At 37.3% G+C, this 144,179-nt stretch overlaps 3 protein-coding genes and 1 long non-coding RNA gene across 12 annotated transcripts; 1 reads left to right on the top strand and 3 right to left on the bottom strand.

Annotated features, from left to right (window-relative positions):
• Window positions 1-42,042: 42,042 nt before the first annotated feature.
• On the bottom strand, window positions 42,043-77,123 carry SH3GLB1 (SH3 domain containing GRB2 like, endophilin B1). Of its 9 annotated transcripts, none has more exons than XM_042997739.1 (11): window positions 76,740-77,123; window positions 65,988-66,129; window positions 63,208-63,336; window positions 60,937-61,070; window positions 59,493-59,585; window positions 55,912-55,998; window positions 54,282-54,305; window positions 50,028-50,117; window positions 49,537-49,640; window positions 42,879-43,104; window positions 42,043-42,512 (listed from the first exon to the last, which is right to left on the bottom strand). In XM_042997739.1, the coding sequence occupies exons 1-11, from the start codon at window positions 76,809-76,811 to the stop codon at window positions 42,405-42,407; spliced, it is 1,209 nt and encodes a 402-aa protein (XP_042853673.1). In that variant the 5' UTR covers window positions 76,812-77,123; the 3' UTR covers window positions 42,043-42,404. The 9 variants fall into 9 exon arrangements, with proteins under 9 accessions (XP_042853673.1, XP_042853678.1, XP_042853674.1 ...); XM_042997744.1 differs by having other exon boundaries at window positions 55,960-55,998; window positions 76,740-77,122; XM_042997740.1 differs by having other exon boundaries at window positions 49,540-49,640; window positions 76,740-77,119.
• A 204-nt stretch (window positions 77,124-77,327) lies between these two features.
• On the top strand, window positions 77,328-120,446 carry LOC122241480. The gene is made up of 4 exons (XR_006221649.1): window positions 77,328-77,857; window positions 114,532-114,616; window positions 115,483-115,673; window positions 120,364-120,446. It is a non-coding gene; the product is annotated as an uncharacterized LOC122241480 (long non-coding RNA).
• LOC102963740 (calcium-activated chloride channel regulator 1-like) lies at window positions 111,606-132,483 on the bottom strand. The gene is made up of 14 exons (XM_007079165.2): window positions 132,325-132,483; window positions 131,167-131,307; window positions 130,823-130,970; window positions 130,357-130,465; window positions 127,953-128,133; window positions 123,947-124,174; window positions 122,686-122,910; window positions 119,845-120,022; window positions 118,654-118,754; window positions 118,073-118,297; window positions 117,514-117,784; window positions 116,573-116,743; window positions 115,799-116,038; window positions 111,606-111,946 (listed from the first exon to the last, which is right to left on the bottom strand). The coding sequence occupies exons 1-14, from the start codon at window positions 132,481-132,483 to the stop codon at window positions 111,606-111,608; spliced, it is 2,718 nt and encodes a 905-aa protein (XP_007079227.2).
• Window positions 132,484-141,541: 9,058 nt separating this feature from the next.
• Window positions 141,542-142,308, bottom strand: LOC102964021 (60S ribosomal protein L10-like). The gene is given in 2 exon segments (XM_015536203.2): window positions 141,542-141,633; window positions 141,635-142,308. Coding segments are annotated over 2 exon segments (693 nt in total). The 5' UTR covers window positions 142,295-142,308; the 3' UTR covers window positions 141,542-141,600.
• Window positions 142,309-144,179: the final 1,871 nt, after the last annotated feature.

Raw genomic sequence — 144,179 nt, 5'->3', positions numbered from 1 at the left:
TAAAGTTTATTTATTTTGAGAGGGAGAGAGAGAGGAAGAGAGAGAGGGAGAAGGAAAGAGAGAGAGAGAGAGGGAAATCGAGCGGGGGAGGGGCAGAGAGTGTCCAAAGCTGGCTCTGTGCTGACAGTAGAGAGCCGGATGCTGGGCTCAAAATTATGAACCGAGACATAATGACCTGAGTCAAAGTCAGCCACTCAACCAACTGAGCCACTGAGGTGCCCAATTTTTCTTTCTTAAAAACAGTTTTACTGAGATATAATGGACATAAACTAGACATGATTAAAGTGTACAATTTGGTAAGTTTTTACATATCAATCATCTCGGTCAGGATCATCACCCCCAAAAGTTTCCTCTCTGTAAGCCCTCCTTTCCATGGCTGGCCTTTCCACACTCCCCTATCCCCATCCCAGGTGACCACATCTGGGTGACATAGCTTTGTGTCACTATTTTGGACTTCCAAGAGCTTTATATAAGTAGAGTTATACATTGTATACTCTTTTTAAAACCTGGCTTCTTTCAGGGCCCCTGCATGGCTCAGTCAGTTAAGCATCCGATTTCGGCTCAGGTCATGATCTCGCGGTTGTGAGTTCGAGGCCCGCATTGGGCTCTGTGCTGACAGCTTGGAGCCTGGAGCCTGCTTCGGATTCTGTGTCTCCCTCTCTCTCCGGCCTTCCTCTCTCTGTCTCAAAAATAAATAAACATTAAAAAAAAAAATTAAAAAAAAACCCTGGCTTCTTTCACTCCGCACATTATCCATCTTGCTGTGTATATCAGTAGTTCATTCTCTTTATTGTTACATAGTATCCCATCTGGCTAAACCACAATTTGTATATTTGCCAATTGATAGACATTTGGTTGTTTCCAGTTTTGGATTAGTACAAATAAAGCTACTACAACCATTTGTGTACAAGTCTGAATGTGGACACATACTTTAGTTTCTCTCGAGTAAATACCTAGGAATGGAATGGTTGGGTCCTGTGGTATGGGTACATTCAACTTTTAAAGAAACTGCCAGACTGCTTTCCAAAGGGGTTGCAATATTTTACATTCCCATCAGCAGTGTTTGAAGGTTCCAATTCTTCCACATCCTCGCCAACAGTTGGTATAGTCAGTCTTCTTAATTTTGGACATTCTAATAGATATGTAGTAGTGTTTGACTGTGGCTATAATTTGCATTTTCCCAATGACTAATGATGATGGGCATCTTTTCCCGGGTTTGTCATTTGTACATCTTTTGCCATTTTTAAATTAGGATGTTTGTTTTCCTATTATTGTTTTAAAGTGCTTTATAAGGGTGCTTGTCTGGCTCAGTCAGTGGAGTTCTTAATCTTGGGCTTGTGAGTTTGAGTCCCACGTTAGGTGTAGCGATTTAAAAATAAAATCTTTTAAATCTTTTAAGAAGATTTAAAAATAAAATCTTGAGATGCCTGGGGGGCTCATTTGGTTAAGCGTCTGACTCTTGATTTTGGCTCAGGTCATGATCTCGTGGTTCCTGAGTTGGGCCCCATGTCAGGCTCTGTGCTGACAGTGAGGAGCCTGCTTGAGATTCTCTGTCTCCCTCTCTCTCTGCTCCTACCCTGCTCATACTCCCTGTCTCTCAAAATTAAATAAACTAAAAAAAAAAAAAAAAAAAAAAAGAATTTAAAAAATAAAATAAATAAAATCTTAAAAAAAAAAGTACTTTATGTATTCTGGATATATGTCCTTTATCAGATCTATTATGAAAATATTTCTTGTCAGTCTGTGGCTTGTCTTTGCATTCTCTTAACAGTTCTTTTATTTTTGCTTAATTTATTTTAATTTAATTTTTTTTCGAGAGAGAGCATGGGAGGGGCAGAGGAGGATAGAGAGAGACAGAGACAGAGAGAGAATCTTAAGCAGGCTCCATGCTCAGTGCAGACCCCAATTCAGGGCTCGATCCCATGACCCTGTGATCATGATCTGAGCCAAATACAGACTCTCTTTTTTTTTTTTTTTAAATGTTTATTTGTTTCTTTTTGAGAGAGAGAGAGAGAGAGCAGGTAAGGGGCAAAGAGAGAGGGAGAGAGAAAGAGAATCCCAAGCAGACTCTGCACTGTCAGCACAGAGCCTGATGTGGGGCTCAAACCCACCAACTGTGAAATCATGACCTGAGCCGAGATCAAGAGTCAGATGCTTAACCAACTGAACCATGCAGGTGCCCCAAGAGTCAGACTCTTCACAAAACCGAGGACTCAGGTGCCCCCCACCCACAGTTCTTTTAAAGAGCAGAAATTCTCAACTTGGATGAAGTCCAATTTATCAACTTTTCTGCTACTATTTCTACAAGTTTAGGTAATGAAATGGATTTGATATAATTTTTTTAAATGTTTATTTTTGAGAGAGAGAAAGAGAGAGAGAGAGAGAGAGTCTGCACACACACACATGCACACAGAGAAGGGGGAGAGAGAGAAAGGGAGAGAGAATCCCAAGCAGGTTCTGCACTGTCAGCATGTGCCCCACTTGGCTTGATCTGTGCGATCATGACCCGAGCTGAAATCAAAGCCGAAATCAAGAATTGGTTACCTAATGGATGGAGCCAACCAGGTGCACCAGACTTGATATAATTTTACGTGTCTTCACAAATTTATGACTTGATTTTTATCTAAAAAATTTTTGTTTATTTTTCTTCAAAAAATTTTTTTTAATTTTTTTTTTTTTTTTTTTTTTTTTTTTTTTGAGAGAGACAGAATGCGAGCTGGAGAGGAGCAGAGAGAGAGAGGGAGACACAGAATCCAAAACAGGCTCCAGGCTCCTACCTGTCAGCACAGAACCTGACACGGGGCTCAACCTCATGAACTGTGAGATCACGACCTGAGCCAAAGTCCACACTTAACCAACTGAGCCACCCAGGCACCTCTTTCTTTTGTTTCTCAATTGTTCTATTTTAATGTAGTGGAATTTTTCTTAAGCTAGTGTTTATTTAAATGTGTGGGTTTTTTTGTTTGTTTGTTTGTTTTCAGAGTTCATTCCTAATTTTAGATTTTAAGAAATATTACAGTCTTTTAGCTAAGTAATCCAAACTTTGACTGTCTTCCTAATTTTTAAAACATCATATCTGTATCCAAAATAGAAATACAATCTTTTGCAATTGCTAATTCAAAAATGATCTACTTCCTCCCAGAATGCTCTGAAGAGAGGTCATTCCTTGGCATTAGATTTAATCTAAGAACTTTTTGTTTTAATAACACTTTTTATAAATCTACTTACCTAGTTTTCTAATATTTTTAAAACTTTCAATGCACTTTTAATTACTTTTACCTGACATATTTATCATACTCTTTAATGTCTATTACATATTTACAGATGAAATATGTATCCTGAAACATTTCTTTTCCCCCTGTATTTTTCTTTAACTGCATGATTTTATCTGAAAGTTACCAGCTTCCATTTATTCCTGTTACCTTTTGTAAAATGGTAAAATACGAGATAGGCTACTTCATTATCTCACACTGTTTTCTGATCACTTTGTATGACTTGGTTTTTAAATGTGGCCTAGTAAATTCTTTCCTGGTCAAGTCTCATTACCAAAGCGATCAAATAACAACAGGATGTCCAGGTTCCAGTGCCTACCCGCTTATTTCAAGCAAAATTTGATAAAGCAAAATTTCAGTACCAGAAGGAAGCATGGACTAAAACAGAAAAGGGTGGTGGTGCTATTTTTATAAGCACAGCTACAGGAAAGGATAAAGCAGAGCTTCTGGGGTCTGTGGGGAGAGCAGCTTTGTCTTCAACTGCAGGGGATAATAAGGGCCAGAAAATTAGGCCCAACTCATCCATGAATCAGATATAAAAAGATTCCAGTTCTGCCAATGGGGGAGGAATGAGCCACGGCTCTATACATAGGCATTTGGCAGTTCTGCTTTTTAGCGTGAGCAATTCTCCACATGCCTCCACGATTTTAAATTATTTACAATTTATTTATTTATTTTGTTTTTAAAAAATGTTTATTTATATTGAGAGAGAGAGAGAGAGGGAAAATGCAAGCAGGGTAGGGGCAGAGAGAGGGAGTCCCAAGCAGGCTCTGCGTGGAGAGCACGGAGCCCCACGCAGGGCTCGATCCCACGAACTGTGAGCCTGCGACCTGAGCCGAAATCAAGTGTCAGATGCTTAACTGATGGAGCCACCCAGGTGCCCCTAAATAACTATAATTTAGATAAAGGACCATGCCTAGACCCAAATAATAAAAGTAACACTTACCATGGCTGCTGCTTATGCTTGCTAGAGGTGTGTTTTCATAGTACCTCAAGTAACCTCCTGACCACCCTGTGAGGTAGGTACTGGTACTGTCTCATTTCATAAATGAGGAAACGGAAGCACAGAAAGATCAAGTGAGCAGTGAAGCCAGATGGTTCTGACTTCAGATCTATGCTCCTCTTCCTCATCCTCTACGGACTCTACTTTCTCATGGCACTTACGTAACTGTCTTTTACCTCATGGGTGGTCTTAAGTACATCTTGTTTATTTAAGTCTATTCCCTATTTAAGCGAATCACTTTAAATAGGGAATATAAGGAGGGCACACAAGGACAAATAAGGGCACAGTGCTGGGCCTAGGAGGGGTGGTGGGTGCTTCTTACCAGGGCCCTGCTAGCGTCCCTCAGCCCCGCGCTCTGGCACATGAGCTGCGCTCAGCACTTGCAACCCACTGGGAGGGCCCTGTGAGGAGTCTGTCTCCCTCACTAGACTGGGAGGCCCTGAGGGTAGGGACAGTAGGATTAGTGCCAGTGCTTAGCTGCTTCTTGATATCATTCGCTGATTGAGGAGTTGAAGGAATCTCCTATCCTAGCCCTGATGAAGTCTTTGATTCTAAATTTACATGCTTAAGAAAGATGGACTGCAGGGCACCTGGGTGGATCAGTTGGGTAAGCGGCCGACTATTGATTTTGGCTCAGGTCACGATCTCACAGTTTGTGGGTTCAAGCCCCGCATCGGGCTCTGCACTGACAGCATGGAGCCTGCTTGGAATTCTCTCTGTCCCTCTCTCTCGGCCCCTATCCCATGTGCCCTCTCTCAAAATAAACATTAAAAAAAAAAAAATAAGACTGATTGCTTCATGTAAAAACTCAATTAGCAACCAGGTAACTGGTGGCGTGTGCCAGATCAATTATTCCCATAGGGAAGTGGTCAGACTAACTCCAAAGATAGCTCAGATGTCTTTATTCTGGAATCATGTTATCTTGTTACCACAATGATTCAGAGCCTCTTTGTGGACCTGTATACGTTAAAAACTAGGGACTCTGATATTGGGCAGTCCTTCTGAGGGGCCTATACCATAGTCGTGGAAGGAAAGAAGTAGGGCACTTCACCCAGGGAAGCCTGCACAAGAGTCACCATCATTATCACAGTTGTCCCTGAGAGAATCTTGGCTGCTGCAGCACCGTTCTTTACGTGCATTAACTCACCTTCTCTCTACCACAAGACAAATGAACAGTGAATTACCAATGAGTCCAAACTGATCATTGTTTTATAATTTATATCAATCAACATAGTTTTATAGTGATAGTTATTTTTATGCTTTTATCATTTAAATTCTACACCTGCCTTAAAAGTGATTTATGGCCCACCATTAAAGTATTATAACATTCTTTGTGTATTCCCCATCACCAGAGAGCTTTATATTTTCATACGCGTTTCTATTGCTCTCTAGCATCCTTTTGTTTCAACTTGAAGGACTCCCTTCAGCAATTCTTACAAAGCTAGTCTAGTGATGATGAACCCTTTCAGCTTCTGGTTCTCTGGGCAAATCTTTATCTCCCCTTCATTTTTGAAGGACAGTTTTGCCTTCTTGAGAAAGCAACTCATCAGGTACAAGGAAGCTCCCCAGATAAACACAAGTTGAGTGAGTTCATCATCACTATGACTGCTGATTCCATTCAAATGAAACAGCTTTTCTTGCTCATTCCAATGTGGCTGTTTTTGGCTTTGAACTTGCCTTAGGTGCTGTGACTTCCAAACTGGTTTCTGGAGTTCTCACAAAGTCTTTTTGACTATATGTTGTTAAGTCAATGTCTCTATAGGGGAACAAGGTCTGGAGCTTCCTATTCTGGCATCTTGCTAAAGTCACGCCATAACCTACACAATATTTTTGCTAAAAATGTTTAACTTGAATCTAAACATGAGGAAATAATTAAACAGATCTGGGGACAATCTGAAGACAACTAGCATGCATATGTCAAAAGTGTTAATGTCATAAAAGTCTTCCCCCACCCTCAAAAAAGGCTGAGAGAGTATTCTGGATTAAAGGAGACAAAAGAGATATGATAGTGCAGCACATGAAGCTTGATTGCATTCTGATTTTTCTTAAAGAAAGCCATAAATATCATTTTGAGGATAATTGAGGAAATTTGGATATATACTACTTATTTGAAATCAATAGTAGGGGCACCTGGGTGACTCAGTCACTTTAATGCTGTCCAGTTTTCCCAGCACCATTTGCTGAAGAGACTGTCTTTTTCCCATTGGATATTCTTTTCTGCTTTGTCCAAGATGAAGCCCACCTAATTTGTGGGTCCGTTTCTAGGTTCTCTATTCTGTTTCATTGATCTGTGTGTCTGTTTTTGTGCCAGTACCATACTGTCTTTATTATAGCTTTGTAATACAGCTTCAAGTCCGCGATTGTGATGCCTCCAGCTTTGGTTTTCTCTTTCAACTTGACTTTGGCTATTCAGGGTCTTTTGTGGTTCCATACACATTTTAGAATTGTTTGTTCTAGTTCTGTGAAGAATGCTGGTGTTATTTTGATTGGGATTGCACTGAATGCATAGATTGCTTTGGGTAGTATTGACATTTTAACAATATTTGTTCCTCCAATCCATGAGCATGGAATGTTTTTCCATTTCTTTGTGTCTTCTTCAATTTCTTTCATAAGCTTTCTATAGTTTTCAGAGTACAGATCTTTTACCTCTTTGGTTAGGTTTATCCCTAAGTACTTTATGGTTTTTGGTGCAATTGTAAGTGGGATCAATTCCTTGATTTCTCTTTCTGCTGGTTCATTATTCGTGTATAGAAATGCAACCGATTTCTGTACATTGATTTTATATCCTGTGACTTTGCTGAATTCATGTATTAATTCTAGCAGTTTTTTGATGCAGTCTTTCAGGTTTTCCACGTAGAGTATCATTTCATCTGTGAAGAGTGAAAGTTTGACTTCTTTGTTGCCAATTTGGATGCCTTTTATTTCTTTTTGCTGTCTGCTGAGGCTAGGACTTCCAACACTATATTGAACAACAGTGGTGAGAGTGGACATCCCTGTCATGTTCCTGAACTTAGGGGGAGAGCTCTTAGTTTGTCCCCATTGAGGATGATATTAGCAGTGGGTCTTTTGTATATGGCCTTGGGGTATGTTCTTGGGGTATGTCTTGGAGTATGTTCCTTCTATCCTTTCTTAACCCTTCTTGAGGGTTTTTATCAAGAAAGGATGCTGCATTTTGTCAGATGCTTTTTCTGCACCTATTGAGAGAATCATGTGGTTCTTGTCCTTTCTTTCACTAATGTGATGTATCACATTGATTGATTTGCAGATATTGAACCACCCCGACAGCCCAGGAATGAATCCCACTTGATTGTGGTAATTCTTTTAGTGTATTGTTGGATTTGGTTTGCTAGCATCTTGTTGAGAATTTTCCATCCCTGTTCATCAGGGAGATTGGTCTGTCATTCTCCTTTTTTGTGGGGTTTTGTCTGGTTTTGGAATCAAGGTAATATGCCTCTTTCATGGAATGAGTTTGGATGCTTTCCTTCTATTTCTATTTTTTGGAACAGCTTCAAAAGAATAGGTTTAACTCTGTAAATGTTTGATAGAATTCCCCTGGGAAGCCATCTGGCCCTGGACTCTTGATTTTTGGGAGATTTTTGATTACTGCCATGTCTTCTTTATCCATTCATCAGTTGATGTACACTGGGGCTCTTTCCATAATTTGGCCATAATGCTGCTATAAACATCAGGATGCATGTATCCCTTTGAATCAGTATTTTTATATTCTTTGTGTAAATACCCAGTAGTGCAATTGCTGGATCATAGGGTATTTTATTTTTAACTTTTGAGGAAACTCCATAGTGTTTCCAGAGTGACTGCACCAGTTTCATCAAGATATTCTTATCCACCCACTTTATAGATGAGAAAACCAAGGATCAGAGTGGTTAGCAGCCTACTCTATGTCACACAATAGAAAAGCTGGGAATTCAACCTGAGTGTGTTCACACAATTTTAATGTTATGTTAAAGTGAATTCACTGCACTCGAGGTAGGAATTGTTGTGGCCACCTTCTCATAAAGAAGAAATCTGAGGCCCTGAGATGAGGTGGAATTGCCAAAGTCATGAGGTGTTTTGGCCGAGCCAAAGTGTCAGCCCAGTGTTTCTTTTGGAGCTCTTTTCCATTATGTTTTGCTGAGATAGGTAGAGAGAGAAACAGACAGGGAGACAGAGACAGAGACAGAGAGAGAGAGAGAGAGAGAGAGAGAGAGAGAAAGGAACTGATTGATTGGGTGGGGGATAAAAACCTTACATTTTTTCTTTCTGATAAACTCTCCACCGTTTACCCTGACAAATATTTTAGTAAGATCTGGGATTGGGGCCAATCATGAGGTATGGCAACTGTTGGCTCAGTTTCTGTCTGATGAATCCTGTTCTCTTTGCTTGCCCTCCTCCCTCCTGACCCCTGCTCATCCTACTCTACTCTCTCTCCGTCTCATCACTCAGCCCTACAAGCCTTACTCCTACTCATCCTTCAGGCCTCAGATTATTCAACTCCATTTATTTCAAGAAAGTTAAACAATTTACTTAAATGTTTATTTATTTTTGAGACAGAGAGAGAGAGAGACAAAGAGTGAGTGGAAGAGCGGTAGAGAGGGAGGGAGGCACAGAATCTGAAGCAGGCTCCAGGCTCTGAGCTGTCAGCACAGAGCCCGACATGGGGCTCAAACCCATGAACTATGAGATCATGACCTCAGCTGAAGTTGGGTGCTCAAACAAGTGAGCCACCCAGGCTCCCTTTCAAGAAAGTTTTCCTAACCTTCACAAACCCCTGTCTCACCCCATCCCTGTAGGCTAAGATCCCCTTCCTCTCAGAGCTCCCTGTAATCACAGCTAATATTTATTGGTATAAGTTATGAGCACTTTACATGCATAAATTCATTTAGTCCTCAAAGACCATGAGGGACGGATAGTAATAGCATTACCCCCATTTTATGATAAAGAAATCAAGACATAGAAAAGCTAGCTAACTTTCCTAAGATCACACAGCTAGTATGAATTCAAACACAGGTATCTGGCTCAGAGCCTAAACTTTTAACCACTATGTAGTAATTGTTTTTCTTAGTACATATAACAATTACAAGTATTTGTTTACTGTAAGCCTTCTCTGTTTAACTGAAAGCTCTATAGCTTGTTCACTAGTATATCTTGGCACTTAGTCTCAAGCCTATTATCACTGGGGCCCAATAAATATTTGTTGAATGAATAGTCATGTAGGTCGGGCATTGGGAAGAACAAGGTAGCAGGAGTCACACAGACCAGAGTCAGTCACTTGGCCACTTACCAATTAGGTGATTTTGGATAGGTCAATTGACTTTCCAATGGAGTAGTTTTGCATTTGAAAAATGGAAATTAAATCATTGTGTGAATATATTGCAACTACGTGGAAAATTGCATTCTGGTGTAAATGTCAGTTATGACGGCTTATTGTACCTGATAGGTAACCAGAATATGGTTTTTCCACTTCCAAAAAAGAAACAAGATAGAGACTCTGTCCAGAAAAAGTCACTCCTTGCCTATATTGAGCAGGCCTCAGGGATAGGCCAGAAATTCTAAGTTAGGCCAGAAGAACCTGGCCAAAGAGACCTGACAGGTTTGTTGGCTGGCATGCCAATGTCTGCTCCTCTCTGTGAGTTCCTCTAGGAGTATGAGACTTAGTTTGCCTATGTGGAACTGAGGGCTGAATCCAGGGATGAAGCAATGCATGGGAATCGTGCTGGGGCAGAATCTGAGAGTGGGTGTGAGAAGAACAGGGAAACCAGAGTCCCCACTCATCCTCATCCCAGGGGAGGACTACGAGAGATGGACTAAGGGCTCTCAGAAGAGGGCACCAGGGCACCCTGGGCACCAGGAAATGTGTTCCCTTCACGTGCCCATTCTAACTGTGCACGGGTTGCTGCCTTCTCTTCAGACATGGAGTAAACGCAGGATGAACAGGTAGCTGCGAGGAATGATGTGATTAGACCCATCTTGAATGATGTTGGGGAGGTAAATAAAGCAAAATGAGAAATCCTAGAAAAACTTGGGCTCAAGTGCATAAAGCTTAGAAGTAACTAGTTCTTAAAAAATATTTCTGAGTTGTCTGTGTCTACAGGTGGTAAGTCACCTATAAGTTTGGCTAGAGTCTAGTATGATTGCTAGGCAGATATTTTGTGAAGACCAAGAAAAGAAAGTGATACCTTTCAGAGCTAGCATGAATCCAGTAGGAACAAATAATGCCTTTCCTAAAAAAGCTGGTTGCTTAATTAGAGGCCATAGGAAGTTGTAAACCCAACAGGCCTTGATGTCAAAGCCGGATGTCCTGAAAGACATGGGAGAGAAACATGGGTGGGAGACAACTGGCTGCCAGACCCTGGGCTTATAGATAATAGAAATACAAAGATGAATAAACATACTTCTTGCCCTCAAGAAGCTCTCAGTTTAGTGGATTTTTGTTTAGATTAATTCTAAGCAGTTAAAAATATCACAAAGATAGATGGATTAATGAAGAGTTCACTGGATTTTTACTTCTAGTGTAGTGCTATTCAACTGAAAAAAGAAAGGTATAGAGACACAGAAGGCATGACAATCAAATTTTTAGGTGACAAAAACCTGGAGGGGTGACTAAAAGTGTGGATGTCTGAATAAGTACTCTTAAAAAGTTCTGACATATCAGAATCAATTAAGTCCAAGTTGAACCTTCACTTAGTTTCAGAATAATTAATTAAGCAAGTGTACTGTTGAACAACCTCTGATTTATGTTTTGTTTTTTGTTTTTTAACAGTAAGGTTGTTTTAGTCAACCACAGACTCATCATGAGCCAGGAGCACAATGTGGTTGCTACAAGCATGAATGCAGCTGGAGGATTTAATAATAGATGTAGCACATCTGGAACAAGGGAACTTATGACACCACAGTCTACTGTTCAGGTCTAGTCTTGCTCAGAAAGAATGGTGTGTGGTTTGGAGTACCACATTACTTAAGGATATATTCATAAGTTCCCTATTCTTCCATAAAGTATGTCTTTCGTTTTTTGGTAAATAGGCTGTTGAAAATGCATTGAAAATTATTATAATCACCCAAACAGAAGAAGTTTTAAATAATGACCCAGACTTAAGAGATGAAAGCCAGAATACTCATGGATAGAGTTTAGTCTTCCTGGATTTTCCTGGATCTCATCATTACATTCCATAGATTTCACCATTCTGTTCTTGAATTGCCTCCATGACACAACATCCTCTTTCTTTAAACTCTTCTCTAGCTTGTGATTGCCCCACTGACAAAGACTGTCTCCTTGACTAAGCTTTAGCTAGGCCCCTCTTAGCCCTCCTTTCTGCTAGGTCTTGTCTTTGGGCCCTGTCTTCAGCCTGCCTACTCCAGTTGTAGAAAGAATCCTGTTGAGTCTATCTAGCAAGAATCCCCCTACCCTTGATTTCTCCTCTTAGTAATTTTCCACCCACCACGTCCCCCACCCCCTTGGCTCTGAATCCCCAGCTGCCTTTACCACATTCAGAGTTGAGGCTCTCCCCTACTGTGAGAGTCCTGACACCTATCACAAGAGGCCTGAATAAAGTCTTCCTTATCATATAAAGTCTTCCTCTTTCTCTTCCCTTTCTCCTTGAGAATTCATCTACTCCTGTGGTTTACAACTTCTGACTTTTTTGATAACCTAAAAATCTATTGTTGCACCTGGTGCTTTGAATTCCAGTGCTGTGTCCAACTGTTTAGGGAAAAAGGATAAGAGAGTACAAATGTGTTTAGTAGTGTTTTACCTACGTGATCTTACTTAATGCCCACAATATCCCTGTTTCGTGTGAGCAGTTGTATACCTATTTTTCAGATGTGGACAATGAAGCTCAGAGAGCCTGAAGTCAGACTTTTGTAGAATGACAAGTTGGTGATTTGCACCTTGGCCTTCTGGCTCCTATTCTAGGACTTTTCTCACCATAGCACAGAAGTGGTGCTCACCCAGAGTTGGGTTTATGCTCACCCCAGGCAGGGCTCAAGCTCACCCGAAGCGGGGCTCAAAATGAGGAACAGTGAGATCATGGCCTGAGCTGGAGTCTGATGCTTAACTAACTGAACCACCCAGGCACCCCACAGTTCTTTCTTTTTGAAGCTAACAGTCTAGCAGGCGAGATGATAAAAAGGCAGATGACAGAGCCAGGTTACAAGGACTTGATCTACTATGGGATGAGCAGTTTACCTTAGATACTTGAGGAGGCAGTATCTGACACTGGTGGGGTCTTGGAGGAGAAGCAGAAATTTGACTAATATAGCTGTGCCTTTTATTTCACTTTGCACATTTATATGTGTTATCTTCCTCCCCACCTCATGTATGTGCGCAGTAGGCCCTCAAATTGTTGAATGCAAGCTTTGAACAGGACTATGGCTGTAATGCAATCAAATATCCACACTTAATTCTTACATGAAAATCTCAGTACATCAAACAGACGGTTTTTCATTACCTGTATCAAAATACTTATCAGTAGAACATGTTGCTTCTTTATTTTGTAAGGGAAGAAATCACGTAGCAGGGAAGTTTAGTTACTTGTGGAAGGTCACACGGCATTCAATGTCAAAAACTCCGTGTTGGATCTGTTCTTTGGGCTCCCAATCCCTGGTGCTCACCATTGTAGCAATCAACATCCGAATGTTCCCATCTCTTCAAAGAACAGCTGGAGATAGAGCCTGAGCAAGAATAGACATGTGTTTTATCACTGTGGGTGAGAGAAGGGTCCACAAAAGCACATTCAGTATAGAAATGCTAATAACTTATTAGGATCTCAAAATTTAGGCAATTTCTTACCTCCTGGACATTAATGGCTGCAATCAGTTATCCACCTTGGTCTGACCCTGGGAAAACCTGCCAAGTGCTGTCCCACCCTACAGAAACCATTTTGCTGGCAAGAAGAGAAGGGCCATTTTTTGTCACTGAATTCACAGAGGGGGAAGCAGTTCGCTCTAATAGTTCTGGAATCTGAAGTTTCATAAAAGGCACCGTATCTCTCTGACTTTCTCATATGTCTTCATCTGTTCCATTGACTCTCTTTGATGGAATATACCAGCAGGTGCTGCAAAGTGCTTTTTAATACTTTAGTAAACAGTTGAGAGAGAAGCCTCATTACAGATAAAGTGAGGAGTGAAGTTGGACAGCCCATTTATCTTACTTGAGATGAAATAAGTGCCATTGTTCAATTAGGCTAAAATAAAATCTCTCATGTTTCTTTCCTAATGTCTTGTTTGGGGCAGAGGTGTGTGGGGGTGGGGGGAAGTAAGCGGCAGGATGAGTAAGCTTCTGAAGTATTGCCCAAGATGTGACAACAGAAAAATATCCTCTTTTGAGGGGGGCGATGGCATGGGGGCAGGGGAACAACAGCCTCAGCAGCTGCTCCCGCAGAAGTTGCTTTGCACTGATTTCTGCTGGCATGTCCAATTAGGAAGCAGGGGCATGACACAGCTAGGGACCCATCAGAGAGAGCCAGCTCAAGTCCTTCTTCACTGGTGGAACTTTAATTAGCATGTCTCAGAGAGGAAAAGGGAGGAGGGAGATAGATGGCAAAGGAATATCGCTGGGGGTTTTAGGAAGGGGAGTTTGAAGAGTCAGCTTGATCCCTACCAAAAATGTAGGAAGATTGCTATCTGCTCTTATCCTTTAGCCATTAATCATAGCCAATGCTTTTGCTGATTTTTAAGGGGATGGAAGGGGGAAAGTGTTGAGCTGAAGGGTGGGGTGTAGGTGTTGGGAAAGCATGGTGGTTGTGGAGGAGAGAAAGAAAGCTTGTCTTGTCACAGAAGTTTGCACCTGGCTCTTTCTCAGCTGCTGTTCTGGTTAAGAGAATGCTTTCATTTGTTTTCTCCCTGTGGATACACATGCTTGTTTTCAAGAAATGTGGGAAAATCCCATTTTTGCTCCCAGACTGTTCATCTGGTAGAAGGCTATGATCTTTGCTAGGAGATATCTTTCCCCCTGACTTTTTCTACTTTGCCTGAACCAAATCAAATTTAGTGTAAGGTATCTGATACACTGGGGGGAGAAAAAAGGCAGCGAGAATGAAAGCCAAAGTTCTGGCTCATTCGTTTGAGGTTTCAGACCTAGGTAGAAATATCCCTTCCTGCTCTCAAAAGTAATCTTGTTTTATATGTGATATCCAGGGTGATAAGTCCTTGTATTCTACTCTTTCTGCTATGGCTCCAGTATTTTTCAAATATTTTTATCTACATGGAAAATACAAACTATTCACCTATTTCTTCAAAACTTTTTTTGTTAGCCTAAGAGACTCATGCATGAAAGTATTGCCAAATGGTGTTTTGATTCAGTTCCTGATTAAGTTCTTAAAATAAGAGGATTTCACTTCCTCAAACTTTCCTCTACTTCAAAAGGCAACCATGTGCCTCTAGTTGGAAGGATAGCAGCCTCCTGGTCAACTGGCCCTCAGGATGCTGAAAACCAAAGAACTATCACAATACTAAAACCTGGGCTCAGGAGTACCTGCTTGTCCTGGAAGCTCCAGGACAGTGTCCTAGAGCTGCCTCTCTTAAGGCCTCAGGAAAGAGAAAATGCTTCAGAAATTATTTAGAATACTTAACTCATCATATATAATAGAGCAGAATGAAAAATCTGGATTTGGTTTATGGAATGGTAAAGAAGCAATACCTTGTTCAATCCTTGTTATTAGGATAGATTATTTTAGAGATTAATTTACCGGGAATGTGCCATGAAACAACACTAAGAGGCAGTTGTGAAGTTCTTCATACAGTTATTAGCTTCTGAAGGGAGAAGTCAAATCAGATGCTTGTTCAGGGTGGGTCGAACTGGCAAGAACCAGGCAACACCCAGAGAGCAGAACCAAGTGACCAATGCCCAATGTCTCTTGAAAACCACTTTTAAATTTTAGGAAACTTTACAGTCTTTGGGAAGGCAGATATGGTAGCATTGCAGTTATAAATTGCAATTGTTTGTATGAACCTCAGCCTCCTATAATCTGAGGTCCTTGAGAGTAGACATCCTGTTTCTTTCATTTATTCAGTAGGCACAGACAGTGTAACAAACATGGCTGAGCTGAACTGAACTGAACTCAGTGGATGGCAGGACATGTCCCACTGTTGTAGACTATAGCGAACACAGTAGTTTCTACTTTCTAGCAAATTCAGTAAGAAACCTTCACAAAATAGGAGGCTGAAAATCCCCCTGGAACAAGAAGCATATTTCCCCAGAAATATTCCTATCACTACAGAAGGGTGTGTGGTCTATGTTGGAGGCAGGGGAAGTTGCTCAAGCTTTTCCACAGCTGCATCAAGGAACTTCAAATTCATAAGTTATTTGACCATCATTCATAAGTAAGATAATCCAACTCCAAATTCAGTTTCTGCATTCACCAACCCGCCCTTAAATTTCCATTGTGGGTTTCCTGATAACTTTTAACCAAGAAGGGGATGCCCCAGCCAGGACTTTCTTTTCAGACAGGACAAGAGAAGCCACAAAAAGTTTTCACAGTGTCTTCATTCAAGGTATTTAGACCTCCTTTCAGAATAAAAATGAAAAGAAGTCACAGTTAATGGGCAACAAAAAAATGGAGGACTGAGTGTATAACCACGAAAGGGTTTTCTGAAACCAAAATGTGGATCATAAAGTTGGCAAACTCAATACTCCAATGCAACCAAGCCCGTGTGTCAAATTAGACTTTGGGTCTCCTCTTGGGACTTCAGGATGGTGCCTTACAATCCAGGGAATGCCCACCCACTGGAGGAGAACAAATGAGTTCTTAACAAATTAAGGGGCCCTTAAGTTTAAGTTAATAAATTTCTAGATCTTCAATTTCCAACTGTACTCTTTTCTAAATTTGACCTGCCAAGTCTGTGTTCTGCTGATTCTTCCCACCTCTTATTTTAAATTACCTTTTTACAAATGAAAGACAAACCTTTTACCCATCTTAAGTCTTATAATTGCCCCAGAGTATCAAAGAAGAGGACAATTCCAAAATACCTTGCTCCAGAGGGGAGTCCTGTAAGTGCCAGCAGGACTTATTGAAAGGAGAAGTCCCTTATTTCATCTGAGAGGCAAACTCTTGGCAAGGCTCTGAGGGCTTGCTTATCTACCCATTCATCCATCCATCCCTCCTCTAGTTAAAATTCAAAAGTGAGACGGCTATCACGGGACTGAGCTTTAACATGCTTATTTGAATTGAAAAATAAAGTAAGACTTTCTGACAGAAAGTGATTCTGTTTGGGACGGTTGGTTTGGCAATGAGAACTGGGTTTGCTAATATATATGGTAGATATTGTCTATAAATTAACTGAATTAAGTATGAAGCTCCAAGATTTTGACCAAAAAAACATATTCAGAGCACATAGACATCATAGAATATGATAGAATATGTTGGAAGTTAAACATATGATGAACGTTTCTCAATGTCAGCTCAAAATCATGGAGGGTCACATAGATTATTTTTCAAAGACTGTAACGGAATATGCAAGGAAATTTGAAGACAGCTGCTCTGGGGATTCGGCAGGGACTAGGTTAAGCTAGATCAGTCTGAAGAGGTTCACTGAAGTGGATTGGTTTGGGTGTTAGCTAGGATGGTTCAAAGTAAAAAGGCAGGGAAAGGACACCTGGTCATTTGTTCAATGTTGACAGCACATGCAAGGACTTCGAGGTTATGCCAAATGTGTCCAGTGGCAGGATGATAATATGACTGGTGTCACTTCAGGACAGGAACCAATGGGATGGAAGGGACAAATACTTGGGCCACCTGTCTCAGCCTGGAAAAATTTAATATCGTTCTTGCTGGGGAGTAGTAGGGGAGTAGATTGGACAGGTGAATGAGAAATAGGGCAGGTTAGAAAAGGTTTTGAAAACCCCATGAAGGACTTGTGTAAAAATGTTTTTATTTATTTTTTAAGAGAGAGAGAGCAAGTGGGGGAGGGGCAGAGAGACAGGGCCAGAGGACCTGAAGTGGGCTCTGCACTGATGGGCTGACAGCTGCGAGCCCGATGGGGGCTCCAACCCACAAACCATGAGATCATGACCCGAGCTGAAGTCTGACGCTCAACCCACTGAGCCACCCAGGCGCCCTGAAAAAACCCATGAAGGATTTGAAACCCCATGAACAAAGCAGGATTTACTCAGTCTTAGTCCCTCAACTTTTCTAAGCAGGGCATGTTGCTCTTCTGGATTCTCATAAAATTATTTCCACTTTCTGTTGGAGGATGTCTCTCATGTCATGGCAATTGTTTGGTTACATGTTGGTCTCCTCCATTATTAGTCTGTGAACTCTTCAATAACATTGGTTATGTCTCATATATCTTTGTAACCCCAAGGCCCAGCACGTCTTCCCTCAAGTGATAGGATCTTATAAACTTTTTCACAAATAAAATAATAAACAAAGGAAGTCCAAAAGGAAGGCAAAAAGGGATGAGATAGGAAAAGAGGCCCAATATGCTATATAGTCCTGTATACCAGGGACTGTGTGTTAGTTCTCCAAAGTACTCCCAGCTGAAGGGAAATCCTTTCTCCTCTGACCAGCTGTTGTGCTCTGTCTGTAGCTTTGCACTTTCAGGTTGGTGTATTAGCACTAATTTGTCATTATTATGTTGTTAGGTGTATGAAATTTGATATAACTCACACATTGGTAGCGTGCAGTAGTAAAAAAAGCAACACTTCAAGGAAATACCTACGTTTAAAAAAATGTTTTTTTCCTTGAAGCCTTGGATCGCAGCAGCTGACAGAGAACATCTGAAAGTGCAACCCGAGAAACATAATTTGTCTCTTTTTTTTATCTAGTTCTTAAATTATTTTCACCCTAAAATCTGTCCTATCTATGGAATCCTTCATAATGGACACTACAAGTTGCAAACTCAATACCCATTCCTTGCTTTCTTGCTAAGAAAACCCTAATTTCCTTTTCAGGCATCTACTCTTTTCCTATATGACTTCTGGAACTGCGTCCCCAGCTCCTAGGATAGATCCTACAGATCTAAGCTAATTATGATAATCTCATTTCCCCTGCTAGTGATTGGTTTAGAAATGACCAGAGAAAGTGAAAACAGAAGTGTCCTTGTACAGTGGGAATTTCTGCAGAAAGGCCCAAATCTCTTTAGCCTAAATACAATTTAAGGGAAGGAAGAAGATTCCCTTTAGGGCATTGACCAGACATTAGGTAAAAGCAGAGATATTTTTTTTTTAAGCTGGTGAGGTCAGCAAGGATCTTAATTTATTTCTCATGCTTTGCTTAGACAAGATAAAGCACTTAGTACTGCTTGGTCGGTCTCAAATGCTTGGCCAGCTCTCAAAGAGCATTTGATTTGGGGAAAGGATAGAACAGGGCATTCCCAGCCAGCCTTATCAGGACCAGACAGTACTCAGAACTGCAGCCTCAATTGTGTGTGTGCCCTTTTGTGAAACCTTTAAAAGGCTGGATCTGCTTACAGAGCCATTAACTACGGGGTCCCAAAAGTCACCTTACAGGGATGGCTGAGCATCCCTCTCCTAAATGCATAGCAGTCATCAAGCTGGAGCCTTTCACTCTTAACCATTGCCAACCCACGACATACTTAACAGATGCAGGGAAACTCACCAGATCTGTGTGGAAATAAAAATTTCTATTTATTCTGTTAACATACCATTAACTGACCCTAAAATGGGATGGTCACAGGGGGCAACTTGGAGGAAGTAGGATTTTGATTCATTCATTTCCTCATAAACTCAGCCTTTCTCAACTAGGGTTCCCCTTTTGAACTATAGCACACAAACAGTGATTTGAGTGACTGTTTTCTCATTCTAAGAATGGTACAAAGCTAGCACCATTCATGAGGCATGGGAGAATAAATTAGTTCATGCAGTGGATGGGGCATTAGGGCTTAATTCTCTCATGGAACCACAGTTCATTTATTCATTATATTTATTGAATGTTTACTATGTGCCAGATACTCTTATAGGTACTGGTTATACAGCAATGAACAAAACAAAGTCCCTGTTTCATGGAGCTTACACACACGCACACACACACACACACACAAACACACATACACACACTCTGTATGTATATAAATAATATGTATGCTATATGCTTGGGTCTTGAAGAAAAGAATGGAATTTGGATAGTGGAAGGGAAGGGGGAGCCATTCAACATGATCTAGGAAGGCCAGACCATCTGGAAATGGATCCAGTACCTGGATGGTTTCTGCTCTGGTCATTTCCACCAACAGGAAGGGCTAAAAGGGCAGGCTCTCCCCATCTCTGACTGCCAGCCATCATAATCTCTAAGCATATGCCTCTTTGTCCATGGGGCCACGGTCAAGCTCCACTTTTGCGGGGCTGACAGTACAGGAGCCAGATGTCACTTAGGTTATGACCAGGAATTTGGTAACAAGGTTGGGCATCTTGAGTCACCAGAAAAGTAGACACCAGAAAAGTACATGGTGTGATTTAGGGATCCTGAAGTCATCCTTCTCACAAATACTTTCCCCAGAGCTTGCTAAGGAGCTCCAGATGCTACCCTTACTTTCTCCGTTAGCCTAGGGCAGAATTTCCTGAACTTTCTCAGTTTATGGTACATTTATTTTTTTTCATGGTTCTCCTAGGTCAAAAGAAAGATCTAACAGTTTTATTTATTAAGTAGTTAAGACCAAATACTGTAACTTAGTTTGTAGTAGTTCCTGCAGAGTCTGGCAAATGTCTCTATGTTTCCCTCCAAAATTTAAAATATCCCACAGTGCCCCAGTGAGTTCACTGTGGAAAGCTTGGCACATGTTTGTGGTTGTAGACGCGATGCACTGAAAGTTCCTGTTAAGATATAAGTCGTCTATCAACCCTGAAAGCCAAATGTGTGTCTCTGGTTTGTTGGAGAGTGGTCTGAGCCTAAAGAGATGGAACACATGATGGTTCAATTTGGATGGAGGGAAAAAGATGTAAAGGCCAGGATATAAAGTGCTATGGGAGTCAGACCTGTGGGGGGGTGGGAAAAGGCTGCCTGCCAGGAGGAGAAAGAGAAAGCAGTGAGAGTCCCACATGGGGAGACTGCAGAGCCATAGGAAGTGAAGGCAAGGAGGAGGGTCATGAAGTAGATGCAAATTATCTACTGCTAGTAGACACTGCAACCCCCAGTATGGACCCAGTCAAGTGAGAGCCTCTCCTAGGTGTGAGAAGTCACTCTGAAGGGCTGGTTCACCCTCTTCAGATGGACCCGCGCTTTAGTGTTCCTGAAATTCCGAAGTTGCCCCTCTTGGCCATACCTCTCCCACTCCTATATGGACTTCCAGGACAGGTAGGAGATATCATCTTGGCATCCCACTCACTTTGTTTCTATAGGTGAACATTTACCAGGGCTCTACCTTGAGAAAATGCTCAGGTGTTAGGGATGAATGAAATGCAATTTCTAATTTTATGAGCTTAGAGTTCCAACATCCATCTGGAAGACCTTTGGATCTTCCCTGTCTTCTTCCCTTTTGGCTGCGAGTATTTAGATTCATCAGGTGTTAGAAAAGTATGGGTCTCTTCACTAGCTCTGTTGCACATATTCTCTTTGAATTTTACCAATTAATTTCCAGATTCCATAGGGAAAATCTAAGAGAGAACTACCAAATTCCAAAGGCTCTAAAATGACAATTCCAAGATGCACCCAATATTTATGTATCTCTAAGAAAGAAAAAAATGTTCTTAATTATGGTTGTGAGATTTTATTGATTTTAAGATATAACTTGTCTTTAGAAATGTTAAAATGTTAAAGAGAAGGTGTGTCTCAGAGAAGAGAAAATATAGTAACATTGATTAAGCATTTGTCATGGTTAGGGACTGAGCTAGACACTGTTTATATATTATCTCATTTAATCCCTGTTTTCTGCAGGTAGAGACTACATGACCAATCTCTGAATAACTAAGGCATATTCAGATGGGTTTTTTGTTTGTTTTTTGGTTTTTTTTTTTTTTTGCTATGTTACTAATAACTTGATCTCTTAATTTAAGTTTCTCAGAAAGTCAAGCATTTAGATAGGAATCTGGTTATTTGGGAAGTGATTCCAAATAATTCCCTGAGGGACCATGGAGAGTGCACCGAGAGAAGGAAAAAGTCAGTCAGGTGTGCATTATCAAAATCACCGATTTTGACTACAGGGGCTGAACTCTGCAGGGACCATTGAGGCCTACAGAAAGGCTTCCAGAATTGTCTCTCCATCATAAAGGAGGTTGGGGCATCTGTCCAATGGATCCTATTTCCCTTTGGCTGAAAGTTCTCCCTGGGGGCTTTAACTACTCCCACATCCTGGAGAACATGTGTGCCGGTTGAATGGGTTCTTCCTGTGTTTTTAGAGAAACCTTTGAAATGGAAGAACAGAGAAAGGCAGGGGTACACTTCAGGTGAAACTGTGATACCTGCGAGCTGTAGCTGAGAGGATATGATGCTATGAAGATACTTTGCCATCACTTGCAACCTTGAGTTCTGACTAATCTTATAGTTTAGGATGAGTCAAGGGGCTGAGCTCCACACAGTACTGTGTAGTCTTGGGCAGGACCGTTCACATATCTGGGCCTCAGCTTCCTCCTCTGTTGAATGAGGGTGGTGGGCCACACCAATTTTGAGGAGCCCCTTAATCGATATTCTATCACTTGACCTCAATCTTCTATTTACCATGATTATAGTATTATTAGTTTCAGCATTGGCCACCTTCCTATCAACCTCCTCTCTTTGTTAGATATCTCCTTGAAGGCCACCCAGATGGTATGGGATGACACTGGAATTTATATGCAGCGTTGTCTGGTATAGACTATATAGTCTGAATCAACATTAAAATCAATGCTGAATCAACATTAAAATATAGAACTCAAGTTACATTTTCCTCTTTCTTTAATCCATTCATTCATTCAATAAAATTTTATTTGATGCCTACCACGTATCAGTCACCAAGCCAGGCTCAGGTACACAGCAGCAAACAAAAAGACAAAGTCCCTATCCTTTTGAAATTTATATTCTAATGGAGAAGGACATATAATAAACAATTAAACATTTACGTGCTGAGGGGAAGATAAGTGCTATGAAGAAGAAAAAAATAGGCGAAGGAGATAGAAAGTGGTGGGGTACTATTTTCTATAGGATGAAGGTTATTTGCCAGCAAAGTCTTCATTGATGACTTTAATTGGTGTGGTAGATGTATACATGTCAACCCTTACAACTTTTCTCTTACCGCAGTTGAAGACACCTCCCCAGTCCTTCCTACCCCTACCCTCTATTTCTAGCTGGAGCCTTGTATGGCGGGTTGCATTTTCCAAAGATGGTTATAACAAGCTCTTTTGCTCTGCGTGCTCTTCTTATAATGTGACTTTTAAACTCCTTTCATCAGGAGGTAGATACTATGTTCTTCCCTTTGAATTTGAGTGGGTTTATGACATTAGAATAAGTGATGTTATTAAAATTCTGAGGCTAACTCATTGAAGGTAATGCAGCAAGCAGGGACTCAAACAGGTATTTGCATACTCATGCTCATACCAGCATTATTTGCAAGAGCTGAGAGGTGACATTTAGGTTGAGATTGGAAGGATAAGAAGGCAATTGTCTTCTACTGGAAGAATACAGTGAAGAGTAATCCAGGCATAGGAGACAGCACTTGTGAAGGTTTTGAAGCCCAAAGAACTTGCCGTGTATAATATACTTAATACATATGTGTTTGCCTGGGCCTGCTCAGAGCTGTAGGTGTGGTCCAGGTTATTCCACAAGTCTCTCATCCTGTTTGAACTAATGTTAGCAGGGTAGGCTCTTCTCTGGTGCTGGCAGAAGCCCAAGAAGGCAAGCCCAATTGTGTAAACACATTACAAGCCACTGTTTACATGCTTTAAGCATCCCATTGGACCAAGCAGGTCACATGACCAAGTCCAGCATCATTGGGGGATCCATGGAAGAGAGGGAAAAGGGGTACATCCTGTTTTGGGGACAATCCTCTACATTTGTCAAATTCCCTGTATCCTTACCTATTATGACTATTGCCTGGGCTCCCCCTTTTGATCTATGAATGCTAATAATTTTGTAGATTGTACTGACACCAACTAGACTGTTCTTCCTGACACTTCCAGGTAGGTCATGCCCCTTCTCTGGGCCCCTCCGACCATCCATCACGGCTCATGCCAATGCCTTGTTTGATTTTCCATCCTCATCAGTCTGCCCCTCTCTGCAGCATTTAACTGTCTGTACCAGCTGCATCCGGCTATGACAAGAAAATCTGATGAAAATGTAGGGTGCTGGCAAAAATCATTTCATGTAGATAAATTAAAATAAAATCGCCTAGGCTGATTAAAACCCTGAAGAAGAATTGAATTGGAACAGGGTAATAAAACTCACTTATCTTAGAGAGATGCCATGAAAATTAGCTAGTCAGTATTCATGATTTGAACACAAAAGAAAAATTGTTATTGATTTACATATAATGTCTCTGTTCTGTCTTCCAAAAGCCTCTTCAACTAATATATAATGGGATGGCAAAACCAAATGTTAAGCTTAGGACCCATTCATCATGGCTTTCTTTTTTTTTTTTTTTTTTTCTTTTTTTTTTTTTTTTCTTTGGTCAATCAAAGAATACCATTAGCAGAGGCAAAGATAGCAGCTCTCTCGGCAGTGGGTGGAAAAAGCAAAGAGAGCTGGCTCTGGACCTAGACATCTTAAAGAACTGCAGAGTAGATCGTAAAACACCATTACATTCATAAAGTATGGTTCATTAGATTTTTGATGAAAAACTTCAAGAGGCATCTGTTTTCCCCTCTCTGTTCTCGCCCCACCCCCCGTCACCATTAGAGGCCATTTTGGAGTAAATTATGGCCTGTTCTCAAGCCTGATTATTCCGGGCCTGCTTGGCTTGGCTGCTTTCTTTTTCCTGCCAACCAGCATCCCTCCATCTCACAGCTTCTTAGCCCTAACCTCTGAGAGCACAGAAGCAGAAATAAAGAGGAGGGACTCATGCCAATTCATTATGCCTCTTGGTGGTGGTGCTGGTAAGAGGTTTGCTGGGAAAAGAGATTGGAATTATGGCCCTCATTAACTGAGGCAATGGAAGGCGGGCCCTGCACTGCTGTTCAGCACTACATCACAGTTTAGGGGTAAAACCTCCTTCCTTCCAAGCTTGTCTTAGCAATGTCTATTGAGAAGAACTTTCCAGCAGGTTTTGGTTTTTTTCAGAGTCAAATGATATTATGCTATGATCATGGTTATAATTATAAGAAGACATGTTCAGTTAGGCACTGTGCAGAGTATTTCCAGTGTATCATCTCATTTAATGCCCATAAAGACCCTAGAGGTGAGAACTGTTACGGTGCTTATTTTACAGAGCAATAACCAACTTGCCGGAGGCCGTGGCCCAGAGCAACAGTAGAAACTGTGAAGAAAAGAGAAAACTGTTCTCCACTACAAGCAGCTTCATCATCTCTTATGGCTGTCCCACTGACACCCTCTGTCCCCGAGGTGCAGAAGCTTGTGTGGGTGTAACACTCTTTCCCACCTTTGTGGAGGGATTCACCAGAGCTCCTTCCCAGCCACTCCCCACCTGCTTGCTTGTGAGATTTCCCTGTGCACATCATGGCCTCTGCCTGCATGATAGAGCCTCCATGGTTTTCTCCCCAACCCTCAGACAGCAAATAAAGGCTCACTGATGTAATACAGCACACTTGTTAGTCATTCTGGTTTTGGATCCAGACTCCTGGGCTCTCTTCTTTCCTCTATTACTGATCCCCTCTGTGACCTTGGGAAGTCAGTCAGCTTCTCTGTGCCTCAGTTTGCTAAGGCTAATAATCATGCTTACTGTCTATAGCTGTTGTGAAGGTCAAATGCACATAGTTTCAAGCACTTGGCACATGCTCAATAAATACTAGCTATTATTATGTCTTACTACATACTGTCCTAGGACTAAAGTGGCATGAAAAAAAACCCCACTGGGCTCAGATAAATTTAGGGGTCTTCAGCAACCTTACATTTTTATGGACTGCTCTAGGTATTAATACTATTTTAGGCATATTTTTGGTTAAATAGATTTTGGTGCACTGACTCGGGAGGCTTGTTACCATTTATGACATATCAATGTGCTCTGAGTTTGAGCAACTAACTTTCAAGGACCCTTGGGAAAGTTCACTTACTGGGATGAGCTGAGTAGACTGGAGAAGAGGCACTCATTTCCTACACTAAAGATGAGGCTAGGAAGGGAGGGTCCCTGATTAGGAGAGGAGCGTTCCCAACCTGCTGAACATTCCAAAACGGTGGGCACCACAATGGGTTAAGAAACAAGAGGAGGGGCGCCTGGGTGGCTCAGTCGGTTAAGCGGCCGACTTCAGCTCAGGTCATGATCTCTCGGTCCGTGAGTTCAAGCCCCGCGTCGGGCTCTGTGCTGACAGCTCAGAGCCTGGAGCCTGTTTCAGATTCTGTGTCTCCCTCTCTCTCTGACCCTCCCCCGTTCATGCTCTGTCTCTCTCTGTCTCAAAAATAAATAAACGTTAAAAAAAAAAAAAAGAAAAAAAAAAGAAACAAGAGGAAAGAGAAACCATTTCTTGGAATAGCATCCACTGGGCAGGAACCATCAAACTGTGGTTGAGTATTATGTTTAGCTGCATTTGAGAAGCTGCACTCTATCTTGTTCATAGAATAAGTGTCTGCTCCTACCCATTTTAAATATTGGTTAGGCTTAATGGTATAATAGTTCATTGGGGGGAACCCTCAGTGTAGAAACTGAATGCGAGGCTTTTGGAATTAGGGAGACTTGGGTCAAATCCCAGGCTTCCTACTCTACCTGCTGGGTGATTCAAAAGCTTTTATTTCCCCTTTTGTAAAACAGAGATAAGAGTGGTACCCACCTCACATGTTGTTAGAATGAGATAATGGGTGTAAGTCACCTGTGCCTGGCATGCAGGAAGCACTTAAATCTTTGCAGCTATTATTATTTCATTGTTTTCTTAAGTTGCAAGGTTTCTGTTGATAGGACATTTGGAGAGAGGAAGTTGGGAAGGGGGTAGGGAAGACCAGCAAAGGAATCCCTGTCCACTACCTGCTCACGACTGTGGTTCCTGTGATCAGCGATGTGAAGCCACCTCAAATGAAGCAAGTGACCCCAGATGGGAGGAGATCTCTCCAGCACAGCCAGACCGGTTTCTAAGATAGACACCTGGCTGCTAAGGGCTTGACAAGTTTCTGGGTCACCACCAGTGTTTGTACACTACTAATCCAAGGAGAATTTTTTTGCATTATTGCATTGGAATGTATGCACTGTTGGTGGATCTATGTTCTCTAATCTAGGGAAATACAGGTGTGACCAGTGGCCTCTCCAACTCTGAAGTAGTGAGCAGACAGCTGTCCCATGTCTGCAACCCCTGAAGTGTGGCACTATCATAGTAGCAAAGTCACTATTCCAGCAAAACAACACACAAAGTTATCCAACCCATCTAATAATTTGCATACTAATTATTTTGCTATATGCTAGTGAAGCAGACATGGTAAGCTATTTATAAAAATCACCATACTTCTGTTGAAACCAAAACCAAAGAATAAAATGAAAAACAGCCTTGAAAATTCCCCAGGCAGATAAAACCAGCGTAGTTCTACAAGCAAAGCTTCATTTAGCTTACTTTGTAAGACAAACTTTACCTGGGTTATTTCCTGCTTATGCCTCTGAAAATCATAAAAAAAGCTTAAACCATCTCCAGGGTTAATAAGAGGTAACCACTAACCAATTCCCTATCATTTAAGAAAATTCTAGGGGCACCTGGGTGGCTCAGTCAGTTAAGTGTCCGACTTGATCTTGAGTTTGAGTTCTGCGTCTGGCTCTGTGAGGCAGAGCCTGCTTGGAATTCTCTCTTCCTCTTTCTCTATTCCTACCCCATTTGTGCTTACTTTTTCTCTCTCTCAGAATAAGTAAACAAACTTAAAAAAATTAAAAGCCAACAAAATAAAAAGGAAAAGAAAATTCTAATATAACTAATCACTGTGAAGAATAAAAGTCCCTTCTTCCTCACTATATATGCTGCTTTATAGTAATACACCTTTCAGCCTCATTCCATGTTTTGGTTTGTGTTCCTCTGGTTTGCAAACTGCCTTTTTGTTGTGTGGGCACACTAAACTTTTACTACTTACTTCCTCAGTGATTAATTGGCTTTACTACTGTTATTTCTGAACTTTTGACACTTCCCATGATTTCCATATGGACCAGTCATATTTTTAGTTGTTCTCTTTGCTAGTTGCCTAGTATCTCTCTGCTCAGGGTCACTATTGACATAGTTTTCCACTTTCTAGAAGTCATGCCTCCTGCTACTACTGCTATTCTTCCTTTGTCCTCCCAGGAGGTATTCCTGTCCCCCCTCCCAGTGAGCTCCTGGGTCTCAGCAGCCCTCCTAGATCAGCTGTCTGGGAGCTGGAGGGCTAGAGTTTGCAGAAATTGAGCTTAAAATCAGCCACAATGGGCATCATGTTGGGAGTGAGAGAAAAAGTGGAAATGGGCTGAGAAGAAAGACCTAGAGCACTGGCCCCAGTGCTTAACAGTACTCTCCCCACCCCCCCACCCCCCCCCAAGTAAAGGAATGGAGGGCTAGCTAGCAATATGGAGGGAGCGGAAAGAGGAGCTACAGTTTAAGGAATGTACCGTCTCTGGAGACTCCGAGCTCCAAGCTAGTGAAGCTTCAGTGTTCTCATCTGCAGAGTGAGGACAAGGTCTCCCTCACAGTGTTGGTTCAAGAGTGAAGACAGAGAATGTGTGTGAAGCACTCCATACAGTGACCAGCATACTGTAAATGCCGATGAATGGCACCTGCTGTTTTTTGTAATGGCGTCCTCTTGTCTTGCCCAATAGGGCATATAAGCCCCTCCGTGGACAATAAGACTCTGGCTAGAAAGAATACTAATGATTATATAGATCTGTTATCTTGATAAAAGACAAATTTTTAGAACATATTCCATTATGGCTAAATTTTGGAATAAAACTACTTTAATCCATGGGCCCTTTCCCCTGTTCTGATTATATTCTGAGTATTTCACTTGCTCGCCAAATTTCTCACTAGTAATGGCCTATTTAATTGACAGAGTCAGTAAAGTGGTATTACATTTCAGCTTATTTTAACAAGTTAGAGTAATATGGGGGGGGGGCTGTCATTGCTCCTTTTTTTTACTGTTTCTGCAGTAAGTCAGCTTTAAAGTGAAAGACAAAAAGGCAGTTTCAGTCTCTGCTTTATTTACATCAGTGTTTCTCAAATGTGCCCATCAGAATCACCTGGAGAGCTCTTGAAACACAAGATGGCTAGATCTCACCTGCAGAGATTCTGAGGACTGTGCTTTGAGAACTACTGATTAAGCCCAGGCTGATTTCTTTGCCCTTTTAGCTGTGCTGGTTAATGAAAGATCCCCACTTGGCTTGATGAACTTTGTTGATACTTTTTTCATTGGTTAAGAATCAAGAAAAAAATTTTTTTCTGCTCTAAGAAAAGTTACTAGGCCAGGAGGACGGCAGGGAATAATAATAGGTCATTGACCATATTTGGGGACACATATAAAAAAAGGTTTTGGGTGATTGGCTCAGTCAGTGGAGCTTGCTACTCTTGATCTTGGGGGTGAGACGTCAAGCCCCACATTGGGTGTAGTGATTACTTAAAAAATAAAATCTTTAGGGTCACCTGGGTGGCTCAGTCGGTTAAGCGTCCGACTTAGGCTCAGGTCATGATCTCGTGGTTTGTGGGTTCAAGCCCCGCATTGGGCTCTGCGCTGACAGCTCGGAGCCTGGAGCCTGCCTCAGATTCTGTGTCTCTTTCTCTCTCTGCCCCTCTCCAACTTGTGCTCTGTCTCTCTATGTCTCTCAAAAGATAAATAAATGTAAAAAAATATTTTTTTAAATAAAATGTTTAAAAAATTAAAAATAAAAATAAAAATGGTGTCTACGTTACACACTGATTAAGAGCTTGGGTTTTGGGGTGGGAAGACAAGAATGAGACCCAGCTCTGCCACTGTCTGTTTCTGTGGCTCCCCAAACTTTGTTTCCTTTGTCTGTAAAATGGGGTCAAGGATAGCTTGTTGCCGGGTTTAAAGCAGGAAATGCACATAAACAATTCAATAAATATTAGCAATGTTTTTCAAAGCAAAGTAAAAACTCAACAATGCCCAAGACTGTTGAGTGCCACTGTTCATGACGTGAAGGCTAGTTAGACTCTGTCAGTCCATGTGGAGAGGGATTTCCAAAGGAATCTTTCTCAAGTTGTCATTCAGTCTTTTCTAGAAAATTCACACTAAAGAGTTTTGTTCTCTAAAATTAAATATTAATAAAACAGCCCCATTGCTTATCTGCCCATAGGTTGTGCGTGCTGTTTAAGTTAATTAATAAATTGGGGGTTAGCATCAGTTAGTACTAAAACACGAACAGCTTTGCCTTTTTTAGAATATCTTAGGATGCAAGAGCTAGGAAGGTAGAGATCACCAGCCTCAATAGTTTTATTTTACAGATAAGAAACCTCTGGGTCAGGCGGGTTAAGTGAATAATTTGCCGGAGGATACATAACCGCAAATTTAATTGTTACTGGACTTGCTATCTAAATGCTCTCAGAAGGAATGGCTAATGATGAACTATTCTAAAACCACAAGTATTTTAGTCTCTTGCAATATGTAATTGGTTTATATCCACACACCCTAAGTAGAAGGTAAATCCATTTAGTTTCACAGGGTGACATGAAACAAATTTATCTGGAGACATTTCTCGGGAAGTTACAGGGAATAAAGCTAGTCATTTTATGATTGCATCATTGCAACTGTTTCATAACCACAACATGCAACTGGTAACATACGCTTTCAAACACCTCGGGTCAAAACATCATGGGTCCTAGGTGTATTCTATGATAAAGAACATTGGAGCTTCAATGTCCCCCTTTTCCATTCATGTATTTACACACTGGACTGTTTTCTGAGAAAAATCTTGACTCTCCAGTTGCTCCTTTTTGCATAGATGGAATGATGTTCTGTACTTTCAGTTGGTTAATTTTTGGTAAAAATAAGTTCAACTCATTTTCCACACAAGTGGTTAATGTATAGGGATTTGTGCTCCCTTTCTTCATCAGAGACCTTAACTTCAAACGTTCAGCTGCCAAATTCTTATGAAAAGTTTGGTAATGAAAAAACTATATGGAACTTTGTGTGAAGGGTGTGTAGTTCATTACTTTAGAAATTCTGATAGCGATAAGAATAATAATAGTAATAATAATAGACATTGTTAAGTATTTACCATATGCCGATTACCATGCACCATGAGTCGAGCTTTTTCGTGCACTGTTTTATTTGATCCTTAGAATCAGCGGTTCTCCAACTTCAGCATGCACCAAATCACCCGAGGGCTTGTTAGAACACAAATTGTTTCTGATTCATTTGGAGTCTGAGAATTTGCATTTCTAATAAATTCCTAGGTGATGCTGATGCTCTTGGTTTGGGGACTATGTTTTGAGAACTACTGCTTGCTATTCACCTAGGAGGTAGGGATTTCAATCCGTATTTTACAGATGAAGAAACAAGAATTGAAGTTATGTAACATGCTCTACACACAGCTAATAACGGGCAGAGGTGGGATTTGAAATTTTGCCTCTTTGATTCCAAAGTCTGTATATAGTCTTAATTTCTGTGCTAGCTGGTTTTGCAAGAAGACATTCTGTCTAGGAAGAATAGTATAGGACTCTACTGCTCCCAATACTGAGGTTCAAATACAGGCACACTCTGGACATTTCGCAGGTTTGGTTCCAGACTACTGTAATAAAGCAAATATAGCAATAAAGCAAGTTAAATGAATTTTTTTTTTTTTGTTTCCCAGTGCATATAAAGGTTACGTTTACACTATACTGCAGTCTATTAAGTGTGCAATAGCATTGTGCTAAAAAATGTACTTACTTTAGGGGCGCCTGGGTGGCTCAGTCGGTTAAGCATCCGACTTGTGCTCAGGTTATGATCTCATGGTTCATGAGTTCGAGCTCTGTGTTGGGCTCTGTGCTGACAGCTAAGAGTCTGGAGCCTGCTTTGGATTCTGTGTCTCCCTCTCTCTGTTCCTCCCCCACTCACACTCTCTCTCTCTCTCTCTCTCTCAAAAATAAATAAAGATTAACCAAATGTACTTACTTTAATTAAAAAGTACTTTATTGCTAAAAAATGCTTGCCATCATCTGAGCTTTCAACAAATCATCTCGCCTCGATGTTGATGGCTGCCGACTGATCAGGGTGATGATTGCTGAACGCTGGGGTGACTGTGGTGATATCTGAAAATTAGTGAATTTGCCACATCGACTGAGCCCTCCTTTCAAGAATAAGTTTTCTGTGGCACACGGTGCTGCTTGATAGCATTTTAGCACAGTAGAACTTGTTTCCAAATTAGAGTCAGCTCTCTCAACCCCTGATGCTGCTTCATCAACTAAGTTGATGTCATATTCTACATCCTTTGTTGTCATTCCAACAGTCTTCACAGCACCTACACCGGGAGCTGATTCCATCTCAGGAAACCACTGTTTTTGCTCATCCATAAGAAGCAACTCCTCGTCCATTAGTTTTGATCATGAGATTGCAGCCATTCAGTCACATGTTCAGGCTCCACTTCCCATTCTAGCTCTCTTGCTGTTTCCACCACACCTGCCGTTACTTCCTCTACTGAAGTCCTGAGCCCCTCCAAGTCATCCATGAGGGCCGGAATCTTCTTCCAAACTTCTTTTCATGTTGATATAGTGAAGTTTCCCCATGAATCACGGATAGTATTAATGACATCTAGAATGGTGAATCCTGTCCGGAAAGTTTTCCATTTACTTTGCCCAGATGCAACAGAGGAGTCACTGTCTGTGCCAGTGATAGCCTCATGAAATATATTTCTTAAATGATGAGATTTGAAAGTTGAGATGACTCCTTGATCCATGGGCTGCCGAATGGATGTTGTGTTAGCAGACATGAAAAACAACATTAATCTTGGGGCGCCTGGGTGGCTCAGTCCGTTGAGCATCCGACTTTGACTCAGGTCATGATCTCACGGCTAGTGAGTTTAAGCCCCACGTCGGGCTCTGTGCTGACAGCTCAGAGCCTGGAGCCTGTTTCGGATTCTGTGTCTCCCTCTCTCTCTGCCCCTCCCCTGATCAGGCTCTGCCTGTCAGTCTCTCTCTCTCTTAAAATAAATAAGTGTTAATAAAAACAAAAAACAAAAAACAACATTGATCTTATTGTGCTTCTCCATCTTGTAGGTGACCAGGTACATTGTTAATGAGCAGAGATATTTTGAAAGGAATCTTTTGTTCTGAGCAGTAGATCTCAACAGTGGGCTTAAAATATTCAGTAAACTATGTTGTAAACAGATGTGCCCTCATCCAGGCTGTTGTTCCATTTCTAGAGCACAGGCAGAATAGATTTAGTGTAATTCTTAAGGGCCTTAGGATTTTCGGAATGGTACATGAGCCTGGGCTTCAACCTAAAGTCCTCAGCTTCATTAGCTCCTAACAGCAGCATCAGCCATTTCTTTGAATTTCAAAGCCGTGCATTGGCCTCTCCTCTCTAGTGATGAAAGTCCCAGATGGCGTCTTCTTCCAGTAGAAGGCTGTTTTGCCTATATTGAAAATCTGTTGTTTGGTGTAGCCGCCTTCATGAATTTTCTTAGCTGGATCTTCTGGATAACTTACTGCAGCTTCTCCACCAGCACTTCTTGCATCACCTTGCACTTTCTGTTACAGAGACAGCTTCTTTCCTTAAACCTCATAAACCAACCTCTGCTAGCGTCAAACTTTCCTCCTGTAGCGTCCCCACCTCTCCCCACCTTCACAGAAAGGAAGAGAGTTAAGGCCTTGCTTTGGATCAGTCATGCTTTGGCTTAGAAGAATGTTGTGGCTAGTTTGATCCTTCATCCAGACCACTCCAGCTTTCTCCATATCAGCAATAAGCCTGTTGGTTTTTTTTTGTCTGTTTGTTTCCTTTTTTTAAACATTTATGTGTTCTCTGGAGGAACACTTTTGATTACTTTCAAGAACTTTTCCTTTACATTCACAACTTGGCTAAGTGGCACAAAAGTCCTGGCTTTAACCCTGCACTGGCTTTCAGTATGCCTTCCTCACTAAGCTTAATCATTTCTAGCTTTCGATTCAAAGTGAGAGATGTGTGACTCTGCCTTTCACTTGAACACTTAGAGGCCGATATAGGGTTTTTAAACGGCTTAATTTTAATATTATGTGTCTCAGGGAATAGGGAGGCCTGAGGAGAGGGAGAAAGACAGGAATGGCTCATTGGTAGAGAAGTCAAAACAAACGCAACATTTACTATTTAAGTTCCCCATCTTATATGAGCGCGACTCGTGGTGCCCCCAAACCAATGACAATAGTAACATCAAAGATCACTGATCACAGATTGATTGCTGCCAGAGGGGAGGGTGGTGGTGGGACAAGCAAAATGGGTGAAGGGGAGTGGGAGACACAGGCTTCCAGTTACAGAATGAATAAGTCACAAGAATAAAAGGCACAGCATAGAGAATATAGTCAGTAATGTAATAATTCTATAACAGTGACAGGTGGTAATAACACTTGTGGTGAGCGTAGCATAACTTATGAACCTGTTGAGTCACTACGTTGACCCCTGAAACTAATACAGCATTGTGTGTCAACTATACCCAACTCAAAAACTTTTCTAAAAAGTAAAAAAAAAAAAAAAAAAAAAAATCACTGATTACAGGTTACCATAACAATTTATAATAATAACGAAAAAGGTTGGAAATATTGCAAGACTACCAAACTATGACACAGAGACAAGATGAGAACAAATGTTGGTAAAATGGCACTGATAGACTCGTTCGATGCAGGATTGCTGCAGACCTTCAATCTGTAAAAAAATGCAACACCTGTGAAGCATACTAAAGGGAAGTACGAAAGAAGGTCTGCCTGGAGGCTGGTGAGCAGCCCTCCTCCCCCAAAGGCTATGGGATGAAGGGGAGTCTTGTTCCAGGTGGACACTGCAAAGTGTACGATCGTGGAATTTGTCTCCACCAGCCATCCTCGTTGGGGCTTGTTCCCAAAAGATTTGGCTGCATGTGGAAACTGAAAGAACTCTTTAGCTTAGGGAGCTGTGCTTTGAGAGGCCCTCAGTTGAGCATCATAAGGAGGAAGAAATGGCTTATTGTGCATAGTGCTCTGATTTCTACCTCTAAGGGAGCAGTAAACCTGGCATGGGGGGCCGTAGTTGGCACTGAAAAAGGGGGTGGTGGATTAGGGTTAACAAGATGCATAGGTGACTGGGTAAGACCTGTATTGCTAAGGTAGTGCATCCCCATGAGTTAAATAGGGGAGGGGAAAAGTTCTGTCATGTAACAGCTACAATACTTTGAGTCATGATGAGCAACTTTATTGCTTGCAATTAAATTGTATTAATTAAAACAGCATTCCTTGCTCAATTCTGTAGACTGTTACATCAGAGGCCAAGGGTGACCTTCCAGTTTTGCCACTGTAACCCCTGCATCATTGGCTGCAGCTGCAATTTTTGAGGCAACTGGAATGGGGGGTGTGCAAGATGGGGTGGAGGGCCTAGGCTGACCTAGAATGAGGCAGGAAGCTGGTCCCTGAATCCTTTCTGCACTAGCAGGTAGAAAGGAGAAGATTGATCTGTGGTCTTTAAGTGTCCCTGGAGATTGTGAGAAACATGTAGGGAAGGGGAGTCCTTGACAGGTGAAAGCTGGGAGTCATTGTATTTCAGGGTGTTAAATGAATCCTTGTGTGCTCATTTATACTCCCAGGTTGAGGAAACCTACAAAATAGCAGATATGTAACATTTAATTCCTGAATCAGGGCAAGAGCTCTGGCCTCTTTTTTTTTTTTTTTTTTAACTCTGCTTTGGTGCTTGATATTGTCTTTGGTGCCACCCCAATGAGTGGCCTTTGGAGCACCAGCATGTTTCTATAGGTGGATCATTGATATGAAGTTCAATCATACTTCCTTCTTTTTTTGGTTGCTAAAATCTGAGTCAGATTTGCCACTCAGGAATAGAAATTGACCAAAATCAATCATACATTTTATTTTTCCTATTTGACCATTTTTCTTTTATACATTTACCTTTTTCCTGTTATGTGGTATACATTCTCCTAACCATCTAATCTTTCTGAAAGAAGGGAGAGGGAGTATGCACAGAAATAGAAAAAAAAAGTAGGATGAAAAAAGAGGTAAAGGAGAGGAGACAAGAAGGAAAGTTAACCCATTTTACAGAGGACATTTACATGGAAAAGCTAATGACCTAAATTGCCCAATCTTCACTTAATTGAGATGACTAATCCTAAATTTAACTTGAAGTATCTAACCAGCAAAAAAAAAAAAAAAAATCCTAACAAATTATAGTTTTGCAAAATACAAGTTAGTGATGGCGATTGTTTAAAGTGGATCAGAATCAACAGGAAGTAATAACAATAGATTCTGGAGTTTATGCTCAAAGAAAAGTAGGCATCATTTTCTATATTGGTGTGCAAAAGGAGAAATGTTTCTTAGGGCAAACATACATTTAATAGCACCAAGTCTGAATCATTAATAGATCTTTTGTAGAAATTAGAATGCTGGAAGCAGCTTCGGGGGTGCTGGAACTCAGCTTTAGGTGAGCTAGGAGTTAGGGGACACAAGGTCCCTGTCCTTGAGCTCAGCTATGTTGGCAAGTAATTGCAATTCAAGGCAATAAATGTTATAGGTGAGTTACACGTATAGATATATGGATAATTAATTCTGCCTAAGGGAGTCCAGAATATCTTCGTAGAGGAGGGAGCCTTTGAGCTTGCTCTTAACAAATGAGGGTCTTCAGGCAGACCAAACAGAAGAAACTACACAGAAGGCAAGCAGCCATCAGAATATGTGGTTGCTGGGGATTACCCAGTATTTCAGACACTGTCACTAGAATGTGAGACAGGGCAGAAACATGTGCGCTGAACTCCGCAATGCATCAGGCTTCCAAATATTTGCTGTAATAACAGCCCATTTTCTTTTACCTTATAATCATTTAACTTCTGCTTTGTTCTCACAAACCTGAAGCCTCCTCTATAGGCTTTCTTACTTACATCCCTCTTTAGTTCTCTTATTACTCAGTTTTTATTGGCTGAGTAGCTCCCAGTTATAATCAACAGACTAGAGGCTAATTTAAGCTTACTGGGGTTCATCCAAATGTGACGAGTTGGTTTCTGGGGTTTTGTCTGCTATGATTACTGTAGCTGTTAACCCTGAGACATCTATGTTTTGGAAGTACTGCTGAGCAACTTTTAGAATTTAGATACATCTCTAAATTTCTTCCATTATGGATGGATCAATTCTCTGTCCTCTAGTTCTGGAGATGCTATTGGGACTTAGCAAATTACCGTTACCTGTATATTGAGCTGAGCCCTTTGTGCCAGGTTCTCAGACTAGTGTGGGGCAGTTTCCATTAGGAGAAGTCTGGCATGGTCGGCCTGTCCAGCTCACCATTTTAGAATAATCTGATCACCACTTTGTTATGGCCATAAAAGCATAGCAGTTGAAATCTTCTATGTTACACCTTGACCGAGAGTTTTATTCTGGTTAGGTACTTGAATGCCTAAGTGTGCAAAAATTAGCCAGCTTTTTAAAGAACTAGATTTTGTAGGTATAGCAGGATATACCAGGCAATATCCATTTATCACGACAGCTTCCGGGAAGATTTTATTCGGCAACAGCCGTGATATTCACTCCACTGAGGTTGGTAACAGCAACTGCCCTAACACACTCAGCTGGAAAGCGTAATAAATTATTATCTATTGGGTGCCAGGCACTTTGTAACATGGTACTCCTTTCAACCCTACAAGAAAGGTTCATGTTACTCTCATTCTAGAGTTGAGCAAAAGGCTCAAGGAGGAAAGTCAGTGTTCTGCTTACCTTCCAAAGTTTTTACTTCTCTTTTTATAGCTAAGCTTTCTAAAACCAACTACAAGCCTGCATTAGAATGCAGAGGGGCCCCATTACAGGGGTGCCTGGGTGGTTCAGTCGGTTTAGGGTCTGACTCTTGATTTTAGCTAAGGTCATGATCTCCTGGTTCATGGAATTGAGCCCCGAGTCGGGCTCTGCACTGTCAGAGCCTCTCTCTGCACCCTGCCCCCGTCTCTCTCTCTCTCTCAAAATAAACAATAAAAAAAATTACCACAAGGTTCCACTCAAGATTGTTCTCTTACCGTTTCACCACAGTCAGAAAAGTGATTGTGTTTCCAGGAGATTGAATTAAAGGAGCAAGCTAGTACTACAAACATTCCCAAAGGATTACAAAACACATAATAGAAAGTAGGACAGTAAATGACGTCACATTGGAATAATTTAAGACTGATCTTGTCTTAATTTTGCAGGGTCATTTTACCTTCCTCTTACACTTCAGTTTTAAACTGAAGGCCCTAAGAATATTTAGTTGGAAGCCCTCCAAAAAGAAACAGTATTCTTTTACGTACTACTGATAGAAGTGTAAATTGGTGTTTTCTAGGGGGCAAAGTGGCAGTAACAGAAGCTTTTAAAAACTGGCATATTCTCTCCACTAGCAATTCCAAGTATTCATCTTAAAGAAATATTAAGAACACATAAAAGATTTAGCAACACAATGTTCTTTAGAGCAGTTTATTAGTGAAAAATTGAAAACAGCCTAGAAGTCAACAATAGTTTAATAAAATGTGGCACATATGATGGCATACTGTGCAGCCATTAAAAAAGATGTAGAAATAGATTCAACACAGCAGGATAGTTATGGTATTGTCAAGTGAAAAAAAGTTACAAAACAGTACGTACAACTTGATTCCAATTAAAAAAAAATGTACAAATGCACAAAAGAGTCTGGAAGGCTATATACCTCAATAACAGTCCTCCCGGATGGTGGGATGATAGGTGATTTTTATCTTTCAAACTAAATTTTCATTTTTTTTCCCTTTTTACCAACACATCTATGACTTGTATTATTAAAAAAGCATGAACAATGCTCAAAAAGTCTCCTGTGAAGTAGGAATGAGAGTGGAGCTTAGTAACCTGAGGCACAGGGATGTAAACATTAGTCTGAAACTGCTTTAATGGCTTGTCAGGGTGCTTTGATGTCAAACTGTCACTGTGTTTAAGTGGAAATGTGGGTGGTCGTAGAGCTTACCCTTCTTCAGACTAAGGGATTCATTCCTAAGAAACCTTCCACAGCAACCAAGAACTGGCATTCCAAGCAAGATTTCCCTTGCACACACTAAGCATACCTTTATCTCACCCAATTGTAACAGAGCCCAGCAAGGTGCCTCTACCCTTGAGAACGGTGCTGGGTGCCAGTACAGAAAGCAGGGAAAATTTCTCAAGTGATGTCAAAGAGTACCTGAAGGTGAAAGGCAAGTTTTTTGTTCTACTGAGGTGGTTCTCAAACTCCCAAAAACAGATTGCGGGGCCTTACCCCCTGGGTTTAATTCAGCGGATCTCAGATAAGGCTTACGAATTGCCTTTCCCCCCCTTTCATTTGACAAGTATTTATTGAGTACATAAAACGTGCTAGGTCTTGTATTGTTGGAAATTTGTGATCAAAAGAATTATAGCCTCTATCTCAGAGAGCCTATATTGTAGATTGACAGATATATATTAAATAAATTATAAAAGTAACTCTATATATAATTAACATTATGATAGTGCTAGAATAAAGATCAGAAGACAATTTTTGTCTTAAAACTATTTTTTAAAAATGTTACATGAAAGAACTAAGACCAGTTCTATAGCCCCTTCAAGACAAAAAATTAAGTACAAACAAACAAAGTACTTGGAAATACGAATTAGCATTTTAGACAAGTCCCTAGGTGATGCTGATATTGCATCTTAGGGTCTCACACTGAGAACCACTGCGCCCTAACTGAGTAGACTTTCTAATTAGGATAATGTGGGAGGAAGGGCACAAGGTAACAGCCATTTAACCATCTGGGGGAGGGGCTGAGGCAAAGCTAGCTAGCTATTATGGCTCCTTACTCAGGCTTCAAGTGTTACATACTAGGCAACACAGATCTCAAAATTTTAAGCATTTGGGAGGCAGGGAAGAGATTTTTGAGGAATCCTGTCAACAAAGCATGGAGGTGAGCTGAGCCTCTGGGTAAACGGAGCTGTTGCTTCTTGTCCTGCACTGGTCACCTCTCCCACAGTATCTCAGAAAGGTGCTCCCGTATCAGCTCCTCCATTCACATTCTGTTCTTTTGTCCTAGTGGGTAACAGCAGACTGTGTGGATGGACTCGAACCCACTGGTGACCCTAGCCTCAGGTTTCTTATTTCTCCTGTTACTCAGAATGAGGCACATTCCCATTTCTGGGACCTAATGTTCTAATGAATCAGTTTTTCTGATTTAGCACCATAAAAAAAGATTTAACACCATGACCTTTCAGGTTAGATTACTTTGACAACAGATGTAGAGGCAATCCAGTAATTTTTTTCAGTCTGTAAAAGAGCCTACAATTATTTCCAAGTTTATTACATCATTCGTATGTGCATCTTTCACGTTACTATACCTTTAAGCTCTGGGCCACAGAGCTTATTTAAATAATTTTAAATTGCACCATAAATTATTAGGCTTCCCAAGCTTTTCTTCTATGCCTAAGAAACTTTATGGGCTTTTACCTGAGTAAAAATTAAACTTATGACTTCATAAGTCAAAGCCAAAACCAAAAACCCACAAAAAACAAAACCAAAAAAAACTCCCAAACCACCAAACAAAACCCCTTTAACATAAAAAGCAATGAACATGAGAACAAGCCCATATATTATGGGGGATTTGTGGTAGACAAAGGCACTAGAAGCCTTTGGACCTTAACATTATTGAAGGTTACTAACATTATTGGATTACTATAGTCAACATTCATTTGATGGAAAACAAAAGGTTCTAATAAAACTTATGCTCTGGTGAGGTTAAACCTAGATCTAGGTCTGATTTAAAGGGGGTAGAGGATACAGTTAAGTAGAACAGAGCTTGGATATAAAAGGTATCTCTGGTACACAGTCATAAACAAGGCCTATAGTCTGGATTGGTCAGGAAGCTATGGGGGCTAACAAAGGGAAACTGGTATTTACAGAATGTTTCTACTATGTGTCAAACTTTTCCCTAAAAAAGACTTACCATACAAGTTAACATTTGCTATATAATCCTCACAATAACCTTAAGGTGGCATAACTATTATCCCTATTTTACTAAAAAGGAAGCAACAGTTTATATAACATTGAAGCTCAAAGAGCATAGGATATGAGGAAGACTGGATTTGAATTCAGGGTGGTTTCACTCCAGTATGCATACTTTTTCTCCTTGACTACTCTACTCCACATAAACTTCACTTCCAGTTGCTGTTTAAGTTGACCTAGATTTTTTCTGTGATCTCCTAAATCCTAAACCTGGACTGATGTAACATAAAAGATGGTACTCTCGGCTGGCTACAGAACTTCCCTTCTGGGGAAAGAAAAAGTTCACTCACTTGGCTGGTGCTATAGCTAACTAACGAGCTGGAACACCTGTTAGGGTTACGAGTATGGTGATTCACAGTGTTAATCAAAGTGTCTTTGTACAATTATAAAATTGTAGAGGAATGTGTCTCAGCACAGAAATAAAAGGGTAACAACTACTGTTAAAGTTTGGACTGTGGGCTAAATTACTATCAACATGTTGACAAAGTTCTGATTAGGAGCTCTTAAATAAATTTGAAAATACTTTTTGTGTTATGTGCTCATTTTTTAAAGTCCCAAAAAGTGTTTTAATGCATTAACATTCCCTGAAGAAATGAACTACATTTTTGCACTTCACGAGTAAGCCAGAATGAACTCCTTTCAATTGTCAGAACGTGTCACATTCTCTTGGCTCGAGGCTCTTTTTCCCTCTGCCTCGAACACTTCCCCTCCATACCATCTCCCACTCGCCAAATCCAAATTAAGTGACTCAAAAGGTCTCAAACACAACACCCTGCATTCCTTCTATCATGACATGGATTCTGTTATATGGCAACTGCCTATTTATTTCCTTAAGGTCTGCAGGGGGAAGGACTGTGCATCTTGTTCAGGGTAGTATCCCCAGCTGATCAGCATAGTGCCTGGCCCTCAAACAAATGTTTGATGAATGAACGAATGAGAATGAATGCAGAAGTCCTAACATGGAAACAATCTGCTGATTCATAGCAATGCTCCAAACAGCAATTTTCTGACCGTAAGTGTGTTTCACAACCGGAGATCCTGATCAAGATAACCTAAGTTCATTAATAAATATTCAAAATTTTATTAGTAAATTGAGTAACCAAAAATGTATTGTTTGTATGCAATTTTCCTCTATAATGAGTGTAGTTGCACTAATCAATATTTTGATAAGAATTTGTTGTTCCATAAGAACACATTCTCTTTACTGAAATATGTTCTTAACAGATCCAGTTCTGATTATGCATTAAATTGTGCCAATTAAACAATCTTAAAAACATTGTTTAGCAAATTGAACTTGTTCCAGATGTTTTAGAACCTTAACGAAATATATACCAGAGAAATATGGTAATCCTTTTCAAGGATTTCAAGGACTAGTTGTTCTTAAATTTAAAAGAAATCATTCAGCAGTGTTTAATAACCAACGCCCCCCCCCCAACACCAAACTTCCGAAATAAACCATTGAGATACAATATTGAAATCACTCCATTTCTGTTGGAAAACAAGGTAAACATGGTAGATTCACTGCATTTCTGTTTATGGAAACATTCAGAAATATTATATTTTTCACAAAAGAGGCTTACACCCTAGAGCTCTTTTAAAACCAACAGTTTAAAACAAATTTTAATTTTATTCTTTGGCTATTAAATTATACCTAATAAATGAGTCACTGATATCAATTCACAATAAATTTATTTTACATAAAAGAAAAAGCTTGCCATTAATGAAAAAATTCAGTAGAAAACAGTTCTTCTGCTTTAAGTTGGAGCTCAAAAGTAGAAGCTGCTTATTAGTGAAACTCAGTAGAAAGGGAATTTTGTAAGAAAACATTCTTGGCATGAAAGCACTAACATAAATTCTGTAATGAAATATTTACCATGCAATTTCACTGGCAGAAAGGCTGGTTTCTGATGGCTGGTATTTCTTTTCAGTCTCCTAAGAACATTAACATGGAAGATACTTAAACCTGCTTTATTCAGAGTTAATTGTATATAAATACTGGTGTCATGATGGGTAATCTTTCCATAGTCCACCTATTTAATTGAGCAGTTCTAAGTAGGTAATTGGCACCCTGCCCTTCTGATTTCCCCTTTCCCCCATTAGCCAGTCTGAATCCATTCCAACGACACTGAACACAGTGATCACCTACAAAATAAAATATTTCCAGTTATTAACTATGTTAGAAAATAAACATCTGTAACTTGTTTAAGCTATTCATTATCAAAGTTCTTTAAACATTATTAATTTTGCTGAAAGATAAAGGATTTTATTAGAGGCAGTTTTAGAAATTTTCTAGTTATTTAGCAGTTAAAAACTTTAAATCTGTGCTATTCTATTAAAGAATAGTAGTTAAAATTTTTATAAAATGTTGATATAACCATCTTAAATCTATGAAAGCATTCATGATAAACTATCTCCCAAGAAGTAATAAAGAATTTGCATTTTATTATAATACTAGAAGGTATGTCAATCTATGATACAGTTTTCTTCTTAAACCCATATATTACTCACCTCATCTGCCAGAAGTGATAATTCACTACTGTTTGCAGCATCATAATCATACAGAACCCTGGCCTTCCTGCTGCCACTGCACTCCTTAAGGTCAATGAGGTTGGAAGGGGAGGTGATTACCAGACCACTTGTTGAAGTCAAGGCAGAAGAACCAATCACATTTGATGAAGCAGATGGTGCAGGTGCCACAGAAGTCTGATTGTTGTTACAATAATTGGATGGAAAACTGTTGGGAAAAAATGGCCAATTATCAATTTCCAAGTGACTATAGCTTCTGAATACCGCCACTTGGTGGCAGTGTTTACTTTCTACCAACTTCCACTTTGGCTAAAGATTTACAGATGTAATATTTTAATAGCAAAGTACCCTAACTAACTTATGCCTCTTAGGCCATAGAGAGGAAGACACAGAATCTGAAGCAGGCTCCAGGCTCTGAACTGTCAGCACAGAGCCTGATGTGGAACTTGAACTCATGAACCGCGAGATCATGACCTGAGCCAAAGTTGGACGCTTAACCGACTGAGCCACCCAAGCGCCCCATGCAGGTGGTTTTCAAATATAAGTACTTGGAAGTTTTTTTCAAAGCTGTCTTTACAATTATAAACTTGAAGTTTAAAAACAAATCCCCCCCCCAAAACAAAACATGCTATTTCCAGAAAAAAATGAATTTATCCTTAAAACACTTCCAAAAAACTTCTACTAGTATGTTTTATTAATCTTTTCTTGCCTTTATGAATTGTTATATAAAAATATCAATGAATAACACTTCTATACTAGATACCACCACAAGAGTGAAGTCTTCTCAAGTTAATTCTTTGAGAAATATTTGAATAACCAAACTCTTTTTATAAAACTGATCCAATCACACTTTCCTATTCATTCAAATGACAAATATTTATGGAAAATCTACATGTCCAACATCACTACCACAAGCTAAAGACACAAGGATGAAACAATACCCTTCCTTTATGGACATATACACAAGGGAAGGACATGGACATACAAATACTATGTTATGAGTAATAATTACCATAATGAAGACTCGATGGGAGAATAGGGCAAATTTCACAAGCTTATTCTGTCTTGTATTTTTTGTAGGGGAAAAATAGTAAAGTTTCATTAGAAACTAGTGAAATCTAGGGATGCCTCAGTGGCTCAGTTGGTTAAGCGTCCAACTTCAGCTCAGGTAATGATCTCATGGTTCGTGAGTTCAAGCCCCGCGTTGGGCTCTGTACTGACAGCTCAGAGCCTGGAGCCCGCTTCGGATTCTGAGTCTCCCTCTCTCTCTCCCCCTCCCCTGCCCACACTCTTGTCTCTCTCTCGAAAAAATAAAACATTAAAAAAAAATTTTTTTTTTAAAAAGAAGTTAGTGAAATTTCTGTGACAAATGTGCTTGTAAATATTTTAAAGATAATTAAAGTTTTCAATTTAGTGTAAAGCTACTGTTTCTCCAATACTACATGGAAAAGAGCATAAAATGGCTGGCCTATATTCATTCTAATCCAGCCATTTCTAAGGTTGAAAATTTCCTATGAAAATTCATATTTAAATTTTAATAAATATAAAAGGTCTCATCTGATAAGGTGGGTAAAATTCATCCCTAAATAAAACACAACTTCCTTCTCTTTATGACCACTGTGCCATCTGGAAATCAGTCAGCCAACAACACAATTCTCATTAGTCTCATAACCTCTTCTCTAAACCTTCCTTCACCCTCTTATGCTTGTGTTTATTTTTCATACTTATTGAGTCTACAAGTGGATGGAGTAGGAGTTGTATGGTCCTCATTACCATTTCTACACTCTTCTAACCAATCTCGCCCAATCTTGGAATTTCAGGTTATTTGACTCTTTACTACCCATCATCTCTTGTTGCCATCATCTATGGATGTTTCATTCCCTTCTGCATTTCTACAAGATTTTAGTTCCTGGCTCACAGATACTGTATCTCACCTGGTGATTATAATATCCATAGAGACAATTCTTCCAACACTTTGCCTTTTCAGATCCATGGTATCTTCTCTTTCTGTACCTGATCCTGTAGTTCAGTCACCCATTTCTACTGCCTCATCTAGACCTCATTAATTCCAAAAATTATAACCCTTGCAATAATAATTTCCAACATCCCATTGTCTGACCATCATCCTTTTTTTTTCCCCAGTACTCTCCAACAAGTCTATAGTGGATCTATGGTCCTACTAATATGTCCTTCATGGCCATGGTAATTACTATAATCACTCCCTTGCATATGTCTTCATCTCCTATATTCCTCACTTTAAATTACTCATTTGGTAAAAATCTATGAACCTACTCAGTATCCATGTTATTTACTGTTGAGAGGAGAAAAGTACAAAACCATGTTGTCTGGCCTTGCCCTCGATTTATGAGTAGGAACCTCAAGTGGGTCCACAATGCTGCTTAGCAATTACTATACATTTCTCTAGGTCCATTCACTTTCCATTCTTCTAATATTTCATACACTTTCATCCATCCTCAAAATTCTAGCAATTTCTTCTCTAACCTTGTATTAAGTTGTTTCCTTTTTCACAGAGAGGAAAAAGAACAATCAGGACACATCTACATGTTTGTGGTCATCTCTCCTCTTACTACAGATGAGCTGTCTATGCTTCTATGGCTAGTTTCTCCACCTGTGCACAAAATCTCATTTTTACCTCTCAAGGATATCACGCTAGCAATTCTTCCTTTTCCCATGCTATCTTATTTCTCTATGTGCTGTATCATTCTCATCAGCTTGCAAACATGCTCTGATTTCTCCTATCTTAAAAACAAAAATCTGCGAGACCCACTTTCTCCTCCAGCTACTACTTCATTTTTCTGGTCCTCTTTACACTAGAACTCCTTTGAAAGATTTATCTAAACTTACCATCATAGTCCCTCCTCTTCTGTTCTCTTACACTGTAGACATGATCTGGCCCTATTGTTCCACCAAAACTACTCTTGTCAAGGTCAGCAAGGACTTCAATGTTCTAATCCAATGGTCTATTGACATTCCTCACTTCACTTGACATATCTGGTGATCACAGTGGATCCTTTCCCTCCACTTTCCTGTACCTTCCTCACTTGACTTCCAGGCCACACTTTTGGTTTATATCTTACCTTACTGTTCATTCCTTACCGCCACTTCCTTAGCTGTGCTGGAGTACTTCAGGGTTTAGCCCTTAGCCCTCTTTTTTTCTCTGCCTATATTTACTACCTTTCATCTAGTCTGAGACTTAAACATCCCTGATATGCTGACCACTCTCTAACTTGTATCTCTAATTTAGCTCCCAAACTCCAGACCTGCATATCCTAAAACTGGGCATCACCACTTAGATGTTTAATAGACATTTCAAACTTCATTATGTCTAAAATTGGGCTTCTGGTGTAAAACTGGGGTGATCTACCACCCCAACTTCCTCCTCCTGTGACATTCCCCATTTTAATTAACTACAGCTCCATTCTTTCAGTTGCACAGGCCAAACACCTGCAATAATTCTTAACTCCTCTGAGCCCTATGTAAATGAAGTCCGTCAGCAAATCTTGCTGGTTCTACCTCTAAAATGTACCCAGGGTTTGATCATTTCTACCACATCTATCACATTCACCATGATCCAAGCCACCATCATCTCCTGACTGGATAGGCTAAAAGTTTGCAATCAGCTCCAAACAGTTCTGTGTGCTTCCACTCATGCCCTCTAGCATTTATCTTTAACAGAGCAGCAAGAATAGTCCTATTAGATGCTAGTTGAATCTGTCACTCTTCAGGGCAAAACCCTCAAAGGCTTCTCACCTCTGAATAAAGGCCAAAGCCCCATGTGTCCCAGCTTCCCGTTTTCGTTTTCTCCCGTTTTCTCGATTCATCTCCAGCCGAGCCCTCCTTACTGTTGCTTGAACATTACAGCTATGTTCCTGCTTCAGGGTTTTGTGCTTGCTGTACCCTCTCCTGGAGCAATTTTTCTCAGATGCCTGCATGGTTTGCTTCCTCTCATCTTTCAGGTCTGTCTTCTCTAACTAGTGCAAACCTTTACCCCTAACCAAGGCACTTCTCCACTTATTTTTCTTCACAGCATTTATCACCTTCTAATGTAGTATGTAATTCACAGCCATATCGATTTTCTACTTCCCTCTGCCCCCAAATAGATGTAGGTTCAACGAAGACAGGGATTTGCTCTGTTTTGTTTACGCTGTATCCTTCATGCCTGGAATAGTGCATTTTTAAAAATTAAAAGCAAATGTTTCTCTGATAGATAACAGGGTTTTAATGACAAAAAGAACTAATTTCTAATTCAGGTTTTACTATAAAGTTAGGAACACATTTCTTAGCATCTCTTGCTCAGTGAACTCAGTTCCTCAGCAGTGGTTAAATATATACATTTCTGAAGATTAAAAACAAAAAAAACCCTCTCTTTCCCCACATAAGTGTGTTCATACACATGTGTTTTTAAAGCCTCTATGGAATTTTACTTTCAAATTTACTAGTATAATTAACCTTTGTTCACCACTGACCTCTACCTATGTCACTTTGGGGGAATTAATGGTAAAAAGAAGAACACCCAACCTCCATCCCTCCAACCAAACAACAACAAAAACCCTGAAAGACCATTTTTACCTTCTAAGAACTTTTACTGATATTTTAAAAACTATAGACTTTCTGCTACTGTAGCTTGATGTATTAAAACCTTCTAATTATTTAAAAATAAAATACATTTGCTAGCCTTGTGACTAGTGCTTCTGTTTCCGCATCTGTAAAATGTGGATAATGGTACCTACCCTCACAGGTATGAGGACTGTAACATTACATATGAGGTGTCTAGAGGAGTGCCTGGGGACAACTAGAGCCCTTCCTAAGTGACTACTGTTTTCAGTTACTACTACTGCTACTAACACTGCTATTATAACCTGGTTCTACTTCTCAGAAATAGCTTCTGAATTCGCATGGAATTGGATGATTTGTCAAGTTCTGCAACTGAATACTTCTATACACTCTTAAAAAGCATAACCTGCAACATTAAAGACTTTAAACTCTCTCCCCCTCCCCTACTCTCTATCACTGGTCCTTACCAGTAATCTAATTCTTTGAGGGCAGGCTTTCTTCCCCAGAACAGCAGCACTCATTTCACGGTAACGTCTGAGCTTACCCTCAAGTGCAATAACTAGCATTTTGTTTGGATGGAAGAGTTCCAAGCATTTGTATGGCTTTAAGCAGAGTGCAAGTACAGATGGTAACAACAGCAACCCCTCTGCTGTATCAGGACACAGTGAAAAGAAAGTACTAAGGCTTCTTGGGCTTAAAATAGCTGTAACGATGTGGGGATAAAGTGGTGTTCTGCTTTCAGGTATTTACCACCACTAACAAAACTTTAAATATACAGAAGTGTAAATCTTCTGTAAATCCTATCGGAATAACCAATGGTATCAGACCACGATTCATTTTTAAGATCTAAAATTGGTTTTGTGGATGTGCCTAATATTGTTCTAAGCCCAGTTTTAAAGGATTATGCAGAAAAGAATATTGAATCCACTTAAAAAAACCCCACCTTATTCCTTAAAATTATCTTCTCTTGATATTTTTCCTTCAAATATTATGTATCACCCACTCCCTGCTTTAATGGTTTCTCACTATATAAATCTTAAACTCCTTACTCTTACTTACTTTACAGGACATTGGTGACATGACCCTGCGTCACTCATCTAGCCTCATCTACCATCCCATTCCTTAACTCAAACACCATGTACACTCTAGCCAGAACGAACTACTGTCAGTTCCCTGAACTTGCCACACTACTCTTTTTCCCTGGCCTTTTTACATGCGTGTTCTTCCTTTGTCTGAATATTTGTTGTCCCTGCCCCTTTCTTCATCTAAATTATTTCCACTAAAATAATTTCATTTGTGAAACTTTGCTAGACCCACCTGAGTCACAGTTAGATGTCCCTTGCTGGAACCTACACTTCTACCTTTCCACTTGCAATCTGGCCCATCCCCCAATGGCCTTTATTTCTAGCTAGACTTTAAATACCTAGGTATTTCCATCTAGACCTTGTAGAGACCATGTTTGTCCTATACATCATTTTATTTCCAGTGTAACCTTACAATGTGAACTCCATAAGGGTAAGCAATTTTGCCTGTTCTGTGTGCTGATATAATCCTAGAGTACAGAACAGTGCTTGGTATATGGCAAGTGTTCAATAAATATCTGATGAATGAATGACTGAGCTATGCATGTTATACGTTATCACTTTGCTTTAAAGTATATTAAAATATAATTTTTAATAATAACATCAATGGGCTTGAGGTCTTACAGACTATTTCAAAACTTTTTTTTTTAAGCAGTGAACAAGTGAGTAATGAATAAGTATAAATTAGCTAGCTGATCTCTAAGGGCAAATAAGTGTCAACGTAACTAGTTAATCTTCCTCAACTAATTGCAAAGGTATTCCACAGAAAAGTGAACTTCAAACACTTTTGGTGCCAGGAGAGTTCAAAATGTTTTTGCTACCTCACAAGTCTGACAATTACTTTCCTTAAGAAAAAAAATCTGATTTTAAGCAAGCTAACACAAGCCTTTAATTCTTTGAATCTTCACCTCTATCATTAGTTCATATGCAAAAATCTGAATTTCTTCTCTTATCAGGAGTTTTATGTGTGAAAAGGAAATTACCACCTTCCTAGTTGTTTCTGGAGGTCTAACATGTACTGGTAACATTGTGCATAATAAGTCATCTGGGCTTCCACAAAGTCATTCAGACAGCGGAGATGATGGGCCTGTAAAGGAAAGTTACAGTTACTTCTCAGCTCTATAATCTACTTAAAAGTGTTAAATTCCAAGGGGCAAGAAAGCACGACATATACTCATGGCAAAACACCAGTAACTAGCATTCTACTACAAGGCTTATTGAGACTGACCTCGGTCAGCAGTGTAAGAACAAAACGTGCAGCCAATAAAGGCCAACAAATGATGACAGTGGGAGAACTAGGTGATGAAGTATAAACAAAAATTTAAAATATTTCTCCATGTATCTTGGAAAGTGCCACAATTTAAATTTTCCTTGATAAGTGACTGAAAAAGAAGTTCAGTTTTCCCCCTTCAAAGTGCCTTAGGACCATCAAAGTCTTCTGTTTCAAACAAACTTCCAGTTAATGAACACTCACGTGTGTACTGCTGATTCCCTCTAATAGAAGTCTTGTAATCTCTGCTTGACGATCAAATTCACTTTGGGTTATTCTCAATTCCTGTTCAGACTTAAATTGGAATATAGTTTTAGAATTTTGCTTAATGACTTAGTCCGTTTTATGTACATTTGTTTAGACAGTTTATAAATCTCTCAGGTAAACCCTGAATGATGAGCTGGCAATGCTCTCATTCTGCTTTGAGTTTAAACTGTTCCCTGAACTCTACACCTCAGCTTTTCTATATTACTCAATCTAGATAGAATGTATTCCTTACCATTACTTGACTCAAAAAAATCTATTAATGTCAAAGCTTAATGACATACACATAAAAGCCTAGAAACGCTACTATGGGACAGTCAATATACTGTCATGTATTTTGTCATGTCAATATAAAAGGTCATAACATTTTATAAAATCTTAAGAATATTAGTTTATATGTATATTTGAAAAAATTCTCAATTATTACTATAGTTAATTTATTTTGAAGTTAAAGATAGCCTTCAATCTCAAATTAAAAAACTTAAGAGTAAAGCCATAGATTTTAATCTCTCTCTTTTTTAATGTTTGTTTACTTTTGAGAGAGAGCACGTGAGGGAGGATGGGATAGAGAGGGAGACAGAGGATCAGGAGCAGGCTCTGAGCTGAGAGCGCAGAGCCCGATGTGGGACTTGAACTCATGACCTCAAACTCATGACATCATGATCTGAGCTGAAGTCAGACGCTTAACCGACTGAGCCACTCAGGTGCCCTAGATTTTAACCTCTTATGTTTAGTTATCAAACATACTGTTTCTAGGCATATAGTTCTTAGGTTCCTTAAGAAGGAACTCTTTTTGCATAAGGGGTGACTTTTTAGTTTTCTTTCTAAACTTTGCATTTTATATGGCTTAAGCATCACTATTATCTACAGGATGTACTAGGGTTTTTCTGCAAGTTATGGGTGACCTTTAATCAGTAGTGTGCTGATAAACTGGCTGGGGTTGGGGGAGTTCTAATGTGCTGATTTTCATGGTGCAAATACTCCAACCACACATCATTTCAAGCTACCAAGGTGAAGTCACTGACCTCGTGGCTGGAAAGAGGTGTATATAATAGCACTCCACTACTACTAGCTTCAACCCTCTCATACAGGTTCAGTGCTGGGACAAAACAGTTCACTAAAAAATCAACTCAATAAAAATAGTAAATACTCAATAAAAAACATCTTAAACCTTTAGCCAGAGTTGGTTGGTAGTAAGTGAGGAGGAGAAAAATAAAATCTCACATCTCACTCAAAATACTCAGCTTATCCCACACAGGGAATCATCATTGGTGAGAATATCATTAATACTGTTATGTTATACTACCTCTCCAGGATATATATGTTATGTTATACTACCTCTCCAGGATAAATAGCTCCCCCCACCTATCCAAGTAATATTTCTAAGACTGTAGTAAGTATAAAAACTAGGTCTAAACTTTTTCCTTGCACATCCCATCTTCCTCTCCGTCAACGTTTGGTGGCAATAGTTAACCTAGTGAACCAGTCAACAAGGAAGCAAAATAATCAGGTGCTATAATCATTTTCATCCCACTGGTAACAGACCTGGCAGAGTGACTAAGAAGTGACCACTAGATTGGACTTATGGAAATGAGCTTGAATTACTCAATAATTCAAAAGTTAAAATTAAATTTTACTTGGCTGAAACCAGAATGCATGGTGCTTTGATAACAGAGCTGAAGTTACAAGTTTCATCTAGAAGCCAGTATGAAGCAGAAAAAAGTCCCAGGAGAAGGAAAGAATCACTCAATATTCTTCCTAAGTAAAGTGTTAAGGAAAACCAATCACTTCAGAGTTACATTTGCATTATTTACTGTTCTGCTTGGTTGAATACAAAACGGTTTTAAGAAGTTACCATAATAAACCCAAAATAAATGAAATTCAGAAGTAAACAAGACTAGTGAAAGTACAATTTGATTTAATGGCTTTTAGTAGAAAGGGCAGAAAAGCCTACTAAATAGCAATATTTCTATACAAGGTGTAAACAAGTAAGCTAGATAATAGATTAAGGGACTGGAAAGTCTGAGTATGAAGTGGAAGTGTTTTAGTTAAGGACACTGAGTAAAAAAAGTTATAAAATGATCTCACAAAGGATAAGAGATCAGTCTTCCGTGTTTGAGCAAAACTGAATGATTTCATTATGAAGAAAGGCACCATGTTACAGAGCCTCGGAAGTCATTCTTTGAACAATTCAGACTTTGTATTTAGAAAAGGTAAATGACAGGAAGGAAATGAATCCCATTTTTTGAACAAGTTTCAGTGTATGTCTGGGGTAGCTGCAGTCAGATGTCCCAAACCATCTCTACTGCTGACATATATAATGATCACAATAATTAATATAAAAGGCTGAGGTATCTGAAATAGGTTTGGCATCATTTACTTAGGAAGAGAATGATCCCTATTAGAAAGACAGATAAAAAGGGTTTAAAGAAAGAACTGTCTTTCTTTAAACATTTAAGGGTTTTTATTCTGTCCTCCAGAAGACCTCATTCCCTGACGAATTTTACAATTAAGACAAAGAGTTCTAGGGGAAAGACCTTTTCCTGCCAGAGTATATGACAGCATAACTTGGGTTAGGGAAGCAAGAAGAACTCTTTTAGGATGTAACTTGGAAAAAGGGCAAGAATTTGTTGATCTGTGATATCAGGACTGGGTAACTAGAAGCTAGAAATTTGGTGGTTATGCTTTTGAGGCATTTGCTGTGAAATTTTGTTCAGTGTTATTTTTTTCTATAGGCTTAAATCTTAAAACATTTGAAGATATGAAGTTTTAAAATTATATATTTTTTAAATTATAAAAATGACAGAAGTGAGTATGGAAGAAAAAAATCTCCCTAAATCCATTTTGATATATTTTCTGAAGTTACACACACACACACACACACACACACACACACACACACACACACAATAAATATTTGTTTCATGGGCTTCTTCCCATTGTATATATCACATATTTCCCAAACTCACAGAGACTGCAGTATCAGAGATTTTTTGGTGTAACTGTTTGCTAACCAGAGTGGAAGAGACCCTGGTTTCATTGTTCAACTTATATTCTCTTCCATGTTACTCTGCCCTCTTTTCATGCTAGAGGTTCAGGAACAACCAGAGGCCATGGCAGAAACATAACTAAGCTGACAAATGGATTTCACAATAGAGGATGGAAGAAGTCAAGCATTTCATACTGAATTTCCAATTCGTAGAGTCAAAACCCCATAACCTATTCAGGGAACAGACTGTATAGTCAGCATTCCTACAAAGTCAAAAAATAAAAAGTTAAAGTTTGAAAAAAAAAAATAGGGGCCACAGTTACCACCGGCCCTTAATCTCCAGCACTCTCCTCATCTGGAGGTCAAATTTTGGTAGGCATGAACATGAGGAGTAAATAAAAAATGCTTCTGAAGACCTTAAGTGGCATTTGAAACAAATCTGCCTAAAGTCATAATTTTATTCCTTACATTCTTGCTTATTATTTTATTTCCCAGCCTAGATAAAATGAGAAACGGAAATACAGAAAGAGGGCCTACTAGTAGCAGTAGCAGTCATGTGGGGCTTCTAAGTGACAGTCCAACACTGAGGGAGGAGACAACATACTTCAAAAACAAACAACAGATCTAATTGTTATACAGTACAATAATGTACATTTATAATAGTGACCCTAACTGTAAATGAAATTAAATACATGCTATCCTATATTTACCTAATGGAGCAGTAAAATACTATTTTAAAACTGTTTTCAACTAAGGTGACAGAAGACTTAGCTCTGGTGCTGGAGGAACAAGCTTCGGTTACCTAGGAAACTCATTTGTGTGACATATGGTATATTCAATCTCTGAATATACAAGACATGGCGTAAACTATATTTTACATAATTGTCACGTAAGTAAACCAAGTATTTAAACTGTTTCCTGGCAAGCACTGTAAATATTACTACTTAATGTAGCATGTATCTAGGATTTATCAGAGTGTGTGCACAGTACATCTCTGTAATATTCTTCTACTGCTCTGTGGAGCTACTACTAGCCAAAGAGATCTGAGCTTTCTATAATAATTTTCAGACTTTATAAGTAACAAAGATATAGTAACAAAGACTGTCACTGGCCCTATCCTATTGGCTGTTGTCCAAGAAATATTTACTGAATGAATGACAATTAAATTCTTGTTTCATAATTCTGTAGTTTAATAATTTACTTACTTTTGTCACTTCCTCTGCCCAAATCTAGCCAGCATTAAAAATTAGAGAAAAATATACAGCATGAAAGAAAGTTGGAATTTAACATTTTCTACAACTTAGTATAGAAAAATGTAATTATTTTAAATTCAAAGGGCATACTCTCCTCTTCCGGAGTCACATTAACACAATAGTGAATCAGTATAGTTTAATATACTGTGAAAGTATGCCTTCATATATATCAATACTGTTAATTTTTGAATCTTATACTAATTTTATAAATTAATACGAGTAATAGTTTTCCAAAATTGGGACTATTTAGCCCCTCTTAGTTGTAGTTTTCTAATCTGTAAAATGAGAGGTTTGGACTAAGTAATTTCTAATTTCTCATTTAGGTCTAAAATTCTAGAATTTTGGGAAACTAAAATAAAGCAAGGATAAATAGACAGTGAACATTGATATAGCCACTGGTGGAGCACATTATACTTGAGAAATAGTTTAAAATTACCAGAGTTAAACACATATAAGTAGATGACATCAGTAGTAACACAAATGCCTAATAAATGGAACATAGTCTTGCTAACTGTTTAGGATATTTTTACCTAAAATAAAAGAAAACCTATGATCTATAGACAATTACCAATGACTGAAATAGTCTAACACTTTCATTCACCTACAGATAGGACAATGGAAATAAATGAATGCATTCTCTTGCTATCTAAGGAATGCCCTGATTTATCCAGGGCTTTGGTGATCATAGTTTAAACAACAAAAATGCATTTTAAATATTGTTTACATAAACTTTCCGATTGCACGGACATTTTCCCCCCTTCAGCTCAATGCTAATGGAATAAAAACAACTGACTGTGAATTTATTATAAACTGTACTACAGATTCCATGTCACTTCTAGGGAAGTAATTTATCTAGCAGTATAATGCCAAATACCACATCTATAAATCTTTATTGGCTAATGTTTATGAGTTTTGGGGCTATATTCAGATTTTATGAATTTCCATTTTGTTAAAAATTAAAAATTACTTAACATCTCAAAAATTTCCTCAAACCGGACTCAACATATATAGAACAATCCTCATTCCCAACTCTTACCCAAGGCTATTAATTAATATCCTGAAGCTTTCCAAAGTAAATTAGCAATGGATAGGGAATGGGCCTTGCTACTATAAAAATACCCAAAATATCAGGGGGAGGTGGAATGTCTTGGCCTGAAACTGAAGAAATTAATTCAATGTTGAGTTTGGGTGAAAGTTAAGGTAAACATCAAAGATACCAAGAAACAAAGTAAATCTGTATACCTTACACTTTTCTCTAAGTAAATTTTGTTAATTTTCTTTGCTAAAAGTAAAAATGCAAAGTGCCAGCCATATTAATGTCTTAATTACTAGGTATAAAAGGCACTATATATTTATATATAAATTCATATTTTAAAACCTGAATTTGGCATAGATAATAATATTTGGCAATTAGAACACAATTTCTTTTCTTCAAGTTCCAATATTACTTCAGCTAGTATTCCCTGTGATTTTTGCTGGACTAATGAATTCATGGCTTCGACTACTTTAGACTTTTACATGCAGATAATAGCAAGAGAAGGCACTTTACTGAGGATGTAGAAAACACAGTAGGCCAACAAACCTTCAGCCATTTTACATGCAGGAAGTTGAGCATGTAAGAGAAATTTACCATAATGTTATCTCCTTCAAGGCGAGCTGAGTTTAGTTGCTTAAGTGCATAGGTAAGAGACAAAGAACACATTATACCAATGAACACAGTGAAACAAGTTACTTCTTCACAATAAAGAACACACAAACAAGTATTAAGAGAGCTGAAAAATGGTCTTCTACTTAAAAAAAAATAAACTATATTGCTCTATGGAATGTCACATAGTGGTGCCTATTCAAAATTTTCCAAAAGATACAAATTTTTAAAGACAAAAAACATGGTTGATGCTTGATTTTAAATTAGAACCATTTAAGGAAACATCACTTTAAAAACTGCTGCAGTTACCTATAATTTTTACTAAATTTTCACCTATGAAAGCCCTTCTGCCTACCCACAATTTTCCTATTCAAAGATCATTTCTATTTTATGAATATATGATGCCTTTAACCACATTTTCTTTTCAGTCAACCTCAGCCAGGTCTTGGCATACCCTAAGGAAATATGAAAGGCAGGTCAATCCTTATATTTTTAATAAGCTTTAAATTCTCATATGTGTACATTAAGGTTAAAGTAATATGATGGTGCTCAGTTTGCAGATTAAAGATTTAGACATCTGTGGAAATAAATGCTTAAGCAGGCAGAGGGACATTCATAATACTGTGTTATTTGAAGATGTATTTTCTGTATTTGTATACCTAAAAGTGAGGTCTAAACCTCGAAATACTAGCTTTGAAACCAGATGATTTTTTTCTTCCCATTAACAGAAGTCTAAAATAATTTAAAAAAATTTATATAGAACTAAATAAAGCTAGGTTAATGAATGTCAGTGCCTTATAATTTAAATGCAGAAATTTTATTTGCCTTTGCTACTTATGATGTAAGTTTTAGAATATTTTCAAAACTGTGTTTCTGTTCATTATAAAACATTCAAGTAGGTTTTCTTTCTGCTCAACTGGTATATTTTTGGGAAAAGCTTTTGATGTTGCGTTACCATTCTTCAACATGCTAACTAATAAAATACAAGTTAGTAAAGTAGCAATACTGTATACAGGCATAAATATTTTACTGATAGGGCTAACATCATCAAAAAGTTCAATCTAATGTACTAGATTGTGAACTGAGGGCAGCAGAAATTTTGCATTATTTACCTCTGAACTCAGCAGAGCATGTTATACAAAATAAGCATTTGATAAATATAGAATTGAAAAAGAGGTCACAAGAAGCCAGTAAACAAGCTAAAAAAAAAGTCTTCAGGTACACAGGTCCCAAACCTTACTTGCAGAGAAATAACTACTCACAAAACAATACATGGGGATTTATAAAGTGAAATCAAAGAAATTCTGAGATTAGAATAACCTCTTCAAGCTACCAACTAGGAACGAGGAAATGGGTCAAAGAAGGAAAAAAACCCCGCAAATTCCTAGTGGTTTCTATTTTTCTGTATTCTTCAAGTAAACAGAAGAGAAATACAGAAAACAAACCCCACCAGAGATCACAAAATATAGGCATGCCTCAAGGTTTTATGTAATAACAAACTAATAGGACTTTTCCTTTCTAAAGTATTTCAGACTTACTGCTATAAAGTTGGAAGAAAAAGGAGTTGGTTATCTAGGGGAAAAGAACACAACTAAAATCAGGAAATGTGAATTTCTGTTTGGACTAACATTTTAAATATTTGGCTATAGTTAAATTTGTTCTACGTAATATATAAATTCTAGAAAAGTTGTATAAAAATAAAATTGTTCAATAAAGTCATTTGTATACTCTTTGGTATTTTAAATGTAATTTCTCATGGAAAAAATTCTGCCCTCAACAATACTCAGTAAACAAAAATTGCCAAGATCTTTTCTGGATACATCAAAAGGAAACATCTCTCAAAGTTTGTTTACTATTATATTTAGTTCTTACAAACTTTAATAGCAATGGCAAAATAATTTAGAATAACTAAAGGACCTTTACAGTGTTAAATCTATGAGTTTTCTGGAACTTTTTCAGGTAAAAAAGTAGACACAGTCATTATCCCGTAATAGTGCTTGTGTAAGCACTACAAAATAAAGTTTTGTCCTGACACTTGACAATGGTATTCTTCTCATTCCACAATCATTATTGGGCACATGTAGGCATTTTGAATAAAGAGATTTTGTTCTGGTTCAAACACTTATTTCCAAATGATCCTTATTTATCTTAACATTTTTTTTCCTGATTATGACATTAGTACCTTAAAAAAATCAATTTATACTTTACCACATAAATCTTTTATTAGCAACTAGAAACCAATCCTAATTTAGAGTCTCTTGCCACCTACAATGTTCATTTTTAAAGTTCTTATTCTGCAAAAAGCCTGTTTTGGGAAGTTAGGGTGTTCTTGATGATGACATCATAATAAATTCTGAGGTGAAATAGCCAGTGAATTTGGATTCAACGTTCTGTCAAAGATAGCTCTCCAGCAGTAACTAATACAGTGTCTTCCAAAGAGGAGCTGTCTAGAAAAAAATTTATTCAGCTCATGTAAGGTTTTGGGGTAATTTCACAAGACATCACAACCCAATACCAATTTTACCAGTTGTAAATTTCACTGTAAACCAAATGTCAACCTCTTCTTTCCCAAAACAAGAGAGCCACAGTCAACTTCTGCCAGCACTGTGGTTTATGTTCCTTAAGGCAATAGTTCTTGATGAGGACAGTGGTAGTTGAGTTGGGATGAGAAGGCAGGGGGAATGTCATGCCTCTTAACAAAACATATCCCTTAATATATGTTAAGAATTTGTTAGCCTTCTCTAATAAATTCAGACCGGTTTACATTGTACTATCATAAAGGCATAAATCTCAAATCTGATTGATGTCTCCAATCTTTGGAATGGAAACAAACAGTATAAATACTAGACTAAATAAGCTTATAAATAAAATCTTTCAATAAAGTTATAAATATATACATACATAAATCATTAAATTACTACATTTAATATAAACCCACTCTATTTAAAAAGACTAAACTGAGGTTGATTTTATGAAAAATATACCAGAACTTATGTATCCAAATGAGTTTCCTCCCCTGCAAAATAGTCACCTGGGAGTCCATGCTGCCACTGTTTGAATGGTTTTGGAATTCTTGGTGACAACTCCTTTAGCCAGTTTGACTCACATGTGAAAAGGAGTCCAGTTTAATTTTTAAGTCACACACAAGCAATCTCAAATTTGATTCTTTCTTATCTTAATTACTATTTGTTTTTCTATTTCAAAGATAATAACCCTATCTCCAAAAGAATATTTTCTAACATTACTGATGATATTTAAAGAACATGATACAGCTTTAGGAGCTCTCAAAATTTTTATTTTTTAGCAACAGGTATATTGCTGAAATAATACTACCTGTTGATACAACTATTCTGCATTGATTTGGATGCATTAAGCTCTGGTAAGTTTGTTTAAAAACACTAAAAGTCATAGTCTAGTCTTCATAATTAACTATACCTTGCATGGTACAGGAGTAAAATATTTTACAAATTTTAAAGTTATCAACCTAGAATGTTTTTCTATTAAAAAATACTACTTACTGAGGCTCTAGTTTCTGCAGCTTTTGCCTTTTTTAGTCGGGTTTTCGCAGCATCCAAATCCAGTCTCTTATTTTGTAATAGTTTCCTTTCTTTCTATAAATATAGAAAAGAAAAAAAAGGCTAATGATGCTAAAGTCCAGTAAAAAGCATACACATTTAAAGTATTATTCTCCATTAAATATATGAATCATCTGCTAAAGATCTAGGATTACAAAATTGACTATGAAGTGACACTTGACTCCTTTTTCTCATGGTTTTCAATTTTAAAATAATGGAGACATTCTAGATGCTTGAAAAATCTGGGAAAGATGGCAGGTGATGGCAGAAACAAACGAATATTAATTTTAATATTTTGTGGTTTTGCTCTCCAGGAAATGTTTTGCTCTATCTTCTTGGGTGTCACAACTGGGGGTGTGGGTGTGTTACTGAGTAGAAGCCAGGATGCAGCTAAATATCCTACAATGCAGTATGGCTCCCACAACAAAGAATTACTTGACTCAAAATGTCAGTACTGTCCAGGATGAGAATGTTTCAAACAGACTATCTAGGAAATACCTATGATAAAGGTGATATGGGCCTAGGGCAAAGTTTCTTGATACCTTAAGTGATCTACGTTAAGAACTATGCAGGTTCACTTAATGTGCCATAGCAGTGAATGCAGTTCTACTACTCCAAAGTGGAATTCCAGATTTCATATATCAAATTTCATCCTATTGACAATTTAATCTTTTAAATCATCTTTCAACTTGGTAGCTTTTCTTTTGTCTCAGGTGAAATACTTTTTACCCAGACAAATTCATTGTAAACATACTGAGTTTCTGAAATAATTTGTAATAAGAAATCTGCAAATTAAAGTTTAAAGTAGTATTTACAATAAAGAATAATCTTGCAAAAATCTTAGGAAAAAAATCCACCTAGATCTCCACTCTCCATCACTGAAACAAACAAACAAAAAATAATACTAGGCTTGGGAAGGTGATATTTATTTCTTTGGCAATAAAACATAGCTGTGTGAAGAGAAGATAACAGGCTTCTAGGGATGCAAAAAACAGGAAGTCGAACAACCGGAAATATAGCTTCCAATAATTAGGTTTTTTGCTTCCAGTTTAAATGAATAGTTACATGTCTATACTATCGTGATATTTTGTACCATATTTTTATAATAATTCCAGGAACTTCTCTACAAATTTTAATGCTGGTAATGGACAAGAATTGATGTAAAGTAATCTCAATAACACTACAGGGACACAAAAATAGAGTACATATCTTTAAGAGTCCTTTATTCTGGTTAGGTTTGTGTTCTGCTGGATATGCACCTAGCTAGATTATTTAAATTTTCTAATCTGCTACATCTACATGATCAATAAGAGGGTAAATTATTCATTAAAAACTAGATTATATATCTTAATATTGTACTAAAAAAAGGGAACATTTTCCAACTCACAGCAATTGTTTTGTAATCTCCTTCTATAAAGTTTCTTAAAGGAGTGAGAAAATTTAAGGCTGATGTTTGAATCAGCTCTCTGTCTGCTGTTCCAATTCGTTTTTGTGTTTCTCCACATTTAATAAGGGCATTACCTGCAAAGGAAAAAAGTGTTGTTTGGTTTTTTGTGTTTTTTTTTTCTTTTTTTACCATTTTCTGGTAATGTCAGAAAATAAAATCAGCAATTTGATCTGCTTTAAAGTTAGTTGTCACTTCTTTACTTAAGTAAAAAATAAAATAGAATTAACTGTAGTTAGTTTTATTTTAAAAGGTAAATTTAAGACTATAAATATCTAAATAAAAATGACAAAGGTGAAGTCCTTATCATACCATAGTTAATTGTACCAATTCAACCAATGGAACACAAGAGAATAAATATACTAAAAAGTATTTATGGTCATAGCTCAAACAGTGGAGGTATGTTTAGAAAAGCATTAATGCTTAAAATATTTTAATAAGTCAAAATTTGTCTTCTGTTTCTATATTAATGCGTGGGCCTCAAGTATCTTTAAATAATAGTATAAATTTGCATCTTAGGTTAAAGAAAAAGCCATGTTTTGTAACACATATACCTTAATGTTTAAATAGGACAAGTACAGTGGAAAATCGAGCAAATGAAAGGGAACCACAAGACCAAGGTTCTACTCCCAGGTCTACCTCTAATAAATTTTAATTCTATGGATCTTGATTCCTCCATGTTAGCATGAGATCAGATCTGATTGGCAAGGAGGATAATATAACACAGTAGTTAAGAGCGCCATGTCTGGATACATATTTCCATTTGAATTATTAGATGTAGGATTATGGATGAATTATGTAATCTAAGACTCCATTTCTTTGTCTTCAAAATGGAGATAATTTATATTGTAAGTAGGATATAACTGAAGATTTACAGAAATAATATGTTGTGCAGTGTTAAGCCCAATGCCTGAAACACTCAATTGTTAGCTACTATCAATTACTAATAAATGGATTCACAAAGTCCAATTCCAATAATCAGGGTAGAGTGATTAATAGAATTACTATGGGTAAAAACAAACTAAGTGGATTAAAAAAGGAAAAAATGTTCCTTTTGAATGTTCATGTCCCACTAGGCCTTCAGCTTGATGAAGGTAAGGGCTGGATGCCCTTTATGACCCCCAGCATCTAATCGCATCTGACACAAGCAAGCACAAAAAAATCTGTTTAATGTGTAAAATTTTTGTAAAATAGTTAAAATTTAGAAATAAAACTATAAAAATTTTAAGCATTTTCAGACTTCTGAAAGAAGTACATTTTGAAAACCACAATGTAAAAGTTTCAGTTGTATATCTAAGAGCCAGTCAATGGATTAATGCCATTCATTATACAGTATTTAGGGTATTTCCTTCTGACATAAAGGTAACTACTAAAACTTTAAGTTCATTTTGCTCCAGAATTTAGTAACTATTTTATAAATCAGTACTATATGAGGAAAATCATTTACCTACCATTTCATACCCACATAAAGACCAATTTCTTGCAGAAGTCTTAATAAAGAGAATTTTTAGCCATGAACAATAGGGAAAGACGCTATAGAAATCTGAAATAGTCTTATATTCTGAGAAAATTAGATTTGAGGGATAATGAGCTTCAGAGTTATACATTTAAAAAGTCAGTACAGCAACTAGCAAAGCTGACATAACTATAAAGCATGATGATAGAAAATTTGAATTACATGAAGAAAATAGAATGAAATGTAATCCAAACATGTAATCCAAATAGTTATCCAGAGATAACCATTGTTAACATTTTTGTGGTACCAACATCATTGTGTAATGAAAGCACTAGTGATGTGTTCAAACACTATGTGCCAGGCATTTTATTATAGAAATCAATAAGCTCTCAAGAAAGCTTTAAAGAAATCATCTAGAGAAGACATATGTAAACAAAATTACAATATATCAAAAGAAGTACTGTAACAGAGGTTGCAAGATTCAATGGGAGTACCAGTAAGGAATTAATTCATTCAACTTTTTAGATCTAAAAAGATTAATGTGAATTCTCAGAATAATATATACTAAAAACATTACATTGAATTGCACATATTTACTGGTCACCTGTATTTCTCACTTTATCTGAAATTTAAACGTAAAAAATTTGAAGTTAAAATTGAGTCTACTAATATTTGGCAAATGTTAATGATGTCTCTAAGTAGTAAAAAATCTAAAAGGAAAGTTATTAACTTAGCAGATCTTTTTGCCTTTTGCTTACCATAAGCTGTTCCTGGGCCAAACTCAGTCCCTGCATCAATCATATATTGTCCCAAAAGTTCTGGGTTGTTTATACGACTTGGAGCTTTTCTATCCAGTTTCTCATAAACAAATTCTTCTATCCTGGCATCTAGGAGAAAGGTTTAAAACTATCAATGATTTCAAAAAAGCAAAACTACTTAAAAGACTTATTGTTGTTTTTTTTCCCTCTGAGCCATTTATCACTCTGCAAATAAACATGAAGTTAGCATGCTTCTAAGTACATATCTTAACAGAGAATTTTTAATTTTTATGTTGCAGTATTATATAGCTCAAAGAAACTTATACTTTAAAAATATGGTAAAATATTTTGGCACAAAAATACTTAAAGTAAAACTACTATACAGTGAGTATTCTATGAGATTTTAAAAGAGTTGGTTATTCACTTAATACCTAATGAAGTTGCCTTTGTCCCACTCATACACAGTCTAATTTTTAACTTTGAATACATGTTCATTTCAATTTCAAAACCAAGGATTTCCAGCTATGAAAATATAGAGATAAGGCACCTATAAGAACTAAAGAGTCACATACCTCTAATACCCTTTACATGCTTTTGCTTGCTCGCATGCTTTCTCTCTTTCCTAGAATCTAAATATAGGCATGGGAATTTAAGGAATAGAACAATCTAGGCATGGAACAGCCACAGACAGAGATTAGCAATATGGTATCTTGGCTTAATTTTATTTAATTTTGCTTAAAGTACAAGATATATCTCTCAGCATGTATTCACATTAACAGTAAGGTTAAAATACAAAATAGGTTAAAAGCAATAATAGAAGGCTAGTGTACATGGAAAGGAAAAAAAAATCAGTAAAATCTGAATACAAACACTTGGTTAGTGTAATGTTCAAGACATTCACACCTACACTGTCACCCAATAGTGAGGTATTTTAGAGACAAATGAGAAAAAGTCAGTTTCTAGAAATAATGATGAACTATGAATCAAACTTACAATCCAAAGAGAAGCTAAAATAAATAGGTCCCTTCTAAGCACCTCAGAGAATTCCTCCACAAGTGGAAGCTTCACACAGTGCACTGAAAATTTAAAAAATGAACTAAACCAATAAAACAAACACTTCAGGAGCCAGCATAAGCATTAATTATAATACATAAAATAGGCTGCTGGAATAATACTTGCTTTTGTGGTAGACTCTGAAGCAGCGTCAGAAGTTTTTAAGCAGGACTTTTAAAACCTTTAAATTGGTTAAAACCATAATGAGTCAGTCCAAAACATAACCATTTAAAAGATGTTAACTACATTTCAGAATTTCATTTTCTGACTGTGAGAGGGATTCTTAGCTTTGTTGCATTTCTATCTATTTGGTCAAAAGTTCAAAGTTGAATCCTATGTTGATTTCATTCAGTTAATAAACATTTGGTATGTTTAAACTAAATGTTCATTTCATTAGGGCATCAATGGACCATAATAAAATCTTAAAAAAATCTGCAGGCAATTCTGCTATAATGCAATAAATATTTCTGAAAAACTCTAGGTTCTGGAAAATTGTACCCCCAAATTAACAGAGTTTAGAGTAAAATGAAGTTTGTGCCTGACCACTCATAATCTATGTAACTTTATAGTCAGAGCACAAACAAAAAACCCAATTTTTGTTTACTACTTCAGACTTAAAACACTAATGTAAAATTGTAATACATGAGCCACTGTAACGTTATGCTGATGAAATTCCCGTTTGCCAGTTGTGTATGAGTTTGTCTGCCATTCAGAAAAACATATAGAATAGACTACTTATATAAGGAGCTCTGGACAGAGCAAGGAACAAAAGGCAAAATATCTACTACTTTTTTAAGATGCCATGGTATATAATTTAAGTAGCTTTAAATGAGTAAGAATACCACTTGGTGTTCAAAGACAACAGGCTTCAAAGTGTGAAAGGCCTGTTTCAGAAGGTCACCACAGTTCAATTAAAATGTACAAAATTACTAATATTTTGTGTAGTGCTTCAGGTTCACAGAATAGCAATAAAGTTTAAACCTTGGAAGTTAGTACCTAAAAGTAAGCTTATGGAATTTCACAACATGGTCACAATACTGGGGCAAAGGGGAATGAAAACATTTGCTGCTTTGTTCTTCACTGTTGATGTATAAAGCTCACAGTGAAAAGACTGGGTGTCAATACACCAAATTCAAGTTCAATTTCCACTTCTAACTGGCTAAGCTACACTGTATAAAATGCTAACTTGTGATTTGCAATTAATAAACAATTGTTGTACACCTTATCTGAAAGATTACTGAGATTGGTGATCTGAAACCTTAGAGTTGTCTGAAAATCAAATGGAATAATTTATGTAAAAATATAAAACTTAACATAAACAGAAATAATTGGTAACTAAGTTTTCACATAATTTTTCCTTAATTATTTAGGGACAATTCCCCTGTGTATATATATAAAAAAAAAAAAGGTTAATTTTTTTTCACAGCCTTCCTAACTCTTAAAAGTCACTCCCTGAAACTGAGTTTTCAAGAGGATTCTACGAAGGCATGAAAAACACGATTAGTCCAGTTGTCAGAGGGTACACAAAGAGTTGTTTAGCACCCTCTTCTTCACCAAAAGCACAACACACAAACCCATAGACCCTAAAGCCACAAACCAAAAACTTCTGTTTTCCAATAGCTATCAAAACCTTTTTTGTTTGTTTGTTTATATTAAAAAAACCCCTACTAACAGTACCCTTTAATGAGATTAGTCAATAAGGTAGACAAAGGTAAAAAGTTTCTTACTTGGATTTGGCTGCAATAACACTTCAGTTTGTTTCATTATTTTTTCTGTCCATATTTTGGTACATTCAGCTTTGCTAAGAAGATTCTCTAAGTGAGCATCCAATTCTGTCTTCTCTGCCTGGCCAAGCTTTTCTTCCGTGAACTGTTATTAATTATAAAAAAAATTAAATATACCTCAAACACATTTTAGGAACCTATATCAGTAATTAAAAACTCAAATCCAGACACTCCCAAACATACAAATAATTGTTTGCAAACCATTGCACTGAGTGCTTTTTTTGCCCCTATAGAAATTTATCCATACCTCTTAATCTGGACCCTCTCTTAAGATTAACGTATATCCTCAGTTCTGCTAAAAACGTATGGTGTGAATTCTAGAGAAAATCTAGCATACTGCCTGGTATATAAGTATTTCTTACATATAAAGGTAGGATAGCGTAGTGGTAAGGAGTAAGAATTTTGAGTCCATTGTGCTGAATTCAGATTCTGGCTGCACTGCTAATTGTGTGACCTGAGCAGGCTTCTGAATGTTTTCTTAGGTATCTACTATCATAAAAGAGAGATGATACATATCGTACGGTGCTTTGAGAATTAAGTAAGAGTATGTATGTAAATCACTTTGTTCAGTGTCTGGTAATTATTATTTTGAATTTAAAAAGGGCTGCTTATGTTAACGTGGCTTTGTATTAATGGCACTTTAATCACCTCCAGTTAAATATGCTTTTATGGGATGTTCTGGGAAACTACCATTTGTTTCTTCAGGATATGTTACAACAATTGATCTACAGACTAACTTTTGGGGCATATCTTATTCATACTGTGGAGGCAGGTTTTAAAGATCATAAAATGTAGTTAAATATAGTCAGCATATCAATTTTTACTATCTTGAATGTGGTGGTTTTTGAGGAAAAGCAGCATTGCCCATTCAAGAACAAAGAGGTAAAAAGATTTCCATGTGCATTTTATGGGCACTTCTGAAGACTTTCAATTGAACACTAGCAGTGACGACTTGGGGGGGGAAAAAAAAGAAGTGATGACTCAGGCTGTTTACCATGCAAAATCTTCTTCTAGAATATGTGGCTTTCTCTCATCCTAACACAGGCATATCACTAGCACTAATTCTATACTCATTAGTCATGACTCACTTCTGGGTAACAATGTGTTTACTGTGCTTTTTTCCCCCTTTTCATCTCTTAAAATATCTTCTGCTACTTCATTTTTCTGAGTTTTATTATCTGTTTCTTTCAGCATCCTTTTTATTGGTCTAATACTTTCTGTTGATTATCAGTTAACATTTTTAGCTGAAAGGTCCTCTAGAATGTTATTCTTAGAGTCTGGTGTTAACTCCCCACTGAAGGCCTTGTTCAGGGGCTAGAAATAAAAGCTTCAATAGCTTTTGTAAAGCCTTATGTCTTTTTGAGACTGGCTTATAGACAAGCCCTGACCCAGTGAGTGCAACTGAAAATAGCAGTTCCAAAGCTATTGCCTAAGCCCACAACCTTGCAATGTACTGTAACTGAGGATAGGAATAGGAGTTGCATTGGGCAAAAGGTCAAAACCCTGATGCCACGGTCAGTTGGGTAACTACTATAATTTCACTCTTAAGAGTGAACTCTGGTATTCCCTCTACAAATCCTTAGATTCTAGGCTACAGACCTCCTACAGAGGTTAGAATTTTACATGTTCGAGGTCTACCTCTAATGGTTAAATAGGTTATCTCCCAGATAAAGCAACCAATAGGAGGCAAACAAAGGAGGAAATACATCCAGGTTAACATGATCTATGAAGGCTGATCTACCAATAGAGAAAAATTCTTAACTTAGCACCTTAATAAGTATATGTATTTCTTTATTGCATTCATTCCTTCAACAAATATTTTTAAGTACCTTAATATGTGCCATGCACTATTCTAAGCACATGGGTTTAAGGAGCCAGAACAAAGTTTCTGCTCTTAGAAGCTTACATTTTAATAGAACAGACAATAAACAAGTAAACAATTCGATAATAAGGATACAAAAAGACAATGGATATAGGACCAACAAAGTTGGTCCTATTATTTTTTGAGTGACTGAACAATTAAATGAGTGAATTAATGAATTTGAGTGTAGAAGAAGGAAGAATTCATTCTGCAGGGAAAGGGAGAAGCAGGAGAATCAGGGAAGGCTTCAAAGGGAGAGGAATATGCAACCTGGGCCTGGAATGGGGAACAGGAGTTTGAAAGGTGTGAGATATGGGTGGTTAGAGAAACAGCTTCTCTGAACAGGTAACAACTGATCTAAGAGCAAATGATAAGAAATGGGCTATGTAAAGATCTAAGGGAAGGGTATAAAGTCCTTTCATGACTGGTCTTCCAGTTGCATTTCTAGAAGATTCGTTAGCACTGCCTTTATACACGTTAGTTTTTTATAGAAGTCCTTAACAGGGAAGTCAGATGCTCAACCAACTGAGCGACCCAGGCGCCCCTGTTAAGGACTTCTATAAAAAACTAACACGTATAAAGGCGGTGCTAATGAATCTTCTAGAAAATACTTCCGTATTTTTAACAGTGTCAGGGCTTAAGATAAATTAGAAAATGCCATATACCAAGCTGTGCATTTTATACCAAATACTAAAAAAACCTAAAACCCAAAACCAAAATAAACTCTTATAACACATAGGTAAGAATCACAACTGTAGTGATGAACATTTTGCCTAACGTGTCAGTGTTGCGATTCAATCTTCAATCTCACATCTGTTTAAATCACAGTCTCTTTATACTGTAAGACTTCCAGTAAATAGTTGCTGACTTCAAAAAATTAGTATTTTGGGCGCCTGGGTGGCGCAGTCGGTTAAGCGTCCGACTTCAGCCAGGTCACGATCTCGCGGTCTGTGAGTTTGAGCCCCGCGTCAGGCTCTGGGCTGATGGCTCGGAGCCTGGAGCCTGTTTCCGATGCTGTGTCTCCCTCTCTCTCTGCCCCTCCCCCGTTCATGCTCTGTCTCTCTCTGTCCCAAAAATAAATAAAAAACGTTGGAAAAAAAAAATTAAAAAAAAAAAAATTAGTATTTTCTTCTACCATTATATGAATATATTCTGTTTTTCCTTGCCTCTGTGTCTTTGTTCGTAGCACTCTGGTCAGCTGTATCCTATAGTCCACCTCTGCTTCTTACATGATATTCAATAACCATCAACTTAAGGTTAACTTTAATCCTATCTAGAATGAGCAAAAAAAAAAAAAAAAAAAAAAAAAAAAAAAAAAGGTGCCAGTACAGAAACACACTGCGAATGTTATATATTTAGGTTGAAATTATACATTTATATTTTATTACTCAAACTTGTAATTGTAAAAAACACAGTATCTCCCATGACTTTACTGTGGGGGTTTAAGGATTTTTTTCTATTAATCAGCAGGTATGACATATTAAGTTAACGATATAGTATATTTAATACATACATGTTTCTCTAAAATATTTTAAAGAAAGCTTACAGAAAATGAGCTACATCAGCTAAATTTAGGCGTTTTAAATTGTTAATAAAGATATTTATGGGGTATATATTTTCTTCTATTGTAAGTGAGATAAAGAATCAGCATATGACACAGTTCTTTTGCCATCAAGGATTTTATGATCTTAAGAATGCTGGTTAAACACAAACATGAAATTATAATAATGGCACCCTTCTGAGACAGACAGAAGACCTTTTCTTTCCAAAAAAACCCAAAAAAACCACAAAATTCCTGGGGCGCCTGGGTGGCTCGGTCAGTTAGGCATCCAACTTTGGCTTAGGTCATGATCTCACAGACTGTGGGTTCAAGCCTTGTGCTGAGCTCTGTGCTGATAGCTCAGAGCCTAGAACGTGCTTTGTATTCTGTCTCTCTCTCTGTCCCTCTTTAGCTCACTCTCTTTCAAGATAAGTAAATATTAAAAAAAAAATCCTTTCCCTAATTACAAAAAATTTAAAATTTTACTTTAAAAAATTTTTGTTTTCGGGGCGCCTGGGTGGCTCAGTCGGTTAGGCATCTGACTTCGGCTCAGGTCATGATCTCACGGTCCGTGAGTTCGAGCCCCGCGTCGGGCTCTGTGCTGACAGCTCAGTCTGGAGCTGTTTCGGATTCTGTGTCTCCCTCTCTCTCTGACCCTCCCCATTCATGCTCTGTCTGTCTCAAAAATTTAAACAGAAATGTTTAAATAAACATTAAAAAAAATAAAAAAAATTTGTTTTCAACATATTTAAGTCCAAAATCACTACTAAGTTTGTAGTCTTCTGAGGATATCCAGTTGTTAGTTAAAAACAATAGTTGAGGGGCACCTGGGTGGCTCAATAGGCTAAGCGTCTGGCTCTTGATTTCAGCTCAGGTCATGATAGTGAAATCTGGTCCAACAACAGGCTCAATACTTAACATGGAGCCTGCTTAAGGTTCTCTCTCTCCTTCTCCCTCTGGCCCTCCTCCACACACATTCTCTCTCTCAAAACAAAACAAAACAAAAAACACCCACAAAAAAACCCCTATAGTTTGATTTTAAGCATTTTAATGAACTTTTAGCAGTATCATTTAATAAAAACTTTTGTGAAAACAACCTACAATGGAAGTCAGAATATGTTTGTAAGTCCAAATCCAATGTTCTCTAAAATGTAATTTGACATACAATTCTTTCATAATGATTTCATTAGGAATATAGTAAAATGACACGAGAACCGAAAGCTTAATAATCCCCTTCTCTTTACATATTTTCTTTACACACTTCTTTAAGGAAAGGACTGTCTTTGAGTCAGCCACATTATGCCAGACACTGTGATCCTTTCTTTACTACAGGATAGGCATCTAGCCTACAGGATTCTATACCATGCTTTACTACAAAGATAAATGCACAAGCAAAAAGACTGTATGATGAAAGACATCTATTTAGTATGAACTCTAACCATCAATTCTTTGAGTGGGTAAAGTAACATTTTAAAAGTTGTCTCAACTTCTTAGGGTAAAATGTATAGCACAAATTCTGAATATAATGAATTTGTAAATTGTAAAACTAGATCCTTCTCAACTTATTCTCAATTTTGGCTGCTCTTTGGAATTACCTGGGCAATCTTTCAAAAACAATGATGCCAACTCCAACCACAAGGATTCTTCTTTAACTAGACTGAGATGCAGCCTGTAAAGATTTCTGAGGTAATTCTAAGTGCAACTAAGACTGAGAACTACTGTTCTAAGCTCATAGGTGATTATATTAACATCAGGTTAACAAACCATCTTCTATCAGTTAATTAACACCAAGCACCAAAGGATGTGAAAAGTTTTGGGTAACACTAAATATGTAAAGTTTTTACACAATCAGAAAATGTATGGACTTTGAATGTGACATGTTTTATTTAGTAGAATTTGAGAGACACGGTGAAGCTGTTGCAGTTTAAATTCTATAGAAGAAACAGGATTTCAAAAGGGCTTGGGTGAGTGGTCATGTTAGAATTCCATCCAGATAGGATCTAACAGAAGTTAGTTGAGGGCAGCAGCATATTCATCTTTACCTCTAGGCTTAGACACACCATTTCTGCTAAATTAAACTGGAGATGAAAGCCAAGCTTGCAACTAAATTTTAAAGACTTTTTTTCCCCCCTCAGAAAATAGCTGGCATTCATGAAGTTTATACAGTAACTTCAGTAGGCAGTTCAAAGGAAATATTAGAAAATTAAACTCCTAAGTAATTTAAGTTGAAAATATTTTTTTAGAAACAATATGGTCTTATTTTAAAGATGGTGAGCAAAATTTTGCTTCAATATCAATTCTGAAGTAGAAATGTGTCCACTTGGAACATTTATCAAGCGAAGTAACAGAATAGTACTTCACAAAATGGATATTTACTACAAAGAATAAAATACTTAATTATGATAAATTGGGGTTAGCCTATGAAGTCTATGAGGGCAGAGACCAGGTCTCCTTTACTTTTGTACTTCAATGCCAAGCACCTAGAAGGTACTCAATAAATACAGGTTAAATTAAACAGTTTAAAATTTTAGACTGGCATTAGTCAACTTCAACGTCAGCAGATTTAATGTTAGAAAAACGCTAATAAAAATAACAAATTATTTAACATACTAAATGATTCAAAGAGTAAACTTTGAATATGGATACCCTGCCTGACTAAAATGACAAACCTTTTTCTTTCTTTCTTTCTTTTTTTGAGAGAGAGAGAGAGAGACAGAGAGCGAGCACGAGCAGGAGAGAGGGGCAGAGAGGGAGTGAGAATCTTAAGCGGGTTCCGTGCTGAGTGGAGGTTCACGACCCTGGGATCACGAGCTGAGCTGAAATCAAAAGTCAGATGCTCAACCAACTGAACCACCCAGGTACCCCCTAAAATTATATAAATAAAAGAACGATGTTGGATATTGTGAGATGAGAATAAGAAACAGAGTTGATTCCTTAGGACATACAAACTTATAAAGATGTGAAAGCCATAGAGTAATAGAATTTTACAGCTCCAAGGACCTTCATTAGAAGAAAAAAAATGCCAAATGATCATACAGAATTGAAAAATGACACAAGATTTCACATCAAGCCCTTGGGGTCTGAGATGGACTGAAGTTTCATCCAGAGGGAAGGAAAAGACTACACAGAGAGAGGGTGGAGGGCACTGAAGAGGAATTTAAATGTATGAACAAAAGTCTACAGTTAGAAAAGTACATTTTGGAAATTAAAAAATAATTTGAAAGGAATATAGTGTGTATACATGAGTGAAAAAAAAGACAAGGTCAGAAAGGAGTATGTAATACTCAACTAAGGAGTCTGGACTGAAAAGACAGATACTAAGACTAAATGGCTTTTAAGTCCCTAATAAAGTAACAATTTATGGAAGATAAATTACCTGATGTTTTTGTATTCTATTATTTTGAGGGAGTTAAGAACAAAAGCACCCAAATGGAATAAATATTCCTACTGATTTATACATTTTACCTTAATATTCTTTCAAAGTGGCAAGGCATATAAATATAGCCCAACGCAGTGCTTGAACTCAAACTGTTGTGATCACGACCTGAGCCGAAACAAACAGTTGGACCCTTAACCGACTGAGCCACCCCTGTGCTCCCATATAAACAGATTTTATAAGAGAGTAGAGTGATGAAACCAATTTGTATGTTTAATAGTCTCTCTTTTTTAAAACAGGGAATGCTTACTTTTTAATCTGAAAACTTTTAAGTACAATGAAAAAAAGATATGGCAGTTGGCCACCAAGAGCATGACCTATTCCTTAAGGTATAATTTGATTTGAATAGAAATTATTATTTAGAAATGTGAAAGCTGAATTCCATTCCTACTGTTTTTATTACTTATAATGAGTAACTGGCATAGCTCTTACCCTATTCTTAGCATGAAACTTGGCACTTGGCACTATACTGATGTCAACTCAATTTAGACTGGGAATTCAGTTATTAACTAAATAGCAAAATGACAAAGCAGTGTTTTTGTTGAAAATTACTACACAGCATTCCAAATTTCACATGTTGCATTTTGGAATCATCTTTTTCTTCTTACATAATTAAAAAAATAGTACTGTGTAAAAGGTCAAACATTCAAAAGTATAATAGTATATTGAAACTCAGCTTCATAACTGTGAACATTCTGCCATTGTTTCAACTACTCCCTTTTTCTCTTCTAGAATATTTTAAAGCAATCCTCAGATATAATATACCTTCTACATAAATATTTCAGAACCTATTTCTAAGAAATACAGACTTAATAGAAAAAGATAGTATTTAAGGAGTCTGTTCCTCCTGAAATTTTTCCCTTCTCAGTAAATCTCAAGCCAAAACCTCATAGTCATCCGTAACACATCTTTCCCTCCTAGCCTCAAGCCAACTTGAGAAGCAATACTGAATAGGTTCTGAATCTTCCCTGCTATTACTGTCACCTAAGTCAATATCACCTTTTGCCTATCCTATGGCCACAGCTCCCTACCTGATAACCCTGGTAACCCAGAACCTCAGGGTCTTCATACTTTTTCCCTCTGCCTAAAATGCCTTTCCTCCAAAAAATTGGAATGGTCACTTCCTTGAGGTCTCTTGGAATTTGATCCTGTTGGAAAGACTTGTCCTGAATCATATATCTATACAACCTGGCAAAAACCACCATCCCCACCATTAACATATCACTTCTGGCCTTTTTCTTCATCACCACCTGATGTATTTACTAATTTGTCTTTTGCTAGATTATAAGCTCTATCAGAACAGGTATTTTGCTGATTTTATTCACCAGTGTATCACCAGAGTCCAAAATAGTAGTGTAAGACAGACATGGCAGTAGGCACTTAAGTATTTAGTACTGAGAATAATTTGATAGCTAAGATTAGGACAGAATTTAAAAACTAAAGGATTTGAAGCAATGAGCAATTAAAATCCATCTGAAAAGTACATCTTTTGAGAGCTTTGCTAGATTTATTTTTTTATTATTTAAAAAAAATTTTTTTTAACATTTATTTATTTTTGAGACAGAGACAGAGCATGAACGGGGGAGGGGCAGAGAGAGAGGGAGACACAGAATCGGAAGCAGGCTCCAGGCTCTGAGCCATCAGCCCAGAGCTCGACGCGGGGCTCGAACTCACGGACCACGAGATCGTGACCTGAGTTGAAGTCGGATGGCTTAACCGACTGAGCCACCCAGGCGCCTGCTAGATTTATTTTTTAAATCAAGTCTACTAACAATTTAAATCAAATTCTAAAAATCAACCAATCAATCAATCAAATTCTAGTACATGTGTCTTATTTAAGCACTGTGGATTCTCTACCTGAAAACACATCTCTCTTTAAAAGGGTGGCAATACAACATCAAATCTCTGCTCGGCAAACAAAATCTTTGGGAATCAGCAATAAAAAATATTGAAGGCCTCTTTTCAGTCAACATTAAGTCTCACAAATCAAATCATTTCAGACTCTCAACCACTCACCCTCCTTGCACTTGTCTTTTAACTATCGGAAGTAGGCGAATTTAAATCAATAAATCATTTTAACCAATGTCTTTACAATATAGCATATGTTTTATTTTTAAAATGTTTATTTATTTTTGAGAGAGAGCAAGCAGGGAAGGGGCAGAGAGAGAGGGGGGACAGAGGATCCGAAGCAGGCTTGGCACTGACGGCAGAGTCCTATGAGGGGCTCGAACTCACCAAACCTGAGATCATGACCTGAGCTGAAGTCAGACGCTTAACCGAGCCATCCAGGCCAAATGAACCATCTATAGCTTATATTTTAATGAAGGAGGAGGAGATAAGGGTTAAGGCAGCTAGCTTATTACTCACCATGCAGATTTTGGAACTTAGAAATCAACACCTAGAAGGAATTTCCCACTGCCTTAAGTATTATCTGCTTAAGTGTTATTGAAATGCTCAGATTATATTAGATGATCTTTAAAGTCTCTCCAGTCTGCAACATTCTATATTCTATATCTGCAATGCCTACTCTGCAAGAGAGAAGCAGCTTTCAATGAGTAGCAGATCAGGCAGCACTTGGCTATTTACTAGCCATGCAAGTTAAACAAGTAACTTAACCTCTATGAGGCTGTTTCCTCATATATAAAAGGGGTTAAGAGCATCTATCTGGCAAAGTTACAGAAAGGACAGTAGATAATCTGTCAAATGCCTTGCATATGTTTGACAGTTTTTTTCACAATATAGGCAGCTATTACCTAGCTCGACTTCTACCATTCTCTTGCCAAGAATAATGCAATGTAAGATCAACTCCACCAATGAAACTGGGGTAAAGGAGAAAAGTAATAAGGCAGTGCAACTGATTTACATTTCAGTATTAGTTTGGTATGTGTATTAGAAAATTATTTTTGTTTTCTCTTTACAAAAGGGAATGTTGTTGCTACTATGACTATGTCATTAATTTAAGCACCAGATTGTTTATAACTCATGTTGTGTGAAATTTACATCTGTTCGTAGATTTAAACGAGTTGACATAATGTGGGTGATAGCTGGGGAAAACTGTCCAAGTTCCCGAGTGCTGACACTTCCTTGACTGCGGAATGCCGCAAGACGGCTAAATTTCCCCCTTAAAGTGTATTTGAAATATAACAACTCTTGACAACACGCATAACGCGAATCTTCCCCTCCAGCGTCTCCTTGTCCTGCTGCCGATGCTCCTCATTTTGAGAACGAGGTGGGAACCCCCAAACTCCAGGCTTCCCAAGGCCTTGGCAGAGTATGGACGCCAACCGACGATCTCCATTTCGCCCGCGGACCGCCCTAAGCCCAGGGACCTTCCTTTCAGGGAGAGAGAGGGCTGGAAGGAACTGCGCTGGCAGCTCTTTCGGTTCAGGGGCAGGAAAAGGAAACTTCCTTCTTGGACTCGGCGAGGAGAGGGAGAGACGAAAGGAAAGGGTGGGGGTGGTGCAAGAAAGGCCCGTCTCTCTCGTTACCGCGCCGGGCTAGCAGGGCCTTTGCCCTCCCCGGGAGGGCGGCCACACCAGCCCTGGCGATGTGGGGCCAGAAAGGCGGGCGGTGCTGTCTCTCGGTCCGGAGCCGAATTCAAGGTGTCCTCCCGGGGCGGAGGAAGCTCCGCACCCTCTCCCCACCCCGCCTCGCTTCCGGGGAAGCGGCGGTTGAACTGGAAGGGGGCAGAAAACCGCCGCCGTGCCCGGAGGGGGCACCAGGCCGCGCCCATCACCCAGGCCTCCGGCCGCAGGCCTGCCAGCCGGTCCGTGTGGTCGGGTGCGGGGAGCGCCGCCGCCTCGCGCGGCCCCTCCTCGGCCCTCTCGGGCGCCACCCTTTCTCCCCCCACCGCGGTACCTGCACAGCACGACTGAGGAAGGTGCCCGCGTCCGCCGCCAGCTTCTTCACGTTGAAGTCCATGATGTTCATCCTGGGCGGCGGCAGCCGGGCGGAGCTGCCGGCTGACTTAGCGGGGAGGCGCCGAGGCCGGGCTGGGGCACCGGGCGAGAGTGGCGGGGGCAGACGTGGTAGGTGGAGGGAGGCGGCGCCAGCCCCGCCGCAGCAGCTGTCGTTTCCGTGAGGGGGAAGCGAGAGGGTGGGGCGAGGGGAGAGAACGGGCGGGGCGGGCCGCGCGCCCGGGTGGCGGCGGGGGCGGCCGAGACGTCGGGCCTGCTCCGCGGAGTCTGGCGCTAGCGTCGGCGCTGGCGGCCGAAAGCTAGAAGGAGGCTGACGGACTGGTAATGAGCTGTGTGGGGCGGGGTCCCGGACGGAGGAAGCCCCGCCGGCCGCGGGGTGGAGCCTTTTCAGAGGTTGTCGCGGGAACAGCGACCCCTTCTGGATCGCCGCGGCGCAGTCGCGGGGCGCGCCGGAAGCTCGGCCAGCTCCACCGGAGGGAGGGGCATGTTAGCTCCCAGAAGCGAGTAGTGAGGCGTGGGGGCCCTGGTTTGTAGGTTAGCCGCTGAAAACTGAGAGCAGAGACAACCCAAATTCCCCCGTTTTGTTTCAAGGGAAAATATGAAAATTGTAGCACAGAATGACAATATTATGAAATTACAACCAACAGACAACTCCTTAGCATCTTGTAGCAGCCACGCCCCGCTGATCCCTGACGCCTGGTGGCACTCGATTTACGTTTCCTGAGCAGGGCTGAGTTTATAGTTCCCACTGAGTGTGTTGTTCATTAAGGATTATTGAGAATCTTCTGTGTACCAGGACTGAATCAGGGGCTGACATACCGTACTGAACAAAACTGTCCCTGGTCTCAAGGAGCTCTCAGTTGGGTTACTTGACAATCTTCGGGCCCTTCACCCCCACCAGAAGCTCCGTTAACTATTTGCTGCTGCGGGGGTTTTGAGTGCCTTAAGGCAGCAAGCCCACGCTGGATTATTCGAGCAACACAAGCCGCCTACTGTGTGCAAAGTACGGTGACGGGGGATACAAAGTGCCAGGTGGGAGACACAAGGAAGTATAAAATGGTGAGTGAGATGGAATAACTCTTAACCCTTAACATTCATTGTGGGGAATTTTAATAACAAATGAAAATATGAAGTGAAATCTGTTCAAAAGCCCATAATGCCAAGTAACTTCCAAAGCAGCTCTCACGATACGACCTATGCTTGAACTAAGTTAAAACAGGCGATAGCGCAGAGGGAGAGACAGTATTTCAAGAATAAAACACTCCATGTTATTTTTTTTTGTCACTGTATCCTTTTGTTACATTAGGGCTGGGAAAATACAGCCCCAGCAGGCAATGAAATGAGCTCATGTTTTACTGAAGCAGCAGAGAAGCAGTAGCTATTGTTAACGGCTGAAAGATTAGTTCCTGAAGACATAAAGAACAGCAGATTCATATAAATATTTGTATTCTTTTATTCTCTGTGGTGGTGACAGAAACAACCACTTCTTTCTAAGGTAACTCCAATAGAATGAGTCTCCAAGACCAAAATTGCTGCATGTATATTTCATCTCAACCTATTTTCCCAGAAATATGGAAAAGGAAATATGTAATCAGGAATCCTGTTTTTCATTTATTGTTTATTTTAGGTTTTTATGTGGAAATGCACTTTCTCTCTTTCCAGATGTCTGTCTTCACAATAAATATGTTTGCCATCATTTATGTTCATTCTAGTTTAGAATCACAAAACTGTGTCCACCATTATAGGAAAAAAACTCTGAATCCTGTCCTCAAACATGTAGATCTTCCTAACTTGAAAAAAAAGTCACTTCTTTTTGTTGAGCCCTTTAGAGTTTTAATACTGTTTCTCTCGTTTCACAAATTCATAAGACTCGTGTGTTGCCTGTATTAACTTACTATCCGTTTCCTGCCTGATTCAATGCAATTGACTTCTATTTCTGTAACTATACCTAAACAGCATTCTTGAGGTTGCCTTTATGTTCATGATAAACTCATTGGCCTTTTCTCAGACTTCCACAGTGACTGTATTCAGTGCCTTCCCAGCAATACACCCCTTTCCAGGCCCTTATTGTTTGCTGGCTTTCCCAGTACCTTGTAGACTTTCCCATTCGACTCTGCTGGCACTTCTGATGGCTTTAATGCAGGTATTCCTTAAACTCAATGTTCAGCACTTTTTTTGTTTTCTCTCTCTCTCTTTTTTAATGTTTATTTCTCTTTGAGAGAGAGAGAGAGAGAGAGAGCGAGCACAAGCAGGGGAGGGACAGAAAGACATAGAATTCGAAGCAGGCTTCAGGCTCTGAGCTGTCAGTGCAGAACCCACTACGGGGCCAAACCAATGAACTGGTGAGATCATGACCTGAGCTGAAGTTGGAAGCTTAAGCGATGGAGACACCCATGTGCCCCTGTTCTCTTTTCTTTGATTAGTTTCTTAATCTGTATTTATACCACTTCATTCTTTTATGCATTCATTCAGTAAATATTTTTTGGATATCTACTCTGTGCCAAATGGCATTATTCTTGTGGCTAGGAATATAGCAGGCAACAAGACAGATAGCCCTTGCTCTCATGGGAGTTTATAAATAATTCCTAAGACAGAAATTGAATAAGTACAATGTGATGAAATGCCTAGGAGGAATCCAAAGTGCTCTTAAACGTTCACTTCCAGCCTGTACTTAGTAACTTGAATTCTAATTCTAATTTGGACGGTAGGTCTTTCTGGAAGGGTTCTAGATTACCTTTTAATGCTTTCTTTAATCTGTTCCTTATAGTAACTTCTTATTCCAATACAAAGTATTATGAAAGTGATGTTTTTAAGATCATACAAAGTGTTGAATACCTGAAATCTTCCCCAAAATTTTTAGCTTAAAAAATAAATAAAACCTTTATTGAAATGGTATTGTAGGTAGTATGATATGCATTTTAATTTTTTTTTTTTTGTTAGTGGCTGACAAGATGTTCATTACCTCATACCTAGACCAGTGACATCTAAAGTGGTGGTTTATATGTACCTCATTGGGGTGTGCAATATGATCCACGGGGGTGCTGAAAAAATATTGGAAGGTTGGTTTGTATTTTATCTAATAGACAAAAATTTGTTTCACTAAGTTTTTAAAAAAATATAGATTGACACTGGTGTTCTCACTTTACATTTATCAGATAGACACGTCACAGATAGTAAATGAGGATCTTAAGAGAATAATGGGAACTTCTCAACTTGGAAGAGTTGAAATTAGTAATTTCCTTTGATTATTTGCATCAGCTTATGATAACATAATACAGTGTGGCTGATTAAGTGTATCTGTAAATTACATTATCTATCTAGTTCTAACTAAATAAACCTTCACAAAAATGGGCAAGTAGCCTAAAGAATTTCCCCCAAAGAAACCATCATTAAAAGTAAGGAAACAAGAAATGCCAGAATCAAGTATTTTGGGAAGGTTGTTGAAATATGGATTAAAAGATGATTTGCAAAGTAAAACACAGCCTGAAAACTATAAAGTATAAAAGTTTGTGTAGGATTGGGTGAGAGTGAGAGGAAGGGGGTATTAGTAGGGTAAGAGAGGTGATAGTGATAATTAAGACTTCTTAGGCTGGCTTTTGATTGAATTTATCTGGAAGGATGAGGTTTGATGGTGGGGAGAGATGATCAGGCTTTTAATTTATAACATGTTTGCAGTGTGGCTAATCAATTGGGGAGGGACAAAGACAGGTAGGAAGAACAATTAAGATTCTGTTATCAAAACTTTTCCTGTACTCTGCTACCTTGAAATCTTAAATTTAGAAATCTAATTTTGGACAAAATTGCCTCTCATTTGACCTCTCTGATTCCTTTACTCATTTAGTGTGTTCTTACTATCATCAAGGGCTACAGTCCCATGACTCATTACTATTTACCGATTTTTAACTCTCACCAGAACTCAGAGTTCCCATCATCCTTCTGGCCCATCAGCCTACGTTCCCAGATGAATGTTTTCTCTGTTCATGCTCTCAAACTGTCAAGCGTTGTTAGGGGAAAATTGCACAACATTGTAGGTGGATGCTACTACCAATGCATGATTGCCTATTTCCGTTGAACCTTTAACTGCCTAGAAATGCTTTTACTTCTTCCTAATCAACTCCTTTTCACTCTCTGCAGACCCTACTGCAAAACTTCACCACTCTCCTTAAGATTCCTACTTTATTCTCATATACCCTTACTCTCAGCCTTTGATACTTTTTCTTTACAGAGAAACTATATATCAAAGCTATTTGGCAGCTCCTTCAGTCAAATTCCCTTATTTCCACCTTTTATCCTTTCCACCCCCACCCTCTGCACACTCATCATTATTACCAAATGCTTCAAAGGAAAAGGTATCCTAGGTGTTGTCTTCTGAGTCAAGCTATTGCCTCTTAATCTTGGCTGTGCATTGGCATCACCTGGAGAGTTTAAGCAACCACTGGTGCCTCATCCCCTCCCCCAGAATGTGGACTGGGCATTGGGATGTTTAGAAGCTCCTCCAGGTGGTTCTAATGTGTGCCTGAGGTTGAGAATGAACCCATCATCCGATGGGAACGTGCTCCCCCCAGTCTATCCTTTGCTAACGGGCAGATTCCATTTCTCTTACTGGATTGAGTCCTCAAGGGCAGAAACCATTTATTGTTAATTTTTATACTTTTATGGTCTACATTCCCAGCAACACAGTGGATTCTCCATTTGTTAAATGAATAAGCAAATCAAGATGTATACAGTTTTTTTTTTGTACCCCTCCTCTCCTATCTAAACATCCAACTACAGCGCTTAAATATTTCCAGCGCTGAGTTTCCTTTTCTTTAATGTTGTTTTTCTTCTTGGATTTCCTGTAATGGTAAATTGAATTATATGCACCAAGTCACCTAAGCTAAAAATCCCAGTCCCCTATGATTATTTCCTCTTCTTTATCACGTTCAACAGATCAGATCCTGACAATTTTTTTCTGTGCACTATTTCTTATCTTCATCTTCCTTTTCTTTTTTTAAATTGAGGTATAATTGACATATATTACATTAGTTTCAAGTGTACAACATAATGGTTCACTATTTATATACATTGCAAGATGATCACCACAGTAAGTCTAGTTAATATCCATCCATATCACCATGTGTAAAGTTACAAATTTTTTTTTTCCTTCCCGCCCCCCAACATGTTACAAACTACAAGAGACTTTTAATGATAGAGAACGAACTGAGGGGTGATGGAGGAAGGTGGATGGGAGGGATGGGCTAGATGGGTGATGGGTATTAAGGAGGGAAGTTGTTGTGATGAGCACTGGGTGTTGTATGTGATGAATCACTGAATTCTCCTGAAGCCAATATTGCACTGTATGTTAACTAAAATTTAAATTAAAAAAATAAAAAGGTAGTAAAAATTGTTTTTGTGTGGTGAAAACTTTTAAGATCTATTCTCTTAGCAACTTTCAAATATGCAATATGGTATTACTAGCTATATTCACCATGCTGTACATTACATCCCCATTACTTATTTATTTTATAATTGGACATTTGTGCCTTTTGACCCCTTTCATCTGTTTCTTCCTTTGAGCCCCCCGTTGCAACCACCAGTCAGTTCCCTGTATCTGTGAGCTTGGGTTTTGCTGTTGTTGTTTTTAGATTTCACATATAAGTGAGATTATATAGTATTTGTCTTTCTCTGTCTGATTTATTTCACTTAGCATAAGAAGGCCATCTATGTTGTCACAAATGGCAAGATTTTATTCGCTTTATGGGTGAATAATATTCCACGGTGTGTGTGTGTGTGTGTGTGTTTGCATGTCACATGTCATATTTTCTTTATCCATTCATCCCCTGATGGACACTTAGGTTATTTCCATATCTTCGCTATTGTAAATAATGCTGTAATGAAGGAACATGGGGGTGCAGATTTGAGTTAGTACTTCTCCTTCTTCTTTTTTTTTTTTTTTTTGATAAATACCCAGGAGTGGAATTGCTGGATCATATAAGAGTTCTATTTTTAAATTTTGGAGAATCTTCATACTATTTTCCAGAGTAGCTGCACCAGTTTACATACACACCAACAGTGCACAGTTGTTCTCTTTTATCCACATCCTTTCCAGCACTTGTTTCCTGACTTGTGAAAATAGCCATTCTAACAGGTGTGAGGTAGCAGTTTTGATTTGCATTTCCCTGATGATTAATGATGTTGAGCATCTTTTCATGTCCCTGTTGGCCATCAGTATGTTCTCTTTGGAAAAATGTCTACTCAGATTTTCTGCCCATTTTTTAATTGGATTTTTTTTTTTTGCTATTGAATTGTATGAGTTCTTTATATATTTTGGCTATTAACCCTTATTGGACATAATGACTTACAAATATTTTCTCCCATTCAGTAGGTTGCCTTTTCATTTTGATGACGTTTTCCTTTCTGTGTAGAAGCTTTTTGGTTTGATATAGTGCCACTTGTTTATTTTTGCTTTTGTTGTTTTGGTGTCAAATTGAAAAAAAATCATTACCAAGACCTATGTCAATGAACTTACTGCCTATGTTTTCTTCTAGGAGTGTTATGGTTTCAAGTCTTCTGTATAAGTCTTTAATTCATTTCAGTTAATTTTTACTTTTGGTGTAATATAGTAGTCCAGTTTCATTCTGTTGCATGTAGCTGTCCAATTTTACTATCACTGTTTATTGAAAATACTATTTCCCCATTGTTCTTGGCTCATTTTTCATAAATGGGTAGACCATATATGTATGCATTTATTTCTAGGCTATCTATTCTGTTCCATTGATCTATGTGTTTGTTTTTGGAGAATACTGTTTTGATCACTGTAGCTTTGTTAATACAGTGTGAAATCAGAGAGCATGCCTCCGGCTTTGTTCTTCTTTCTCAAGATTGCTTTGGCTATTTGGGGTCTTTTGTGTTCCATATACCTTTTAGGATTGTTCCAGTTCTGTGCAAAATGCCATTGGAGTTTTGGTAGAGATTGCATTGAATCTGTATATTGCTTTAGGTAGTATAGACATATTAACAATACTGATTCTTTATTTTTTTAATATTTATTTTTACTGGGTGAGGGGAGGAGCAGAGAGAGGGAGTGAGAGAATCCCAAGCAGGTTCCATGTTCAGCGTACAGCCTGACATGGGGCTCGATCCCACGACTGTGAGATTAGCACCTGAGAGGATATCAAGAGTCAGATGCTCAACCCACTGAGCCACCTAGGTGCTCCTAACAATACTGTACAGAATATCTTTCTATTTATGTGTGTCTTCTTCAGTTTCTTTCATTAATGTCTTGTAGTTTTCAATATACAGATCTTTCACCTCTTTAGTTTTAATTTATCCCTAGGTATTTTACTCTTTTTGATGAAATTGTAAATGGGGTTGCTTTCTTAATTTCTCTTTTTGTCAGTTCATCATCATTGTATAGAGACACAACAGATTTTTGTATATTAATTTTGTGTCCTGAATTTCTACTGAGTTTCTTTATTTTAACAGTTTTTTGGTGGAGTCTTCAGGGTTTTCTATATGTAATATCATGTTGTCTGTAAATAGTGACTATTTTACTTCTTCCTTTCCAATTTGGATGTCTTTTATTTCTTTATGTTTTCTGATTGCTGTGGCTAGGACTTCCAGTACTATGTTGAATTAAATGGTGAGAGTGGACATCCCTGTCTTGTTCCTGATCTTAGGGAAAAACTCTCAATTCTTCATCATTGAATATGATGTTAGCTGTGGGTTTTTTATATATGGCCTTTATTATGTTGAGATATGTTTCCTGCAAACCTGTTTTGTTGAGTGTTTTAATCATGAATGCATGTTGAATTTTGTCAAGTATGTTTTCTGCAACCATTGAGGTGATCATATGATTTTTTATGCTTCATTTTGTTAATGTAGTGTATCACATTGATGGATTTGCAGAAGTTGAACCATCTGTGCATCGGGGGAATAAATCCCACTTGAACCTGGTGTATGATCCTTAATGTATTGTTGAATTTGGTTTGCTAATTTTTATTGAGAACTTTTGCATCTATGTCCATTAGGGATATTGGCCTGTAACCTTTTCTTCTTGTGGTGTCCTTGTGTGGTTTTGGTATCAGGGTAATACTGGCCTTGTAAATGAGTTTGGAAGCATTCTATCTTCTATTTCTTGCGAGAATTTTGAGAAGAGTCAGTATTAACTCTTCTTTGACTGTTTGATAGAATTCTCCAGTGAATTTGTCTGTTCCTGGACTTTTGTTTGTTGGGGGGGGTTTTGATTACTGAGTCTATCTCCTTACAAGTAATTAGTCTGTTCAGGTGTTCTGTTTCTTCATGATTCGGTCTTGGTAAGTTGTATGTTTGTAGGAATGTGTTCATTTCTTTTGGGTTGTCCAATTTGTTGGCATATAATTGTTCATAGTAATCTCTCATGATCCTTTGTATTTCTGTGGTATTAGTTGTGCATCTCCTCTTTCATTTCTGGCTTTTGTTATTCAAGTCTTCTCTCTTTTTTCTTGGTAAGTCTGGCTAAAGGTTTCTCAATTTTGTTTATCTTGTCAAGGAACCAGCTCTTAGTTTCATTGATCTATTGTCTTCTTAGTCTCTATTTATTTCCACTCTGATCTTTATTTCCTTTCTTCTACTAACTTTGGGTTTTGTTTGTTTTTATTTTTATAGTTCCTAGAACTGTAAAGTTAGACTGAGATTTTTCTTTTCTTTTTTTTTTTTTTTTGAGGTATGCATTTATTGCTATGAACTTCCCTGTGAGAACTCTTTTTGCTGCATCCCATAAATTTTGGTCTGTTGTATTTTCATTTTCATTTGTCTCAGGCATTTTTTGATTTCTCTTTTGAATTCTGCTTTGACCAATTGGTTGTTTAACAGCATTGTGTTTAATCTCCACATGTTTGTAAGTTTTCCAGTATTCTTTTTGTAATTGATTTTTAGTTTCATACCATTGTGTTCAGAAAAAATGCTTGATATAATTTCAATCTTTCTAAACCTATTAAGACTTGTTTTGCAGCCTAACATGTCATCTATCCTGGAGAATGTTCCATGTCTACTTGAGAAGAATATGTATTCTCACATTCTTTTGCTTTTGGGTGGAATGTTTTATATACATATGTTAAGTCCATCTGGTCTAATGTGTCATTTAGGCCAATGTTGCCTTATTGATTTTCTGTCTGGATTATCTATTCACTGATGTAAATGGGGAAAGTCCCCACCATTATTGTTGCTGTCTATTTCTCCCTTTAGATCTATTAATATTTGCTTTATATATTTAGGTGCTCCTATATTAGATGCATAAATATTTACAAATGTTAAAATCTCTTGTTGGATTGACCCCTGGATAATTATGTAATGCCCTTTATCTCCTATTGGAGTCTTTGTTTTAAAATCTAATTTGTCTGATATAAATATAGCTACCCCAGTTTGTTTTATTTTTGTTTTTTGTTTTGTTTGTTTTTGTTTTTTGTTTTCATTTGCATGGAGTTCCTTTTCATTCTTTCACTTTCAGTCTGTATGTGTCCTTACATCTGACGTCTCCTGGAGGCAGCATATTTATAGATCTTGTTTTGTTACATTTAACTATTCTGTGTCTTTTAGTTAGAGAATTTAGTCCATAACATTTAAAGTAGCTACTGTAATTATGTACGTAATTGTTTTTAATTGTTTTCTGGCTGTTTGGTAGTTCCCCTCTATTCCTTTTTTTCCCCTTTGCTCTTTTACTGGTGGTTTGATGACTTTCTTTAGTGGTATGCATAGATTCTTTTCTGCTTATTTTTTGTGTATCTACTATAGAATATTCCTTTGTGGTTATCATGTGACTTACGTGTAACAACCTATGTACCTATGGCAGTCTATTTAAGTTGATAACTTAGATTTGATTGCATTCTAAAGCTCTACATTTTTACTGTCCTACCTTTCTGTTTTATGTGTTTGATGTCACATTTTACATCTTTTTATTCTGTGTATCCCTTAACTAATTATTATAGTTTTAGTTACTTTTATTTTTGTCTTTTAGCCTTCATACTAGTTTTATAAGCATTTAATCCATTACCTTCAGTATATATTTACCTTTCCAGTGAGATTTATTCTTTCATATATTTTCTTGTTACTAACTAGCATTTTTTCTTTTCAGCTCAACGAAGTACATTTGCCATTTTATGTAAAGCCAGTTTAGTGGTGATGTACTTTTTTAGCTTTTGGTTGTCTAGAAAACTCTTGATCTCTTCTTCAGTCCTGAGTGATAGCTACTCATGTATTCATGGTTGAAAGTTTTTCTTTCCGTGATTTGAATATATTGTGCCACCCCCTCTGGCATGCAAAATTCTTACCAAAAAAAATCTGCTTGTAGTCATGTGGCGTTTCCCTTGTACATAACAAGTTGTTTTTCTCTTGTGGCTTTTAAGATTCTCTCCTTTTGTTTGACTTTTGACATTTATTTAATTTATTTTTTTGTTTATTTATTTTGAGAGAGAGAGAGAGAGAATTAGTGGGGGACGGGCAGAGAAAGAAGGGGACAGAGGATCTAGAGCGGGCTCCATGCTGACAGCAGAGAGCCCAATGTGGGGCTTGAAGTCACAAACCGTGAGATCATGACCTGAACCAAAGTCTGACACTTAACTGACTGAGCCACCCAGGTGCCCTTGACTTGACATTTTAATTATACTGTGTGTTAGTGTGGGTCTCTTTTGGTTCATCTTATTTGGAAGTCTCTGAGCTTCCTGAATCTGGATGTCTGATTCCTTCTCGAGGTTAAAGAAGTTTTCAAGCATTATTTCTTCAAAAAATTTTTCACCCCTTTCTCTGTTCTCTTTCTGAGAGTCATATAATGCAGATGTTAGTCTGTTTTATGTTGTTCCATAAGTACCATAAGCTATATTCCCTTCTTTTCATTATATTTTCTCTTTGCTGTCCTTGTTGGGTGAAGTCAACTGTCCTGTCTTCGAATTAACTGAACCTTTTTCTTCCTTCATCTCCTCTGCTGTTGAACACCTCTAGTCTATTTTTTTAGTTCAGTTATTTAGTTCAGAATCTTCAGCTCTGTGACTTTTGTTTAGTACTTTTCTTAGATTTTCTGTCTGTCTGTTGAAGTTTGCACTATGTTCGTTCATTCTTCTTCCAAGTTTGGTGAGCATCTGTATGACCATTACTTTGAACTCTTTGTCAGATAAATTAGTTATCTCTGCTTCATTAAGTTTTTTTTTGAGGTTTTATATTGTTCTTTTGTTTGAAACATATCCTCCCTTTCTTTATTTCACTTGACTCTCTTAGTTTCTATGTATTAGATGAAAGATACACCTCTCTCAGTCTTGAAGTAATGGCCTTGGGTAGGAGATGAACATTGTCATTCAACCCTGCCCTAGCTTGAGTTGTCTCCCAAACCTTTGTAATTGTCTAATTACAGCTTATTATATTTTTAATAGCTCCCAGTAGTTGAGGGTGTGCCAAAACCTGTCAGTGTCCCAAAGGTGAGGATCTCAATCAGCACCTAGATTCAGGCTGATTTGGATGCTAGACCTTCAGGCAGCAAATATACACAGTCCTTTGGGATTTCAAGCATAAGCCCTGCTGGCCACCAGAGACAGACAATCTGGAGGTATCCTCTGGGCAGTAGTCACAAAAATTGTGGCTCCAGACAAATATATAAGGTCTTTTACAGGTGATTCTGGCAAGCTGTAGTGAGGCAGAGGGAGAATGCAAAGATAGCATCCACTGGATTAGTTCCCTGGGGCCTCCACAGGCCCCCAGGTGTGTGCCACACCTGAAGGCTGTCCTTCAGGCTGAAACTGCAGGTTAAGTAATAAACCTCTTTGTAGAAAGACTGGGGATGTGCTTCAGTGTGTTGTCTGTGCACCCACCATCCTAGGGGTGGTATCCTACCAAGAACTATCTCTTTGATTGTTATAGCCCCATGGGACCCAGGAATGCAAGCTCCCTGGGCTTCAGAGCCAGGTGATCAAGGAGCATCCTCTGGGTAGCAGCAGCACAAATCAGAGCACCAGACGTGTAAAAACTAGCTTCCGGGAGTTACTGATGTGCTAGTGTACGACAGGATAGAATGAAGATGGTGCTCTCCAGCTGTAGCAAGGGAGAAGGGGAATGTAAAGATGGCACTAGAAAAAGAAAACGAGTTTGTGACTGTAGGCTAGGGCAAAGCGGTGAGAGAGCCCAAAGATGACGTCCACCAGCTAGTGCAAAGTGAGGGAAACGTAAAGGTGGTGCTTGTTGGAAAAAAGAACACGTTGGCACCTGTTGGCTGGAGCAAGGCTGAAGGAGAGTGTAATGATAGTGCCCATCAGTCTGTGTCCCCAGAGAGGGTTTCAGCGTGTGTGTGTCAAATTAGATGTCTGCCCCCCAGGCCAGTGCTTTCATATAAGCAGGTGAGTCTCTTTCACTTAAAGTCTGAGTGCTATTAGCTCTTCTGAGCTGGGCCCTGGGATGAGTCCAAGCATGTGAGCCCCTTGAGATCCGTTTCTTAGATTGCTACAGTCTTGTGGCATGAGCCCCATTGGTTTTCAAAGCCACGTGTTTTGGGAGCTTGTCTCTCAGGTGCAAGTCTTCAAAGTTGGGTTGCCAAATATGGGGTTCATACCCTTTGCTCTTTAAGAACAAGCTCCAGGTTATGAATTTTCCTCTTGATTATAGGTTGCCACACTTGGGGTGAGGTATATGGCAAGATTGTGCCCAGCCTTTTTTACCTGCTTCAGTGTGGCTTTTTTCTTGTTTTCCCAATGTGTAGTTTTTGCTCAGCCAGCCTTTAGGTTTTTTCAGAGGAAATTATTCCATATGTGGCTGTAGATGTGGTATGCCTATGGGAAGAGGTAAGGTAAGGATCGTCTTACGTGTTGAACTGGAACCGATCCTCTTATTTTGAAAAAGCGATTTTTTCATATTGAACCAATTTCAGACCAAGAAAAAAGTTGCAAGAATAGTACAAAAACTTCTGTATATCCTTTTCCAGAAAGTTCCTTCAAGCTTTCCCAATTATTCCACCAACGTCTTTAAAGCAAAAACCTCTAAGCCAAGATCAGGTGTTGTACCCATTTGTCACGTTGCTCAATCCTCCTTAAAACTGGATCAGTTCTTCATCTTTTTTTTTTTTTAACATTCTATTCCTGCCTTTTTCTTTTTGAAGAATTAGCCACTATTCTTAAGTTGCATGATTATTACCTATTGTGTTTTATACTTTCACTAATTATATATGGATCTGTAAATGATACTAGTTTATATTTTAAACTACATAACTGTTGTCAATCAGATGCATCCTTCGGTGATTAGGAATATAATACTGTTTGTTGTGTCTGTTGACTCACTGTAGATCGATACCTTTTGTATCTCGTAGCCTCTTTTTAAAAAAAATAAACTTATTTTTAGTGATTTTTAAAAAATGTTTCTTCTGTCAGAGATTCTTAGGGTTATCAATGTCCAGAGACCAATTTTTATATGAACTTCTTTCTTGGCTTGGAAGTTCCAAGATTATTCAGATATTGTAAATTTGAAACCCTGAGCAACTGGAATACAAATCATGATTACAGATTCTCTTGGAAGTCCATTTTTTCCCTCTTTTCAGAGTTCATTTCATGACAGAAAAGCGTCCTTGTCCTCTTGATGTGCTGCGGGGGGTGGGGGGTTGGGGGTGTGTGTGTGTGAATTTTGTCTAATTTACCCTTTCATTGAGGGTATAGAACTTCCCAGAGTTTTAATGTATGTAGGGGTGAGTATGAGGAAGGGCTCATCGTTTCTAGTTCCTGCTTTTCTCAAAGGCTCAAAGTCTTATCTCCAGTTACCATGGGTTTGAATATTCCAGCATTTTCCTCACCCATCCCTTTCCCAACTCAAGACAGGGTCATACTGTGTGCTCCCGGCTCTGGTGTCCAGTTTCTTCTTTACTTCTGCCAGTTAAGTATTTCCTTGTAGTTTTGTAAGCTTAAGTATGTATTAAAAATATTATTTCTGCACCTCACCCAGCAAGTGTAGTAGAAGAGTTTTCATGTTATTTAGTCTGCTGGTATTAGTTAGAGATTGATTTTGATCAGCTCAGGTAACAGAAACCTGGGTAGGGTGACTCACCCAAATAGGGATTTATTTTATCACCTACTAAGAAGCTCAGAGGTAGGCAGCTTTCTTTACTTCTGTTTTGCTATTCTTAGCATGTAGCTTTCATCCTCTCTTCATAAGACGGCTTCTGTATTTCTAGGCAGCACATATAAATTCAAGGCAGAAAAAAGGAAGAAAGGTGAAGGGAGAAGGTACTTGCCAACTGAGGCTGCTTTCTCTTTTTTTCTAAATGAAGAAAACAGCTTTTTCATAAGCCCCATCTAGTAAACTTGTGTTTACATGTCATTTGCCAGACCTGGGTCATTTGGTTCCTTCTTAATACAATAGAGTTTGGTAAGTACAGTGTGCCTAGTTTAAAAATTCTAATGTTTAACAAGGCGTATTGTTCTGAACAAAACAGTGGTGCTCTTGGCACAGAAGAGGGTGAGAATAGTTACAGGACAAACAACTATCAATAACTGCCACGCTACTGAAGGGCAAGAACTGAAAGTCTCCTGTGCTCTTTCTACTACACGGCAACTTCCTTTCAGTTTTTAGAATGATAAACGGTGCAGCAACGTAACTTGTAGAGTTCAGTGCAAAATGAAAGTGTGGAGCCTCTTGTTCAAGAAGCAGGACTAAAGTGCCATTAAAAGGTACAAAGGTACTAAAATAAACTTTTTCCTTTCTTCCGTGGTCTCTCTCTCAACTTTCATATTTTTTTATTTGCTATTTAATGTCATTCTAAGCAAAGAAAAACAAAATTTAAATTGTTAGCATGAATTTACCATACATCTTCATATTATACAATGCCAGTTTTAAGATGCAAATATAAGAGCATTTAACATGTGTGCATAATTATCGAAATTACACAATTTGTATTTCATTCTTACCAAAATGGTGGAAGTGCTGTACAAATATAATTCAAATTCTAAAATTTCATTTTTTGATATATGCTCATTCTACCATTATCTTTACGTTTGGCTTATTGATGAGTGAGGAAGGACTGAAAGGAAGAGGAATTCTGGATTGTCCTATCCTTCAGTCATCCTTTTCAGTCGTATAAGTTGTTGCCAGGTTCCATGCACACTTGCCTTGTACTCTGGCTGGTCTGTTGGAATTTTTTATTCTTGGAATATTGTGAACACTGAGTGAGTGGGGCAGCAAGGACCTGCAGTGGATGCATGTATCTGAAAGTGCTGATATGGAAAGATCTCCAAGGTGTGTTAATAAGAAAAGCAAGGTGCAGAGCAATTCGTGGGTCCTTTTGTGTAAATAAAAAAGGAATGTGTGTGCTATTTTTATATAAGTACATTGTATATGCATGGCTTTTTAATAAAAACAATTTAAAGAAACTATTATAGGGGTTATCTTTTGGGTAAAAGTACAGTGGGGTAAGGAGTGAGAAGGGTTGGAGGCTTTCATTTTTCATTTTGTATCTTTCTTTACTGTTTGGGTTTTCAGTGTGTGTGTGTGTGTGTGTGTATGTATGTATGTAAAAGTTCTGTCATATTTTTATTTTTTGGATTTTAGAATAGCAATTTTATTGATTTAATAATTATGATTTCTACTCATTAAAAATATTCAAAGAGCACAGATGTGGACAAAGAAGAAAGAAACCAGCAACCCAAGTACCACCACCCACAAATAGTCAATGTTAATATTTGGTGAAGATCTTTCTTTGTAAATATAGACGAAGCATGAGGGTGAGAGAGACACCACAGAAAGAAAGAGAGGAAACAGAGAAAGAATTATAAAAGGTATTAAGTTGGATTTACTTGCATTTGAGAGAAAAAAAAAACTGGAATAAAAAGTGAATAGGAGCGCCTGGGTGGCTCAGTAGTTTAAGTGTTTGACTTTGGCTCAGGTCATGATCTCCCAGTTTGTGGTGTTGAGTCCTAAGTCAGGTTCTGTGATGGCAGTGCAGAGCCTGCTTGGGATTCTCTCTTTCTCTGCCCCTCCACCACTTGTGCGCACCATGCTCGCTCTCTCTCTCTCTCTCTCTCAAAAAATAAATAAACTTAAAAAAAAATGGGTAGCTAAACCTCATTTATTTCTTCTACACGAGAGATACTAGATCCTAAAAAACCCCTCATTAGAGTCATTTTGTGTGAGTTTTTTTCCTTCTTTTTAAAAAACCATCTGTTGCAACCTTAGACATTATCTATTAACTTATTATATTAAAGGTGAGATGATGAGAACTCACTTTTTTTTTACTTTTCCTTTGTCTTCCTACGGCCGTACATATCATTTATTATTTTTACTTTTCACTCAGGAGTTAAACAAAGAGTTAGCATTAATGTCCAGTGTTATTGAAAGATGTAGGAAAACAAGTACTCCCATACACTGTTGGAGGAAGTATACACCGATAAAGACATCTGGAATGGTAATTTGCATGTTTGTCAAAATCTACAATATATAAGCTCTTTGACTCAGTAATTCCACTTACAGGAATCTACCCAAAGACATATTTATACAAAGAGAAGGATACAAATATTATTTTGCAATACTGGTTTTAGTAGTAAAAACTCAGAAACAACTTAAATGTTAATCTGTAAGGAAATGGTTTTATGACTTGTAGTGCTTTCATAATGTAGACTACTGTACAATTGTTAAAAGAATTATGGAGACAAACATACTAAAATGGAAAAAAATCTCTAAGTTATATTGTTAAGGGGAAAAAGTAAGTCATATAGTATACATACAGTGTGATTTGGTTTATTTATTCATATGCCGACATTAGTACAGAATGGTACACACAGAAAAAGGGACAAAGAGTGGGAAGGGCCTAGCAGGATAAAGGGGAAGTTTCATATTTAATCATATATACTTAAAAACTGCTCTAGTGTTTTACAACAGAAATATATACATTGTATAAAAGGCAGAGAGGAAGAGGAAAAAAGAAAAAAAAACCCACCAGAATTCCAGCCTCTTCTCAAAAACTTATTATGTGAGAATAAGGAATTGAATTAATTTTGTTTGGTATTTCATGTTTAAGAATTAATATAATTTTTAAATCTGCATTACATTTCAAATGAAAAATTGTGATGCAATCCACATGGCTTGCCATAGATACTAGCCAACAAGCCGAAACTTTTCTTCACCTCAAAATGACATAATTTCTTTCCTATTATGCTTAGGATTTTGGAATAATTTGGCTCACCACACCCATTAATCCTGAATAAAGTGCTAGTTTAGTAGCAATGTTATTCTCTTTTAAAGTGTTTCTTAGAAATAGCTTGCCCTTTATGCCCGTGTTTTCACTGGGAGGACTTAATATTCATTCCACTATAAAATAAGACTTGGTTGTAATTTTATTTTATACTTTAGTTAGTGGTATTACTTTGTGACTTGGGATGAAGATAAAAAGGAAGAGTAAAATAACAGGTTGGCTCACATTGTTGTCAGTTTGGTTAATGTGACTCACACTAGCAATAAACTTCCTATCCTGAAGGGTACATATCAGTTATTTACTGATGCTTTGAGGTATGGGAGGAAGGAGACAATATCATCAAATGAAGTGGTATAAGTTTAAATTAAGTTCCCAAGGAAAATTTCAAAAGGACCCACTTTTCTGTTGCTTACCAATCAGATCAACTAGCAAACCTATTATGAGCAATCCCTATGATAAATTTAATGGACACCAACCAATAAAAGATTGTCCTTCTGCCAAAGAACAGGCACACATATGATATTATGGAAAGTCAAGTCTAAGAAAGTCTAGCTTTGAAGGCATTCAAGTGGTCAGTGAAGTTAAGGATATCCAGAAGTCTTGCTAAGAAGTACAGAACATGATCCTTGTGTTCTGAGGGCTTACAATCTGGTTTTATTCACATGCAAAGAAAACCTACACTGTGAAGCTATGTATTGCCAAGTATTAATTGAGTAGAACAGAAAAGTGCTTTGGCAAATCATAGAAGGGACACATCATTACTACACATGAAGTGTCAGGTAAACCTCACCGCACGAGACACAAGAAATCTAATAATGTCTGGAAGGCAATTAGAAATAGATAATTAAGGCTTAAGAAAGAACACTGGGTTAAAGATACAGAGTTTAGAGTCACTTGCATAGATGTGATAGATGATGTTTCCATTAGGAGATATACAGAGTGAGAGGGAAAGGACAATTAAAACCTAAAGAAAATAGTAAGAGTGTGAAAATAAGGATGGATTAAAAAAGAACATCCAGAAATTTAAAATATATCCATTTAAAGTAATTTTATGGACTGATTAATAGCTTATTAGATACAGATGAAGAGATATGAGTAGATGCAAGAGAGTTCTTACAAAATTATACAGAAGGCAGCATGGAGAAATAGGAAATGAAAAGTATGAATTAAGAACCTGAGGGTAGACTGAGGAAGTTCAATATATTATCCAACAAAATTTCCAGAAAGCAAGATGAGAAATTTGATGAGATAATGGTTGATAATATCCCAGAACTGATGAAATCATGTTTCAAAGTCATGGAGTCTCAAGCTGAGTAAATAAAAAAGTACACCCTAGGCGTGTTGCAGTGAAATTGTAGTGCAGCAAAGGCAAAGATAAAATTTAGAAAAGAGTCATATAAAAGACAGATTACCCATGAAAAAATAACTATTAGATCAGCAACAGAGCAGCAACAGATTTCCCAAGAACAATAGTAGAAGCCAGAGGTTAATTAAATGTATCTTCAAAGAGTTGAGGAAAAGCTAATAAACTTAGAATATGCAACTAAACCGTCACTTCAGGGTGCCAAACAATGGCACTTCTCAGACAAAGACAGAAAATCTTCCTCTCCCAGACTGTCACTGAAAGATTAAAATATTCACATCAAGACTATACATTGTTTAAAGATGTATTCATATATATTATGTACATATGATACATGTGCAGTTCAGAAAGTGGTAAAAGTATTAAAGCATGGGAATGAGAAACACCTAAATCAAAATAGTGATTATCCATGGGAGAAGGTAAGAGAATAGAATTGGACCTTCATTTGTATTTCTTAAGCTAGTGTATATAGGCGTTCATTATATTAAGGCTTTTTTTTTTTTTTTTTTTTTTTGTCGATTTGAAATATATTTTAAAGGGCAGGAGAGTTTTAAGAAAAAGAATGATCTACAATATCAAACATCGCACCAGAAAATGAGAACAGAAAATTCCACAGATTTCCATACTAAAACACCACTGAATATGTGCCAGAGAATTGTTTTCCTAGAGAAGGGTGAATGGGAACATCTTTCCAGCCTGCCTACATCTGCTCCCATCCTGTCTTCTTCTCACCTGTTAGAATAAAAGAGATGTCCTTCTGCCCATTGAAGATCAGTCCTTTCGCTGTGTGTTCTGGATCCTACCTCTCTCATCTTTTTGGGACTCATACATTTATCCCTTTTTTTTCATATATATATATATATATATAATATATATATATATGAAATATATATATTATATATGTATTATATTATTATATATTATATATAAATATATATAATATATTATAATAATATAATATAAATAGTAATATAATAATAATATAAATATGATATATATAGAATATATATATTTCTTATATACATATATATAAGCAATATATATATATTCTTTCATATATATCACCCCTTCTACTAGTTCCTTACCATTTTACATTTTAAACTCTTCCCAAATTGCCACAAAATCAAACACTGCCTCTATTCATTCTCACAGCCTCATTCCAACCACTGCCTTATTTATCTTCTTCCCATGTCAGCCAAAGATCTTAAAAGCATTATCTCTGATTAGTGTCTCAATGTCTGTACCTCCCACTTAACCTCCTACTCTGAATGTACTCCTCCCCACTCACCCAACAAAAATTACTCTCTGTGATGTCTCTGTCTTGTTCTCTCACCATTGCTTGGTATTCTGCACCACTTCCTTCTCGTTCACCATCATAATACATGCAATATTTAGTGAGCACCATATTCCAGCCACTTTGTTAAGTACTTTGTGTTCATTATTTGCTTGTCGAAACCTCTCTTCCTTTGGCTTCTGTCATATAATACTCCTCTGATTTCCTTCTACTGCTCAAGTAGGTGCCCTTCAGTTTCTTTGCTTATCCTCATCTCTGTGGCCTTTTTTTCTCTTTTCTTTTCTTTTTTTTAAAGTTCATTTAGTTTTTGGAGAGAGAGAGAGGATCCCAAGCAGGCTCCATGCTGTCTGTGCAGAGCCCAACGCAGGGCTCAAAGTCATGAACCGTGAGACCATGACCTGAGCCAAAACTAAGAGTCGGACACTAAACGGACTGAGCCACCCAGGAGCCCCTCTCCAGTCTTTAATAGATAAAGTTCTTCAAAAGCATCATCCTTATTCCTTGACTCTTCTCACTTTATACCACAGATAATTGCCTCATTCATGTATAACTATCTATACAGAGATGACTCCTAATTTTATTTTTACTTCATTAATATTTCAACATGTAAATCTTTGAAAATAAGAACTCCTTCTTTTGGTAAAACATAACCATAATACCATTATTATACCTAAAACAAAATTAACCATAATTCCTTGATATTAGCAAGTAGCTGGTCAGTGAGCAACTTTCCAATTGTCTCATAAATATCATAACATTTTCCAAATTTTATAAATTCAGATTCTAATCCAGTTTTTCTCCTGATTGCAAACGTTTAGTGTTAATATTATCAGAATAAAGAGGAAAATCTGTAACCTGTCCTGCAAATTCTGTGTGATTTGTTTCCTGGCTTAACTGGTCAGCCAGATCAATAGAATCAAAGCTAGAAATCTCAAATGTTGTTTCACATCCAGTATCTTAAGTGGACATACAACTGATAATACCAAGTCAGAAAAGGATCTGAAACCCTCATGGTGAAATTTGCATCTTCTGGAGTTTGTTTTGACCCAAAGGAGGGAGTTGAGAAATATTGATGAGGGAAGTGATACATGTCTAGCTCATCGAAGGCAAATTAAAAGGCCTCAGTAGACACTACCTTTGGACAGCTTGCCACGTGTGCTCCACACCAATCTCCCAGGGTTTGGGGGAAATTGAACACAATTGAAACTGTTTTGTGTGTTATCCCTGGACAACCTTACAAGCACAGACTGCCTAGACTGACCTCTTTGCTACCAGCTAATTAGTTTATTTCTAAAGATGTGCAAACAAGACTCAGTTTTCCTAGACTGTCTGCATTTTTTTCTCTCAGAAGTACAGTTCTTTGCTTTTCCTTGCCAACAATCTAATTAATGACTGTCTCCCTCTATGTAACAAAATTTGTTTGCAGATAGATAAATGTCTCTGAGTTATTTATTCTTTGATAAGGCTTGGTTTCACTCTCAAATCTTTCTTCATTCTTTCTCACCTCAATACCTCTACCTATTCAATTGTTCAAGATGGAAATAATGGAGTATTTTCAGTGATTTCTTGTTCCTCACTTCTAGCTCCTTTCCATTTTTTTTAAATATGAAATTTATTGTCAAATTGGTTTCCATACAACACCCAGTGCTCATCCCAACAGGTGCCCTCCTCAATGCCCATCACCCACCCTCTCCTCCCTCCCACCCCGCATCAACCGTCAGTGTATTCTCAGTTTTTATCTAGCTCCTTTCCAATATCCAATTCATCACCAGAATCTGAATCTACTTTCAAAATATATCTTGATAGTAACCACTGTAGTCTGAGCCCAAACCATCTATTGTTAGCACTGTTGAAATTCTCTCCCAATGGGTCGTATTTGTTCTTCCTACATTCATATTCATCTCCTTCCATTTCATTTCCCTGTAGGGGCAATAGTGTTCCTTTAAAACCCTATTATTTGGGGCGCCTGGGTGGCTCAATCGGTTAAGTGTCTAACTCTTGATTTTGGCTCAGGTCATGATCTCATGGTTTGTGAGATAGAGCCCTGCATCAGCTCTGTGCCGGCAGCTTGGAGCCTGCTTAGGATTTGCTCCCTCCTCTCTCTCTGGCTCCCTCTCCACTCTCTGTGTCCAAATAAATAAACATTAAAAAAAAAATACAATCCTATTACTCATTACATATCTCTTCCTGTTTAAAAACTTCAGATGGCTTCCATTATATATGATAAAATAAAAAAAATCATAAATCCTTAACTGGGCCTACTCTTTCACAGTGCCTGCTTGATATGGCCACCACAGACCTCTCTAAGCTGATCGGGTACTGTGTACTTCCCTTACAACTATAGTCACGCTACCTTTTTTTCAAATCTTTTGGCAATAAACCTTTTCCTACCTCAGGACCTGGACACATGCTTTTCCTTCTGTCTTAAATCCCCATTGCTACTTTAGAAGTTGGCTCACATATCCCTTCCCCAAAGAGGCCCTTCCTGAACTTCCTACTAAATTAAGGATTCTCTTCTAAAGTCCTTCATAGTTCTAAACACAACTTACAATTTTAATAATTTACATAATTATTTGTTTCATAGCTTATTCTTTACTAGTCTATGAACTCCAAAAGGACAAGGATCATATCCACTTAAAAAAGATTCTGTATAAGTGCCTAGTATGTAGCAGGCACTAAATACTTACTTTGAATAGATGAATGAGGGAGATAAGGTATATGGAAGCATTTGGTATAATGCCTGACAATAAGTCAGTACTCAAGTTGATTTTCCTTTTTTATTTAAAACATTTATATCACATATTGGTCTTTAACAGAAGTTATTAGTTATTTTTCTTTAAGTTATGTATTTTAAATCTTTTTGGGTGGCTACAATCATTCCACTAGATGTCAGGCTAACCTAAAAAATTAATTGCTATAAAATTATGATTCCAGTGTTCGGTTGAGCTGTTAGATGATTCTCATATTTTTAATTTAATGAAGAGAGAGAATGTTTTTGTAGATACCTTTGAAATTGAAGTTGTTGATGCTGCATGATTATATATTGAGTACCAAGTATGTGATTCTCCTGTGCTGTCGAAGGTTATGGAGACTTTGGATTATCAAAGGATCGAACTCTATCAGTAATAAAATATATATAAAATATGATAATAAGATAATAGTGGCTGATAATATTAGTCAGCACTAACTACATGTGGAACACTGTTAAATGCTAAAATATTTTCTCTCATTTAATCTCAATTAACAAATTAGGTCAGTGACTACAAGTAGCTCAATTAATAAAGCAATCCTGTGACATAAAAAATATTACTAACCCCATTTCAAGAACTGGAGTTTGAAGGGGTTAAGTAGCTGTTCTTAAAAACTCTAAAAGAGATAGCATAATGTATCATAATTACTTATTTATAAAAATAAGTATTTATTTATAAAGATATTTTAATAATGGAGACTTGTCAATACTCATTGCCACTTAGAACTCAGGAATTTGTGTATGTGACAGATAAATAAATGATGTTGTTTGGTAAAATCGATTAAGATTAAGAAGAGATTAGGGAATGGAGAGAGCATAGATTTGGAATTAGACAGACTTTGGTTTACATCTCAGTATCAACATTTAGCTTTAGTCTGATCTTGGGCAAGTTATTTCATATATTTGAACCTCAGTTCTCTTATCAGTTAAGTGGGGATATAATATAATTCTTGCTTACAGTGCTAAAGTAAAGGTTAAATAGGTAAATATATGAAGGTGTCCACCACTTTTTGCCATGTAATAAGTTATGGTTCAATAAATTATACTTTTTATTACTTTTGCTATAAATGTCTCAATCTGAGAACAACAGATATTAATTTTGTGAATACTATGGGTAAAAAAACCCCTGATATTTTGGTCATGATAGATGAATATATTACTGGTCAGTAGAATAACAAGATCAAAATCATACTTGAATGACTTAAAATTTATGGATAATTTACATGCAAAGATAATTATTTAACTTTCAAAATTATTGAGAATATTTCCATTGAGGAGATAAGAATTAAGATTGTACTTAGTCCACATTTTTTAAGTACCTTTGGTGTTTGGGTATTATAATAAAAGAGGTAGAGAGAGAAATGAGATTTACTATCTTCTTTCCATGTTTATTACTAATCATCATTTATTAATATTAATATATTACTTCTTGCTTAGATTTCTCATTAATAGCCTCCCAAATAATCTTTGCATTTCAGTCTCCTTTACACAAGTTTGAAAGATGAATACTCCTAAAAGTACAGCCACACCATATCATAACTTGCTCAAACATCTGTAGTTTCCATTGCCTACCAAAGTAAGGATACACAAATCTTGGTTAGAGTCATGTTGTAGACTATTTCCCTCATTTTTACCATACGGTATGCCTTTGTATCCAGAACTGGATCAAGGAATGTGGGCACACTAACTAATGTCTTTAATTTAACTTTATATTTAAAAAAATATTTGCGTATTTATTTAATGGGGCTGGAATGAAATAGATTTTTCTTTTACACTTTCAGAAATTTTTCAAATTCAGGAAAATACAAAGAATAGTATAACAATACTTTTATTGCTCTGATTAAGAATTAAACATTGTTAATTTTTTATTATATCTTATATTTTTCTTAAAAAAGGCTAAAACATTACTGTTTATGCTTAAGCCTTAGGGAACTAAACCAACACCCCCATTCCAATTCACCTTTCTAACTCTGAGAAAGCTTCCTCTATGAAGAGTTTAATGTATATTATGCCTAAACAACTTTTAAAATACTCTTACTTATCTGTGCTTACAAACAAATATAGTATATGTTGTATGGTTTTAATTTATATACATGATACCATACTGTACCTATCTTTGTGCAATTTTCCTTACTTATCATATATTTGAAATCTCTTCAGTATAGATTGGGAATAGATATGATTTATTTTTTTTAGCTGTTATATTGGCCCATTTCACGAATACAGCACATTTAATTGTCCAGTCCCCTACTGATGGACACTTAGATTGTTTCCTGTTTTCACTGTTAAAAGCCATGGTGGACTGAATGTCTTCATGTATCCTGGAACACAAATATAAGAGTTTCTTTAGGGGGATCTCCTATAAATGTGCACATATTTTTTTATTTTACTAAATGCAACTAAATTTCTGTTAGCAGAAAGTCTATTTCCTCCCATTTTCATCAAAATTATTATTGGGTGGAATTAGTGTTTTTGTTTTGTTTTGTTTTGTTTTAATCTGCACTTCTCTGATTACCTTCCAGATTGAGACTCTGTTCCTAAGGTGGTTGGCCTTTTCATTTTCCTTCTCTATGAATGTCCTTTGCCCATTTTTTGTTGTTGAATTGTTGATGTCTTTCCCAGCCCCCCTTCCTTTTTTGAGCCTGAAAATATCTGCTTCCTATTATCATAAACTTTAGTGTCTTTAAATTGTTTTTTTATTAAGCTGTCAAAATTTATATATAATCATAATTCAAGAACTAAACTTTTCTTAATATTGAGTATACATGGATGTGATGTAATATTGAGTAATACATGGATGTGATGTGTTTCTTCATTTATTCAGATCTTTAAAATTTTTCTTCAAGTAAATAAAATTTTATGGTTTTCTGCATAACAGTCTTCTTCATTTTTAGTTAGATTTTTTTCCTTAGGTATTTTATGGTTTTGTTTATATTGTGAATGAGAATTTAAAATTTATTGTTTCCAAATATTGGCTTAATTATTAGGAATAATAATTAGGAATTAGGAATATTAATGAATTTTGTATATTGAATTCTCATATGCATATAGTTTTGGTATTCTCTCAGGATTTTCTATGAGGATGATTATGGTTTTAAAATAACGAAAATTTTGTCGCTTAATACTCATACTTACTCATTATCTTGTTTTTCTACATTGGTTAGTGCCTCCAACATAATATTGAATAGGAGCAGTGCTAGCAGGTATTTTGGTGCATTTTTGACATTCATAAGAATGCTTCTCATGGTTCCTAAAAATCATGATGCTTGATATAGAAATGTCTGGGGCACCTGCATGACTCAGTTAGTTAGGTGTCCAAATCTTGGCTTTGGTTTAGGTCATGATCTCCCGGTTCATGGGATTGAACCCTGTGTTGGGCTCCACGCTGACAGTGTGGAGCCTGCTTAGGATTCCCTGTCTTACTGTCTCTGCCCATCCTATGCTCCCATGTGCTCTCTTTCTCTCAAAGTAAATAAACTAAAAAACAAACAAACAAACACAATCAAACCCAAAACAACAATAACTCTGTAGCAGAGATGGAAAAAAATAAAAAAAAAATACACTAAAAAAAAAAAAAGAATTGTCTAAGGGATGTCCACTCTTGCCACTGTTACTCAACATAGTATTGGAAGTCTTAGCCTCAGCAATCAGACAACACAAAGGAATAAAAGGCATCCAAATCAGCCAGGAGGAAGTCAAACTTCACTCTTTGCAGATGACATGATACTCTATATGGAAAACCCAAAAGATTCTGCCAAAAAACTGCTAGAACTGATCCATGAATTCAGCAACGTTTCAGGATATAAAGTCAATGCATAGAAATTGGTTGCATTCCTATACACCAATAATGAAACAACAGAAAGAGAAATCAAGGAATCAATCTCATTTGCAATTGCACCAAAAACCATAAGTCCTAGGAATAAACATAACCAAAGAAGCAGAAAATCTATACACTGAAAGCTATATAAAGCTTGTGAAAGAAATTGAAGAAGACACAAAAAAATGGAAAAAGATTCCATGCTCCTGGATTTGAAGAACAAACATTGTTAAAACATCCATACTACCCAAAGCAGTCTACATATTCAATGCAATCCCTATCAAAATAACAACAGCATTCTTCACTGAGCTAGAACAAATGATCTTAAAATGTGTTTAGGACCAGTAAAGAGCTGAATAGCCAAAGCAATCTTGAGAAAGAAAACCGAAGTTGGAGGCATCACAATTCCGGACTTCAAGCTGTATTACAAAGCCGTAATCATCAATACAGTATGGTACTGGCACAAAAACAGACACTCAGATCAATGGAATAGAATAGAGAACCCAGAAATGGACCCACAAGCATATGGCCAACTAATCTTTGACAAAGCAGGAAAGAATATCCAATGGAATAAAGACAGTCTCTTCAGCAAGTGCTGGGAAAACTGGACAACAACATGCAGAAGAATGAACCTGGACCACTTTCTTACACCATGAACAAAAATAAAGTTAAAATGGATGAAAGGCTGAAATGTAAGACAGGAAACCATCAAAATCCTAGAGGATAAAGCAGTCAAAAACCTCTTTGGCCTCAGTCATAGCAACTTCTTACTCAACATTCCTCCAGAGGCAAGGGAAACAAAAGCAAAAATGAACTATTGGAACCTCATCAAAATAAAATGCTTCTGCACAGAAAAGGAAACAATTAGCAAAACTAAATGGCAACTGACGGAATGGGAGAAGATATTTGCAAATGACATATCAGATAAGGGGTTAGTATTCAAAATCTATAAAGAACTTATCAAACTCAACACCCAAAAAACAAGTAATCCAGTGAAGAAATGGGCAAAACACATGAATAGACACTTCTCCAAAGAAGACATCCAGATGGCCAACAGACACATGAAAAACTGCTCAACATCACTCGTCATCAGGGGAATACCACCATCAGGGAAAAACCACAATGAGAAACCACCTCACACTTGTCAAAATGGCTAACACTAACAACTCAGGCAACAACAGATGTTGACGAGGATGCGGAGAAAGAGGATCTCTTTTGCACTGCTGGTGGGAATACAAACTGGTGTGGCCACTCTGGAAAACAGTACGGAGGTTCCTCAAAAAATTAAAAATAGAACTTCCCTATGACCCAACAATTGCACTACTAGGTATTTACCCAAGGGATACAGGTGTGCTGTTTCAAAGGGGAACATGCAACCCAATGTTGATAGCAGCACTATCAGCAATAGCCAAAGTATGGAAGGAGCCCAAATGTCCATCAACAGATGAATGGATAAAGAAGATGTGGTATATATATTCAAAGGAGTATTACTCGGCAATCAAAAAGAATGAAATCTTGCCATTTGCAACTATGTGGATGAAAGTGGAGGGTATTATGCTAAGTGAAATTAGAGAAAGACAAATATCATATGACTTCATATGAAGATTTTAATATACTAAACAGATGAACATAAGGGAAGGAAAGCAAAAATAATATAAAAACAGGGAGGGAGACAAAACATGAGACTCTTAAATACAGAGAACAAAGAAAGGGTTGCTGGAGGGGCTGTGGGAGGGAGTATGGGCTAAATGGGTAAGGGGCATTAAGGAGTCTACTCCTGAAATCATTGTTGCACTATATGCTAATTAACTTGGATGTAAATTAAACAATTAATTAATTAATTAATTAATTAAAAATAACTGTCTAGATACTTGTTCCTTTCAAAAACCAGTTCTGCAAGTTTTTCTTTTTAAAAAATGTTTACTTATTTATTGTCTGTCAACTCAGAGCCTGATGTGGGGCTGGATCCCACAAATGGTGAGATCATAACCTGAGCTGAAATCAAGAGTGGGACATTCGACTGAGTGAACCACCCATGTGCCAAGTTTTTCTTTTTTAAAAATCACAGATAGGTGGTGGAATATATCCAATGCCTTTTCTGCATCTCTGGAGATATTCAGCATTTTTTCTCCTTGAATTTATTAATATGATGAATTGCTTTGATAGGGTTTCTTCTTTGTTATTATTATGAGTTTTAGTTTTTTTTAATTATTATTAGTTTCTTCATTTCAATTAGAGGTCAGGTATAAAATTCAATTAATAATTTTCCTTAGTTGAGGATAACCTATCATCACTGGAGCATGGCTCCTCTATCATTTCTTTGAAGTGGTACCCTTTTCTATTGCCTCGGAGCATAATATTTTAGCAACACAATTAAAACAAAATTAATATTGTGAACAGGCTGGCCCTATATAGATGTTTGTGTTCTGGGGACCAGCCAAAATTATAAGGATGACAAAGTTGTCTTTGATGCCTTCTGGCCTACCTTTTATTTTCAATTTAAATTGTAGTTAATATACAGTGAAATACTGTTTTCAGGAGTAGAATTTAGTGATTCATCACTTACATACAACACCCAGTGCCCATCACAACAAGTACCCTCCTCAATACCATCACCCATATGGCTCATCTTTCACACACCTTCTTCTGTCAACCCATAGTTTCTTCTCTATCATTAAGAGTCTCTTGTGCTTTGTTTCCCTCTCACCTCTCCCTTCCTTCCCTTATGTTTATCTGTTTTCTTAAATTCCACATGAGTGAAATCATCTGGTATTGCTTTCTCTCACTGACTTATATCACTTAGCATAATACACTGTAGCTCCATCCACATTGTTACAAATAGCAAGATTTCATTCTTTTTGATGTCTGAGTAATATTCCATTGTGTGTATATATACACACACACACACACACACACACACACACACCACATCTCTTCTATCTATTCATCAGTCCATGGACATTTGGGCTCTCTCCATAGTTTGGCTATTGTTGATAATGCTACTATAAACATTGGGATGCATGTACCCCTTTGAATTTGTATTTCTGTTATCCTTTGGGTAATACCTAATAGTGTAATTGCTGGGTCATGTGATAGTTCTATTTTGAGTTTCTTGAGGAACCTCCAAAATGTTCTCCAGAGTGGCTACACCAGTTTGCATTCCCACCAACAGTGCAAGAGGGTTCCCTTTTCTCTGCATCCTTGTCAACACTCATTGTTTCTTGTGTTATTAATTTTAGCCGTTCTGACAGGAGTGAAGGTGGTATCCCTGTTCATCAAGGATATTGGCCTGTAATTCTCCTTTTTAGTGGAGTCTTTGTCTGGTTTTGGAATCAAGTAATGCTGGCCTCATAGAATGAGTTTGGATGTTTTCCTTCTATTTCTATTTTTTGGAACCATTTGAAAAGAATAGGTATTAACTCTTCTTTAAGTGTTCATTTATTTATTTTGAGAGAGAGAGAGAGAAATAGATAGTGGGAGAGGGGCAGAGAGCGAGGGACAGAGAGAATCCCAAACAGGCTTGGCACTGTCAGAGTAGAGTCCAATGTGGGGCTTGAACTCACAAACTGAGATCATGACCTGAGCCGAAACTAAGGGTTGGATGCTTAACTGATAGAGTCACCCAGATACCCCTTTACTCTTCTTTAAATGTTTGGTAGAATTCCCCTGGGAAGCCATCTGGCCTAGGACTCTTGTTTATTGGGAGATTTTTGATTACTGATTCAATTTCTTTGGTGGTTATGGGTCTGTTCAAATTTTCTATTTCTTCCTGTTTCAGTTTTGGTAGTTTGTGAGTTTCTAAGAATTTGTCCATTCCTTACAGATGGTCCAGTTTGTTGGCATATAATTTTTCATGGTAATCACTTATAATTAATTATATTTCTGTGGTGTTGGTCGTGATCTCTCCTCTTTCATTTGTGATTTTATCTATTTGGGTCCTTTCTCTCTCCCTCTCTCTGTCTCTCTCTCTGGTAAGTCTGGCTAGGGGTTCATCATTTTTGTTGTCTTTCAAAGAGTAAGCTCTTAGTTTCATTGATCTGTTCTCCTGTATTTTTTTGTTTATATATTATTTATTTCTGCTCTAATCCTTATTATTTCCCTTCTTCTGCTAGCTTTAGGCTTTATTTACTGTTCATATTCTAGTACCTTTAGGTGTAAGGCTGGGCTGTGTATTCAGGACCTTTCTTGCTTCTTGAGATTGGCCTGAATTGTAATATACTTCCCACTTAGGACTGCCTTGCTGCATCCCAAAGGTTTTGGACTGTTGTGTTTTCATTTTCATTTGCTTCCATCTATTTTTTAATTTCTTCTTTAATTTCCTGGTTAACCCATTCATTTTTTAGTTGGATGTTCTTCAACCTACATGTATTTGAGGACTTTCCATTTTTGTCTCCCCATGTGACCCATGGGATCCTCAGACCTTGCTGCCTGTTCCCAGGGCTCTGCCCTGCTTCCTTACCCGAGCACCACCAGGGCCTGACCTCTGAAACTTCAGACTCTGTGCTCCACTGTTTATAAAAGACTGTAGGCTCTTGTGTGTGTTTTCACTCTTTCTCTCTAGCTGCTTTTAGGCAGAGTGCTTTCTTTATTAAAAAAAATTTTTTTTAACGTTTATTTATTTTTGAGAGACAGAGCATGAATGGGGGAGGGTCAGAGAGAGGGAGACACAGAATCTGAAACATGCTCCAGGCTCTGAGCTGTCAGCACAGAGCCCAACACAGGGCTCAAACTCATGGACTATGAGATCATGACCTGAGCCATAGTTGAAGTCAGATGTTTGACTGAGCCACCCAGGTGCCCCAGGGGGAGTGCTTTCTTATGCAAACACAATGTGCTGCTCTCTCTTCCCCTTTGTCTTTCTCATCTCCACAAGAAGGGTTCCCTCTCCTCTGTGGCACCATGGCTCTTCTCTCTCCCTATTCACCTCTCTATACCATGTACCTGCCACATTCTTTCCCTCAAGTTATGCAGATTGTACTGTTAATCCTCAGATCAATTCCTAGGTGTTCAAAATGGCTTGATGTTGATCTGTGTTTGAGGGACGAGACAAGTCCAGGGTCTTCTTACTATTCTGCCATCTTAACTCCTCTGTCTCCTTTGTATAATTTTACTTATTTTTATTTCACTATCCACTACCCTTTTCCATTTCTCCTTCCTTCAAAGGCTTAGGCTTTATGATGTTTGTAATATATGCTGGTAAACTAAAGTGTTATTTTTTTTTGCATATGTCTATGTGTTAATGTATAGAAATGGTATTGTCTTGAGACCGCACTTTGTTTCAACCCTTTTCACTCAACAGTGTATGTTTAAAATAAATTTTGTTGCTGTATATGCATCTATTATATTATTGCTAAGTGTAGTATAGTATTTCAGATTCTGTATCCATTGCATTTACTTCTCTATTCCCCTAGGGATGGACACCTAAAGTAACTTTCAACTTTCTGTAACTACAAAATAATACTGTGGTGAATTGCCTTTTGATTGGTGTGCTGGTTTCTTTGATTTTATACCCAGGTGTGTGATTGTTAGAACATTGGACAAGGTGTATATTGAATTCATTAAGTACCATCAGACTATTTTCTATAATACTGCTTCAGTTACACTCCTCCAGTAGAGGATGAGAAGTCTTATTTCTTTACTTTCTTACCTATAATTGGTATTATCTACCTGATTTTTAATTTGTATTAATCCAATGGATGTTAAGGCATATCTTGATACTGTTACAATTGGTATTTCTCTGGTTCTAGAGCATTTGTCTGATTTATACACTTATTTGCCTTTGAACTACCTTTCAATGATTTGCCTACTTATAACCTTTGTCTGTTTTTCTATTGAGGCTTCCTTTGCTTTTGTTATTCATTTGCAGCTCTTTCCTATACATGCCATGTATTAATTCCTTAGCAGGTTTTAAACATTGCAAATATCTTCTCTGGACTGTCAGCTGTTAATTTTGCCTATGATGTTCTTTGTGAACACAATTTCTCAATTTTGATGTATGTAAACCCATCATGGTTTTTTTTTTTTTTTTTTTTTTCCTTCTTAATGTTTCAAGCCTTTAGTTTTTGAAATCCTTTAAGCCCTAAGGTCACTCAGGTATTTTTCTTCATTTTCTTCTATTAGCTTTTAAAATTTGTCTTATCTAATTGAGACTTCATTCCAGATAGGATTCCCCAGTGAATATGGCATGTGCTTTGTGTATAGCATGAATTAGGGACTACTACTTTATTCTACTAGATATATGGCGCTAATTTTCCTAATAGTATCTGGAAAGTAGTTGTGGTGTGACCTTACTTTTCTGGTGAAATCTAAAAAGAACTGTTGATTTTCAGTTGTTTATTTTTTTTCTTGTTATGAGAATGGGGCGATGACCTCTAAGCTGTTTACATGTGAGACCAGTGCTGTTGATTTTTATAAATTTACCTTGTGTCTGGTAACTTTACAGAATTCTCTTACTAGATTGAATTATTTGTTAATTCCATTGGATTTTCTATGTCATCTACAAATAATTACAGTTTTGTATATTTATTTCAAATTATTGATTCTTCTATTCCTTTGTTTTCTTACCACATAAGAATCTTTCCTCAGTGGCTATTAAAGTTCTATAAATGATTTCTCAGTATAGTGGCCAGATAGCTGAAAACAAATTATCTCCTGACCCTTTGAGACTTTCATAGTAAACGATAATTTTTTTTTATGATTTTTAGGCTCTTAAATAATTTATTTTCCTAGGAATTTAGAATTTTACCTCCCTGGTACCTAATTTCTTATCCTCACTTGAAGATTTAATGCCCCCTTTTATTTTTAAATGATCAGAATTTGACATTAAGGCTCACAATATCAGGTTAATAAAGTTTTCAAAGGTTTCATTTTTTAAACTTATTTTTGTATCATTTAGTTATTTTTTAAAATTTATTTATTTATTTCGACAGAGAGAGAGAGAGCAAGTGGGGTAGGGACAGAGAGAGAGAGAGGGGAGAGAGAGAATCCCAAGAAGTCTCCACACTGTCAGTGCAGAGCCTGATGCAGGGCTTGAACTCACAAACTGTGAGATCTGTCATGATCTTGGACACTTAACTGACTGAGCCACCCAGAACGCCCTCAAAGGTTTTATTTTTAGTGAAGAATGATAGTTAAATTATAATATACTTTTATCTATGTATTGAGATGACAATTTTTCTTTTTAACCTGTTAATGAGATGAGTTATGTTGATTTTCTAATATTGAACCATCTTTGGATTCTTGGTATAAATTCAACTTGGTCATAATATATAATAATTTTTTATATATTCTTCTGGATTTGGTTTACTAATGTTTTATGATTTTTGTCCTGACTTTTCCAGATATATCATATATAGCTTCTTCCTTTCACACATTCAAAGAGTTTTTGAAATCTTTCTGCCTAGAAACAAAGGATTTTCTTCTAATATAACAGTTACTCTCTGTATTTCTCAGAAAAAAAATCACACTATTGCTATATTGATAGCTGAATTTACATTTTATTAGAGGGTTATAAATTGGATTGACATAATTCAGTTAATTTCCTGAAAGGCTATGTGTTGATTCAGATCACCATTTAAGTGGTTATTTTCATTATATCAGGTCCTCACGATACCACATGCACATTATATTTTGTGGTTATTTTTTGTTGTAGCAGGCCAAATTTGGTTATCTCTGATGCTATGAAAATATTCATTAATTTTTTTCCTTTTGTCCCCTCTATGCTCTACCTTTTACCCCCATGACTTACTCCATACCTGGAAGCCTGTATTTCCCACTCCCCTTTACCCATTTTGCCTATTCCCGTACTCCCCTATATTTGTTGATTTTGTTTAACAAAATATCTACTATGTGTCAGGTACCATTCTAGAAGCTGAGGATATAGCATTGAAAAAAAAAAAAATCCCTGTCCCGATGGGGCATCATGGTGATGATATTCTTAGGACCTAACAATGGTCTCAGGATATAAGTAGAACTTTATTATGATGTTTCCTATAGTTTATGTAAACATGAAGTATTCATAAGCAAGAATAAAGCCTAAATAATTCTGCTATAAAATTATTCCTGTTGTGGATAAATACACTTTTTTCAAAGGGCTTAGGTAAATTCTGATTTTGTTACTACATCAAGTTAATTTGTAACACACTTTGAAAATGTTTCTTAAAACACCCTTAAGTAAAATATGCATTTTCTTTTTATATTGAGTTAATAAATGGATTTTTCAAAGATAGGAAATGGTATATTCATTTTGATTTACATTTAACAACTAATCACTATTAATGAACTCAAACAGGAAATTTACAACTTTTGTACATTTCTATTACACAGAGTTTTGTAATAAACAAGTATTGCAAATTAAGTTCTAAATAAATGTTAACCGAGTATGTATAACATTGAATTTTATTTCTAATACATTTTGTAGTTTAAAATATAGATAAAACCACAGCTAATCCTAAAATTGCCAAACTGGTTGCAGAAGTCTTGGTACCCAGGGCAGGGACACTGGATTCCTGTGGAGGAATAAACTTGATTGCTTGTGCAATGTTAGAAACCTCTGAAGTGAGATTAGCTTCATGGATGGCTTGAATTGCAAAATAGATTTTGGTGCCGTTTTCTATTTTAAAAGGTTCTGGTTTAAATTCAAAAACTTCTATTGAGCCAGCCTCCTTAGGTGTCAGACTAGAAGTATTCACTAAAGCAGCATTGTCAAAATCTTCTTGGAGATCCTGGAAATGCTTACTTATTCTTATAATATAGCTGTTGGCTGGAAAACAAATAGAAATTTCATGTATATTAAAATCACTAGGATGCCGTATTACCACCACACTGTCTTACATTTAGGGGCCTATCAGAAACACACACTAGGATTTGGGTATAGAAATTGCAGATGTAGATTTTATCTGGTTATTCCATCTTAATACAAAAATGCCCATTCAGGGGCGCCTGGGTGGCTCAGTTGGTTAAGCGGCCGACTTCGGCCCAGGTCATGATCTCGCGGTCTGTGAGTTCGAGCCCCATGTCGGGCTCTGGGCTGACGGCTCAGAGCCTTGAGCCTGCTTCCGATTCTGTGTCTCCCTCTCTCTCTGCCCCTCCCCCGTTCATGCTCTGTCTCTCTCTGTCTCAAAAATAAATAAACATTAAAAAAAAAATTTTAAAAAAATGCCCATTCGAAGTGGCACCCCAATGTTTAGAGTAGTGCTATCAGAAATAGCCAAATTATGGAAAGAGCCCAAATGTCCATCAACTGATGAATGGATAAAGAAGGTGAGGTATATATACACAATGAAATATTACTTGGTGATGAAAAAGAATGAAATCTTGCCATTTGCAATAATGTGGATGGAACTAGAGTGCATTATGCTAAGCAAAATAAGCCAGTCAAGAGAAAGACAAATATCACATGATTTCACTCATATGTGGAATTTGAGAAACTTAATAGATGATCATAGGGGAAGGGAAGGAAAAGTAAGATAAAAACACAGAGGAAGGCAAACCATAAGAGACTCTTGAATACAGAGAATAACTAAGGGTTGATGGGGGCTGGGGGTGGGTGGGATAAATGGTTGATGGGCATTAAGGAGGGCACTTGTTGAGATGAGCATTGAGTGTTATATGTAAGTGATGAATCACTGGGTTCTACTCCTAAAGCCAAGACTATACTGTATGTTAACTAACTTGAGAATTTAAAAAAAAAAAGCAAATATGTGAGCAATTTTTATCTAGTTATCTAATCACAAAAAGTTAATTCAAAATCATATAGTACTAAAAAATGAAATCTAGGTTTTTTTTTAAGAAATAGAAATATAAGGAGCTAAATCTATTTTTAGAACAAGGAACACAATAACGCTCAAATATAGGAAAGACATCCAGTATTCCACATCTGTGTTATTTCTCATTAAGCTGAAAGGAAGGACTAGAAGGGAGAGTAGACATCAGTAGTATGGGGGACAGGGATAAGGATAAAGGGCAAAAGGAAGAAGAGAGGCTAGAATGTGTACTAGTTAAAATGTGCTTAAGAGCTAGGCAGACTTTGATTAGTACTCCAATTCTACTACTTTCTAGTTGCGTAACAAAGAAAAATATATTTAACCTTTTTACCTTCAGTTTTCTTATGTATAAAATGGAAATTCAATCATTCAATTCATTTAAATATTTATTGAATGCCTAGTACTTGACTGGTAAGAATTATATAAGATAATGCATGAAAAGTGTTTAGCAAAGTGTCTGGGACCTAAATGTTTGAAATATTAGTTATTATAACTGTTACTTTGTCAAGAAAAGAAAGGAAGTTCCTGACATATTTTTTTTATTCCAAAATGCTTTTAGAGATCTACCAGAGCTATCAATATAAAAATATATTCTCATATTCCAAAATGCCATGAACAGTAAGAACATCACATGTCTTTGTTTGAAGTGAAAACTATTTTATCATGAAATGTTGAAGGCGTTTTAAGTGTGTGGTGAATAACTTCGATTTAGTGGTTTTAATAAAAATTCAGACCCTCTGTCTTAGCGTTCTAGTTTTTTGGTAATAGGCCTGATCAATCCATTTTACTACTCTTCACATATACCCTGCATTCCAATTAGGTGGGTCTGTTTATCTATCTATCTAACATTTATTTTTAATTCAGATATTTTATTATGAATTCTTGCTTTTTTGAACTTGATCATATTATTTGGTCTGACTCCCTGAATGTGCCTCCCTCTCCCTACTTATGCAAATTGTACTCATTCTTCAAGGCCCAACAGGAAGCCCAATGTCTTCATGAAGACTTGTTCACATATCTTATCCACTCAGATGACTCCTATTGCACAGAATGGAGTTTTCCATATTATTTTATGGAGGTTCAATTTATCTTTTTAATTTGATTATATTCTTGAGGACAAAGAGTAGGTTTTACATTCCTTTTTTTTATCAACTAGAGTATGTGGCACAGTGTTGGGTTTGTATTTGACCTCTTGTTGACCAACAATATAGTTATTAAGTTGATGCCCAAAATAATTGAATTAGAGAATTATAAAATATTAGAATTACATCAACTTGTTTTAATACTTCTAGGTCACCTAGTAATTTTTATATTTGACAGATATGGAAATTGGGTCCCTGAGAATTTAAGTACTTCATTGGAGATTATGTAGGTATTCATTTATTCTTTAAGAATGAGATACTGCTACTACCTTCTTTTGCAATGCTTGATGGTTAACATTTGATAGCAACTACAACCTCTTCTTATTTGTCACAAGGAAAGATAGAGATTAGGTCCACCTAATTTTAGGCATTTGTGGTTAAACATAGTGAAGTTCTTTCTCTCCCAGTGTCCATATGTAATGCATTCTTCCTTCTTTTAGTTCCTATAATCAGCATTATGAACCCAATCTTGAACTGAAGACTTGGTCTTGACTGAATTCAATTTGGAACTAAACATTTGGTCAGGTAATTTTATTTGTGGCTTTTTCAGTGCAGGTATTTTTTAAAATTTTATTCTGCCATAATTTTAAGGATCATAGCAGGAAAAAATAATATATTTCAGAAGTTGTCATGATAAGAGTTTTCAACACTGAAGTACAAAAGAGCTCTTTTTGCATATTCTATGTTTCCTTTGTTTTTTTAGAATGATTTTTTCCTTATGTAATATGATAAAAAGAAATATAGCTTTGAAAAATGCTGTATAGGAAATTAAAGACTAAAAAGCATCTTTTCTTTTGAGAGGCTTTATCTCATATTGATATTGATAATTTTCCAACCTTAAAGGGAAAATAGCAAGATTGGCTTTATCTCATAAGAATCTACTAGTCTAGCACAATACTGGAATATGATAGGCATTCAATAAATACTAATTAAATTCAGTTTAAAGTATAGATAAAAGTTCCTTACCTTTCAGAAATGAGGGCAATTTATTAGAAGGAACTTTGAATGAATGAGCTATTTCAGCTTTCAACTTTATTCAAAGTCCATGGCCAAGTCTCTTCTAACTGGTGAGTTTCCCTGCATGTGATCCTCTCTCTCCATGGGACACCTTCACTTAACTTGGCTAACTTTTCTCATTCTTTAAAAGTTAGGTCAGGGATAGTCTTCCCTAGGAAGTTATGATATACCTTGTGATCTGAACCCCCAACCAGGAGTTTCTGGCCTTCCAATGGACTGCCATTACTTACAGAAAGTGTCTTCTGCACTTAACTGACTGTTGAGAGTAGGGATTATGTCTTAGGGACTTAGTACTGTGTTTGAAAATTCAACAAAAGATCAATGAATAAAATTATACAAGTACATAAACACTTAGAAAATCTTTTCTTTGTTAGGGAGAAGAAAATGCAACAGAAAGGTGTGAGCAGTCTTCTCAAAGTCATTTCTAAGACAATTCATATTGTGAGAGGCTGTTTGACCCAACAGAATTGAAAAGAGTGGGTTAGATTTCCAAGTTATTAAACATAGAAATAGTTTGGGCCAGTTCATTGTCTCTTGGAGCTTCAATTTTTCCATCTGAAAGTAGGTGAGTAATGGCTCATAATAAACACTCTATACATGTTATTTATAAATAGGACATTAGAAAATTCTTAGCAGATGAAAGCCAAAGGGATTTCTTTTTCATATTTTAAAACATAATTTGAAACTTACCTTTTCCTTTATCAAGGACATTGCCAGGGGCAGTCCATGAAAGTTGAATTTGATCTCCTTTAAACTTAGCCTCAAGATCTGTGATTTTACCCGGTGGGAACACATGAGTATGACTACCAGCAGGAGGAGCTCCTGATACAATAAATGACCCTCCAGAGCTTAGTCTGCTGAAGTCTTCTACTTCAGCTTCTGCCATGTCATCATTGACATCAGGCCTGGGTGGGTTCAGTACAATTTTACCTGCCAAAAAAAGTAATTTTGTGACTTTTCATAATGCTGTTTCTTTATCTTGTAATCTCATCTTGCAGCTGTAGAGGGTTAATATTGATTGATAGCAGACATTGAGAAGTAACAGCTTTTAGTGAAAAAAGCTTGTTTTATTGGTGTCATTTAAAAGTTGAGGAGACATTAGACAATATTAGAACTATCTCTTAACATATCTGTATTTATTACTTAACTGTAAACTCTTTGAGAACAAGGATCATGTCTTATAAAGCTTTGTAGCTCAAGCCTCTAGCACAGTGGTTGTCACCTAGGGAGGTGCTCAGTCATTTTTTTTCAATGTGAATGAAATGCACTGAGGTGGATGTAAACAAAACATATTGGAAGCATAGTCTTGTGTTAGATCTATTAACATGAATATGGTTTTGAAATACACAGATGATTGTATATATAACTGTATACTTCTGTTTTCCATAGTACATAATAATTTCAGTGCTTGCCATATGTAACTTATCTAAACAAATGACACATTTCGATCTTAATGACACTTACCATTTTCAAGGTAGCCTGGCATATATAAAGCTTTGTTCTGTTTTTGTCTTAAACTTAGTCTAGCTGTGTTTTTTTTTGCCTGGGCATGTACTTTTAAACTGTATCTACCATTTCCATGGAAATCTGTGAAATATCTTGAGTAGATGCCATCATTCTTCACAGTATCAGCACCTAGATAATACAATGTAATAAAATGTAATAATTAGCCATTCAACAGAGTAACAGTGACAGTCCTAACTGTTCACGAGCACTAATGTTAGCAATAATTTTGGAAATGAGTAGAAGTACATAAACCCTGGAATCAGTCTGCTTGGGTTCAAAGACTGGCTTGGCTACTTGCTAACCTTTAAGCTTGGAAAAGTAATTCATAGTAAGTATTCAATTAACACTAGCTATTATTATATCATATAGGAATCTTAAAATAAGGAAAATGTAAACTGGAAGAAACATATGCAAAACATTGACACTAATGAAAATGGAGAAAAATTGTACTCAAGTTCCATGGGGAAAGTAAAACTGTTCATAAGATGTAAAGAAAATAAATGTGCTCATATCTATGCCTGGTCAAGATAACTGGGTAGAAAGTAATAAAAACATTAAAATCAAATTTGATTTACTTAAAATTGATTCATTCGCATTATTTCTTTTTTTTTTTTTTAACGTTTATTTATTTTTGAGACAGAGAGAGACAGAGCATGAACGGGGGAGGGGCAGAGAGAGAGAGAGGGAGACACAGAATCAGAAGCAGGCTCCAGGCTCTGAGCCATCAGCCCAGAGCCTGATGCGGGGCTGGAACTCTCGGACCGTGAGATCGTGACCTGAGCTGAAGTCGGACGCTTAACCGACTGAGCCACCCAGGCGCCCCCATTCACATTATTTCTAAGTTACCTGACTGTAGTAGGATTTTAGGTTCAGTGGAAGTTGATGCAGATTCTTATTACCTGCACCATTGTCCCAGAGCTCCAGTATTGCTTGATGTCCATCTTCACTTTCTATAATGGCTGTTACGTTGATTCCCAGAACAGGCAAAAACCCTTGACTGACTTGTGCGTAAACAATCACTGGGCTAGGGTAATGTGTTGTACTTTGGCTCATGTGAGCAGTTGCAATTACTGGGAGTGTAGTAGGACTTCTTGCTCGAGCAGTCATTGTCACTGTTAGCACTTGAGATTTGGCTTGTTTATTTAGAAGGTGGTAAGTCCAAGTACCTGTCTGAAAATCCAACATATCTATTTGAGAGCTTCTGTGGTATTTTCCTATTCTTGTTTGGAATAGAAAATTATTTAGAAATTTAAGCAGGGCAATAGTAATGGTTTTTGATATTCAGTTTTATAAGCAAGTAAATAGTACAGGTATGAATCTCTTACCATTCTACTTGGCTTCTTTTTTTTATGACAGATATCTGTCACTGCTTTCATATTGACAATGTAGTACATGTTATCTTCATTTTTTCCCCTCAAAATTGATTGATAAATCATGGAGAAAAAAGAATATTCTTACCTCTGCAATTCCTGGTATTCGAAGACGGGCAGACCGAATATTTAGTTTATCTTCTTTGAAATCTGAGGTTTCATATCTTGTTCCTTTTGGATCTTGGAGAAGAATTTCTGGCTTTTGTATTGTCCACGTGACAACAAAGAAAGTGTCATTTCCAATTGTACTATCCACAGGCACTGTACCATTTATCCATTTCTTTCCTGTAATAGTGAAGCTTTTACTTTCCAACTGTTATGTAAATAAAACAAAGAACACAGAGAACAAATTTGTTAATAAAGTTAGTTAATAAAATTTCAAAGTTTTGTCAGTTCAGAGTAATTCTAAATTTATGTATAAGATTTCAGTAAAATAATTACTTTGAAGAATGTTGCAAATAAAAGCATTTGTAGTTATAAATAATAGAAGAATCAAAAGAAAAGATGGCTATAAGTGTCACAAAAAAAGGAAAAACAGTAAGACTGTTTTTCTCTACCCCTGAAATATTTTCAGGCAAAAATTATTTATTACAGAAGGAGATGACTATTTAGGATAATGAAGATTTATTACAAATGTGAAAAGGCAAGTAATTTTTCTCAGATACCAACCTGAATAGCCTGCTGAGTGATGTTGCCACTTCTAGATGAAATTCTACTGAAAGCATCAGTGAGGCCATTTATGTCTTTATTGGCATAAAAGCGATGTCCTCCTAAAATGGAATTGTATTTACTTTTATAATATTAATTTTAATTGGGAAAATCATCCTTGTTCTTGTGCTGTTATCAATAAAATTTGAAGAAAACTTAAAGAACTGGCCAAATATTATTGTTTTGTTTTGTTTTTTTTAATTTTTTTTTCAACGTTTTTTATTTATTTTTGGGACAGAGAGAGACAGAGCATGAACGGGGGAGGGGCAGAGAGAGAGGGAGACACAGAATCGGAAACAGGCTCCAGGCTCCGAGCCATCAGGCCAGAGCCTGACGCGGGGCTCGAACTCACGGACCGTGAGATCGTGACCTGGCTGAAGTCGGACGCTTAACCGACTGCGCCACCCAGGCGCCCCCAAATATTATTGTTTCTATATCACTCATTAGATATAAGGGCCTGCCACAGTAACAAAGCTGATCTAATCACTCAATAATGTTATAAAGATGAAACTTAAGACAATTTTTTGAACTGGCTGCTTATTTTTTAGTTGTGACTAAGGTATACTAAAGTAATTTAGAGAATGACAATTTAGAATTAAGTAAAAATTAAGTGAGAAAATAATACAGGAAGTAACAAAAAGAGAAATTACTTAGGTAAGGAATGGAAAAGGATGGATTGCTGAGGGTAAAAATTGGTAATCAGTACTTTATCTATAGCCTTGGGCAAATTGTTTGTACTCTGTAGGATTCCATTTCTTCTTCTATGAATTAGGGCTATCTGAACCTGGACCGCAGGGTTGAACATGACAAATATGAGCAAGAATTTTGGAATCACAGTCGAAGAAGTCATTAATAACCATGGAGAAAGAAATTTCGATTTGGTGGTATTGGTAGAAAGTGGTGAGAAGTGAATGAAGACAGTAAATGTTGACTTAATATTAGAAGAAACTGGTATAGGTAGGAATGCAGAGAGGTGGCGGGGGAGGGGAGAGAGGAAAGATTAATTTGAAAGAGAAGGACAAGGAAGGGACAAAGATTAATTTTTAGGATAGGAAAATTTTCAGCAGTTTTGTGGTTTAAAGGGGAAAGAACTCTTGGAATGGGAGAGACTGAAAATGTATTTTCTATTCAAGCCACATTCCAAAGGTTTACCTGTCATATTTGACAGGGTCTCCAGTTCTTTGGCAGCAGCAGGTCCCAGAGCAATAGTGTGGATGATCGCACCACTTTGCTTTACCTCCTCAAAGCATAAGCTTATTTGATTATCTTCCCCATCTGTTAGTAATACGATCTCAGAACCAGAAGTACTCTGGTTACTCTGGATAATTGCCTGGTAGTGAAAAATCAGATTGTTAGTTATAGAATGTCATATCTAAATCAATTTAAAATAAGAATAAGCCTGTTATTTAGTCTTGGAGAAGTCTTTAGGCCTATGCATCAGAGTAGGCAAAAGGAAACTTTTTTGCATTGTCGTTCCAGGCTGAGTTGGCATGGAAATAAGTGTAATGTGTAAAATGGTCTTTTAGGTTTTCAAAGACAGAGTGTTAACTGTTCTTCTAATCCTTTCAATATACATTCAAGCTACCCAAGAAAGGAGAATAAAACACTTAGAACAATGCCTAGCAAATAGTAAGTACTAAGTGAATGTTAGTTGTTATTATTGTTTTCCAGGAGATGCTTGGGGTAGAGGCAAATGACCCAGGCAATTTTGGCAGCACACTAGACAGCACTTGCAAAGTCATGACTAAAGGCAGGTATGCAAAGTTAAATGATACGCCTTTTTATGTATTTTAGTTGATTATTGAAGGATCTCAGGATTTCCTGGGGAAAAAAACCCAACAACATAAAGTAGGAAGTTTATAAATTTATCAAGTATTACAAGTTTTGTTTGTTTGTTTGTTTTTGTCTTTTCCTGACTTCTAGTAAGAGTTCAACTCTTTAGTCAGACAAATTGGGAGTAAATTCTCGTTCTGCCATTTGCTAAATAGAATAGCTAGAGTTTAGTTCTCCACCCCCCTCCCCCCATAGCTCAGTGTAGTGATTAGCTTTTTGGATTTGGGGGTAAGAACAGGTTTTGAATCCGAGATTTGCCAGTTACTGACTATGTGATCTTAAGAACAATGTTTAATTACTCTGAACCTCAGTTTCCTTACGTACAAAATAGGTGTAGTAATAATACTTGACTGGAAACATAATGGTAAGGATAAATAAGATCATACATGTAAAGTATTTAACATAGGCAATAAGGTAGTTAGTATATGCTGAATAAATTTTAGCTATTGTGATTATGATTATGATCATGATTATCTAAAAAAAATGCTTATATATTGCTATGTTTAATTATAAAAGTAATTAAGAGGTATTCATAACTGAATGTGATTTGACATAATCTATTTAGCAATAGACTCTGTGGTCAAAAGATCATAAGATGTATATCAAAATACATTAAGAAAAACATACCAACCAATATGTGCAAACATTATGACACAGTCCCAAGATATATTACTGTCATATTTTTGAACTGAATACACATAGGTAAGAATTATGTCTATTATAGTAATAGGAATCCTTTCTTGAGCACTTGCTTATTTTACATAATTCTCACAATTAAATGAGTTAGGTATTATTGTTTTCCACATTTCCTTATTTGAGTAAACTGAGATTTTCTGAATGGATAACTTACCCAAGGTCATTTAGGTAATAAATAATAGAGCCAGAATCCTAGGTTTGTCTAAATTCAGAGCTTGTGTTTATCCTTAAACTGATATGCTTTATAAAAAATAGACTCTATGAGAAAGCTAAGAGATGGTATTAGTTAGTGGCCTGGAAAAGAGTAATAATCTCCACTTTCAGGTGAAGCAATGGGAGGATCAGTGAAGCGAAGTTTTTGTGACTTAAAAAATGATATTAGGGGTACCTGGGTGGTTCAGTCAGTTAGCGACCGACTCTTGACTTCTGTTCAGTCATGATACTGCGTTTGTGAGTTTGAATCCCGCATAGGACTCTGTGCTGATGGTGCGGAGCCTGACTGGGATTCTGTCTCCCTCTCTGTCTGCCCCTCCCCTGCTTGCTTTCTCTCTCTGTCTCTCAAAATAAATAAAAATAAACTTTAAAAAATGACAATAAATAGGCTTAGATAGAGGCTATCTTAGGTTGGAAGAAATTCAAATACATACCATAAAGGCAGTTTAATAAAGTGCTCAAAAATTTCTCCCAATATTTTATTCCACAGTTTTCATTTCTTTAAACTTCCACCTGTGTATCTTGGGTTTGGTACTATACTGCTTGAGGAACTACCTCTACCTTTGTGATTTTTAATTGTCAACTCAATGAACTAAGGTTTTCTTTATCCATAACATAGAAATATTGCTAAATTCCCTCTTCCCTGCACAGTCTCCGCCACAGCATTATTGTCCACTCATAGAAGTTCAGGCTGTGGCAGTGTTAAAGAAATGGGGAGCTCCTTAAGGAAATCACGGTGAGTATGTGTGCACTGGATTTTCCCCCTTATTTAACCACTCCCATTGCAACTCAGTACGTCAAGAGTGTGCTGGTGGAATGATCACATTCAGAGAGGCTCCAGCTGTAAACCACAGGTGGTATGTTATTTAGATATTATAAATTATTTAGATAAGGGCCCTGTGAGCTCATGACCCTTTTTATTTTTTTTTTATTTTTTATTTAAAAAAAAAATTTTTTTTTTTAACGTTTATTTATTTTTGAGACAGAGAGAGACAGAGCATGAACGGGGGAGGGTCACAGAGAGAGGGAGACACAGAATCTGAAACAGGCTCCAGGCTCTGAGCTGTCAGCACAGAGCCCGACGCAGGGCTCGAACCCACGGACCGTGAGATCATGACCTGAGCCGAAGTCGGATGCTTAACCGACCGAGCCACCCAGGCGCCCCTCATGACCCTTTTTAAAAGATAGTGGGACAAAAAGAAAAGCAATGGTAAATGGCAAATGGTATTTGGAAAAGCATTTTTATTTTACCTGGAATCCTGCTGAGAGACCACTGCAAATTGAAGTTCCACCATCAGCTGCTTGAGGCAGGTTTGCTGTGATCTTTTCATAAGCATTCTCATCGGTTATATTTGTTAGATAATTTTGGATTGTAGCAAAACTTTCAAATGTGACCATCCCAACCAAGGATCCCTTTTCTATAATTTGAATCAAGTATAGTTCTACTGCTTGATTCATTCGAAAGAGACGGTCTTCCTGTAAGAAAAAGATCTGCATAACTTCTGAGTCTCAAGTCTTAACAGATTGGTGAAAGACAAAGTTGTTCATGGGCCAGAGATCATGATAGTAATTGATTACTGTATTTTAGAATTTAACTCCTTTATTTTATTAAGAAATAATGTTGAAGAAAAAATTTAAAAATCAGTTATGTTATGCTTAGAAAAGCCTTTAAAATCTATGCCTTTTTATTTAACAGTTTTATTTATATGCAAGAATTCCTGCTAAGAAAATAATTTAAAAATGCATACAAAGATGTTCACTGCAACATAATTTTTAACACTAATAAGTTGAAAACTCTAAAATGTCCAATAACAGGAAGTTATTTGACTAAGTTGCGGTATATGCATATGATACAACCATTAAAAATTATATCATTAAATCATTTTTTCCATAGAGAGTGTTCAAGGTATAGTAAGTAAAAAAATCATATTATACTATATAAAATGTAATAACATTTTTTTTTTAATTTATTTTTGGGACAGAGAGAGACAGAGCATGAACGGGGGAGGGGCAGAGAGAGAGGGAGACACAGAATCGGAAACAGGCTCCAGGCTCCGAGCCATCAGCCCAGAGCCTGACGCGGGGCTCGAACTCACGGACCGCGAGATCGTGACCTGGCTGAAGTCGGACGCTTAACCGACTGCGCCACCCAGGCGCCCCAAAATGTAATAACATTTTTGAGGAAAAACAAATACACTAACAGAAAAATGACTGGAATGACATATGTTCAATGGTGGCAGTATGTATAAATTTTTTTGTTCATTTACATTGTTTCTAGTTTGTTAGGCCTAAAAGTTAAAGAATAAACATAATCCATACTCCAATTATCTTCACATAACAATTATTTTCATTTTAGTGTATTATCTTCTAGTACTTGTTCATATAGAATCACTGTACTAAACTTAGAGTAATAAATATATATTTTAGTTTAGTAGAACTAAACCTAAGATTAAATTATGTTTCTAGTAGCTCAAATACTTAATTTAAGAGAGCTAACAAATAAATGTCTTACTGAGTCCATACTTCCAGATTTATCAAGTACCAAACAGACTACTCGCTGTTTAGACTTCAGCAATGAAAATGTAGGACGAGGTGGTGAATCTGTTCCTGTCATGGGAGGTGCATTCTGAAAATCATCAGAATCCTTAATTACATCCCATGTGCTTCTGCGATTGCACATTTTGTTTTGTAGGTTTGGAGCTTCCATATTGTGTGTTTCTGCTGTACAAAATTCAGTTACCTGGAAAAAAATCGATGAGAAGACACTATTACAATAATTGGTAATCACTACTTTCCATTCCAAATATGCAGCTGGTTTCCATATACATCCTCCACAGATTTCACCTCCTGACAATTAAAAATTACGCTGTAATCTAACAATCTGGCATCCATTTTGCATACCTCAGTAGAGAGGAAGCAAGGTGAAACCATCACTGGAAAGTTTTTTGGTGATCCTTTTAGGTGTAGGGAGATCGTAGAAGTGGGGGGAGTGTGGTGACTCCCACTGCTTAAGCTAACTTCTTATTTTCCCTTCTGAACTCCTGGGTGACTCAAGCTTGAATTAGTTTAATGGAAAAGGGACTGGATTTGCAGTGATTTTTAGCTGCCCTTTAAAAGTGGGATAAAGAAAATGACCTTCTTTAATTGCCCAAGTGTTTTCTATATCTTTATAGTTGACCAAAAAACTTGAGAACAGATATTTTAACAAACTGGATTGTTACTGGCTCCAGTGAACTCTGACATAAAATAATACTCCTGACAAAGTAATGAAAATATAGGGAGAAAATGAGGAAATGTGATTGCTTTTCTTGCAGTTGCAAGTGGTGAGTTGTATCCAGTAATTCTGCCAAATGATGTTTCCTTACTATTGAATCTGTGAAAATCCTCCAAGTTTTGAAAACTTTGTAACTTGGAAAAATTCTCCCATAAGCTAGTGCAGCATTCAGGAAGGAATTCATCTTGCAATAAGCCTCAGCTTATTAGAAATATTTTTATAAATTTATTTTTATTTTTCTGAGACAGAGAGAGACAGAGCATAAGTGGGGGAGGGGCAGAGAGAGAGGGAGACAAAGAATCCGAAGCAGGCTTCAGGCTGTGAGCTGTCAGCACAGAGCCCATGCGGGGCTCAAACTCCGAAGTGAGATCATGGCCTGAGCCGAAGTAGGTCGCTCAACTGACTGAGCCACCCAGGCGCCCCTAAATATTTTTATAAATTTAAAAATGCCCTCCCGATATAGTCTCCAGATGTAAGCTCAAGTTTAGAACTAAATTATTAAATTTGAATACTTTTTATTTAAGTTTTAAGATTTTGTTTTCCTTCTCATATGGAGGACTTATATTTACTATAGAATGATTTACATTTCCCAGAAGGGGTTTATTGTATGGGAGAAAAACACAGTGTCAGTCAAAGTGGTGACTGAGAATCAAGTCTTGCTGAAATGAAATGCCTGTCAAATCTGGGCCCTCTTTCCCCTGCCACTGCCACTGCCATTGCCTTTATTTGCAGACTTCATGTTCTTTTATCTGCCTACCGCCATGGCCTTCTGACCGGTCTCTCTACCTCCTCAATCATCTCACTCTATTTTCCCCTGCACTATTAGTATGGTTATCTTCCTGAAAGAATTAAGCTGATCATATCACCAGTCTGAAACTAGTTAGATAAAATCCAAACATCCTAGCTTTGTAGGTCCCAGTTCCTTCTTTCAATCTGGCTTCCTGGTCCTTGCTCACCATGCTTTGCTTATACCACACTGAATTTTTTCCTGTTCTTAGAGTATGCTAGAAATTTTCACAAGGGTCTCTGCTAACCCAAGTGGGAAAAGGGACAGGAGATTTTGTGCAAATTAGAAAAGGACCTGTTTCCAAGTTTTTGGTTTTGTTTTATTTTGTTTCAACAGCTTTTTACTTGAAAATTAGTCTAATAAATGTTAAACTTTTTAGTGACCATGATGCAGATAATTTGGGCAGTGCTCAACTGTGTAATCATGCATGGTATCTCTGAACTTTTTCCCACTCTTTGCTTTTATAAACTTTTGTTCCCTCTAAAATAGCCCTTCCTGTTCCTGCTTTGGCAAATTCATACTCATTCTTTTTCAAATACAAATTTTTTTCATCTCTTTAGGAACCATTTTCTGACCTCCATTTGATGTTTGCTCTGCTCTCACAGAACTTGGCTCATAAATCTTTCTCTCTGTATGTATTCTTATATCTCTACCTTTCTCATTAAATTGAGTCACTTAGGAACAGTTATCTTTAATTATTTCTGTATTTCCAGCTCCTAACACAGTGTTGGGCATGATGTGGGATTCGAAGTTTCAGGGAAGGAAATCATGGAATTGAGCATTCGGTATTTCAAATCATATCTCTTTGGGTCTGAGTTTATGCCTTGAATACAGATGCTATGCAATTCATTTAATCTATGTTATGATAATTAGAAATTAGTGTTATTCTGGACAAGATGTTCAGCATTTATCTCTGAGACATGGCTTATATAATTAAATGCCTTCCATATTTCAGCTACATGATATTTTTCATTATTATTTATGTCTCAGGTAGGCAGCATGAGTTATCTCCTTGACAGATGCTTTTGAGATTTATAGCTTGGTACAGACAGTACATATTCCAATTATCCTCTTGTGTCACCTGATCTGGTGTCTATTTGGATGTTGAATTCTTTGGCTAGCCTTTGCAGATCCAGATTCAGCAGGTTAAAATGAACTTTCTTGGCTTGTGTTCCAACTATTTCCAGGAGGGAGCTTTATTAGACTGGAAAACAACTTCTACTTCAATATCTAATTGAGTTCATTTAAGAGTTTTAGAAGAAAATATCAGATCTTTATTTTTACTCAAGTTCTTCATCATTAATGCCATAGGCTCTAAAACAATTTTAAATTTTATTGGAAATAATAGGTCTTTCCAACCTCTACCCATGGAAGTATTTGTTGCTAGTGATTTAGTATATTGAAATTTACTTCTTTTAAATAAGTTAGTCTTACTTTCTAGAGCTGTTATGCTTTATTTTGATTTGTTTTTTGATAACTTTCATATTTAAAAATCTTTTTTACATGTTTAGAAACCTTCATTAGGTAACTATAATATGTATATGTTTACATTAATTGAGACTGGACATATTTAGGGTAAGAGACAATTGACTATTATCCAAATATCTTATACGTTAAAACAATAAAACTTTAAAAATTTATTTTGTACTCACCTTGTGCTGAGCACCATGATCATGCTTTATTTATACTGCCTCTTATAAACCTAACAACAATGGCATCATGAAGTGTTATAATTCCCATTTATGAGAAGAGAAAACTAAATCTAAGATTCAGCAATTTGCTTACAATGACCCAATTTGAAAATGGTCGACTGCATTTTGATATCAAGTCTTTCTGACTCCAAGGCACCTGTTCTTATCTGCCACGTTTTATACATTGAAACCAGATATTTCAGGTCAAACATTAGCTTTAAAACTTGAATTATTTTGTTAATATTTTATAATTGGTCAGACTAGTAATTGTGAAATTTTCCCTTAATTTTTTATGTAGAGCCATGTACATTTGCACAATATCACTTTGCAATAGCTTGATGTACTTTAGTGTGAAGGTAATAGAAAATCTAGAATGTCAGTACATTTCCAAAGCTATAGAATGAATTACTTTAGGAAAGTAGTATGACCAGCACTTAGAAGAGAGAATTAAGAGTAAGGTTATAGTTCTAGAACTACACAAATCCATGGAAGTCAAATGAAAGAAGGGATGTTGTAAGAAATTGTGTGACATCAATGAAAAGGGTACAGTTCTACTTGTGAAGAAGAGAAACCGGTTAATAAAAAAAGGTGGACTCATTTCCAGACACACCTTGACACAGGCTGGAGAAAATGGCCATTAATTAATTGTCTGCATGATCTCCCTCATTTCTGTTAGTATACATAATTTCATAGTTCTAAATCCAGCTTCCATAAATGCTTTTTCCTGAAGTGTTCCTTTGTGACACTAGAAAAAGAAGGTACTTACAGAACTGAGACTTTGCATAAACATTATGGAGTCCTTTGCAGTCTGGGATTTTTCTGGGATGAATGTACACTTTGCTTCATACAGCCCTGTCAATGAGTCACGCCTGCATGGCCTTGTTATACAGCTGCCTCCCTGACATTCCTTGAAAACCACATTAATGCCAGTAATATGAGTTGAACATCTATGATGAAAGAATTAAATTACATTTACATATAAAGACCAGAAATCACGAAAAAAGACTAACATCCTAAAATCTTTCCTTAATGATAATTGCTATAGATCACGGACAAACATTTCATTTTGACAGAGTAGGCACAGTGTTCTACCCCTATTTACAATTGTTGTCAACAAGAACAATGATTACATTTCATATTTATTAACATTCATTGCTCACTAATGTGACCAATAAGTCTATTATCTGTGTGACCTTGAGCTAAAGATAATTCCTAAGCTATAGGGATGTTGTAAAGATTAAATGAGTTAAGAGATATAGAGGAGTTGCTTCATAGTGGGAATGAGGGAGTCAACATTATGCTGAAAACCCTCTTAAATTTCTATGTATGAAACACACACACAAATATTGCTATATAGATGTATACATATATACATATATGCATGTGTACCATACGTACAAAACCACATGTGGTTTTGTGTTTATAGCATCTTGAAATTTACATTTTGAAAACCATTGAGCTAGATTGAAGGAAGAAATAAAAATAAACCCTACATGGAAATGCTTGTGCATTCAAACAAACCATTTTGTCTTTATGATAAGTAAGATAATTGTGAAGTCCTTGGCAAGGAGTGGGAGATGGGGTATGGGTAAAAGATTCTAAAGAATGCCTGTTTATCTGTAGTATTTACTTTTATTCTGCATTAATATTATGTGTCATGATATTAATCTACTTTGATATATTTTTTGGTATTATAAGAATTAAAGATGATGGTGAGTCATATATTCCAAGACGGTTAGCTCTAGAGTAAGCCTGAAAATTAAACTTACACTTCCTCAAAAGTACCTGGCACATAGTTGGAGTTCATATCTTTTTTTATGACTGATAAGAAAACTTACTCATTTTTCATTGACTTATCAAAAATTTGTTGTTTGTTTACCTTTTACTTTGTGCCAGGCCCAAGGCTAGGGGATTAAAAAATCCTCAAGGATATTAAAGTCTAGTGTGGAAAATAAAATTACACAGACCACTGCTACTCAGTGTGAGAGAAACCCATGTGTACTGCTTGAGGATACTCTCACATATGATCCCAAATGTTGGGAGAGGCAAAAGGCCCTTGGGGAAAAAAACGTTTAAACTGAGTCTGGAAGAATGAACAAACATTGTTTAGATAAGGGAGGTGGTTCAGGGAGGAGTTGCATGGCATGAGAACCCTGTCTGCATGAGAATCCAGGCAGCTTAGTGGGGATAAAGCAAACAACATGAAAGATATGGGGAGAGGCAGGTTTCTCTCACACCTCTTTTCTCTCATATGTTTTTTTTTTTTTTTTAATCCCAAGGACTTATTTCCAGTTACACTGATTTCTATTGTTCTTTATTTAAAAAATTTTTTTATTGTTTATTTATTATTATTAAGAGACAGAGACAGAGCATGAGTATGGGAGGGGCAGAGAGAGGAGAAGACACAGCTGAAGCAGGCTGCAGGCTCTGAGCTGTCAGCACGGAGCCTGATGCAGGGCTTGAACTCACAAACTGTGAAATCATGACCTGAGCCAAAGTTGGATGCTTAACCGACAGAGCTACCCATGCACCCCTCTATTGTTCTTTAATACTCTTTAAATACTCCGTATTTAAATATCTCATCTATTTTTTAATAGGACCTGTCTAAATCTACCCAGAATTATATTTATATTTAAAGAATCTAATAATAATAATAATAATAATAATAATATATTTATGTTTCAAAAGTCATTTACTCACTTATCCTTATGAAAAGTACTTTTTTCAGCTTAAGATTAAATGAAAAATAAAATATATATAACATGAAGCTCTAGTAGGTTAACTGAGTTCCATGAAACAGATTCACCTTAAAGAGTTATGAATCAAATGGAATAAAAGATTGGGAAAAATAAAAGATTGGGTAGGAACTTGAACTCCAGTTCTCAGATATCTCAAGGTTTAGGCTGCAACTTTTTCCTTTCTCCTCTGGCAGTAACATATTTTAGTATAATTCCCATGAATACTGAAATGAGTCCCAATTCCTGATTGATCTTGATTCCTAGGTAGAATCCCCAGAAATATTTGGACATATACATATTGGGCGAGGTTGGATATTGCAATTAACTAAATGAACATTCAATCACCAAGATAGCCTTTGTTTGCCAAGTATAGAAAATTTAGAAGTCATAAGTGAAAAGTTTTGAAAACAAATTTGTTCAATACAATGATACCTTGTTGCTTCAATAGTGTTCCTTCTAGAAATATAGAATGGCTGATCCACGTTATACTCATCAAATATTCCCCATCGGAGATGGGCCCACTCGTGGACAAACACTCTGCCTATAAAAGAATATTGCCATTCATAAATTTATATTTACAATATTTTAATACAGTGTCCATGTAATTTACATCTCCCTACCCCATATCCATAGCATCATTGAGTCAAAGAACTTTAGAGATTGACACCTTTCATTAGGTCAAAAATGTTGAAATGGGTTAGTATCAATGAATGACTAAATTTATTATTGACAGACACACAAAGAAGTGTAATTATGTTAAACATAACTACTATATTTACAGACAAAGGTATTAATCAGTATTTATTTCTCTCTTTTTAATTCTTTAAAAATATTAATCATAGTGTTATATTTGTTTCCAACGGAAATACAAGTGGAAGAATAAAATAGCTATCCCTACCTCGGGACCCATAGATCGGCAAATTATTAGTCAACAAGAAGTTTGGAGTAAAATGTATATATTTTCCTTTTTCCCCACATTGTCCATATTGAAGTGTATAGGGATCATCTCCATATTTTAGGTAAGGATTAGCAACTATGACATCTGCCTAAAAAGCAGAGGAACAAACCAAACATCACAAGAGTGATAGAAACAAAGATTTATTCTATCTCAATTAAGACAAGTAATATTTCTAATTTAATTACTAAAGTAGTGATTAGGAATTACTAAAAAAAATTTGAGTATTAATTTTTAGGAAGCACAGGAAGAAAAAAGCAATGTAAGAGCTAGATAAAATACTCTACCTGGTCATATGATTCTTGTTTTGGCATTAAGTACTCAGATTTTGACTTCCAGGTCATTGGAATTAAAATGCTTACATTCCTGAAATAAACTCTTCGTTTGGTGGCATGAAATAGGTAAGTAGAAGCTTCGGTTACCATTTCCTGAAGAAATTAAAAATATATTGCAACAATTTCACAGTGAAATAAGCATGAAAGTATATATACAAACAAGAAGAAGCAAATCTAAGCTCCCTTTCTCCAAATATTTTGGCAAAGATTAATTGAAAAATACGTTGAATTTTACTCCGTCTCTTTTTCTGTAAACTCCTCATTTCCATATGCTCAAAAATCAATGCTGTTTTCTACCTATCCAGACCTACATTCACTGTTATGGATTGGAGAGGGGAATAAGAGTTCTGGGTGAGATATAAAGGTGATAAAAGACTTGGAGCCTGTTGGCAAGTTGCTTATTTAATCAAAGAGAGGTGCTTACAATCGGGTTGAAAGTTTAAAGCTTAGTAGATTTTATCCTTGTTAATTGAAAAAAACCACTTTGCTAGATTTATTTTGTGTTACCCTTATGCAACAAGGGTAATAATTTACCTCATAGGGATATTGAGGAGATCAAAAGGGATAGCATATATTAAAATGCTATATATATAAAGTGTTTTATTATACTGACTAACCCCAATAAAATTAAGAAGTAAATCAACTTCAAAGAATATGCAATATTTTCTTCAAAATCAAATACATCAAAGTTTTAAAATGTTTTAGAGTTGAACAAGTATGAAAACTGAAAAAATGTGTAATGACAATCTAGCGCTTCAGTGTAGGTTAACTATTTAAACAAAAAAGTAACTTTATAAAGGTAAAACTTGGAAAGAATTCTCCACTAGCTCTAAAGTCTTTCTGTTAAACAAGTTGAAAAAATATTGTGGCTTGGGCTTTTAATAATTTATTAGGGGAATGACTAATACTATTAATATGTGCTAAATCATACTTAAACTAAGCAAATATTAATCTTGACAGTTTAGATACATACTACATAAATGATGACTACTGTCAAAGCAATTTTGGAAAGTTACAACTCTGTGCGAGCATGTGTATGTGTCTTGGCAACATGGATGGAAAATACTTACTGAAATTAAAATAAGTGGATAATAAAATTTTCTCTCTTACCTTTATGTTTTGAATGAGTTTTTCATCTTCTGGTACACTAGGGTTAATGGCAATGACAACGCCATCATATCCATTCTTATTTAAATGTACCATTGAGCTTTTCATTCCAGGCAAGAGATGTAAAGCTAGGAATAGAATAGCATACAGACTGAGCACCATTTTTGCATGTTACAATAAACCTTGTGGAAATGCAAGGAGAGTATTTATGTATGTCCTTAACTCAGGAATTTGAATCTAGCCCAAAATATTTGCATAAATATAACATGATGAATTACTAAAACATATTGATGAACTTCCTTATCTTACTTCCTCATCCTAAAGATTTAAGTTGTTAAGTAGCAATGGAGATTATGCTGAACACATTTATCATACTTTCTAAAACAGCTTAAGTCTTAAGTACTCACCGAATTGAGTAATCCCTTATATTGTGTAGTTGTCATTCTCATTATGGTGGTTAGTCATCATCATCATCCTCATCATCAAGAGATTGTCAAATCCTGGGATCTTTTTATAGAAAAGCACTCTATGGAAGGATGAGGAAGTGAAATAAGAAGCTCCAGGAAAAAGCAGGTGAAAAACGTTTGTTTAAAAAACAAAACAAAACAAAACAAAACAAAACAAAAAACAAATGAAGGAACTGGAATGGGAGTGGCAATGAATTAGGGTTTACCTTCTTCCTGTAGATGAGAGTGACATAATCACAGTAGTCAGGGACAACTATGGGTCAAGAGGAAAATGGGTTTTTGGTTACCTTCTGTGATGGCTACTTGTGTATCTCAGTTTTCAAGAAGCAGTGGATGCTTTAAGTCTTATATAACTTGACAATTTACTGTGCTTTAATTGAGATTTCTCTTTTGGACTGAACACAAATCTGCCCATGTCCCTTAGCTTAAAATAATTGTACACATAACATTGTGAGCTGGCTTTGGAGTCAGATGAGTCTAAGCCTGACTGCTGCCTTGGTCACTGACAGGCACTTGATCCTTAATAACAGGGTGTGGTTCTTTGGAAATCACTTCATACAAGAGTCCTGGCACCTAATGAGCACTCACTAAATATTAGCCATTATTATTAAACATTATATATTATATTATGAATACAAAGCTTCTTGTAAATTTTTGCCAATTCTGTGTTTTCATTGGATTCTTTTGTAAAACTTTATATATAGTCTTCCAGTGTTTGGGGAATAAAGAGTCTCTGAGCCTACCCAAAAACGACTTGAGTAAGGAATGTCAGAAGTGAAACTATAAGTTCAATGGAATGTTCTTGAACAATCTCCATCTCTTGACAATGTCCTTTCCCTGCCAGTCAAGCTTAGATGTTGTCTCACCCATAAATCTTCTCAAACTATCTGCAGTAGGAGTAATCTTTCTTTCAGGACACTTGGGTGCCTCAGTCGATTAAGTGCTTGAATCTTGATTTTGGCTCAGGTCATGATCTCATGGTTTGTGAGATTGAGCCCCTGTGCTGACAGCACACAGCCTACTTGGGATCCTCTCCTGCCTTTTCTCTCTGCCCCCTCCTGCTCGTGTGTGCATGCTCTCTCTTAAAATAAATACATAAACATAAAATAGAAGTAATCTTTCTTTTGTACTCATTTCAGTCACTTATTACATACCACTTGTATTGCAATACTACTTGTATTGCATTTGTTATTATTAAGATACATAGGATACCTCCCCTGCCTCCCAATATGTATGTAAACTCCTTGGAGGAAAGAGTTTTTTTTTTTTTTTTTTTTTTTTTTTGGTTCAACCTCTCTCAATCTGAATTCTCTATACTGTAAAATGCAGACAGTAATACCCATCTGGAAGGAATGTTGTGGAGGTTAAATGAAATAACATATATGAAAGTACTTATGTGTACAAGTGCCTGGTACATAGTAGGCCTTCAATTAATGTTTATACCTTGCTTTTCATTATACCCTTTTTGTTTTCAATTTTTTATTTAAATTCTAGTTAGTTAACATATAGTGCAGTATTGGTTTCAGGAGTAGAATTCAGTGATTCATCACTTTCATACAATACCCAGTGCTCATAACAAGTGCCCTCACTAATACCCATTACCCATCTAGCTCATTCCCCACTACCCACCTCCCTCCATCAACCTTCAGTTTTTTTCTCTATCTTTGAGTCTCATAGTTTGTTTCCCACTCTCTCTCTTCCCCCCACTTACATGTTCATCTGTTTGTTTCTTAAATTCCACATGAGTGAATCATATGGCATTTGTGTTCCTCTGACTTACCTTGCTTAGCATAATACATTCTAGCTCCATCCACATTGTTGCAAATGGCAAGATTTCATTCTTTTTGATTGATGAGTAATATCCCATTGTATGTGTGTGTGTGTGTGTGTATACATATACATATATATGTGTGTGTGTGTGTGTGTGTATATATATATACATATATATATATATATGTATATATATATATACCACATCTCCTTTATCCATTTGTCAGTTGATGGACATTTGAGCTCTCTCCATTGTTTGACTATTGTTGATAATGCTGGTATAACATTGGGGTACATGTACTTCTTCAAATCTGTATATTTGTATCCTTTGGCTAAATACATAATAGTGCAATTGCTGAATCATAGGGTAGCTCTATTTTTAACTTTTCAAGGAACCTCCATACTGTTCTCCAAAGTGGCTGCATCAGTTTGCATTCCCACCAACAGTGAAAGAGCGTTTCCTGTTCGTATCCTCACCAACACCTTTTGTTTCTTGTGTTGTTAATTTTAGCTGTTCTGACAGGTATGAGGTGGTATCTCATCATGGTTTTGATTTGTATTTCCCTGATGATGAGTGATGTTGAGCATCTTTTCACGTGTCTGTTAGCCATATGGATCTCTGAAAAGGTGTCTCCTCATGTCTTCTGCCCATTTCTTCAGTGGATTATTTGTTTTTTGGATGTTGAGCTTGATAAGTTCTTTATAGATTTTGGATAGTAACCCTTTATCTGATATGTCATTTGCAAATATCTTATCCCATTCTGTAGGCTGTCTTTTAATTTTGTTGATTGTTTCCTTTGCAGTGCCAGTTGTTCCCAGTTGTTCATTTTTGCTTTTGTTTCCCTTGCCTTTGTGACATGTCTAGTAAGAAGTTGCTCTGGCTCAGGTCAAAGAGGGTGCTGCCTATGTTCTTCTCTAGGATTTTAATGGTTTTGTGTCTCACGTTTAGGTATTTCATCATTTTGAATTTATTTTTGTGTATGGTGTGAGAAAGTGGTCAGTTTCATTCTTTTGCATGTCATCATCCCGTTTTACCAACACCAATTGTTGAAGAGAAAGTCTTTTTTTCCATTGGGTATTCTTTCCTGCTTTGTCAAAGATTAGTTGACCATATAGTTGTGGGTCCATTTCTGGGTTTTCTATTCTGTTCCATTGATCTATGTGTCTGTTTTTGTTCCAGTACCATACTATCTTGATGACTACAGCTTTGTAATATAGCTTGAAGTCTGGAGTCATGATGCTTCCAGATTTGCTTTTCTGTTTCAGGATTGCTTTGGCTATTTGGGGTCTTTTGTGGTTCCATACACATTTTAGAATTGTTTGTTCTAGCTCTGTGAAAAATGCTGGTGGTATTTTGATGGGGATCGCATTAAGTATGTAGATTGCTTTGGGTAGTATAGACATCTTAAATACTTTTTTTAATGTTTGTTTATTTTTGAGGGAGGGAGGGAGGGAGAGAGAGAGAGAGGGAGAATAGGGGTAGAGAGAGAGAGGGGGATAGAGGATCTGAAGCGGGCTCTGTGCTTACAGCAAAGAACCTGATGCAGGGCTCGAATTCACAAACTGTGAGATCATGACCCAAACTGAAGTCAGATGCTTAACTGGCTGAGCCACCCAGGTGCCCCAACATTTTAACAATGTCTGTTCTTCCAATCCATGAGCACTGAATACTTTTCCACTTTTTTTGTGTCCTTTTCAGTTTCTTTCATAAGTGTTCTATAGTTTACAGAGTACAGACCTTTTATCCTTTTGGTTAGGTTTATTCATAGGTATCTAACTGTTTTTGGTGAAATTGCAAATGGGACTGATTTCTTTTTTGTTTCTTTGTTATTGGTGTATAGAAATGCAACCGATTTCTGGGGCTCCTAGGTGGCTCATTGGTTGAGCATCTGACTTGGGCTCAGGTCACAATCTCACCGCTTGTGAGTTCCAGCCCTGCATCAGGCTCTGTGCTGACAGCTCAGAGCCTGGAGCCTGCCTTGGATTCTGTTTCCTTCTCTCTCTCTGCCCCTCCCCTGCTTGTGCTCTCTTTTTCTCTCTCTCAAAAATAAATAAACATTTAAAAAAATAAAAAAATAAATGCAACTGATTTCTGTACGTTGAATTTATACCTATGACTTTGCTGAATTCATGTATTAGTTCTAGCAATTTTTTGGTGGAGTGTTTTGGGTTTTCTACATAGAGTATCATGTCATCTGCAAATAGTGAAATTTTGGCTTCTTTCTTGCTGATTTGGATGTCTTTTTCTTTTGCTGTCCGATTGCTGAGGCTAAGGCTTCCAGTACTATGTTAAATAGTAATGGTGATAGTGGGCATCCTTGTTTTGTTTCTGACTGTAGGGGAAAGGCCCTCCATTTTTCTCCATTGAGGATGATATTTGCTATAGATCTTTTGTTATATGGCCTTTGTGATGTTGAGGTATGTTTCATCAATGCCTATTTTGTTGAGGGTTTTATCAAGAATAGATGCTGTATTTTGTCAAATGGTTTTTCTGCATCTATTGAGAGGATTATATGGTTCTTATTTTTTATTTTTTAAAATTTTTTAAAAAAGTTTTTATTTTAATTCCAGTTAGTGACATACGGTGTTATATTAGTTTCAGGTACACAATATACTGATTCAACAATTTGTTACATCACCTGGTGCTCATCACAACAGGTGTGCTTCTTAATCCCCATCACCTATTTCAGCCATCTCCCCAATCCTATCTCCTCTAGTAACCACCATTTTGTTCTCTATAATTAAAAGTCTGCTTCTCTCTCTCTCTCTTTTTGTTTGGTTTCTCAGATTCCACATTTGAGTGAAATCATATGGCATTTGTCTTTCTTTGACTAATTTCACTTAGCATTGTACTCTCTAGCTCCATCTGTGTGGTTACAAATGCTAAGACTTCATTCTTTTTTATAGCTGAATAATATTACATTTATGTACACACAAACACACCCACACACACATCTCTTTTATTTATTCATCTATGGATGGACACTTGGGCTCCTTCCATATCTTGGCTATTGTAAATAATGTTACTATAAACATAGAGGTGCGTGTATCCTTTCAAATTCGTGTTTACCCAGTAGTGTGATGGCTGGATCATAGGGTAGTTCTATTGTTTTTTTAAATGAAATTCATTGTCAGGTTACCTAACATACAGTGTATACAGTGTGCTCTTGGCTTCGAGAGTAGGTTCCCATGATTCATCGCTTACATACAACACCCATTGCTCATCCCAACAAGTGCCCTCCTCATTGCCCATCACCCATTCTCCCCTCCCTCCCCCCCACCATCAACCCCTCTGTATTTAAGAGTCTCTTATGGTTTGCCTCTCTCTCTGTTTGAAACCATTTTTCCCCTTCCCTTCCCCCATGGTCTTCTGTTAAGTATCTCAAATTCCACATATGAGTGAAAACATATGATATGGCTTTCTCTGACTTATTTCACATAGCATAATACCCTCCAGTTCCATCCACATTGTTGTAAATGGCAAGATTTCATTCTTTTTCATTCCCAAGTAGTATTCCATTGTATATATAAACCATATCTTCTTTATCCATTCATCAGTTGCTGGACATATGGGCTTTTTCCATAATTTGGCTATTGTTGAAAGTGCTGCTATAAACATTGGGGCACATGTGTCCCCATGAATCAGCACTCCTATATCCTTTGGATAAATTCCTAGTAGTGCTATTGCTGGGTTATAGGCTGATTCTATTTTTAATTTTTTGATGAACCTCCACACTGTTTTCCATAGCGGCTACACCTGTTTGCATTCCACCAACAGTGCAAAAGGGTTTCTGCTTTTCCACATCCTTGCCAACATCTGCTGTTTCCTGAGTTGTTAGTTTTAGCCACGCTGACCGGTATGAGGTGGTATTGCAGTGTGGTTTTGATTTGTATTTCCCTGATGATGAGTGATATTGAACATCTTTTCATGTGTCTTTTGGCCATCTCAATATCTTTTTTGGAAGAGTATCTATTCATGTCTTCTGCCCATTTCTTCACTAGATTATTTTTCAGGTGTTGAGTTTGGTAAGTTTCTTTATAGATGTTGGATAGTAACCCTTTATCCGATATGTCATTTGCAAATATCTTCTCTCATTACGTCAGTTGCCTTTTAGTTTTGATTGTTTCCTTCCCTGTGCAGAAGCTTTTTATGTTGATGAGGTCCCAATAGTTCATTTTTGCTTTTATTTCCCTTGCCTTTGGAGATGTGTTGAGTATGTTGTTGCAGCTGAGGTCAAAGAGGTTGTTGCCTGTTTTTTCCTCTAGGGTTTTGATGGTTTCTTGTCTCACATTTAGGTCTTTCATACATTTTGAATTTATTTTTGTATATGGTGTAATAAAGTGGTCCAGTTTCATTCTTCTACATGTTGCTGTCCAGTTCTCCCAGCACCATTTGCTAAAGAGACTGTCTTTTTTTTCCATTAGATACTCTTTCCTGCCCTGTCAAATATTAGTTGGCCATATATTTTGTGGGTGCAATTCTGGGTTCTCTATTCTGTTCCTTTGGTCTATGTGACTGTTTTTGTGCCAATACCATACTGCCTTAATGATTACAGCTTTGTAGTAGAGGCTAAAGTCCAGGAATGTGATATCTCCTGGTTTGGTTCTCTTTTTCAGCATTGCTTAGGATATTCGGGGTCTTTTCTGGTTCCATACAAGTTTTAGGATTATTTGTTCTAGCTCTAAGAAGAATGCCAATGCGATTTTGATTGGGATTGCATTGAATATGTAGATTGCTTTGGATAGTATTGACATTTTAATAGTATTTGTTCTTCCAATCCATGAGCATGGAATGCTTTTCCATTTTTTTGTGTCTTCTTTAATTTCTTTCATAAGCTTTCTATAGTTTTCAGTGTATGGATCTTTTACATTTTTGGTTAGGTTTATTCCTAGGTATTTTATGGTTCTTGGTGTAATTGTAAATGGGATCGATTCCTTGATTTCTCTTTCTGTTGCTTCATTATTGGTGTATAGAAATGCAACCAATTTATGTACATTGATTCTGTATCCTGCGACTTTGCTGAATTCATGTATCAGTTCTAGCAACTTTTTGGTGGAGTCTTTCTGGTTTTCCAGGTAGCATATCATGTCATCTGTGAAAAGTGAAAGTTTGACTTCTTCTTTGCCAATTTGGATGCATTTTATTTTGTCTTGTCTGATTGCTGAGACTAGGACTTCCAACATTATGTTAAACAACAGTGGTGAGAGTGGATATCCCTATCATGTTCCTGATCTCGGGAAAACTCTCAGTTTTTCCCCATTGAGGATGATATTAGCTGTGGGCTTTTCATATATGACTTTTATGATGTTAAGATATGTTCCTTTTATCCCAACTGTCTTGAGGGTTTTTATTAAGAAAGGATGCTGTATTTTGTCAAATGCTTTTTCTGCAGCTATTGACAGGATCATATGGTTCTTTTCCTTTCTTCTATTAATGTGATGTATCACATTGGTTGATTTGCGAATAATGAACCAGTCCTGCAGGCCAGGAATGAATCCAACTTGATCATGGTGAATAATTCTTTTGATATACTGTTGAATTTGATTTGCTAGTATCTTGTTGAGAATTTTCGCATCCATGTTCATCACAGATATTAGCCTGTAATTCTCCTTTTTAGCAAGGTCTCTGTCTGGTTTGGGAATCAAGGTAATGCTGGCTTCATAGAATCCGGAAGCTTTCCTTTCCTTTTTATTTTTTGGAACAGCTTGAGGAAGGGTAGATATTAACTCTGCTTTAAATGTCTGGTAGAACTCCTCAGGGAAGCCATCTGGTCCAGGACTCTTATTTGTTGGGAGATTTTTGATAACTGATTCAATTTCTTCACTAGTTATGGGTCTGTTCAAATTTTCTATTTCTTCCCGTTTGAGTTTTGGTAGTGTGTGGGTGTCTAGGAACTTGTTCATTTCTTTCAGGTTGTCCAATTTATTGGCATATGCTTTTTCATAGTGTTCACTAATAATTTTTTGTATTTCTGTGGTGTTGGTTGTGATCTCTCCTCTTTCATTTGTGATTTTATCTATTGGGCTCTCTCTCTTTTCTTTTTGAGAAGTCTGGCTAGGAGTTTATCAATTTTGTCTATTTTTTCAAAAACCCAGGTCTTAGATTCATTGATTTGGTTTTTTTTTGGATTCTATATTATTTATTTCTGCTCTAGTCTTTATTGTTTCTTTTCTTCTGCTGGCTTTGGGGTTTCTTTGCTGTTCTGCTTCTAGTTCCTTTAGGTGTGCAGTTAGGTTTGTTTTTGGGATTTTTCTTGTTTCTTGAAGTAGGCCTGGATTGCCTTTGCCGCATCCCAAAGGGCTTGGAGTGTCGCATTTTCATTTTCATTTGCTCCTGTGTATTTTTAAATTTTTTCTTTAATTGCCTGGTTGGCCCATTCATTCCTTAGTAAGATATTCTTTAACTTCCATGCATTTGGAGGCTTTCCAAATTTTTCTTGTGGTTGATTTCAAGTTTCATAGCATTGTGATCTGAAAATATGCGTGGTATGATCTCAATTCTTTTGTATTTATCGAGGGCTGTTTTGTGACCCAGTATGTGATCTATCTTGGAGATGTTCCATGTGCATTTGAGAAGAATGTATTTTCTGCTGCTTTTGGATGAAAAGTTTTAAATACATCTGTCAAGTCCATCTGGTCCAATGATCATTCAACACCATTGTTTATTGATTTTTGCCTAGATGATCTGCCCATTGTTGTAAGTGGAGTATTAAAGTCCCCTGCAATTACCATATTCTTATTGATACAATTGCTTATGTTTGTGATTAATTAATTTAAATATTTGGGTCATTCCAAGTTGGGGACATAAATGTTTATAATTGTTAGCATTCTTGATGCAGTTATGATATAATGCCCTTCTTCATCTCGTTATGGCCTTTAGTTTAAAGTCTAGTTTGTCTGATATAAGTATGGCTACTCCAGCTTTCTTTTGACTTTCAGTAGCATGATGGTTCTCCATCCCCTCACTTTTTTTTTTTTTTTTGTTAGACAGGAAGCAGGATTTATTGGTGGGCATGAATGGGGAAGGGCAGTGCTGAGGTTCTCATGAGTGCAGAGCCCACCATTTGTCCAAGGGGGCCACGATTAGGGATGTATTTGACCCTACAGCCGTCTGGGATGAGCCGCTTTTCCGCCACCATGTCTTCAAATTCGTCCACGTTAAACTTAGTAAAGCTCCACTTCTTGGAAATGTGGATCTTCTGGCGGCCAGGGAACTTGAACTTGGCCCTACGTAGGGCCTCAATCACATGCTCCTTGTTCTGCAACTTGGTACGGATGGACATGATGACTTGGCCAATGTGGACCCTGGCCACTGTGCCCTGGGGCTTTCCAAAGGCACCCCGCATACCTATCTGGAGCTTGTCAACTGCAGCACAGGACAACATCTTGTTGATACGGATGACATGGAAAGGGTGGAGCTGTACCCGGATGTGAAAACCATCTTTGCCACAGCTTTTCACCATGTACTTGTTGGCACAAATTCGGGCAGCCTCCAGGGCTTCAGAGGAGAGCTGCTCATATTCATCTGACACCATGTGGCCACACAGTGGGAACTCATCCACTTTTGCCTTCTTACGCCCCAGGTCAAAAATGTGGAACTTGGCATCAGGGACACCTCTGCAGAAAGGAGACTTTGGATACGGCTTGTTCTTACAATACCAGTAACACCAGGCGGGGCGGTGGCCCATGGCGACACCAAGATCTTCAGTGGCGCACCGAAGGAAAAGAGCCTCCATCCCCTCACTTTTAATCCGAAGGTATCCTCAGGTCTAAAATGAGTCTCTTGTAGACAGCATATAGATGGATCTTGTTTTTGTTTTTGTTTTTTTATCCATTCTGATACCCTATATCTTTTGATTGGGGCATTTAGTCCATTTACATTCAGAGTTATTAATGAAAGATATGGATTTGGTATCACTGTGTTATCTATAGGTTTCATTCTTGTGGTGATGTCTCTGGGCTTTTGTAGTCTTTGTAGCATTCCACTCACAGAGTTCCCCTTAAGATCTCTTGCAGGACTGGTTTAGTGGTCATGAACTCCTTCAGTTTTTGTATGGGAAAGCCTTTATCTGTCTTTCTATTCTGAATGACTGCCTTGCTGGATAAAGGATTCTTGGCTGCATATTTTTCCTATTCAGCATATTGAATATTTCCTGCCACTCCCTTCTGGCCTGCCAAGTTTCAGTGGACGGGTCTGCTACTACTCTTATGTATCTACCCTTGTAGGTTAAGGACCATTTGTCCTTAGCTGCTTTTGGAATTCTCTCTTTGTCTTCGTATTTTGCCAGTTTCACCATGATATGCTGTGGAGAGGACCTATTCTTGTTCATCTGAAGGGAGTTTTCTGTGCCTCCTGGATTTGGATGTATGCTTCCTTTCTCAGATTAGGGAAGTTTTCAGCTATAATTTGTTCAAGTAAACTTTCTGCTCCTTTCTCCTTTCTTCTTCTTCTTCTTCTGGAACTCCTATGATATGGATATTATTACATTTCATCGAATCACTTAATTCTCTAATTCCCCATTCATGGTCAAGTATTTTCTTTTCTCTCTTTTTCTCAGCTTTATCATTTTCCATAATTTTATCTTCTATTTCACTTATTCTCCCCTCTCTTCCTACATCCTTGCTGTCAATGCATCTAGTTTATTTTGCACCTCATTTATGTTTCTTAATTCATCATGACTCTTAGTTCCTTGATCTCTGAGCAGTAGATTCTCTGCTGTCTTCTATGCTTTTCTCAAGCCCAGCTACTAATCTTATGACTATTGTTCTAAATTCTTGATCAGATATGTTATTTATATCTGTTTTGAGCAATTCTCTAGCTGTCATTTCTTCCTGGAATTTCTTTTGAGGAGAATTCTTCCGTTTCATCATTTTGGCTAGTTTTCTGTCATTTATGTGTTTTAATAGCTTGTTATGTATCCTGCATCTGCAAGCACTACTAAATTAATAAGGGGTCATACTCTGTCCAGGCCTGGGCCTTTAGGAGGTGTTTTTTTGGAATGTGTTGTGTGCTCTCTGTTGTTGTGACTCTGGTTCCTCTATCTTCCTACTCGTAGTGGTGGTTTGGACCTTCACTCGGTGTGCTTTGATTTGTTCATTGAAATAACACTGGAAAATTTTTTAAAAAGGGGGAGGTGGTGGAACATGTCTTATCCCATACAAAGAGAGAAATGACAGGGGTGGGGAAAAAGAAAAGAAACAAAAATGACTAGGTAGAGAATGAGAGAAACAACATGTCTTAATCCAGAGAGAGAGAGAAAAAAAAATAAAGAAAGAGATACAGAAGAGGTGTAGAATAGATTAAAAATGTCTATGGCCTGCCAAGTTGTCCCCATGGGCAACAGATGTTGACAGATGTTTCTGTCACTCTGTAGCCCAGATTCCTGGAATTCCAAGCCTTCTGGCCTCAGTACTGCTGTCTTTGAAGGATGCAGGGACTTAGGGTCCCCCTACTTCTCTGCCATGTTGACTCCTCCTCTATCCTTTCTTTTATTAATGTGGTGTATCATGTTGATTATTTGCAAGTATTGAACTAGCCTTGTAGCCTAGGAATAAATCCCACTTGATCTTGGTGAATAATTCCTTTAATGTACTCTTTTAATTCGATTTGCTAGTATCTTG

Source organism: Panthera tigris, chromosome C1 (genome assembly GCF_018350195.1).
Source record: "Panthera tigris isolate Pti1 chromosome C1, P.tigris_Pti1_mat1.1, whole genome shotgun sequence".
Lineage (NCBI taxonomy): Eukaryota > Metazoa > Chordata > Mammalia > Carnivora > Felidae > Panthera > Panthera tigris.
The sequence above is the reverse complement of the archived record's forward strand: the minus strand, read 5'-3'. Positions and strand labels throughout refer to the sequence as shown.

Excerpts from the sequence above, each read along its gene's own strand:
- SH3GLB1 (XM_042997739.1), bottom strand. The coding sequence starts at position 76,811 with ATGAACATCATGGACTTCAACGTGAAGAAGCTGGCGGCGGACGCGGGC. Across the intron at positions 63,337-65,987 it reads GTTATTGCAGCCAAATCCAA|ATGCCAGGATAGAAGAATTT; the intron begins GTAAGAAACTTT and ends CCTTTCTCCTAG. Across the intron at positions 54,306-55,911 it reads TGCATGTAAAATGGCTGAAG|ATTTGGGCAGAGGAAGTGAC; the intron begins GTTTGTTGGCCT and ends AATGCTGGCTAG.
- LOC102963740 (XM_007079165.2), bottom strand. The coding sequence starts at position 132,483 with ATGGTGCTCAGTCTGTATGCTATTCTATTCCTAGCTTTACATCTCTTG. Across the intron at positions 122,911-123,946 it reads AATCTGGAAGTATGGACTCA|GAAGACCGTCTCTTTCGAAT; the intron begins GTAAGACATTTA and ends TTTTTCTTACAG. Across the intron at positions 116,039-116,572 it reads GCCAGGCTACCTTGAAAATG|GTAAAATTGTACTGAACCCA; the intron begins GTAAGTGTCATT and ends TTTTTTTGGCAG.